General features: G+C 35.6%; 5 protein-coding genes across 14 annotated transcripts in view; 3 read left to right on the plus strand and 2 right to left on the minus strand.

The window, feature by feature from the left end:
- Positions 1-10,503: 10,503 nt before the first annotated feature.
- LOC126830088 (complement receptor type 1) lies at positions 10,504-33,772 on the plus strand. 4 transcript variants are annotated; one of them, XM_050560346.2, is made up of 18 exons: positions 10,509-10,542; positions 11,184-11,224; positions 11,430-11,472; positions 11,640-11,818; positions 12,587-12,741; positions 12,987-13,141; positions 16,828-16,906; positions 17,829-17,979; positions 18,695-18,890; positions 18,997-19,167; positions 20,473-20,643; positions 21,818-21,988; positions 24,984-25,154; positions 27,173-27,343; positions 30,096-30,361; positions 32,196-32,363; positions 32,950-33,091; positions 33,679-33,772. In XM_050560346.2, the coding sequence occupies exons 2-18, from the start codon at positions 11,186-11,188 to the stop codon at positions 33,723-33,725; spliced, it is 2,475 nt and encodes an 824-aa protein (XP_050416303.2). In that variant the 5' UTR covers positions 10,509-10,542; positions 11,184-11,185; the 3' UTR covers positions 33,726-33,772. The 4 variants fall into 4 exon arrangements, with proteins under 4 accessions (XP_055958967.1, XP_050416305.2, XP_050416303.2 ...); XM_056102992.1 differs by lacking the exon at positions 33,679-33,772 and having other exon boundaries at positions 10,504-10,542; positions 32,140-32,363; positions 32,950-33,089; XM_050560348.2 differs by lacking the exon at positions 21,818-21,988 and having other exon boundaries at positions 10,508-10,542.
- An 8,431-nt stretch (positions 33,773-42,203) lies between these two features.
- LOC126830095 (BTB/POZ domain-containing protein 17) lies at positions 42,204-75,348 on the minus strand. 6 transcript variants are annotated; one of them, XM_050560372.2, is made up of 3 exons: positions 75,217-75,348; positions 69,895-69,952; positions 42,204-46,332 (listed from the first exon to the last, which is right to left on the minus strand). In XM_050560372.2, exons 2-3 carry the CDS (start codon positions 69,949-69,951, stop codon positions 45,052-45,054), a joined length of 1,338 nt encoding a protein of 445 aa, XP_050416329.2. In that variant the 5' UTR covers position 69,952; positions 75,217-75,348; the 3' UTR covers positions 42,204-45,051. The 6 variants fall into 6 exon arrangements, with proteins under 6 accessions (XP_050416329.2, XP_050416328.2, XP_050416324.2 ...); XM_050560371.2 differs by lacking the exon at positions 75,217-75,348 and adding an exon at positions 72,483-72,659; XM_050560367.2 differs by lacking the exons at positions 69,895-69,952; positions 75,217-75,348 and adding exons at positions 56,417-56,613; positions 59,079-59,296.
- Positions 72,713-79,990, plus strand: LOC126830102 (protein FRG1). Its single transcript, XM_050560377.2, has 8 exons — positions 72,713-72,907; positions 75,402-75,487; positions 75,870-75,995; positions 76,736-76,905; positions 77,163-77,267; positions 77,735-77,826; positions 78,908-79,018; positions 79,876-79,990. The coding sequence occupies exons 1-8, from the start codon at positions 72,840-72,842 to the stop codon at positions 79,910-79,912; spliced, it is 795 nt and encodes a 264-aa protein (XP_050416334.2). The 5' UTR covers positions 72,713-72,839; the 3' UTR covers positions 79,913-79,990.
- Positions 79,991-92,931: 12,941 nt separating this feature from the next.
- On the plus strand, positions 92,932-99,266 carry LOC126830104 (dynein axonemal assembly factor 6). Its single transcript, XM_050560381.2, has 6 exons — positions 92,932-93,392; positions 95,029-95,116; positions 96,085-96,181; positions 96,674-96,770; positions 97,464-97,549; positions 98,951-99,266. Exons 1-6 carry the CDS (start codon positions 93,306-93,308, stop codon positions 99,075-99,077), a joined length of 582 nt encoding a protein of 193 aa, XP_050416338.2. The 5' UTR covers positions 92,932-93,305; the 3' UTR covers positions 99,078-99,266.
- Positions 99,267-102,214: 2,948 nt separating this feature from the next.
- The window catches only part of LOC126830103 (DCN1-like protein 4), a 24,044-nt gene continuing 1,979 nt past the window's right edge, over positions 102,215-124,279 (minus strand). For both annotated transcript variants that reach the window (XM_050560378.2, XM_050560379.2), the window contains exons 3-10: positions 123,109-123,254; positions 113,891-113,964; positions 112,169-112,242; positions 111,338-111,429; positions 110,856-110,964; positions 109,902-110,006; positions 108,643-108,745; positions 102,215-107,048 (exon numbers count right to left, since the gene is read on the minus strand). In XM_050560378.2, the coding sequence (XP_050416335.1) occupies positions 106,990-107,048; positions 108,643-108,745; positions 109,902-110,006; positions 110,856-110,964; positions 111,338-111,429; positions 112,169-112,242; positions 113,891-113,964; positions 123,109-123,182 (690 nt within the window). In that variant the 5' untranslated portion in view covers positions 123,183-123,254 and the 3' untranslated portion in view covers positions 102,215-106,989. The remainder of the gene's footprint in view (positions 107,049-108,642; positions 108,746-109,901; positions 110,007-110,855; positions 110,965-111,337; positions 111,430-112,168; positions 112,243-113,890; positions 113,965-123,108; positions 123,255-124,279) is intronic.

Genomic DNA, 124,279 nt, shown 5'->3' on the forward strand with positions numbered 1-124,279 from the left:
AAGGAAAATGCAGCGTAAAAACGCTGAATACGTTAACAAAAGGGCAACCGATACCCTTTTTATGGTGGGTGACCCAGTGTATTATAAAAACCATCTTCGAAAACATAAATTACAGGAAAGGTGGACCCCATATTATCGGATAATTGAACATACGTCGCCCGTTTCTTTTATAATCCATAATCAATTAACAGGCCGAACTACAAAGTCGAATGCATAAGATCTGCGTTTAGCAAAACTTGATAATTGGCAAATTCCGGAGAAACAATCCGATAAGGACAAGTTACTGCGAAAAGCACAATATGTAGAAGATCCATCGAGCTCCGATTCTAGCTCAGAAAACGAAACCACTGAGCCCGATGAGGATGTACCATTGGCACAACTGGCTACTAGATTTAGGAGGGAAAGATCGGATAGCGCGTCGGACGAGGAAGATGTTCCGTTAATGGAATTATCCAAGCGTCTGAAGGCTCGTGATAATCAAGATACTGAAAATGTAAAGGACACGAATTGTTTACCATCAAGTAGAAGTGATACCTCTGATGATGAACGCGACATGCATGTCGATGTTCTTGAATGCGATATAAAAAGCGATGGTAAATTAAAATCTGAAAAATCGCCTAACAAAAAGACAAAACAGTTGTTAAAACTTATTGCCAGTATGCTATAGTACTTGATTTTCTAATGTTAATGACTAATTAACCGAGGCGATTTTAGTTAAAAATGCCAAAAACAGTTGTGTTACTTCGCGGACTTACCAGACTCATGATTTCAACTGATTAAAGTGTTTCTCCGATGTGTAGACTGTATTTTTTTTTCATAAAACTATCAAATCGTTCAAAAAAAGCTTTAGACACTCTTTGGGAAGCTCTACACATGGCTATCAGTAATTATACCCTTACTAAATTACCAACAAAAATTAGAATATTTAAGGGAAATTTTTATGGAAAGTTTAATTTATGAGTTACATAATTTGAGGCAGTTAGAGAAAGACAAGGCCTGTCCATTTTGGTATTATATATTTATAATTATTGGTTCAACACTGGTAATTCTTATTGGCTTTATATGTTGCTATAAACGCAACTCAAAATTTAAAAATTTCTTAAGTCATTGTTTTGGAATGAAATATTGTGGAAATCGTCCTGAGATCAGTGCAAAGGATGAAATGGTTCTATCAAGAAGGGGCGAGTTAACAACTAATGGAGATGAATTAGAAACCATAGAAACACACTCTGGTATTCTCCAATCAACGCCCGTGCCTGGTACACCCGATCCGACATCAAGCACAGCTGTTCCTGCCGCTACTGGTAATAGAATTCCAAAGGAAAGGAAATTAACGGAAAAGTTATCACACGACTTTGTTGTACCTGAATTAAGGGAGATGTTCCGTGTGACTTCATAAAAAGTGTTGTGTTAACAACAGTCACCCACTGAATGTGTGTATGTGTATTGTATACAACTATTGTGTTATGGGTGAATAACCCACTAATCAGTGACTGTTAGTGCGCCTATGTCGACAAAGTTTATATACTATTTTGCTTATATATTATATACTCATTATGCTTATATCTATATAGACATATCTATTCAGAATGTTATCGGTGTCCAGTTCCAGTTATTTTTAGTACACACGCGTAAGTCTACATGTTGAACGGTAGCTGTGTTGACTGTCAAACTGTCATTAACAATTGAACATGATGTAACCTTTTACCTTTTTGTGGTAACCAGAAGTCAAATATGTGACCCTACACGCGAGAACTGAGTTTATATTATCAAACAAACTATGGAGATTGAACTCATTAGGTCACAAGCGGTTGAATAATATGTGCTGTAACAGAACTTTTATTTCATCATCATTATCTATCTGAAAAAGAACGGTTGTTAGTTTCTGGATTGTGAATAGGATTGAACGAACGTTTAACAACATGTTTTGTGTTTGTGTTTTACCATAGGAGTGTGAATCGTTATCGAGATTGACAGTAGGACATTTCAAGAATCAAAAACCTTTTTTTTTTTAATTTGACTTAAAGATTTTTTTTTATTATAGTCAAATTAAAGTGAACTTAGGACTTTGTAAGATAGTGCGGAATTTTTATCATATGGAAATATTTTATGCATGCCATTTTTATTATATGTATGTAATTTTATTTCTTTTGCAAGGTTTCCTCGTTCTCCAGTTTTCATTCACTCCCCCTAACACATATATTTTTTTTGCCATGCTGTTACTATGTACCATCATGTCTTAGCGGTGGTAGGTGTGTAGCACTATGGCCCTTGAGACAATTTTGGCTCTTTATAAAATTGTCTCTTCAATTTTGTCTATAAAGTCAAATCATAAGTACTAAATGAACGTGGTTATAGTTGTTCGTAAAAAACAGTGATGTTTTAGTTAAATTATAATCATTGTCAAATTAGTCATCAAATTCTAGCTGTTTATTGACCTATGGTCGGTTGACCAAAAATAGGTAATGTTTCCTATCTTATTAGTGGGAAATAAAGAGCTTTATTCCTTATATGGCGTGGAAATTCACGTCAAGGTTATTGAAGACCTGGAAAAAGTAGGGGGTATAAATTAGGGTGTAGAGGAGAGCTAGATTAGAGCTCACCCAGAAATTCTTACCAGTCATTATATATTTGAGAACGAGGAACCTGCAAAGTTATTTCCAGTTTACTAATAAAGCTGTGAAATCATTGTTGCTGTAGTATTATTTACGATCACAAGGAACACAACAAATAAAGAAGTCCGGTAGTACTACACTGGTTGCAATTCTGATCTCAAAAATAAAATTCAAGAATCCATGATGGCAGAAATAAAATCCCAAACGTCGGAATTTTAATTAATCGTCATTGAATTTTTTTTACTTCCGTTAGATATGACATGTACAATATGTCTTATAGCCCATAGGCTAAGGGTTTTAAGGGTGCAGAGTTCAATTTCTATCTACAAAACTAATTATGAATATGGCGATTTTTGTTCTTTTGGATAATCTTGAAAAATAAAGTTGCCAGAGTTACTGAGTTCAATACGGGGTTCAAAAATTAATTTCCGATAAGATTGTCAGACATAGAATTTGTGCATAGGCTGAAAACATCACGACATGTCATAGAAAGCATCATTTCTTTTTCAAAAGAAATTCTGCGCCTGTGAGAAGAGAATCCCATCGGCCCCCGACCCGTCCGTGGTATTATCATCTAGACCGATAGTAACCACAGGTTCATTTCTGTCTGTTATTCATTTCACAAGTTCTTGTGATTGCCACAACCATACCGGAAGCTAGACAAAAAAACAGGCAGAAATGATGAACCTGTGGCTAATGTCGGTCCTAATGATACCCCTGGGGTGGGGGTTCGTTGGTGTTCTCTTCAAATAGGCGCAAAATTTCTTTAGAAAAACTGACTGTAAATTGTGCTTTATAGAATATATCTTGATGTTTCTAGCTTCTGCGCATATCTGACTTGTGGCAACCTTAGCAATTTATCATGATAAAAAGGGGACTCCAAATCACCCAAGAACATTAACTAGTTTCGGGACCACTGAAACTACCATATTCCTGCTCAGCCAATCCCTAAAAAGGGAGGGGGAAGATAGGATGTTAAAACGTGTTGCAAATTTCTGCAGTACTTGATTACTTTAATAATCAGTAGAAATACGCTATATAAAATAATTATTCGTATATTATTGTACAACTACAATAACAAAAGAAAAATATGTTTCCGTTTTATCCAAAAAGCAATTTATTGTCATTTCATGCAGAAAGATATGGTGTTAAATCGTGTATGCCTTAAATTATCATATAAATTAACACTTGGTTAAGTTGGTTTATTGATACAGTATTTTACAGCAACAAGAACGTTTCCGTTTAATAGAAAATGCCAATAAACAATTTATTGTTAGTTCGAGGGGAAAGTGCTACAGGTGGTAAATAATATTTACATGTTGTTTAAATGCATATTTTCATAAACTTATTATGCAGATAGATGTTTATTTGGAAGGTCGACTTGGATATAAAATAATATCCTGTGTGGAATAGGCGTCCTGAATACAATACAACATAGGCAGCTTATGAAATTTTGCGGTCTAGTAGTTTATTCATCCATTGATTCTGAGAAATAAAAAACATTTTGCCACCAAAGCTGGTTTGAATACTGTTTGATGCAAAGTGAACGTACCCTTTTCTGCGTGCCCAGTTTGCGATATTTTAGTAGATATTACGGTAATAAAATGTCTTAAAATGCTTCTATTATAAAGGTAACAATTATTATCGTGATACATATAAATATATATATAGGTTTTATTGACGCTAGGTATATGTTTGCTAATTTCATTTTGAATTCGTGTGAGATTCCGCTCGGTGTATTTCTTCAGTCAGAAGATACTCCTTCTTGTGGTAACTATGTATTGTGACATCACATCTTGCGGTAACTATGCTTGACACCATTAATTAGTATGCACAGATAGTTCTTTATATAAAAAGACAAAACTTATTTTTTGAGTGTTATTAAAGTATTCTTATTGTTGTAGCATTGTAAATGTGCTAATTTTCTTATATTTTTGAACTTTTTCCACGTTTTCGCTTAAAAATGTGGTATGTGTTTTCTTGAAAATAAATAAAAAATTACCAAAAATATGCTCTTCAAATAAGTTCAAATAAACAGCTTCATTCTGGCCTTTATTTCATAGAAATTGACGGAAAACTATATATAACGTCGGCGGCCATATTTGATGGCGTCATTGTGGAATAACCTACCACGTGGTGAGTGTCCGCCCAAGTTCAAAATACTTACTTCGGCGCCCACTAAACATTTCTTCAAAAAAATTCTCCCTACTCAAACTTTCCTACAGAACCATAATCAGATGCTGGATTATTAGCAGTGTGGGAAAACCGGGGGACCCTTAACAAAAACCCACGAGGTTATAAAGGCGAGACTACTCCTTGTCACGTAGAAGCGGGGTATCGAAACCACGCCATTTGACTCAATGACAGGCTACCACCTCTACCCCCTCCACCCGGTGTATTTTAAACAATTAGTACCAAATGTTATTGTTTGAATTATTCATGTATCGAGTTGAATAGAAAGTGCATTTCCTGTGGTAACCTTTTTAAATTAACGAAGAAGACGCAGATGTAAAATTATATAAAATCCTAGTTTCTTTTTATATCATACCATTAAATTGTCATAATTATTTAATATTTTTTAGTTTTAAATATATATTGTCTAAACCACTTACATTTTTTTTTAAAAATAATTATCTGTCGTAGTAATGGTCTCTGTGATAAAATAATATTTGGAAAGTGTTTAACCAGCTCTATCACATATGTGATAATGATTGACACCAATATTTCCTTTAATATAAACATGGTGAAGCGAGGCTAAGCTTCGAACAACCAATACGGTGGTTACAAGTGCACACATATTGTCAAACCTTCAAAGGCTAACATCTTTGCTCATAATAAAGTAATTGTTCATTATGTATTTTGGAACTATCTTAGCGAGAACGGCCAGCTTATTATTTTACATAATGTATCTTTAAAATCACTTCTGGATACAAACATCAACTCATCAGTAAATTAAATCATCGGGTCTATGATTCCAATCGTGCACAAGAAGTATAGTCAATTAATTTAAATATCTCATTGCTTAACTATACTCTGGGGTAGAGCAGATTGGTTATACAATTATATGCATTATATTGGTTTCTGATCTATCATTAACAGTTCATTATTCAGATATGGAATTAAGATTTGCAGTTCCTTGTTTAATTGTATAAGACAATATATTAAGAGGATATCATATTCTGTTTATTGGTTTCCGAGCGACATGAAATGAAATGGGGTTTAACGTCCTACTGTTCTGCTCCGACTGGGCCAATGAAGACGGGCATACGTCATACTGTGTGCTGTGGGGGGGGGGGTGTCATTTTGCCAAGGGATCTTTTTCGTGCACGCCAATGTGTACAAGGGATCTCGGTGTGTCTCCCATCAGAACGACTGTATACGTTGTCCCTGCCAGGCACTCGGTCCAGGCAAGGAGGAACCACGAAAGAAAATTCCCATGAACTTTCTCTGGAATCACATGGATCGAACGCGGGAACTCCAGGTTAGCGAGCCACCGTCTTACGCACTGGGCCACAGTGTCTCCCATTTCCGAGCGACGATACCGTATCGTGCATTAACAGATTTCGTCTGTCGCAGACTGTAATGCCCATGTAAGTAGAATGTTTATACTGTACCGAGCAATCTTATTCTTTTAACATCTAATTTAAAAATAAATTTGATCGTAACAGTTTAAACTTATCACAATATAAGTATAACTAGTATCAAACAGTGCACTATGTTAAAGTTACAATGACTTGTTTTGACACACCAATGAAATGAAACGGGGTTTATTGCCCTACTTTTCCGCGCCAGCCGCACTAACAAAGACAGGCATGCAATGTGCTGTGAGGGAAAGTTTGTCTAGAAAGCGAGCGGCCTACCCGTATTTACAATTCCAACTGGCATGGGTTCTTTTACGTGCATTCCAATGCGTACACGAAACTTGGGTTGACTAGACACTGTTCTTTGGAAAACACACCGGAAAAGGCCAATACCGGGATGGAATCTGGAACCTCCTGGTAAGCTAGTCTGTGCCTAACCCACCGAGCCGTGATTAGAGTGAAGGTTGTCGTCATTGTCTGGTTGAGTTTCTTACGCGTTTGTTATTCATGTTTAAATGGTTAAACGCGCGGCTCCCATAACAAACAATACTTTATTTAATCGTATAAAAAGGTAAATATGAAGAGATACTTTACAGCCATGTTCCTGAAGCAACGACTGTGAGATTAACATCTAGCCGTTCCTAGATTGATCTAACATAGTCCAGAAGCTAATGACAAACTAATATGGTCATCAGTTACAAAAGTTTTGACACCCCAAATTTGTAGCAGGTGTCCGTACGAGTAAAACTCAGTTGGTGAGATCGGGCACTGCTGGGGCTCATAGACGCAGAAGCACCTTAAAGTAGTAGCCCGCAGGGGGCCTAAAATTAGGTCATGAAATTTACAACATCTGGCCGTTCCTAGATTGATCTGACATTGGAACGTTATCCCCCTTTGCTACAGATACGTGAACAATGGCGCTGTCCAATCAGAGGTCGTGACACAAACAAACTCAAATAAAATATGGCGATCTCCACCTTGAACTTTGCATCTCGATTACCACGGTATACGTTTTTGCTGGAAAGCGCGCCTCTTGATATTCGCGATGATATTGTCTGTCGAAGAACCCGAGAAGTCTCCAGCTGGGTTAATAGTCAACCGAAATTAATGACGAAATATGCAGGGTATTACGTGAAGGACCTGATAAGATGTTCGGAGTTAAAGTGAAATTAAGCCATCTATTGAAGATGCTTAACAGCAACCCAGGATTGGGGGGGGGGGGGCTGCATATATGGCCCCCAAATATTAAGGGGAATCCCAAATTAATTCTAAAAGAAAATGATACCATAAAGAAATAAGTCATTCATTATGTACCAAATAAATCTATGTATCTCCCCTACTGACCTACAAGTTGCATTTGTGTGAGTGCCACCAGAATACGCAACTTTTCAGTGTTGATGCAAGGGCCTCGTGATATATTCAGCCAGGGGTCCCATGCAAGCTTAATCCGTCCCTGGTACACAGAAGATTAAATTATAAATGACCATTAAATCATTTCTTCAATCATGAATTGAAATATAATCATGACGTATTGTTTTGTTATAGCTATATTTACATATGTGTACCATTATATTGCTTTCCTGTGTCTCGATAGGACGTCCACGTTGTGTATAAAACTTCATTGACCAATTAACTCTGGAACATTGTGTTGTTATAACTATGTTTATATATATTTCTATAACATCCATAATACAGGGATTATATACAGGAAACTACACACATGGCTATGCCATTAAATATAAGCTAAATATAAGTTCCATATCCCTTAGCGTGTGTCCTGTATCTAAGTCGAGGAGGCTGTGGGGACGTCCTGATGAAAATACGGAATGTATCTGAAGCAATTTTAATCCCGCTCTTTAATTTATATAAGACGTTTAGATACGTTATCTAGTAGGGCGGGCCATTAACATTTGTAGGTGGAGTGTTTTATTTGGGCACCCTGTCACGTCAACCTTATTTAATTTAATTGGTCTAATCTGTGCATCAGATGGCTGGACAACAGCAACCCACTTCCAGAAATGGATGGTGGCAGAACTGTCAGTGAGTTAGTCGAAGAATAATGCAAGGTACCTAATTAGCTTAAATATACCCGTCACCAATTTGTGGGGATCACGTGGCTAAGTGGGTAAGACGCTGGCTCGCTAGCCTGGAGGTCGGGTGTTCGATCCCTGCATTGGCCGAGAAAGTTCATCTAGATTTTCCGGCGTGGTTCTCCTTGTCAGTGATGCAGGACGGTGGGCCTGACAAGGACATCTGTCTAGTCGTTCGGATGGGACGAAAACCGGGGCCCGTGTACAAATTGGTGTGCACGTTAAAGACCCCTTGGCAGTTGGAATTCGATATAAGAGTAGGCCGTAGTGCTGCTGCCCGGGCAAAATTTCCCTCATAGCACACTGTACAGCGTATGCCCGTCTTCATTAGCCCAGTTCAGGAGCAGAACAGTAGGCCGTTAAACCCCATTTCATTTCATTTCATTCATTTGTCACCAATTTGTTTAACGACCTTTCATAAAACTAAATTAACCTCTATAGACATATAGTATTACACATACATGATGAGATGGTGCAGGCTGAAATAACACCATAGTTTCATCTACCACGTCGTATAAACATCGCATTTTCTTTTAACCCAGGGAAATAACTCTAGCTATACTTCTTGATTTGGACTCAGACTAGCAATTATTTGCCCATTGACTTCAATGTTAAATGGCTGTAACATCACAGACTGTAGCTATTTGCTCAACATTCCGTTGGTTTCAATCTTTATAGGCACAATGGGGACCACATTTGGCAATATCCTGTCTATTTATAACTGGCACTAAATAAGGGGAAATAATTACTAGTCTTAGTCCATTTACATGTGTCCATGTCAGAAATGAAATGAAATGAAATGGGGTTTAACGTCCTACTGTTTTGCTCCGAACTGGGCTAATGAAGACGGGCATACGCCATACAGTGTGCTATGAGGGTAATTTTGCCCGGACAGCGGCACTACGGCCTACTCTTATATCGAATTCCAACTGTCAAGGGATCTTTTACGTGCACGCCAATGTGTACACGGGACCTCGGTTTTTCGTCTCATCCGAATGACTAGACAGCTGTCCTTGTCAGGCCCTCCGTCCTGCATCACTGACAAGGGGGAACCACGCCGGAAAATCTGGATGAACTTTCTCGGCCAATGCAGGGATCGAACACCCGACCTCCAGGCTAGCGAGCCAGCGCCTTACCCACTTAGCCACCGTGATCCCCCGTGTCCATGTCAGGATTTACAGGTTCAACCATACATATTTAGAATATACAATAGTTATAGTCCTAATTTGATAAAGCACTTACCTTTCAGTGCAGACGTTGGACCTTATTTCTTGTCATTTCATTTCATATGTCCTATTAAAATAGCTAAGTCTCTATCATCCAAAGTCTTACAAGCTGTAAATACGAATTATTTGTCAATTCAAATCAACGTTGATGTTGTGATCTTACCAAGAAAAGGTAGGCTTCTGATATCCAATATTTAAGACAAAATAAACATTTTACCATTGGTACACGAATCGTGTACCATAGTGCGTTTCAGCGTCATGTGTAACAAGTGACCAGAAAGAACGAGGCTAGACATATTCCACAACTCATGTCAAACGGTGACGCCATAACATATCTGGAGAGCTTGCGCAATAGACTGGAATAACCAGACCCTAGAAATTTCCATTCCTTTGAGACTCATGCCATATTTCGCTGAACATAACTGAAATTAAGAGTCAAAACGGAAACAACTGAATGTAAATCAGTTCATATACAATTAGATTACATTATTATATGCGTCAATTTGGGTCAATTTCTAGGTCCCAAGGGGGGGGGGGGGGTGGGGTGGATGGCTGAATGGTTAGCGTGCGCGCGCTGTATCATAAAGTTTGTCATTGAGTCGATTGGCGTGGTTTCGAATCCCCGGTTGTACGTGACAAGGAGTAGGGTCTCCTGTCCAACCTCGTGGGTTTTCTACGGGTCCTCCGGTTTCCTCCCACTGCTATAGACCCCTATGCGCAAGCGAATTATTGAAATAAACTTAAACCATATGTTATTCCCTAGTTTGTGTCGAGTGGACGTTAAACCCCATTTCTCTCTCTTTCTCTAGGTTCCAAATACTATCGATTTAGCTCTTTAAGTCAAGCTAAACAAAACCACTCGCCCAAACGCAAATCATGTTTTGACAATGGTGCAAATCATGTTTTGACAATGGTGCTGAAATCGAACAGGCTCGCTTAAACTAAATGCACGTGCATCAAAAAGTGTATAAATAGATCGCGTTTTTGGTCATCAACACGGATTTGATTACAGACTGGAGCCTTGCATGTTGTAAGTTTATCTTCTTTATTGAATATTAGTTTAATGCTCGTACTACAGTATATCAAATATTTTCTTTCTTTGATGATTCGTTTTCATTACGATTATTTACAATCTGGTGTTATACGACCAAAATAAGTTGTTGGTCAGTATTGTATACAACACTATGCTGCAATTGGTGGTGGGATTTTGTTTCTTGTGTTTTAAGTCGTGCGTAGACTATATCGAGTGTCCAGATTGGCTTCTAATGAAATTTTTGGTTTGAATAACACCACTTCTAGCCAAGTGTCGCGAGGTACTCCACAATACGGTATATGAATTTCCGTTCGTCACCTCCACTTTCAGATATTCAGGGGAGAATGGAATTGGAAACCTGTCGATATTACATGATTATCCCCTATTTAACAATTTAATTTAGTCGTACAATTCTACCCCAAATTATAATTTTAAACTCCTTGCAAAACAGTTGGTGGTGAACAAATTGATCTCGCAACATACACTGTTTGCATAGCATTCGAAATTTCCAGGTTTAATGAAACCGACCAAGATTGAAACCCAGCTATAAGTTATTTTGAGATTTGAAATCTCGGTGAAAAGTTACACAACTCGGTAAAAACCGAAAGAGTAACCCGTGTATATTTTTTATATTGCAGACATGATGGCGGTCAGTATTGTCTTGAGTTGTCTGCTAATGGTAAGTAGTTGTGTTGTTTTGGGTTTTTTTTTTTTTTTTTGGTTTTTTTTTTTTTTGGGGGGGGGGGGGGGCGTCCTAATTACGCTTTTACACATTAAATTTACTTTTTCGCATATCCAAGCGTTAAGCATGTTCGAGAAATTAGTGGGATTTTTTTTTTTCTTTTTTTTTTTTGTTTAATAACGCTTAAACTTATTTTTTTCAGTTGACCATAAGTGGTGGCAATGCCAAGAACTATATCTTGGATAGTAAGTATAGGTTTTTCTAATTTAGTTGCAATAATGACCAGGGTAGATTGCGTGGCTAGTTTTCCATAAAATGATATATGGCATCACGTATTCAGCTGTTATAGTGTTTATGTAAAACCATTATTCAATCGTTATGTAAAGCCGGTGTTATCCTTTTTCTCCTTCAGTAACTGTCAATTGTGGTACAGCAAAGGGCAACGACCCAGTTCTGAATATATTAACAGATGTGGCTATTTCTGCTCGTGCACGATGTTATGGCGGTGATCAGACTTTTACAACCACGGATAAAGTTCATTACACTCTCCCTGGTACTTTAACATCCGCTAAGAAAACCTGCAGATGGCATGTAAGTATATATCAAATATAGGTCTTATAATCCGTGATCAAATTGGTTTTTTTTGCAACCTGAAAATCGGTATGAAATTTTCTGATCGTTATATTCGAAATACGCGTCCAGTTCTAATTAAATGGCGGTCATTTAACCTGGTTTGTCTAATGCAGGTTACGCATACCTAATGCGTTGGAAATAATGTCGCAAATTGGTGCATGGACGTATTTGCTTCCGTACAATTGGCTCTAGAGAACATGCAAAAACCGCTTGACTATTTTAAATTATTGGATATCTGGAGCCCATATTTGCGCAACCAGATAAAATAAAATGATATACAGCTATGTTGTAGTGTATTCAACACTGGGCTTTATAATACCGTTGTTATAAACACCTAATGTCTTTCATTACTAACGGGCGTAGATTTAAAAGTCGGCAGTATGCGCAACTATTTACAAGATGGTGCCATGTGAAAAAACAAAACCCCAAACGATCAGGTATCGAACATTATTTGTTACCATTGTTAAATCCAGTTTATCTCCACTCCTAAACGTAATTTCTGTGGTTTTAAAATATCACATATGGGGTATTGGATGTTTATAAGGTTAGACGTTTTATTTAGGTTTTTAAAACTACTTTCTCCCACTCCCTAAAGCTCAACAGTGCATGATTTACATCTTGACGAACCTTCCAAACATTTTATTAGCAATGCTTAACAAATTGCAAATACAATTTGAGCTTGCTGCCATTTTTGAATTCGGTATTTTACATGTTTGTATTTTACAGCAACGTACTGGATCGTATACATACGCTGTAGACGTATTGGTAAGATATGGTGAAGTTGGTAGTCTAATTTTAACCAAAGATAAAATAACAACCGTTGTTTGTACATATGATCAATATGGTAAAGATGCTTCACCTCAACATCAAATTCTAGACAAGTAGGTATTTTTATCCCGCCAACCCTTCAATGGGGAAACAAGAATGCTCCGGGCTTTAAAAAAAAAACGCCATTGGCTATCGCCCGAAGTCTTAATACGATCATAAATTCTATTTTTGTACTGTAAGTTTTATTCCAGATTCATACTTGTAAATATTTTATCTTTATAGCATAACTTACTCTAAATAACAGATCGGTTTTTAATCCATTCCACACGTCTTATGTTTTAAATGTTGGATATTTCAGCTTTATTGCACCCCGTGAACTTGGTACTATTGTGGGCTCTATTGTACCCAGCAGCCAATTGAAACTGAGTATTCAAGATGTCCATAATGCTGATGTTAAAGGCGATATGAATATTGATAGAAAATATACCATATATGGACAATACAGCGGACCTAGTAAGTAAGCTTGTAAATATTCGATATAAGTGCCAAATAGAATTATAATCTAAAAACGTAATTCTGGGTACTTGGTGGTAAGTCAAATCATAAGACGGTGCAAGGTTTATTTAGGAAGAATACGGAAATCATTAGGCTGACGCACGCAGCCAATATTTGCTTAGTTAAAGTTTAACTGCAGACGGCGTATCTCTACCTTCAGTGGGTCCAGAACTGAAATTTTCAACGTCTATCGACTATAAAAGCCGAAAAAAAAATCTAACGCGTCTGAAATATTTAAATGAATAGCTGTTACAACAGCTTTAATTACGTATTAATTTGCTTTATGAACTACACCGTTAAGAGCGACAAGATCTTTCTGGTTTAGTAAAATTAAACATTATGCAAGAGCTAAGTCTGATTATTGCAAGTCATTATTTAGGCTTCAGATGTCATAGAAATTATAAATTAGATCTTTATTTACACAATGACAAAATCAACCCTGTAGACCCACGGATGGCTTGGATTTAAACAAAGATTTCGTTGATTATACAAAGTTTAGAAATTGATAAACATCGCAGCTAACATCACCCCAGTTGAATTGCAGCTCCATTGGATCACTGTTCGGGGGTTATGCAGGCCTACCAGTTACAGTACAAGAGTACACGCAGGCTAACAAGGAGTAGGCTATAATTACGCCTCATTGATTTGGTCCATTCCTTTCAAACTTTCGCTTATAATCTATATATTAAGTCTTATTTTTAATTTGTAGTAAAAAAAAATGTGATAGGATTGAATTGCAACCGTCTCAAACCACAGCCATTGAAAACGTTAATTGATAATCGAGATTATGTAGGTGGAGTTAACGCCTGTCAATCAAACGATCGTCCATTCTCGGAGACGGTTAAGAGATTTGACTCTAATTTCTAGTCAAAAATTATAATAGTGATAACTTTGTTCAGAATAAAGTAATTTGACTGAAATTTTCAATATATACTATTAAAAAAAAAAAAAAAAGTAGGGGATATTTGATTTTTAAGTGTTATTAAAGTCACCTAATGAAACTGACGAAGAAACAAATGACAAAATGAAATGAAGTTCACATTCATCGATTTATTCCAAATGATCGTTAGACTAAGTAAGGCACAGACTGACCATTATAAGGGTAAAATGATACCCGGGGTCAAACAGCAAAGTTACCACAGCATCACAACCAAGTCAGTAACGGGTAAATCCTCTGTTTGCCAAACAAGCATTGATCCGACGTGGCATACTCCTAATGAGACGTCTAAGGTCATTTTGGTCCAGATTGTCCCATTCCTGTTGCAACGCAGCAGCAAGGTCTTGGACATTGGCAGGACGTTGTTGACGTAACCTGTCCAAGCATGTCCCAGACATGGGGGAGAGGTCGGGACTCAGTGCTGGCCAAGGTAATGTGGTGATGTTCTGTTGTTGGAGGTAACCTGTAACGATCCTGGCCCTGTGACATCTTGCGTTGTCATCCTGGAAGATGAAACGGCGGCCACGACGTCGTGCGAACGGCACAACATGGACTGCCAAGATGTTGTCCCGGTAGTACTGGCCTGTAACACGCCCTGCAACAACATGTAAAGCCGTTCTTCCAGCAACAGTGATGCCTCCCCACACCATAACAGAACCACCCCCAAATCGATCATGTCTGATGACGTTAACGTCTTGGAAGCGCTCGTTTCGACGACGCCACACCCTACGTCTGTCCAAAAAATCAACAGTGAACCTTGACTCATCTGAAAACATCACATTGCTCCAGCGTCGATTATCCCAGTATTGACGATCCCTACACCAACAACGTCTTGCCTGAATGTGATCTCTCAAACAAGGGAGGACGTCGGGCTGCGAAGGTGACCCCTATGCAGTCGATTCCGAATCGTCTGGCCACTCACTCTCACACCAGTGTATGTTTGAAGACGAGCGCTGATTTGCTGTGACACGATTTCTCAAGGCCAAGGTACGGATAAATCGATCCTGGGCTTGAGTTGTCGCCCTTGGTCGACCTGAGCGTGGTCTGTCCTGTACAGATTGTGTATCACGGTATCTGGACCATAACCTGCTTATGACAGACTGAGAAACATTCATCGTCCGCGCCACAACCGCCTGTGTTGTGCCGATCTGTAGCATGCCAAGGGCACGTAACCTTTCATTTTGGGTAAGCCGACGCATATCAATTTGTTTTCTGGTCACTAAAACAATTAAACTGATGTTTCCACCCTGGAATTCAATGCCACAATGACTGTAACATTCAAAGTCAATCGTGCAAATCTTGGGTTGGACCCCCATGATCCCAAGCATCACCTGCATTCCATGTGGTAGCTATTGGTGCGTTTGGGCGTCACATGTAACTGGAAATGTTTCTTCTGTTAGGTTCTATAGTGACTTTTTTCGTAGTCATTTGCATATTTTAGTATTATGCCCCCAAAATCAAATATCCCCTACTTTTTTTGAATAGTATATTAGCGATTTGGTTCCTTTAAATACAACGCAGCCTTTTCACACTAATCAGCAGTGATTATTCGCTTGGCCGCTACAATCACTGATAAGGATAACATCGATGCGACTTAATGAGCCAGAAATTAACTTTTTTTTCCTTCGACAAATTAAATTCTAAAACCTTTGTAGATAAAAATCATTTCCTATTGACTGTAAATGGGTATTAAAATGACTAAAAGGCAGCATTCCTCCCGAAGCAGTAATGTCTTATGTAAACAATGCACGCGCCAATAGACTTTTGGCAAGTGGAATTTTTCCTATTCGTATCACGTCTCCGTATCGTCTCGTGATATGTAGTTTAAGAGTTTTTTGGTAGATTTTCGCGCCGCGCCCGTACATGTAAGCTATGGGTAGCTAAAGCTGAACGTAGTTCTATTACAGCATATGATGGCAGTTATCTACCAAGATCAACATCAGTACTAGGTGCCCAGCCTACAAATTCCTGAAGGGAGTAATGTCGCTCGACAATCGCTGAGCTATTAAATTCCAGTCTTTATCATGGTTAGAATCACATGAAATATACACCTTCGTGTTTTAGGATACACATAGATTCATAAAAACGCTACGGCACAAGATTTCAGCGTCTAAAAAAAAGCAAACGATACGTTAAAAAGACAACGATGTTATACGGAGCTTTTCCGTATGAAAGCTGTTCGATACGTGCTGTCGTATCCTTGTGCCGTATCTCGTATGAGAAATACACACGCATTCATGACAGCACGCGCAAAATCGATACGCGATACAGACCAGGAATTTACGCTTGCCAAAAGTCTCTAATGATCGACGCCGCGTATCGTGGGGGCACGTGTTAAGGCAGTCATCTTTGACAGATATTACTACTCGACTTGTAATTCTGTGAACTAGATTGAACCTCCTTTTAATTAACTTCTAATATTAATGTATATAACATATAATTGTATTGTCTAAATATCTGAGATTTTATGGTAGGACAACAATGTTAATTTTATAAGTAATTCATATTAGGGGGGGGGGACCTTTAGAAATTGCATTTACAAATGCCCCGTTCACAGCCGTACCATTATTTAAAATGTTACGCCAATATCTTTTATTCATGTTCCTTCACACCCCAATATTTGGTTATATTTCAACCATGTTTAAACGAGGTGCGCAATGGTCCGCCACAATTCATTTAGCTGAGTTTTTACTATATTGAATTTTAGGTAAAGGTGTTGGATTAAAGCCAGTTCATTGTGATGCTGTATCTTCCTCTGGAAAGCGTTATGCTATCTTGCGAGCTGGGTAAGTATTTTTCCATATTCCTGAAGGAATGGCCAGAGAAATCACTATCTGGCTTTGCTGGATTCACTTCAAATACAAATATCCATAAAGCAACATGATGGACCTTAGTTTAATCTGGGGTCTTGCCTAAAACTCTGAACAGTGAAAATTTGGTCTCCAAACGCTATTTTTACATTGGAGCCATTTTTGATAGCCTCTTTGTCGCCTTATTTTCTAAAATATTATCCACTGGTTAATTGGGCGTAGTATCTTGAAGTCTTAACGTAAACGTATTTTGGAGCTCCTGCTTATATCCGAATGATATTGTTAACGCAGTTATTGGTTAACTGGACTATCCGTCGATGGGTGGGTAAGACGCTGTTCGATCCCTGCATTGGCCGACACGGTTCATCCAAATTTTCCGGCGTGGTTCCCCCGTCAGTAATGCAGGACGGAGGGCCCGACAAGAACGACCGTCTAGTCGTTCGGATGCCACGAAAGGTCATGTATATACATTGGCGTGCACGTAAGATGCCTTGCCAATTCGATATAAGAATAGGCCGTATTGCCGCTGTCCGGGCAAAAAATTCCTAATGGCACTGTATGGGGTATGCCCGTCTTCATCTAACCCCACCCATAATTTCTATTGACCCAGTCATAATTTGGGACGGAAATTTGCTTTCATAACGGCAATGCTCGAGTGATTTTTGTCTGCATCACTGCGAGGAGTGGTCTGTCATTGATTCAACTTGTCTGGATGACAAAATCCCAAACAACGCAACTAGTCGGTACGTGACCACGAACGGTTCCAAAATCTCAGTTGATGTCTGCCCCACTTCTACGATCCCCTACACACAAGAATTGTGAGGAAACGAACTTGATGACCAATTTCTGTTCAGTGGTTGGGAAATTACTATATAAAAGATTTTGTATAAATTTTCAGATGTGGCGATGGATTGGTATTTAGAAAAACTGACGGCTTTACGACTTCTGGTAAAACATTTCGCAGTCCATATTTTGAAGGATATCATTTAGATGACAGTGAAAGTTTATCGGTTGAATGTAATGTAACCTTATGTACCAATTGTGCTGGGGTAGGTTATTACATTTGATTTTTAGTTAAAAAAAAAAATAAAAATGTCATTTTGAGTGTCCTGTGAAATCGCCATATTTAACTGTTGCAGGTCTTTAAACCTAGAACTTTCTATAAAGCATTAGACATTTATTAACAAGACCATAATCGGGGGGGGGGGGCTGATTGTACGAAAAATTACGTTCTCGGCTTCAGATTTTAAAAACGTTAATTTGTCGCCGTTATACCCTTATGATGGCGGAGTTCTAATTCGTGAAAATCGGACAAAATAGCCGCTCCTTGTGTAATACAAGGTTGTATATCACCTTGTGGACCCTCAATTCCCTATTCTATTTTGATTAAACATCTTTCTATCCCAAATATCCGTCGAATTTCAATATTCGCGCATTTCAGATAACTTTCAGGATTATGGCCCCTTTTTGTACAAGAAGTCTTAACTTCTCATCTTGCCTGGAAACCGCTTGGTAAATACGATTTTGATCCATAATATGCACTTTGTAGTATGGGCTGACAAATTTGCTTTTGCCACAAATCAACTTCTCCTTAATCCCAAGGAACGAATACTTTTTTGTACAAGATATTGACATATTCACATTAAATGGCCCGTCTCCATTGGCGCCTGAAAGCGCAGAATCTGGACGTTTTTTAAAACACCATTTTTATATTGGTGTATCATTGATATTTTAGTATTTTCTAGTATTACACGATATTTTCAGTCATCGTGTGCTACCGTGTGTAATGGACCACCAACATATGTAGTAGCTAACGGTAGAAGAGGTAGCTGTGTAGGGGAATATAAATACAAGTCTACCTGTACATATGTCTGTAACGCTGGCTATGGTAAAAAATTAGCTGGTATTTCAACTTGTGGACCAGATGGAATTTGGACAGTTCCACAAATTACTTGTGTTGGTAAGTTTGAATAATACACCGATATCAAGGGCTATATCGAGGATATAAGCGGATAATATTTTTTAAATGTACAAAATTTAAAATTGCTTATGGATATCTTTCTAAGGTCTAGGATGTGGAACCCCTCCAACTTTGTTCAACGGAGGTAGAACATATAAACTAACTTATTACCCTAATTATGCAACCTACAAATGTAATCCTGGATATAATATGGTTGGGTCTGGAATAGTTAGATGTTTAGCAACTAGAAAATGGGCAGCAAGACCATTCTGTAGAGGTATTTATTTAATTGTTAAAGATACATTGCTATAACGGTTCAAAAATAGATGAAAGAATATATTGAATTTTAGTCATTACTTTATTCTGAACAAAGTTATCACCATTGTAATTTTTGACAGGCATTAACTCCACCTACATAATCTCGATTATCAAGTAACGTTTTCAATGGCTGTAGTGCCGTTAGCCTATTCGGTTTGAGACGGGGTTGCAATTAAATTCGTATCAAATTATTTTTACTACAAATTAAAAAGACTTTTAATAAGCGAAAGGTTTGAAAGGAATAAACCAAATCATGAAACATTATAGCCGACTTCTTGTTAGCCTGCGTGTACTGTAACTGGTAGACCTACGCGACTCTCTAAGCAGACAAATGTGAAACGGTGATCCAATGGGGCTGCAATTCAACTCGGGTGAATGTTAGCTGCGATGTTCATCAATTTCCATAATTTTTCTGTAAACGTAAGTGACAAAAGAGCATATAATACCGACATCCAAACTCTCATTTTAACCACAACTAAACGTAATATCAAGGTCGTATATATCGAACTTTCAATCAAATTGACTGACATGCGGCCTCGCTCAACAGCGGCCTCGCTTCGTACACTCTTCTCATTTAGCCTCGATCTAAAATTTCCGGGAGTATGTCAACGTAGCGGTTAATCTCCGCTTACGACGCCATTTAAAAATTCAATCAATGAAATCTTGTAATCCAAGCCATTCGTGGGTCTACAGAGTTGATTTTGGGCTTGTGTGTATAAATGTATAATTTATATGAAGTCTAAAGACTTAAAATAATTTAGATTTAGCTCTTGCATAATTGGTCAGTCGAACACAAGGTATTATCGATAAATCCATCCGACAGACAAGATTGAATGGACCATGACATAAATCAGTTTGGTACCTTTTTTAATTCTGTTAATAAAGCATTCTATTACTGTTTACATCTGAACATTATTCAACCATTTGTTTATCTTGGTGAATTTCAAGAGAAAATGAACAGTTATGATTTACACGCAGCCATTTGAATTTTGATGTTTCTTGTGGTAAGGTCAACTAAAGAGTTTTAATTATTAAAACAGAAGTAGAAAAAAGGGAGATAATTAATGGAAACACGGAGCGAACACAATATAATGTCTTTTAAGGCATGACCAATAATGTGTGTTGAATTTACTAAATGTTAAGGCAAATAAAAACTTGAGACTACAAATAGCACTATAAATCTGGATTAAAGTATTTACCATCCCAGAGTGGTAAAATGAAATTGCTTGTGAACTTGAGTATATATACCTGATTTATTTTTAAGCTAAAAGCTGTGGAACTCCACCCAATATATTGTACGGATATAAGTCGTATACACGAACTGATTACCCCAATGTCGCAACCTACAGATGTGCTACCGGATACAATATAGTCCGGTCTGCAAGGGTACAGTGTTTATCCACTGGAGAGTGGTCAACGAGACCCCAATGTTCTCGTAAGTACAATTTTTAAGTAATTCTACAGTAGGGTTCAATGTTAACTTCTTTTTTTTCCCAGGAAAACGTTTTACACTTTTTCCTCGGTGTTAAAAGACGGACGAACATGAAACGTATACAAGATAAAGATTCAATTTATCTTCCAACGCCCATGTTGACAAAGTTGTTCATCAGGAATAACTTTATTACCAAAAGTTTCACTGTTTAATTTAGCTATAAACGCTACTTAACGTGTTTTAAAGTGACTTTTGGTAGCTAAATGTGCTTTTGAGATTATACTGAAATGGATGAAAATCAGTCTTTTCGAATTTGACTTGATCTTTTTTTTTTTTTTTTTTTTTTTCCATCCGCTCTGAGCAATGATAGCTTAGATTTTGACGGTTCTGTGTTGAATTTATAGAACGGTCCATATGAATGAAATTAAAAATGTGACAGTTCTTGCAAATAAAGTGAAATAGTCTTTATAATATCAATTATCGATAATTGAGGGGGGGGGGGGTGCAAGTTTAAAAATTAAAAGTGTTTACTGCATCGGTGTCTGTTGACCCTCTTCCGGAAATGTTGCTTGCATCGATGAGGTCATGCATGAATACGACGTGATTGGTGTAAATTAACCTTAACATATCGATATAATGTTCCGCTAAGCATTATCATTTTAACAATTATTCGCATCATCCACCTAAAGGTATGAGGCTCATTTTTAATAACGCGAAGTATTTGAGTGCAAAATTTTGGCATTTTAGCACAACATTTCCGGTTTCGTTATAAATTTACCGGTAGTTCTGTTTTACAGCGGAGAAATAAAGGGATCTCGATCAAGTCACATTATCCCTATTTTCGCGTTCGCAGTTTCGGAGAATCGAACCCCGAACCTACAACATTGCTTCATACATGGCAAGAGTGCCATCGTAGAAACATAGACTATTCAATTCCCGTTGTCTTATTACATAAGACATTAGCTATGGATCCGAAATGGTTATATTATAGTCCTAGATTTGAAAAGTTACAAAATACATCCTTTGTTCCCATGGGGGCCACTAAGGCTGGTTGTGCAGCTGTCTAAATTAAAATGGTGGTGCAATTCGTTTGTTATGATGCTATGGTTAGAACGGGTACATTTTAAAAACCACCCAAGATATGGAAAATATCCTAAACATTCAAATTTTTTTCCAGCTAAAAATTGTGGAACCCCACCAAATATTCCATATGGAACAAGAATGAGTAAAAGCACCCTTTACCCTAATGCCGCACTTTACAGATGTAATGCTGGATATAATATGGTTGGATCTGCAGCTGTCAGATGTTTATCAACTGGAAGTTGGGCAGCGAGACCGTCCTGTAGAGGCAAGTATTTAATTCGCAGTGAACGATTTATTACAAATAAACTTTATAATATATTATGGACAGGGTAATGTCTTACGTCGTGACCAAGTAACTTTTGCACACGGCTTCACAGGTTTATAAATTGGAAGGTTGGGCACTACAGGGATTTTTAAAAATTACAAAATACATCCTTTGTAGGGTGACCCACCATAAATAAATATCTCCAAATATCTCGTCAATTAGGCCACAATGTTTATATACCAAGCCTTGAATCAGTTTCAAACAATTAGTCACTATAGGCGAGTCAAACGACGGCTAAATGATGTCGTACGTAGAACAAATTGCAACAAAAGTTTTTTTTTCTATTGTCTTATGATGTCGTAAGTAAAAGAGTTTACCAAAATTGGAGTCCAAATAAGGGCAGGGGGCGTGGCCAAATCCAAGATGGCTGCTGTCTATCAAAAATTGCAAATATCTCTAAAACTATTGGATTTAGACACCATAAATGTATTGCGGACAGATAGGAAGTCGGTACCAGCGAGTCCAGAAATGGCGACGTTATGTCTCGACGACGTCACAACGGCATATCAGACGTCGCATTTTTTCCAAAATTAGTCCATTTATGCATGTTAACAGTAAAAATGAATGCTGATTCAGAGAAGAGGGTATGCCCATTATGGGTTGATAAACAAGAACAATGTGTTACAATAACGTAGGAAGCTAAAAGTATATCAATATTGCTGCATTGTCAAAATATTACAGTAGCTGTAGGATCACGGATTCATTTCAATTGTTGACAAAAATAGCCTACATCAATAAAAAAATGAAATGGGGGGGGGGGGTGATACATCCTACTGTTCTGCTCCAACTGGGCTCCATCAGTGTGCTATGAGGAGTTTTGCCGTGCAGTGGCACAAAGGCACTCTTATATCGAATTCCAACCGCAAAGGGTTCTTTTACTGGAGAAGTGCATTAAAGGTTGAATGGACGGGGCTGACCAGTTTTGACATTTGAGCCACTCAGAAGTAGGTTAATCCCCAAAATCATCATACGGATTTATATTTTGACATAGGTGTATTCAAGATGTGTTACAAAAAACCCCAACAAATTTGGCTGTCATGCGAACAGAGCCCACTGGCAGTATTCCTAAAAGCATCACTTAAAGAATTACGTTTTGGGGGGCCCCGTTCATGTGGACAGACAGGAAGTCAATAGGCTACCACAGAGTTCAAAAAGATGAAAACTGGTCTACCCGACATTTTACGTTTTGCCACTGGCTCTAGCTGCAAGTCTTTTGGGGTGTGGTACTAATGGTAATAGTCCGGTAGTCAAACACCAGGTTAAACCTTGCGATGGAAATAAAGCAGGGCCCGTAAGAGAGTGGGGGGGGGGGCAACTGGGACATTTGTCAGGGTCCTGGAGGTATGCCGTGTAATGGTAATGTTTAAAATGTTAACATTTGTTGGTATAAAGTAATACAAAAAAAACCAGTTACTTGATCGTAAAGCAGAAGAGAACCGGAAACTTTTCTGAATGTGGGTATAGCTAGTTCCGTGGGGAAGATTAGAATCTTGGAAAAATTGGTAAATTTAAAACTATATATCACCTGTTCCGTTTGATGTCATCGTCAAGGTATCCGGGCCTAGTCCGTGTCTGTAGAATGCTACAATGAATGAATGATCGCTCTAGGTCGGCTGACTGGTATCCGATCATTAAGAATGAAACTGAAAGCGAAACGTCTACTTTCATCGTTTTATTACATATAGGTGCTAAAAATCTCGAAGTTTTTCGATATTTTTGCCAATTGGGGACATTTTCCCCACAAATGTGCTTTAGCAAAGTGACCTCCAGATATACGCCAAGTGATGTACGCTAGAGATTATGTCTCTTTCAAAAGCTTCCGCCGAGTTGCTTGTCCCACGGCCTGGATGTCGCAGGCCATGAAATAAAGTCCACCTAATGTGTTTTGATGAATGATGAATTATATATGCGTCGATTCAGAATCCGGATGATGCCAATACAAATTAGTATTCCAATATGACTTCATTCAAAATATGGCCACATTTGACGGGAAATTTCGATGTTAGCAATGTGATAGCATAATACGTCAAATAGTGGGTTTTCGAGGTAGGCAAATTAACATCTGAACCGCAAAATGTGCCATGACCGAACAAAACATTAATGTTACTTAAATTCGACAATATATCTATGTTCAGTAGACCATGGAAGAAAATAGTACACTTAGAAGTTCAGATATCACATTACTATAATGACATCAAAATGTCTCTCCGTCCTTATCTCCCTAGGTGGTGCAGAACTGTAGGATGTTAAACCCATTTCGAAATGTCCCGCCAATGGGAATATAGTGGTCATATTGGAATACCTTTGGGTGGAACATATTTTATGTTATTACCTGAATTAGGGGACCACGTAAAACTATACAGGGGCTTTATGATCTCTCAAAAATGGGTCCCATTTTAAATTTGGCTTCCTAGCGGAATTTGCCGTCACTTTTGGGAACGGGGGGGGGGGGGGGGTGTATGCCCAAGCTCTTTTGATTCAGCGATTCGTATTCAAATAAAAAAAAATTAGAACGTAATTTCTAAAGCTGCTGTAGTTACATAAAATTAGCTAAATTTTACTGCTATTCAAAATCGTCAAATAGATTTGGAGAGAATTGCACGTGCCATGGCTGATCGAGACTACCACTGAAGCGTGCACATTGTCATGAGACCAACTTTCTGTAGAGTGCATGGGTCATCCTACCTTTGTTCCCATGGGGGCCACTAAGGCTGGTTGTGCAGCTGTCTAAATTAACATGGTGGTGCAATTCGTTTTTGTGTTTATATGGTTAGAACGGGTGCATTTTAAAAACCACCTAAGATATGGAAAATAATCCTAAACATACCAAAATGGTGGTGCAATTCGTTTGTTATGATGCTATGGTTAGAACGGCTACATTTTAAAAACCACCCAAGATATGGAAAATATCCTAAACATTCAAATTTTTTTCCAGCTAAAAATTGTGGAACCCCACCAAATATTCCATATGGAACAAGAACGAGTAAAAGCACCCTTTACCCTAATGCCGCAATTTACACATGTAATGCTGGATATAATATGGTTGGATCTGCAGCTGTCAGATGTTTATCAATTGGAAGTTGGGCATCGAGACCGTCCTGTAGAGGCAAGTATTGAATTCGCAGTGATTAACGATTTATTACAAAATATAACTCCATAATATATTATGGACAGGTTAAAATATCCTACGTCGTGACAAAGTGGCTTTTGTACACGGCTTACAGGATTATAAATTGGAAGGTTGGGCACTATTATAGGGATAGTGATTTGGAGATTTCAATTGAAACGCTACCATATTAATACATTTTACATTACAAAAGGCAGCGTCGATCTTTAACTTGCCAAAATGGCATGCTGTGAGTCGTATTGTCTTGACCAGTGGATTGTAAATTTTATCTTGCTGTAACTTTTCCAATAACTTCGGAGTCTCCACTATGAACAAGACCTTAATCTCTTTAATATGGATATCCTTTAAAGAGATTATAATCGACTTTTAACCGAAATACACAATGTAATAGCATGCCCGTAATAGCGATTTTAAAAAGTAACTTGCGGTTGAAACGTTGCCGACGGTAGCTAACCTCGATTTTTTCCATCAGCTTTGATTTGTAGTACCATGATGGTGTATAAGATTACTACCACCGAGATGGTCTAAGTTTTCCCGATCATATATCGTGTTCGTATTGCTTAATCAAGTTTTCTACAACTGTCATGTTTGCGTTGAATTTGTAAAATTGGACATTCCATTGTAGATTTTAGCAAATATGTATACTGCCGCGAGAAGCAAGGCATTTTTACATTCCCATATGCATATTTTGATGGCAACATGTTTTCTTCGTTTGTATAAATTTACACGTACTTGTATATTACTGACCCAAGTGTGGCAATGATTAACAATTCCTTACGTTACTAGGTTGTATTTGGTAGTATATATTCGGGTAGAAAAGTACACCAATGTACCGTCATGATCAGGCCTTTAGGATTCTCAAGTGTAGGCACTGAGAATTTCTCGATTGATAAAAAAATATAATACCAATGGATTATTCGGGTAGAAAAGTGTCATGAGCATGCCTTTAGAATTGTAAAATTTATGAATTTCTAGATTAATTTTTTTTTATGAATTTCTAGAACAACAAAAACCGCCGAATGATTTGTCTGGTCTAACTTTAAAACCAAAGCCCTGCGTATTACTAATGTGTTAAAAGTTTACAATGTCTTTATACGACAACTCCAATTGAAATAGAGAAAATAATCTACGAAAGGATTGCATACTATGATAAAGGATAATAAATGAGTCCTATGCATGCGTTAAAAATAGTTCGATATTTTCCTAGTGATGACACTATTTTAATAGTGCTCAAGGGGACATAACTTGCATGCAACGTGAGTATTTTGTGATTTTTGGCAGTGGAAGTTACTCGATTATTTAAAATTTGTTTTTCAATTTGTTTTTTGGCCAATATGGCTATTGCATATTTTAAGTATGCAGTTAAGTTTTCCATATAGCCAAGTGTGTTATAGCCTTTTGAATACCTCGTTTCGTTCAAATGTTGAGACTATTCATGCGTCGCATTATCTACCCGTTCGGGAATATTGCAGACAGACGAGCAACGGCTATATGTTGTAAAACTCGTGGTCTGTAGCTTCAGGAACATGACTAGTTTGTAAACGTATAGGATGACGTTTAGCAAGTGCTCTTCTGACTAAACTAGTATTATAAGCCGGTGTTCTTGGTGTTAATGTCTTTCTTCCAGACCTCGAGTGCCCACGAGGTAAACAATAGCAGAGCTCGAAGCACGACCACTAGGCCATCCCAACCTGGCATTGGTTTTTCCACGTTCAGTTATAATGGTGCTCGTTTATTTAACATTTTGTAATGTATTGGGGTTGTGCTTTTACATGTACTGTAAAAGGGGTGTCAGTCGAAAATGGATACTTTGTCAAGTTTTTGGTCTAAATTTAGCCCCCCCCCCATCAGGAGCATTTCTGTAGGGTACATATCACTAGGATGTGTGCTCTTCCTATCGAGAAAAAATCATTAAAATTAACGGATTATCCCAAAATTAATATGTAAATTGTTATTTGTAAATAAAACATTTATTAAGCCAATAAATTGTGTTACAGCTAAAAGTTGTGGAAGAATACCAACCATTGTAAACGGAGCTGGAACCGCTAAAAGCACACTTTTTCCCAGTGTGGCAACTTACACATGTAAGAAAGGGACCATTATGAAGGGGTCTAAATATGTTAAATGTATGACAAGTGGAAAATGGGCGGTCCAACCGAAATGCGTGGGTGAGTATTCAAGGAGTGCCAGTGGCGTAAATAGCTTTGGGGACAATCGGGTACTCTTCGCCCGGGCTTCTCAAATAGGCTTCACCCTGCTGAGAATTCGCTCAGTTTATACATGAATATTCTATATAGAGTGAAGACATTTGGATAAGCTCTATTATATAAAAATAATTCAGGCTACATAATAAAATGCTATTAAAGATAATTACTTATAGAGCAGATCTCGACGTAGCCAGCATGAAATTAAGCAAGGTGTCGGGATCCTCGTTTCTGTCTAATCGAAATGGCCTGGCATCAAACACGAAAATGCAAGTCGGCAAAACCATCGTGGAAGCTATTGATTTGGTTTAAACATATTTTATTGACAAATATCAAAAGGATTGAGCACAAGTTTCAAAAACTTAGAAAAGCCCTTTCCATAGAAATGTTAGATATTATTTAATACAAACAAGATTGCAAAATATTATATACAATAATAAATAATTTATAAGTAATATAAATAAAAGTCAGATGAATTATATCGCAAAGCTCTATAAAAATAAGTGAAGAGGTGATAAAGAAAATATAAAATTATATTTAAAACATTGAAAAATAATGTTTAATAAATGGGATATAAATGAACTGATGCATGTATAAAATGATTTAAAGCTAATTTATTCTAAGATGTAACTACTAACAATAACTTATTTAAATCGTTTTGAAAGTTTGATATATTTGTGAACTTCAAGGAAAAGGTTTGTATTCATCTCAATTGACAATTCTGAATTGCCGCACAATAGGATATCTATATTTATCACAATAACTTGACAATGTATTTAATAGTTCAGCACGAATTACATCATATAAGTGACTTGCAGGAAATAGTGTTCGGCATTTTCTATAAATTTGCCACAAGAACATGTGGGATCATTCACAACGTTTATTTGATACAAATCATTTTGCAACGAACTACACCCATGCCGTATTCTAGTGTGAATAATTTCATGTCGAATACCTCTACAGTAGTAGATTGGCGCTTTATGTATTAAGGAACGTAATTTTTGTTTAGATATTTGAAGGATTTAAGAGTGGTTGATTGCTTTATGGGGTCCTAATAATTCCCAATTTCGAATTGTTGTGGGGGAGTACGAAGTTTGGTGTAATGTTGTTCTACAATATGGATATCTATATTCGCTAATGTTTCTTAAATTGTATTTTTGTGGTTTGTTAATATTCTAGAATGTCATAAGTATGCTGGGTTTCTGATTTTTAATTTGAAAAAATGTAGTTAGTCGCTTTTGTGTACGTCTGACAATTTATTCCATCCGGTTTCAAAATAAAGCGCTTCACGAGAACAACTTTTAGTTAGTCCAGTCACAATCCTGGCAGCTTCTAGCTGTACCTTTTCAAGTTTTTCGGTATTGGAAACGTTACACCCATCCCACACTCCACATGCGTATTCCAATTTTGGCCTTATGAATATCAAATATACGTTATTTAGAGTTTGTCTATTAAAGGTGAATTTTAGTTTACGCAAAAAAATTTAATAATTTTGAGGTGGACGAGATAATAGTTTCTATATGGATGGTCCATTTGGCGTCATTTGAAAGGGTAATGCCCAAGTGTTTGTGACATTTAACCACTTCAAGTGCTTGATTATCGAATATCAGACTCGGATAATTTTCTGGGGTTTTTTTGGGGGGAGCTAAATAAAATAGCTTTTTGTTTGGATTAAAGTTTATAAGCCAATTATTCGCCCAAATGTTGAGATTTGTCAGATCGTAGTTTAGGGACTGTTCTATCTCTGAAACTGACTGTTTGCTACACTGTCAAATTCCGAAATTAAGCATCTCGTTTGAAGTGATCATTTATTTCGTGTGGATCGTCATCGGCGCCTTAATCATCGTAGAATCGCCACTAATAGGACGAGTAGTGTGAAGCTGTGTTCCCTCAATACAACATGGGCCAATGCTGGTTTTAAGGGGGTGGGGCAGCATGGATCAACCAGTAGGTCGCATTGACGCGTAACGAATGTGTCGGTCGGCGAAAGAGTACAGTGGTGATGCGTGAGCGCTTGAAACCATATGGAGTATAAGGCCCCAACAGATCGACGAGTGGGGTTCCTACACGTAATCTGGGCCCTATTCACGTGAGGGTCGTCCGGCATTGTTAAAGAGCACTTCATAGATCTACGAGACGTGGGTCCCTGCGGCATACGATTGGGCCCTCTTACATAGAAGTGGGGTCGCTGATTAGATTAGGGTCTATCGGTCGTACGAGAGTGGATCCAATTACTTTCACGTGGGGCCCTCTGGCATGGACTAGCACCCTCTGATTTGGAACCCTGTGGGGGGGGGGGGGTCATCTAGATTCAGTCCCCCTTAAGCCATGAGAAGTGCCGCAAGGACACTATTTGGTATGATACCAGTCCCAAGGATTATCAACGCCATCTAAATACCCAACAATTTTCCGGAATCGTCCGCGGATATAATACATTGTACTACGTCAACAACTGATTTACATCCGGCAATGGCTATCCCGTATATGAATTGGCTTGTACGAAGTTTTGCCTCTGAAGGAAATGTTCCTTAGATTGTGGTGGGTACTGATATATTGCATGCATAGAAGCAGTTGGATCTACAGAGACCTTTTCTAAGACTGCTAGTCTTCTGACCTTTATTCATCTATAAGGCCAGTTGTTATTCGGGTATGCTGTTGAAAGAATGTAACCTAACTAAACTTATATGTATGTTTATATAATGGTTTTATATTACAGTTACATCGTGTGCACAATTGAAGTTGTGTAACTCGGAATATCGTGATGGGGAATATTGGATACAGATCCCTAAACTGAACCGAATGAGGGTGTATTGTTATGGTTTAAGGGCAACAAAGCAGCAGGAATATATAACCCTTCAACATCCTAACAGTGCCACCAGGCCTAATTTGCAATATCAATCGGCTAAATGCAATCTCGGATTAAGAGTCGCCGTCCTGGTCCCTGGGTCGACCATCTGGAATAAAATCGCATTGAATATTTTGGTAAGTAGTCCTGGTGCTTAAATTCGGCAGCGTAACAAGTTGTCATCTTTCCGGACAAGCTTCATTTTTTCCAGATACATGGAGAAACGGTTAAGAAATGGAAGACATATCGCCTTTTCTAGATATAGCCGTTGTCGAGGCATCAAGATTCCGTTTATAGTTCTGACAACGTAAATACGTATACGATGAATACCTAGTCCCACGCCATCCTTTTGTTTCAGTATTGGAATCCTCCAGACCAATAATGGCCCTCATTACACAATGCATGGCGTTAATGGGCATGGTTGGGCCAAGTAACATTATTTTTTTTCTAATGTAGAAAATGATTAAGTAGTCACGGCATTAATTTATGTGGGCGTATATTGTCGTCACCCCTGTCCAGACGTCCGTCCACAATGTTTGACACTCTAGAGTCACAATATTTATCCGATTTTGATAAAACTTTAAATGTTTATATCCAAAAGATATACATCACCGTGACGGTTGAGTTCAAATTTCGTGTTTGGGCAGACACTGCCGGACAAAATGCCTGCTACTTTTATGCAAATGGGTATAGTACAACATGGTTGTGGACCCTCTAGAGGTAATTTTTATCCGATCTTGATGAAACTTAAATATATCAAAAGACCCCGGTTCCTTTCCATATTGGTGCATATCGGACTGTAAATTCCTGTTTTATGGCCCTGAATGTACGAAAAGATGCCAGTTTTAGCTTGTTCTCCATCGATATTTTGCAAAATGTGGGCGTATCTTGCATGGCAACTGTTAGATGAATTTGCCGATATGGGGAATCTGTGTTTGGTTTTTTTTATTAGAATTTGATTGCCTTAAAGCTGAACTCAGATTACAAAACGACAGAAATAAACAAATAAAAAAAAAACATTAACACCCTAAATCGCCATACTTGTTTTCAAGTTGTAGAACAATCATGGACGATTGTACGCCGTACAAAAACAAGAAACAGGCCAAGCCCACATCCAGTTCACGCCTTGTCAACCACACTGTCCACATCCGGCTAGCAATATTTCAACTACCAATTACCTCCTGACTGGCGTTTTTTCACTTTCAGTTTACTGAAAGTATTGCTACCTAATGGCGTTTTTTCACTTTCAGTTTACTGAAAGTATTGCTACCTAATTATTATATCTAATCAGGTACATATTTTACTAATTAGTCGAAATAAGTAAACCACTGTACTTTTGCTCTAAAAATAAGCAACTGCCTTACCCAAAACAATAAAAAATCTACCAACACCAACCAAATCTATATATGTTGACATAACATCAAGGGACAAAACTACTTCACAAGATGGTGAATATTTTGATGTAAAAACATACTACTTTGATGGAGGGAACAGTTTTATTGCTGCTTTGGATATATTTTGGAACGATAATACTAGAAATTTGTTTCAACGCTGTTGTACAAAATATTTCAAGAAATAAGAAAAAAAATTGTTTGTGTTGGTAGATTTGTTTTGGGTAAGGCAGTTTCTCATATTAGAGCAAAAGTACACCGTGGTTTACTTATTTCGTCTAATTAGTAAAATAATATGTACCTGATCAGACCTAATAATTGTGTAGCAATATTTTCAGTAAACTGAGTGAAAAAACGTCAGTCAGCTGAAATATTGCTAGCCGGATGTGGACAGTGTGGTTGACAAGGCATAAACTGGGTGTGGGCGTGGCCTGCCTCTTTTTTTGTACGCCGTACAATCGCCCATGATTGTTCTACAACTTGAAAACAAGTGGCGATTAAGGTGTTAATTTTTATTTCTGTAGTTTTGTAATCGGAGTTCAGCTTTAAACAAGTGTGACCTCAACATTATCTATTGTAGACCGGGAAAGTTGTGGTCAATGATTTTCGTTATACCAAACAAGTCAATGGATCCAAGCGACCATATGGTTCTGCTAGTGCTTGTTCGTATATGAATAGCGAGAACTGTCCTGCACGTGGTCATGCTTTGGTTGATCTTCGAGATACTGGTTTCATGTTGGATCCGAAGGTTGGTATTACTAGACCCTTTACGATGCTTTTATGTAAGATTTAAATAAAGAGCTGGAGTTTTTGCTAGAGATGAAAAATTTATGTCGATATAATTCAAATTTTAATCTGAGCGGTGTTTGAAGATACAGCGTAGAATGTGCATTATTTTAGCAATGGTACTTCGCGACCGTGATTTGGCCTCGATTTTTATATAGACAATATGTGATTTCTATTTCAGAAATATTGCAATTTCTAATCGGCGAAATGCGTAAAACGGTTCGAATTGAAGGGCAGTCATTTCGGCCTGCTTTGTCCATTTTTGTAGGATTTATTTTGCCATTACAATAGAGTACACGGCTAATGTACTAATTAAATGTTGTCGAGAACGATATTAATTGAAATTGACAATATTGAATTCCAATTCGTACTTGGATGTCTAAATAATTTTTACGATATTTAAAGACGGGCTGCTGTAGTCGGATTTACCGAAAAATTTATCTGCAAAGAAATAATTTTAAAACCTGCAAGTGAGAAAATTGGGTCGGTTTAATTTGAAAAATGTGGACAATATTTTACAATTAACTTAAAATGTAAAACTATTATAGCTCAAGTGGATTGCTGCTCGCGCCAAGCCAAAATGTAATACAATTAGACGGACAAACCATATATTTGAAGGTAAAGGCGATGGGTACTGCGGTGGTTGCTATCCATCTGGGGGCCTTACTCTGGCAGCAGATTTAAGGACGGGTATGTTAGAAATAAAATACTAAATATTTTCGTATTCTAAGTGTAGATAGTAAATGACGTTCTGGTTATGTGGCCTCGGCTGATAACATTGTAAAATCACATGTTTGTCGCCTCATTAATTCCCCCCAAATACATTCTACACATTTCATGTAAAAAGGCAAAACCTAGTAACTCACTTATCAAAATTGAGTTAGGACCAAATTTGTAGTTACTAGGGTATGTGCTTCCTGTTGTTGTATTGGATATTCCAATCTTTTGATTTTGTAAGCAATTACACCCATGACACAACCTAGCAACTTCCTTCATTTGCCTAGTATACCACAGCAAAACCTAGTAACTCAATAGTCAATTCAATGGATGAGCTGCGGTTTAATATTCATTCATTACGTTTTCCTTTGTTTTCTCAGAGTTACTAGGTTTTGCCTTTTACAGGAGACATGACTTCAATCAAATTAATTTGTAACGAGGCAAAATAGATAATTTGGAAATATTTTCTTTTGTAAAGCCCTTAAATCTTTTGTTCTAGCTTTAGGCATACCGTGCATTTAACTATAGCCATTTGTCGAAAGTCAAATTTAATTTTGCAGCTGCCAAATTAAAAGCCACAGAACCAGTCTGTAGGATGATCATCTAGACCATACGTGAATGTAGAAGGAATAAAATATACAATTACAATCTTAATGTGTTTTTTTGTTTTCTTGTATCCGTTTTTATACCCGCCATTTTAAGTAATATTCCTTCTCTCTTTGACCCAACTAACGTAAAATGTGCTGCAATAACGGTCATGGCTGTTTAGATTAACGCTAAACAGTCTATTTAAATCTAAAAGCAATTGCTTTTGGAGTCCATTATTCAAGGATGGACTACGTGTACTTGAATGTAATCACCAAAATGAGTTTTTTTTAAAACCAGATGGATGTAAGGGGAGCGGCGATCACTCATTGAGTGATAAGGTCGGGGGAGGGGGGCGTTGTAGCTCCTCGGTGTTTGCCGGAGTTCATCGATTTTCACACCGGTTCCACCATTGACGGTCGTTCAAGACTATCTGAGCAGGTTGACGGTAGTCGTTCGAATGGTACGTACCGATCCCTTGTACGTATGGGTCTATCAGTAAAACTATAAGTTTGCATACGAAATTATAGTAGGCCGTTGGGTGGGGGGGGGGGTTGCGCTCCTATTTGTGAACCATAGGGACAATACGCCCATGCGTAATTTGGGCGTGTATTGTCACCAGTCCATCAATTGTTTTAACACTAGGCCTTTGGCGGATCTTTCAAATCTAATGTGAAGCATTGTGGTCAAAGTACGAACCCTACAGATTTAGCAAAGGTATGACCCATTTTCCGGAAATCCTTGTGAAACGCGAGTGGTTTGCGCGGATTATTTTCACATTTGGAAAGCATTGGTCATGAAAGGGTTAATCCTATCGACTAGCATAGACCATGCGTGATTCCCCTTGTCGGCGATGCAGGACGGAGGGTCTGACAAGGACGGCTGTTTAGTCGTCCGGATGGACGAAAATCCACGGTCCCGTGTACACATGGCGTGCACATTAAAGATCCCTTTACAGTTGGAATTCGATAAAGAGTACAGGCCGCTGTCTGGGCACAATTTCCCTCTTAGCACACTGCATAGCGTATGCCAGTCTTCATTAGCCAGTTCAGAGCAGAACTATAGGACGTTAAACTCCATTTTATTTTCTACTTTAGGAGTTATAACCTTGGTATAAACAATTCAACATTCCTTGGTAAATTCAGGCAACGATTAGTAATATACATTGTTTTATTACTTCAACATCCGAGGAAGGCGGCATACAAAATGCAGAGAAATGGGGTTTAACGTCCACTTGACAAAAACTAGGTAATTTCCAGACAAACATATTTCAATGATTCGCCTTGTGCTATAGGCGTCTATAGCAGTGGGTGGACCTGGAGAGAACTGGACAGGCCACCCTACATGGCACGTACAACCGGGGGAATCGGAAACCACGCCGTTCACTCAATGACAGACCTTAGATATAGCGCTAACCATTCGGTCATCCACCCCCTCCCATAAACAAAATACGATACATTAATGTAGATTACACGCCTGGAAAATCCAGATGAACTTTCTCGGTCAACACGGGATCTAACATGGGACCTCCCGGTTAGCGAGCCACTAATGTGGCCCCAGTAAACTTGATAAAAATCAAATGGTTTAACGTTCTGCTGCGACTGGGCTAATGAAGACGGCATACGTCAGTGTGCTATAAAGACCATTTTGCCCGGACAGCGGCGCTAATCTTTATTATATTGAATTCAACTGCAAAGGGATCTTTTACGTGCACGCCAATGTGTACACGGTACCGGTTTTTCGTCCGAACTACGAGACGGCGGTCCTTGTTTAGGGCCCTTCGTCCCGCACCACTGACAAGGGCTGGGGTGGGGAAACGCGCCGAAAACCCCTCAACTTTCTCGGCCAACGGTATACCGGGAACAAACCCGCGACCTATAGGCCAGCATCTTGCCTTAGCCACCGTGGCTCCCATAAACAAATATACGCTAACCATATCAAATATTAATAGAAACCATGAAATGACTCTTAATAAAAGATTAGGGACCTTCAAGTATTTAAATATATGCAGTGCTAGATCTCCTGTTGAATCCATCTATTGAATTTGAGAAATGCACACAAAATGACAAATTTGAGATACAGATCTTTGGGGTGTAAATAAGTCGAGGAAATGTAGCCTATATTATACAACGTTGCGGCACGCCGAATTACCCCCAGTAATTACCCGTTTGTAAGGAACCGCAAAATAGCACCAGGTTTGCGGCCTATATCGGCTCTCCATATCTCATGGTCTGAATGTTCTTGGTGCCAAAATGCGATTTTCAGTTAAAAATTAGTCCAGTGCAATGCAGTTTTCTTGTCAAAATAGAGGGGAGGTACATAAGAGTAGGTAAACGTATAAATGTTTAGACTTGGCATAGCTACCTTCCATTATATAACAATGTAAGCACAATTTAATAAAGGCCTAGAAATTATAGCATCGCCCTGGCACCCAGATTAAAGCCAATTCCCGTGCCCAATACGAAAGGCGGCACGGTTATTTCACCGGCTTATATTCGGAGCTTGCGGTATGGGAATCTTTGCAAGACCGGTACGAATGGGTAACTTACATTTGAAACCAAAGCGCAACTTTGGGACCTAGAAATTGACAGAAGTGGGTCGCAACGCATATAATACTGTAATATGAATGTATATAAACTGATTTACATTCAATGGTTTCCGTTTTTACTCTAATTTTAAATCAGTTATGTTCCACGAAATAAGCCAGCAGTTTCAATCGAATTCAAATTTCTAGCGTCTGGTTATTCCAGTCTACATACGTCGTTTGATTTGGTGCAATGTGTCTAGTCTCTTGCTAGAACTGGGGCTGAAACGCATTATGGTACACGATTCGTGTCTTAAATATTGGATATCAGAAGCCTATCTTTTTCCGGTAAGATCACAGCATCAATGTTGATTTAAATTGACAAATAATTCGTGTTTTCAAAGTTGAAGATTTTGGATGATATTGAGTTAGACTTAGCTACTTTAACACGGGCAACTGAATTGGCATGAAATCGATATCACAAATTCTCAACTTCCGTCGGGACAGGAATTTAGAGCTTACACAGATCACGACTCTTAAGATCACATCGGACGCTTGAGCTTGTCTGGAAGCTGAAGATAAAAATAAACTTGTATTTTTTCAAAAAATCCTTATGTGAATACTTCATTTTTCTGTTAAATCGAAAGATAGGTTGCCAGGCAACAAAACATACGCCCACAGCAGCTAAATCGTCCGACGGTCGACAAGGGTTGTCGCATATTTATTCCTTTGTCAAAGTAGGGTGACCCACCATAAATAAATATCTCCAAATATCTCGACAATTACGCCACAATATTTATATGTATATGCCAAGCCTCAAATCAGTTTCACACAATTATAGTCACTAAATAAACGATCATGTTGTACTTAATAAGCTATGACCATTAATCATCTATAAATAATAGACTGAAAACTGGTTCCAAGTGTCGTCCATAACATCCAGACACTTTTGAGTAAAAGATAGGTTACGTGCCCTCGTTTTGAAATTAGTCTCGCTTAAACAGTCTATCGACCATTTTACGTCTGATTGACAGGTCGGGATAATTAAGACTACTTTTTTTACGAAACATAACAGAAAGCTAGAACAAATTGAATTTAGAAATAAGCACATTAGACAACTCAACAATTGTTTTAAGAAACTTGTTAAAGTAAAATGAAACTACTGCTAGTATCATGTTCCTGTCTAACCCGAGTGTTTCAGAGATATTAAAAGATGCCGCTCTTAACGCTTCAGTTAATGAAAGCAATTTAAAAAATAAAACAAACGTAATTTCTAAAGCTGCTGTAATAACCAAGAAGCTAAATTTTACTGCTATTCAAAATCGTCAACAATAGATTTTTTACGGCTGTAATAGTTGATATATTTGTAGAGAATTGCACGTGCCATGGCTATTTATCGACTCGAAGAGAGTGCGGGGTGGTCAGAAATCAGTTCGAGACACGCAACTGAAGCGTGCACATTTAGCCGTGTCTAGACCAACTTTCTGTATAGTGCACGGGTCAACCTACCTTTGTAGGTAATTGGAGGGCCTTTACAAGACGGTTCCATACAGATCAGATCATAAATTGTCGTTTGAGGGTTTACAAGGTTCTACAAACTAAAACAAGGGTCTCACTCTGGAAGTAATCTACAGAAATTGTTGAAATTTGACAGGCTTTTTCGTTATACTAAATTAAATAATGCATATAAATTTCATACAGATCACATGATCACTTTTGTCATTCAAACGTTCACAATCGTCATAACTCTAGAAATTATTGACGGAAATTGCTGAAATGAAATGGGGTTTAACGTCCTACTGGGCTAATGAAGACGGGCATACGCCATACAGTGTGCTATGAGGGAAATTTTGCCCGCGCAGCGGCACTATCGCCCACTCTTATATCGAATTCCAACTGCCAAGGGATTTTTTACGTGCATTCCAATGTATACACAGGACCTCGGTGTTTCGTCTTCATCCGAAGGACTAGACAGCTGTCCTTGTCAGGCCCTCCGTCCTGTATCGCTGACAAGGGGGAACCACGCCGGAAAATCTGGATGAACTTTCTAGGCCAATGCAGGGATCGAACACCGAAATTCAATAGACCTGTCTCACAAATTTAAATGATGCATATAAATTTCATACATATCGGATGATAACTTTCATCAATCGAGCATTAACTAGGTTTAACAAAGTGAAACAAGGGAAATAAGTCTAGAAGTAATTATTGTAAATTGCTGAAATTCAATAGGATTTTCCGTTTCACTAATTTAAATCATGCATATAAATTTCACAAAGATCGGGTGATAACTTTTGGCGTTAGAGCGTTCACAAGGTTCAATAAAGTGAAACAAGGGCCATAACTCTAGACGTAATAAACAAAAATTGTTAAAATTCAATAGGCTTCTTCGTTTCACTAACTTAAATATTGCATATGAATTTCACAAAGATCGTATGTTAACTTTTGGCATTAGAGCGTTCACAAGGTTCAACAAAGTGAAACAGGGGCCATAACTCTAGACGTAATAAACGGAAATTATTGAAATTAAATAGGATTCTTCATCTCACTAATGTGAACAACATATATCAATTTTAAAACAATTGGATGATAACTTTGTGGACGATGGACGGACGGGGGCGACGGCAATATACGTCCACATTTCAATTTGGGCGTATAAAAATGTACCATTGTAAAGCCCAAGGGACACGTGACCAAAAAATCCAAGCCAACAGTGAGGCTGTCCCCCGCCGAAATCCCAAAATACGCAGTACATGTAGATGACACTTAATTAATCGCACATTATTTTTTTTCAAAAGTATCAAGCAATTAAACTGATTATCAACTATACATTAAGTTTAATCACTCTATGAAATAGAATCAAAGTTATCTTGTCCCAAAGCATCTACCGATGAAATTGCTTAGCTATGTTTAGCTAAAGGCTCGAAACGTTAATCATTGAACTCAGTCAAGACATTCGCCTAATGAACATCAAGTTTAAACATTATACCTCCATTAAAGCAGAGTTGTTATGTTCCAAAGTCTTGACCAATCAAATTGCTTATCGATCCTTAGCCTAGCAGAAAATTCTCATTGTTAAACTTCGTCAAGGTAATGGTGAATCCATACTCGGAGTTTCATCACTCTCATTTTTTTAAAACTAAATTTATCGTGACCCAAAGCATCAACCAATCAGATTGATTATCTCTGCTTACCGTAAGCAGACGATGTTTATCATCGAACTCCAAGGCATTCACCTAATGAACACCCACGCCAAGTGTGAACATTCTAGCTCAATTAGAATGAGAGTAAGTGTAAGTCTCGACCAATCAAACTGCTTATCGCTCTGCTTACCCTTGGTAGAAAATGCTCATTATCGAAATTAGTCAAGGTATTGGTGTAATAAAACTATACACCAAATTTCATCACTCTCGCTTAATTAGAACTAAAGTTATCGTGTCAAAAAGCATCAACCAATCAAATTGTTTATCTCTGCTTACCCTAAGCAGTTAAGATGCTCATTTTCGAACTCCATCAAGGCATTGGCCTAATAAACACCTACAAAAAAAAGTTTGAACATTCTAGCTCAATTAGTCATTGTGTGCCAAAAAGTGTGACAGACAGCCGGACGAACCCATTTTAATAGTCCCCTTCTTTCTTCGAATGGCGGGGGACAAGAAAACCAAAAAAAACGCAGACTAACGAGAAACGCAGACGAGAAAAGTCGACCACAATGCCTCGCATAGAGCTTACGACATTTAATCATTTATATACGTGTTAAATAAAATTATATGGACACAGATCACCAAATATTCCTACGCCGTCACGAAACAAGGGCCAAACCTATTTTTAGTCTTCCTCTCCCTTTTCCCCCTTTTGCATGGCGATTTTTGTTGACTTTTTGGTGTAGAATCGAAGAAAAGGGTTTGAAAATACATTCTCTGCCAGGTTTTGGTGAATATTCATAATTTTGATGCGGAAGGATACAAGAGTTGAGAGGTTGGTAAGGTTGAAATGTAGGGCTGAAAGTGCATGTTTACTTGTCTCTACTTCCAGCTTGTGTATCTCAAGTTTTTCATGAAGAACCTCATACGTGCTTTTGGGCAAGTGGTTGCCACATGTTGCTCCATCTGTGGTAGAAAGCGTTCTACCCAACGAAAATTTGGGAAAAAGTTAGAGCCGGTCTAAGATACGAGAATTAACATTGGAGTCAATGGGGAAATCTTGAGTGATCTATGGTCATATAGCCCAAGTCTGTACATGTAGTTACTTTCTGGACGGTCTCTGGTGGACGAAGTCTGCTGCCCGTGCTGTCCGAATTACGGTGAGATAGCAGGTATATGTAGATTCGATAATAACCTTTATAACAGCGGTGGTTGTAAATAGAAACGGGGGGAATAGAACGGCCTTTATCACCCAATATTACATTCTATTATTACAGTAGATCGCTTGTGTGATATATTTCATAATCGACTGCGATATCTCCTTAGGAGATATCGTTTTACATGAATTTGATTGGTCAGTTGAAAAGGAACTACTTTTTTTTTTAAAGAACAGTTCATTTCTTATTAAAAGTAACTTTTTTTTATTAAAAAGGAACTATTATTATTCAATTGACCTTGATGGTAACACTGGGTCAATATAAAGGACTTTGCAATGGTTGAATTACTGTCAAAAAATGATGTATCACTACGCCGTAATGTTCAGTAAAAGTGAAATCTACAGCAAAAAATTATATTTATCTATTTGTGCATGTAAGAAGGGATTGGGTGATAAATAAAATCTCCTACTCGTCTTTTTTGATATCAAAAAAGACTGGTAGAAGATTCTCTTTTTGTCCGTCAGAGATGGTTTCTAAAGGAATTAATAAGTTTTGTCTTGTTTCGAACGTTTAAATCCAGTTAAAATAGTTCAGACAACAATTTGGGGTTTGTCGAATTAGTGTGAACAGTGTATTGCTGGAAGCTAGAAGGGATTCAGAGGATGGAGTTTTAGAACATTAAGAATTAGAACCAACTCAACAAAAACTTTTGTACTGATCCACGAGTTTTTGAGAAAGAGAAATGGGGTTTAACGTCCACTCGACACAAACTAGGTCATTTCGGGACTAACATATGGTTCAATTTTATTTCCATAATTCGCTTGCGCATAGGGGTCTTTAGCTGTGGGAGAAAACCGGAGGACCCGGAGGAAACCCATGAGGTTGGACAGGCGACCCTACTCCTCGTCACGTACAACCCGGGAATCGAAACCCTGCCAGTTGACTCAATGACAGACCGTATGATACAGCGTGCGTGCTAACCATTTAGCCACCCAACCCCCCACGAGTTTTTGAACAAAGACGGACAAAGTGAAATAGACAACCCACCAAAATGAAATAGGGTTTATACAATGTCCTACTTTTCGTTCCGACTGTGCTACGGCCTACTCTTATATGAAGTTCCAAATTTACGTGCGTGTATACATGGGACCTCAGTTTTCCGGTCCATCCTAACGACTAGACACTCTCCTTGTCAGACCCGCTGTCCTGCAACAATGACATGAAACGAAACCAACTTACACCAAAGAAATTGATATGCAGGTTGGAAATACATGATCCAAGGGACAACAGCTACCAATGTAGACTGGTAGAATTGTCTATGGTAGCAAATGGTAACAAAGTATCATCTGTTTTAGAGGGGATTGGATGACCGAATAAGGTCTGTCATTGAGTCAAGTGGTGTGGTTACGATTCCCTGCTTTTACATGACAAGGAGTAGGTTGCCTATCCATCCTCGTGGGTTTACTCTGTGTCCTCTGGTTTCTTCCCACAACTGAAAGACTCCTACACGCCAGTGAATTATTGAAATAAAATTGAACCATGTTAGTCCTGAAATGACCTAGTTTATGATCTTTTAGAGGCATTTAGCAGTTTATGTCGAGTGGAGGTTAAACCCCATTTGCCTCTCTATCTCAGGGTAAATAAATATGACACATGCTTTATGTAATTAACATTAATTAATGTAATAAATAAGCTTTATTAATAACATCAATATGAACAACATGCTTTTCAAGTAAATGTACCAAATTAAAATATTAAACCAGAAAGCTAAAATCATTAAAGATACCTTCCCCGTGTACAAACTGGGTGATTTGATGATATATATAGACTAAAAACATATTCAAAACTAATTAATATATCAAAATTTTGCTTCAAATCCTACTCAAAACATTGTATTGAACAGGGAATACCACTGCTATAAAAAATCTATTAAAAGAAGTCATGTTTGTGTCAAGTGACTTGGGTGACTAGCAATGGGGCGAAGTCGGAGAAGAATTCATTGCATATACAAGATGTTGTTAAATCGCCCTCCATTTATCACAAATATCAAAGCCAATTAAATTCTCAGATTATCCATTGCCCATGTCATTTTCCGTGGTTATCTCGGAAGCTGTTGTACATTCATGTTTATCACCATATACACCAAGCGCTCACTAATGCTGTGAGATGAGACAATCTTCAGGTGCAACCTTTGACATCACTCGAGCAGACATCCCTACTTGTCAGCCACCAGTTAGGGAAACTCTTACATTTTATCCTGTATGCTCACCATGGGTGTTTTTCAGGGAATCCAATATTTTTCTATTAAGATTGGGCATGTACACCAAATTTGCCATACTTTTATTGGAAATAACCACCTGATAAATACTTTTGTGGGGAAAGTAACTTTAACACACTGGTCCAAACAACACGCTGAGTGTAAAAAAAAAAAAAATAATAATATAAAAACCATATTATCGAATACTATACATAGCACTTTTATATAAGACTTGGAAATAATTTAAACTCCTGAATCCTGATCATTATTTGTATTCTTCTGACAATATCCAATTTATGACAGTTTAATCCACATTAAAATTAACCCAATTAAAATTATTGAACATTAAATTAAATTAAAGCAGCATTATATTAGATTGTCATGTTAATTAATGTCTTATTAGTAGTTTATATAACATTTAACGCCTAAAGTAAGACCTGCAATAGGCAGTTCAAGTAAGAACTGCAATAGGCAGATTTATCTGCAGATTTATCTCTTGCATAATGTTTAATTAACAAAACAAAATAAAAATATCAACGGTTGATAATTGCTGGCTTTGATTCAATTTGATTCAACAGGATTAACAAAACTTATTATTTTATATCCTCTATAGAGGCTGCCAAAGTTTCAATACATCAAATCTTTGTAAATACTTAGAGGAGTGAAACCATTTATGGATTGATATTCCTTTAAAAGATTCAAGTTACACAATATTGTAGTTAGTAAGGGATGCACAATTGTTCCATTGATGATCAAAGGCCTTAAAAGAGATTAAAAGGAGTCCCATTCATTATATAAATAGTTTCAACTAAAAGTACAAGGTGTCTGAATGGTTCACGCATGCACATTGGATCAGAAGAAGGCGTGGTTTTAATTCCCCACTTGTAGGAGTAGTGTCGCCTCTCCATCTCATGAATTTTCTCAGGTCCTCCGGTTTCTTCCCACAGCTAAAGACCTCTACGCACTGGCGAATTATTGATATAAAAATTGAACCATGTTAGTCTCGAAATGACCTAGTTTGTGTTGAGTGGACGTTAAACATCACAGCAGCACAAATGATACTTTCTAAATTGGGAGTCACGGTGGATCAGTGTGTAAGACCCTTGCTTGCTACATGTAAGTTCTCTTGGGAGGTTACAGGTTCGATCCCAGTGTTGACCCAGATACATTTATACCTGCATGGTTTCGCCTTGTCAGGGGTGCAGAAAGAAGGTTTGGCCAGGGACAGCATCTGTCCGTTTGGATGGGACAAAAACCGAATTCCCTGTACACGTTAGTGTGCACAAAAAAGAAACCCTGGCTGTTAGTGTTAACTCTGAGAGTGACTATAAATAGACAGTAAGTGTGCATGCGCAGGGAAAGGTTTTGGTTTTAATGGTATACTAAATTCTTATAATCAATCGAGTTTTCAATGACTGTTGGAATTCAAAATCACAATGGGCCATAGCATGCTGTCTGGGCAAAATTTATCTCATAGCACATTGCATGATGGCGTACACCTGTGTTCATTAACATGGCCGGGCAGAAACGTAGGGCATGAAACACATTTCATGAATATCATCAATTACAGATTTGCACTCTGGGTTAAGCATAGTTGAAACTATTTCAATTAGGAATGGAACTTGTATGCAACGGTGCCTTTAACTTAAGATTTCTCAAGAGTCTATGATTTAGAATTGAATTCACTAAATTGTTTGAAGGGTTATGATCAATCAATCAATCATCTAGGAATGATTATCTGCACACTAAAACATTTGCTTTGTGTTTGATTACATCATGTGATTGGGACTGACATAACTTTATTCTGTCACTCAATATATTTCTGTCAGTAATTCTTGCAATGTCTCTATACAAGGTCATCTTTAACAGCACTATCTATAGGTCCCCTGACACAGCTGAGCACTGGGGCACCTAATTAAATAACCACTCACAGAAATAAAAATGTAAATTATCTATAAAATCAACATATATTTATGTATTGTAACATTAAAAAACCTGCTGTACATTAGCATTTAGCCCCTATGTGCATGAGGTCCCATGGAGAAATTGCCCTGTGTGCCCATGCATTAGGACAACCCTGCCTCAGTAATTCTTAGATCTGTAACCTGTCATGTAGGCAGATCATCTACAAAATGGATAAAACCAACCAATGTAATTTGATCATCTGAATTATTTAAAAGTTTAACAAAAAAATATTAGAAATTGGTTTTTTTTTATTTTTATACAAAAATATAGCCAGGAAAGTTTTATTTTGTTTGAGAATCGATTTATTTTGGTATTGGTTTAATGAGTACAGCCATTGTCTTGGCTTCCTCGGGTTTAGGAACCTGAAAATTCATGGAAAGATTATTAGCACGAGTACAAACGTGTGATGGAGCCGCGTCAACGTGGATCACATGGTCCTGTTCGTTGTAGATTACTACGCTGGCTTGTATCTGGGCCTCCCCGTTAATCATGGCCGATTCGTGACAATATATTTGCAGTGTCCATAATTCTTGATTTTTACGATACGTAATCTTCCATTCTCCTTCACGTTTTTCGGAAGGAACAGGTCCCACGTATGTTTTCACGTCAACCTGAATCCCAAACCTTAGGGTGTTCTGCATGCGAACTGTATCCACAGTCAGAGTTATATAGTTTCGAGGAAGATAACATGTATCATTGAAGGAAACCTCTAAGTCCGATTGGCTGGGACACAAAGATCGAAACCTGTAAGCCTTGCTAACCAAGTCTAAAAGGACCTCTCGACATAGAGCGTACTCTTCCTCTCTGGCAGTCGTTTCTATATCATATAACTGTTTGACTAGCATTTGTGAATACCGAATCATCGGAAGTAGTCGTTTGCTGTTTTCGACGAGCTGCTCTTGACGCTGGTCATGCAGTAACCACGACATCAGAGCTTTAAACAACGAGTATTCTTCTTGGACGACCAGTTGCGAATTGCACAACAAATCACTTACAAAATCAAACTCCATATCAAACCATTCGGGCATCCCCAGTATAAGGTCCGTATTCCAGGCAATAGTTTTAGAACACTGGTCAATCAAATCTTCAAGATTCAAAGCTTTTGCCCATGAATACCACTGAAGGGCATTTTTTACTTTCGGCGAACGTGTATTTATCACCATATATTTAGTACACAGTGATTTTAGGGAGGAAACATTGTATTTATCCGCCAGACACAGTATGCCCACAGCCGAATCTATGTTAATGTTGATTTCTGCCGTGTAAAGAAACCTCAAAAATCGGTCAAAATACTGCTGACACTCTAAACTTTCACTAAGTTCGACTTCTGGCAGGCCCGCCTGAATGTATCTCTGATCATATAGCATTGTACGAAAAACTTCACTTGATTTCGCCAGGACAAATTTATGTCCGTAATATTTCTGTTCTCCTACTACCAGGAGAATATCACTCAGGGCTTCCTGATTGTAAAACTGGGACACATTTTGGATAAAATTACCCTCATCGCGCAGAACATTGTCACCTTCCATGTCTGTAGTCGAAGCTGGTGCAGGCTGGGGAACAACCTCTTGTACTTCCATTCTCTGAAATAACACAAAATGTTTTTTTTTAATCAAAACAACAAGATTATGTGTTACATATCATGAAAAGTGGAAATGAATTAACTAGGCCCATTCATACCACTGTGTCATTTAATGTGCACCGTCATGTCCTCAGGTTATGAAAATGGACATAACTGATAGCCACATAAACATGTAAAGTATGAAAATATTTGGATGTTGGTGCCTTCAAGAAATCTTTATCATGTTCACAAGCTATAAAAAAAGCAATTGCCAGGCAAGATACGCCCACATTTTGCAAGAGATGCATAGAGCTAAAAAAAAAAAGCTAAAAAAAAAAGAGAGATTTTTCGTACAATCAGGGGCCATAATCCAGAAACTTATGGTCTGCAATGTGCAAATATTGAAAGGGGCTGAGATATACTTGGGATATAACGATATCTTTTCAGTTTCATCAAAATCAGATAAAAATTGTGACTTCTAGAGAGTTCACAACCTTGGTATTACATACTTTTACACTCATTGCGTACAAGGAGCGGCCATTGTCAGGCAGTTTCGGTCCGATTTTCACGAAATTAGATCTCAACTGTCATTAGGATGTAACAGTGTTACATTTAAACATTTTTTAAAATTGGTTAAAAAATTGTGACTTCTAGGGGGCCCACAACCTAAAACGTGATTTTTCGTACAATCAGGGCCCATAATCCAGGAAGTTACGATCCAATATGTGCGAATATTCAAAGGAACCAAGATCTTTGGGTTATAAACTGGCGGTTTCATCAAAATCGGATCAAAATCATGTACTCTAGAGGGTTCACAACCTTGATATACCATTTTTTATACTATTTGCCTACGAGGGACGGTCATTTTGTTGGGCAGTTTTGGTCGGATGTTCATGAAATTTGAACTCAGCCGACATTACGGTGTAACGGTGAGGGAGCACATGCTAAAAATTTGATTTTTCATACAAAAAAGAGGCCATAAGTCAGGAAGTTACAATCCGATATGCGCAAACATGGACAGGAACCAAGCTCTCTGTGTTATAAACATGCACTTCAAGCTTCATCAAAATCCCCAAATTTTAAAAAAGATCCGCTAAAAACCATAGCCTCTATCTCGTTCACAAAGTCTTTAAAAATGGGATAAGAACGCAGAGTCATAGAATGTTGAGCAACGATGGGGTTCCTCATGACCACACAGCTTCACACCAAATCTCTCAAAAACTTCAGGTCCTACTGTGTTCACCTGCCAATTGTTGACTGACAGATTGGGTGACGACCATGTACGTCCAAACTACATGGAATTGAACCCAGGATTTGCATAGATAACAGGTCTTATGGTTTATACCAGGTTGACACCAACAATCTACACAAAGGGACCTGGTCAAAACAGTAAAAGTCATTTACCATACCCAAGCCTGGACAGAAGGTACAAATTATCACACTGCCTTTTCATAATGATATATACATTGTGTGATAATTTGTGTCTGACAAAGTCTGTGACAGGACGTGCCTTACATGTATGTCCTCCCATGTATATATACATTGCGTGATGATTTGTGTTTGACTATTTCTGTGACCGGTGCCTTACATGTATGTCCAGGCTAGACCATACCATGTATATTAAACATACATTATGCAAGAGCTAAATCTGTCTATTGCAGGTCTTTCATTAGGTCTGAAATTTTATCTAAATTAGACTAAATTATTAATTAGATATTAATTAACCTATCCAGACCATAATCAACTCTAGATGGTATCGCTAGCCTGCGATCTTTAGTGGATTATGAGCCGATTTACTGCATAATTTTCCTTCACGATTTAACGATTAAATGGATAATCAAGACTATGCTGTTTATCGTACTGACTTTAGTAATGATGATCGAGGCTAGGCGGAAATTTCAATCGCTTAGTTCTCGCTCATAGTGGATCAACTTGAATGAAATTTTTAGCAAATTGCCTGTACATTATCTATTTTTTAACTATTATAGTGAGAACTGCCAACTCGTTATCGAATCTTCCATAATGTATCTTTAAGTGGACTAAAAACAAAGTAAACTGATCGAAAAACCCAACTAAAAAAAATCTATAAAAAGACTTCTCTGGGTAATCTTTCTGCGTACTGGTATTAAAAACAGAAAATACAGCTATAACAGGATTAACAGGTATCAATACCTGAACTTTTACCTGTTAGAGTTCAGTGATAGGTTAGGCCAAAATAAACCTAAAAAAAAACCACCTGTGTTTATTGTTTTTATTTTATTCTTTGCGTTTGTAAATATCACAATTTCTGTGTTGGAAAACCACACCAAGATCTATTGATAGGGATGTTAGGGAACAACGCATTGAGTTAAAAAAAACCCAATAAACATGGGTATTTTTGGAGGGCTTTATATCTTCCTTGGCCAAAGTGATATACATGCCCTACAAACAACTTCTTCCACCATAAAAATGGTGCAGAAAAGTATGACATTAAACCCCATTTCTTTCATTTCTAGCCTAATAATAATAGGAAGATGGGTTGGTGAATCAAATGGTCTAACACATGCGCTTTAAAACATAAGATCTGTCATTGAGTCAAGTGGTGTGGTTTTAATTCTGTTTCCTCCAACTGCCAAGACCCCTCACACAAACCGAATTATTGAATAAAATTGTACAATAAGTTAGTCCTGAATCTCTCTCTCTCTCTTCCTCTCTCTCTCTCTCTCTTTTGTAAATTTGTGACTGTGCATGCTGTATGATATCACTTGGCAAGTTGACCAGATTCTATAATATCAAGGGCAATAACTCTATTAGTGAATATCAGAAATTGTTGAAATTTGATAGGATTCTTCATTACATTTGACTGAACAATGCATATGAATTTAAATCAGATCTTCATAAGATTGTATAAAGTAATAGTCATGGGAAATAACTCTGGAAGGTTTATTCATCTGACTAATTTTTATAGATAGAAATGGTGTTTCACATCCACTGAGTTGAACCTAATGTTCAATTTTATACTTCAGTAATTCGCTTACACATAGGGGTCTTTAGCTGTGGGAGGAAATCGAAGGACCCAGAGAAAACTCTTGAGGTTGAACCAATGACCCTACTCCTTGTCACATTGAAGCGGGGAATCAAACCCACACCACTTGATTAAATGAAAGACCTTATGATATAAACCATTCTGCCACACAAGCCCCTTCTAATTTTTATTGGATGAAATAAATTAACCTGTAGATTGTTGACTATTACCTGGAAGTCTAATCAATTAGTCATTTATTACAACAGATAATTTTGCCACAGCAGGTCTGTGAATACTTACCGGTACATCTATGATACAGACAACTTCTGTGTCATATTTACACTGTGTAACATATTCCATGTTTTAACCAAGTAAATAAAACGTGTAAAAAATAATGAAGTGTTGGTTATGAAATGTCCAACGATAATAAATTCAGCATATCATATCACCTGTGTTTTGTTATGGTAGCAACAAGCCTGGTTAAATAACTAACATACAATAATTATCTACCACATTTGTTGGTCACTGGTGAATATGGGAAGAATGCCAAAACAATAGACATTTTCAGTCTAGAGTGATTTTTTACGGAATGACTGAAATGGGGTTTAACAACCTACTTTTCTGCACCGACTGGGCTAATGAAGATGAGCATACACCATACAGTATGCTATGAGGGAAATTTTGCCAAGACAGTGGCACTACAGTCTACTCTTGTATCAAATTCCAACTGTCAAGGGTTCTTTTACATGCACACCAATATGTACATGAGACCTCAGTTTTTCATCCCATCTGAATGACTATACACTGTCTTTACCCGGTCCTCGATCATGCAACAATGACCAGGGGGAACCAAAATGAAAAGTTCTGGGAAACTATCTTGCACAACACTGTGATCGAACCCTTGTTAGGGAGCCTGCAACTTTTCTCACTGAGCCACAATGAGAAAGAAATGGGGTTTATTGTCCACTCAACACAGACTATGTGATTTCGGGACTAACACATGGTTCAATTTTATTTCAATAATTTGTATGCACATGGGGGTTTTTAACAGTGGGAGTAAACCAGGGAATTCAGAGAAAACACACAAGGTTGAACAGGCAATCCCCCTACTCCTTGTCACGTACAAGCGTGAGTCACAATAGTATAACATAGTAGAACTCATTACACAATCATTAAGTTTATATATCAAAACGGGCAATGCTATGATATGGTATAACTCATTATACAATCATTAAGTTTATATATCAAAACGCGCAATACTATGATATGGTATAACTCATTATACAATAAACAATCTTGGGAAGAATGCCAACAATGACACAACAATACTGAGGCCAATGATCACTAGGGACCGGGTATCATTCAGATTTGATGAAAAAAGGAAAGAAACTGAGCTTACCATCTATAATCTAATACACATATTCAGTTAATAGATTGCCATGCAGAAAGTATTAAATACCATCAAGATTCATCAAAAACCGCCCAGTTTGTGCTACCGTTTAGTTTGACATCGGTTGTCTAGTTTATGAAACTAAATGGTCATAAACTGGATGAACAATATCAAAACTAAACTAAATGGTCATAAACTAGATGACTGATGTCAAAACTAAATGGTGTTTCTTAAACTAAATGGAAGCACAAACTGGGCATTATTTGATGAATCTTGATGGTATTTAATACTTTCTGCATGGCAATCTATTAACTGAATACGTGTATTATTATAGATTATAGATGGTAAGCTCAGTTTCTTTCCTTTTTTCATCAAATCTGAATGATACCCGGTCCCTAGTGGATCTGACAGTGGATTACTGTTTTGACATAGTGAAAAATTGTCCATTTTTATAGTGGATTTTATGGAACAAAACTGGCAATGATAGTACATGTTTAAGCCCTAAAATATTTCAAATTAATATGAACACACCCTGGAAATCTATATAACAATATAGATCATGTTATTAAGTGATAAAAACAAACACAATATGACATCAGTCAATCATTATGACATGAAAAAACCCAACCCTTTTATAATTTATTATATAGTTACAGCCTTTTTTTAATAATTATAAAGCCAGAAATTAATTGATATGAATGAAATGAAATGGAGTTTAAATCAAACTTTTCTCCACTAACAGGGCAATTGAATACAGTGTGCTATGTCCGATTGCTCTTAAAACGAATCCCAACTGTGAGGTGTTCTTTTATGTGAATATCAACTTCTACATCAAAATGTCTAGACACTGTTTCTTGTCTGGCCATCCATCCATCCTGCTGCTCCAAATGTACTAATGAAGACATGCCATACAGTGTGCCATGAGAGAACTTTTGGCCGGACAGCAGGGCTACAGCCTACTCTTATATCGAATTCCAACTGCCAAGGGATCTTTTATGTGCACGCCAATGTGTACACGGGACCTCAGTTTTTGTTCCCATCTGAATGACTGAACACTTGATACCCCTATAGAACACTGGATACCACTTATAGAACACACAGCACTTTTAAGAGCACCTGATGTGACACCATTTTATAGAACACCTGATACCATTTCTAAAAAAAACTGATACCATTTCCATAAAACCTGATACAACTTGATACCACTTCTAGAACACCTGATACCTTTTTCTAAAAACTTGATACTGCTTCTAGAACACATGATACCACTTTCTAGAACACTTGGTACCAAGTGTCATATAGATACTATTTAATTTGTCAATATGTTGTAAATACTACAGTTTCTTCTTTTTTTGGAAGAAAGGGGGATATGTCATATAGATACTATTTAATTTGTCAATATGTTGTAATACTCCAGTTTCTTCTTTTTGGAAGAAAGGGGGATGTCGTATTGATCCTCTACTGGATGATCAATATTGTAATATAGGACACAGATCACCAAATATTCCTACGCCGTCACCCACGAAACAAGGGCCAAAGGTATTTTTATTCTTCCTCTCCCTTTTTCCCCCTTTTGCATGGCGATTTTTGTTGACTTTTTGGTGTAGAATTGAGGAAAAGGGTTTGAAAATACATTTTCTGCCAGGTTTTGGTGAATATTCATAATTTTGATGCGGAAGGATACAAGAGTTGAGAGGTTGGTTACGTTGAAATGTAGGGCCTGAAATTGCATGTGCTGATATATAGAAGGCATCTAGAAGGTAGTGATCCCAACACAACACAAGTTTCTTGAAAACCTGATACCAGTCGAGTCCGACTATTGAATGTTGGTCAGTATCTGCTGTATTTTGTCGGCTTTAGCCAACTGGCATTTAATCTAGCCGATTGGTAAACCAATGAATCCATCACTATGGTATCATAAATCAATCTACTTTTGGCTAAATTACAACGAGGTAATTATTACTTGTTAATAAAAAAAAATCAATCAACTTGCTTGTGTTCTTTCAGCCGTGCGTGTTTTCAAACTACAATTGGATGCTATTCATTTACCCTAGGAATCTCGTTTCTTCTCATTCAAGCGCATACCGTCTTGAAAATGCATTATGTAATGCAAAAATACTAAATTATAATATAAAACATAAGTACTATGTCAAAAAGTGTCCATTGATTTAGTCAAATATTTTTTTCCGGATCACGGACCGCCATGACACATTCGACGCTGAAATTGAAAGATAATCAGCCTACCGGAACCCTCAATACAGTTGGCATTATTTATATTACTGCTTTATTAAAATTTAATTCAATCTGAAAATCAATGATGCCTTTGGAAAATCAAAGCATCCGTATAAACATTTCGTCAATGAATACAAGCAGGGTTAATTCTAACGGTATTGGTCGGGTGGAAAAGTGAACGAGAAGTCACGTGACGTAAACAAAGCTCTCTATCGGCATTTGCTATTTATTTATCATAAAGCAATAAAATATCGTAAATGACATAATTAGGGAGACTTTTTTTCAATATTTGTGTTAAATATCATCCCGAAAATTCGCGGTATGTTCGGTTTTTCAATATTTTTCTGAAGACGGTATTTTTGACGGTTTTTATTTCTGCTACGGTTTTATATCGAAAAACCGAAATATCGCTCTATTGTGCCATTTTGACACTATTTATGATTGTTCTATGTGTATCGTATTGTTCTTGTATTTTGATGTTTTAGATTAACACAATAAACACAATCTTGTTTTTTAGACAGTATTATTAATTATGATTCGGAGGATTCGCGCAGATGCTATTATGAGAATCCTCTTAGATTCTCACAAAAAATGACAAATTTCTAGCCCTGTAGAACATATGATGCCACATATAGAACACATGATACCACTTTTCATGTATTTAGGAAAGTTCAAACTACTAACAAATTTTGTTGTAGTTTTGTATTGAACAAAAGATAGGTTCCCAGGCAACGAAACATACGCCCACAGCAGCAAAGTTGTCCAGGCAGTCAACAAGGGTTGTCACATATTTTTCTTTTGTCAGCAATGAAAACATTTACAACACACTAAAATCTGATAATGAGTATAACAACCCATTAAGTAAATCATTAGAATTTGTTTCGATTGTTTGTCACATGACCTTAAAGGAGCTAAATCACTAATATTTGGGACCTAGAAATTGACACAAATGGGTCGCAACGCATAATTTCTAATCAGTTATGTTTGGTGAAATACACCAGAAGTCTCAATTGAATGGCCATCTTTAGCATCTGGTTATTCCAGTCTACACCGATGATATTTATTGTGGATGCTCTCCAGATAAGAATATAGCGTCACCATATTTGGCATGACTTGTGGAATATGTCTAGCTGCGTTCTTTGAGTCCCTTGTTCCAAATGGCGCTGAAACGCATTATGGTACACGTACCAATGGTAAAATGTTTATTTTGTCTTGAATATTCGATATCAGGAGTCCACCTTTTCCCTGTAAGATCACAAGACCAATGTTGATTTGAAATGATATATAATTCGTGTTTTCAATGTTGAAGATTTTTGATGATATTGAGTTAGAGACTTAGCTACTTTAAACACTGTCTATAAATTTATATAAACTTTAGTCTCTTGTGTCCACAAGATTTCTCAAGTAATCAAGGGCCATAACTCTGGCAGCAATTATCGGAAAATCAATAGGCTTCTTTGTCTCATGACCTTAAACACTGTGTATACATTTAAAGTCAATCAGAAATTAACTTTAGCCTCTTAGAGTGTCCACAATATTTTTCAAAGTGAGCCAGGGCTATAACCCTGGCAGTAATTATTAGAAATCATTAAAAATCAATAGCTTCTTTGTCTCATGACTTTAAACTCTGTGTATAAATTTAACAACAATCGGATATTCAATAGTAATAGTCTAGTATTTATCTGAAATCATTGAAAATTAATAGGCTTCTTCGTCTTATAACCTTAAACACTGTGTATAAATTTAAAATGAATCAGATATTAACGGCAATATAGGACCACATTTCAATGGTGGCGTATAAAAATGAATACATAGAAAAATAATATTCACACACCCAATTCTCATGTATAATTATCATATACCCATTATTTAGTAATTATTACATCAAACACGATATTGGCAATCTATTAAATAGGAGTTGAACACTTAACAAAGTCTAACCTATGTCGAGTTTGAATGTTGATTTACTGAGGTTCCCTTTTCACTTCATTAGAGCGTAAGAACGTCTTTAATCCATGACACTGACATATATATACTGGTATGTAAAACTAGGTCTTTAGGTAAAGAGATGTCATCCTATTATACCAATAAAATATAAATAAAACATTTTGTCAGGTCTCCACCTTTTCTAATTACAATAGTGTCTATTGATGTTCGTGATCAACTTTACCACTTACTCATCAGATCACTGTTCTATATATATATATACCTGTATATATGGGATGTAGGCCACTTCAAATTACATACTGGGTCCTGTTTCACGAAATTTTAACTAAAGATAAAATCCAAATTTTAGTAGATACTTCAATTTTGATTGGCCAAGCACTACAATCAGTGTAATATTATCCAATCAAATTACTAAAATTTGGATTTTATCTTAGTTAAAATTTCGTGAAACAGGCCCCAGGTCTCTTAATCAACTCAACCTTCAGTGGTAGATGTCAATATCATTTATTTTACTGTGTTGTCCATGAGAGAGAGAAAGAGATAGAGAGAGAGAGACAGAGAAACAAACTGGGAGAGTTTAGGTCCACTTAACATAAACCAGGTAATTTTGGGACTAACATATAGTACAAGCTTGGGATCAAAACCATGCCACTTGACTCTATGACAGATCTTATGATCTAAAGCCCATGGAGAGAGTATTTTCCAGGTCCTTTGGGTTTCCTTCCACTATTAAAGACCTCAATGTACAAGCAAATAAAATTAAAGCATATGTTAGTCTTGAAATGACATAAATTGTGTCAGTGGTATTAAACTCTCTCTCTCTCTCTGTTTTACTTTTATATCTATTCATTCTCTCTCTCTCTGTTTTACTTTTATGTCTATTCATTCTACTTACTAGAAGTTATGTAACTAAGAATAGGATACAAAAATAAACCAAGGAGGTTTATATTAATATACTTCCTTGTTTGTAATTAGTCAAAGTATAATATATATGTACATGTACAATTTAAAGGATCTAAATCTCTATTCTTTGGCACCTAGAAATGGACAAAAATGGTTTGAAACGCATACAATAATGTAACATGAATGTATATGAACTGATTTACATTCAATCGTTTCTGTTTTTACTGTAATTTCTAATCAGTTGTATTCGGCAAAATATTCCAAGGGTCAAAATTGAATGACAGTCTTTGGCGTCTGGTTATTCCAGTCTAAACTGATAGTTTTCTTCTGTGGGGTATGATTAGCCTCATTCATTGAGCCGCTTTATTACAAATGGCGCTCGTATGCATTCTTGCACGCAATTTGTGTTCATTATAAAATTTTCATATCAAAAGCTCATCTTTTCACGGTAAGATATAACAACATCAATGTTGATTTAAACTGAACAATAACTCGAGTTTGCCATGCCAAAGACTGTGGGTGATATTGAAATAGCCATTTTTGTGAAATGTAGTAAATGGCTTATGTAATAGTCAAAAATAAAGATCAAAACATTATAAGCATCTGAAATAAGTGTATTTTGAAACATACCTGGTGAAGTGTATCTCTGGGTAATAAATTGTCCTCGATGTCATCAACATCCCACGGTTCAATAGGCACATGAACACCATCAAACTGAGGCACATGAACACTATCAAACTGACTCAACGACATATTTCTTATAGTTAAGTAATTAGGCCAACACAAGAAAAAATTGTTTTAATCTTCCTGGTTTTTCAACTTTTTCTCTGTTAAAAATGTGAAATAAATTTACTCGATAATCATAACTTTATTATGAATTAATTATAACAGTTTGAGAACTTTCCCTCTGTTAATAATGTTAAATAAATTTTTCTCTATAATTATAAGCATATTATAAATTAATTATGAGCTAATTATAACAATTTGCGAACATAGGAGACAAAAGGGGTGTCAAGAGGCTATGAGAAAGATAAGGAAAAATTATTTATATTTGAAGTAAATTTATTTTAATTTCAAACTTGTATAAATACTAATACTAATAAATAGTATAGGGTACAACTGGGCTGGATAATTATTACTTTTACTTGAAAATTCATATTGAAGTCATGGAACCAGTTTTTCAAGATCTTTTAAATTCTACTTTTACCTTTCTATCTTATACATATAAACAAATATTACTTTAATACTTTTAGTTTTATATTTTTAGTTTAATACTTTTACCTTTCTATCTCATACATATAAACAAATATTACCTTAATACATTTAGTTTAATACTTTCAGTTTAAATTATTTTTTTGTTGGGTTATATTTGATGTATAATTTTGAGTGAAATGACAAAGGGCCAAAATTGGGGGCTGATTACCATTAGTAATTTTGAACAAATTCAATTAAACTGATATGATTTTTTTTATATCGTCCTCCATCATTTACAACATATATCAACATTTAACATATTTTCAGAACAACTGCTGTACAGATGGCCGACTTGGCCTCTGTCAAGCTCTTCTTCTTCCTGCTTGGGGCCTAACATCCACCTAGGCCTAGGCTGATATCGCTACCAATCTTAATACAATGAGATTATATAAAGATCAGTGCATGTAGTTTTAGCCTGATTGGAACATCAGTCTTTTTATTGGCTGTTTATAATACACAACTAAGGACATGACACAATGATAAAACTTGTAAAATGTGTGTGAGAAATTTCGGTCAGGTTAAATCTCGAGACCTGATAATTGAGAGTAAGTGTAGCGAAACTAATTGTTGCCAAAATAATGTTATATGAATAACAGAAATGAAAGATGATTGTTAAGTTTTCATTGTTTTCTGACTGCTAAGGATTTTTCGTCATTAGACAAAGTAAAGCCATTTTGAGACCATATATAACTACATATTTATTTTATTCACAAAATTTATATTTTTAGAGACAGAGGAGCATTATGAGGCATTTATGTCTGTCTATATTTCATCCAAAGACCATAAATAGACATTGTTTCCAGTATAAGAGGGGGTAAAATAGACATTGTTTCCAGTACAAGAGGGGGTAAATAGACATTGTTTCCAGTACAAGAGGGGTTACAGATTCAGTACAAATTTAGACTTTGTCATTCACAGATGTTTCATACATGTATATGGTCTGAGCCAAGACTAGAAGTAATTAGGTTCAGGTGTTCTCTGGAGGTGTGTATTTAATAATGGGGGATTACACATACAAATTCATTACTAAAAAGTTTTAATTGTTTAAGACTCTGATTGAGATTTGGGGGATTGTTAATCTCTTGCAAACTACAATACTGTAAAAGTTAAATATCTAAAAGAAATATTGGTTCAAATATTGGTTCAATTTCATTCAGTATTTACAAAATATGATGAATTAAAAATTTGTCAACATGCGGCATCATCTGCAGATGACAAATTGGATATAGTCCAATCTTTTGATGAGCCTCTTTTTAATCTGCTTGAATCCAAGCCAGGAGATTATCTACCATTGATATTTAAAATTTATTTTCTTAATCAAATATCTTGGAAAATTAGATATTTTCAAAAAAAATGCAACTGATGCACAGAGATCCTAAGTAAAGTAGACATTTATTGAATTTCAATTTTGGGATTTTGACCATTAATGCTGACCATGGTGAAGTTTTTTCAGTTTTTAGGTTTTAGTTGAACCTGTTTAACAACATGGGAGCCTGGTGAAGCTTCCTAGATCAACATGACCTTGGTTTATAATCATATCGAAACATGTTTAAAACTATAACTTCCTTATCGAATAACTCTGTCATTTCAACAAGTTTAATTTGATCATGAACTAAAATTATAGACCTACAAGTGATATATGCTTAGGTTTATAAAGCAATCTATTGTTTCTTACAACAAGCTAAAATATGTTACTAATTTTAATAACTTAATTCCTTTGTCTAATAATTTATCTAACATGTTTTGATCTGTCATAAATAAGTTTGAACAAGTTTTAATTTTTATCTAGTGATATCGACATTGATGTCTGTCCGTACCTACACCAATACTTCAAGTTATCAAATACCCTTTTGTCCCCTAAAAGCTACCATTGATATCTATATACTGTACCCTATATCACTCACTTATCATCCAATATTTTAAAGCTCAAAGCTTACTTTATCATAAATCTGTTAACACAAGATAAATACTTCTTAACTTATGAAAAGCCCCTTTTCTCCCTTATTTTCTAACAACAAGCGTAAATTATCATATATACCGGTACTCAGAAAACCACCTATACGCCTTTCGTCAGTCCTCCATTAAAATTCTAGAAATGACATAACCGACTTGTCAACAAATATCCTAATCTTTTCATCAATAATCTTTTATGAAATCTTCAACACCTGTAATTGATAGCAGGTTAAAATTCATATTTCTGACCTGATCTACCAATAGTGTAGTCTTTCCAGTCAGATAAATACAATGAACTGTAATGAAAGTTGTATATTTAGGTCATGTAGAGTGTGACTATAATAAGCTTATTTATGTTTTAATGTGGTTTACAAGTCGAGGTGACGATATAACGTCAATTGACACTACTACTGGTACATGAATAAATCTGACATCACTCTAATAGGCTACATGGTGTATACCATGACACATTCAAAACTTAGAGTGGTTAATTTGGTTTAGGGGACAACACTCAGGAAAAAACAAAAAGTGTAATAAAAAGTGTTTAATTCGGTTAAATGGACAATACTTCAGAACATAAAGACATTAAGTAAAACCATACCGGAAATAGCTTAATCTTAATCTTTATTATTCATATCACTTACAGAGAGGGAGAAATTGGGTTTTCTCCCGTGTGAGACGAACAATTGGGACGACATGTCTACATTTGCGAATTCTAAACTTGACTGTATTAATTTAACTAATGACAGCGCTGAATGTCTGGTCAAACTGTCAACTAACTGTTTAAATGCTGCAACAACAGAGGAGCATAGCCAAAATGTTTTGAAAATAACTGAAAAAGACAGATTCCGAGTCAGCTTTTGGATTTCCGATTGTGGTTATTTGTCCAATTAAGAACATTCTGAAATAATGTGAATTATTCTCTTTACTACAGTTTGTTACGAAATACTGCATTTTTATGAATATTGTCCAGATTTCTTGAAAGCTTTACTATAATTATGCAATATATCACAGAATTACCATTCACCAATTATTTATTCATTATTTCATGACCATTTGATGTGAAAATATGGTAACATTTGAACAAGTTTGATCTATATCACATAACTTGCGCAGGCGTTACGGACCAAAACTTTGAACCCAGTGTGGATCTCCAAGACAATGAACCAAAAATCTGAAAATAGTCTAGGGATGTTTTTGGACATATAGGAACCTTTCTATCACATTGCTGTTATTGTTTTCAAAACTTTTGAAAAATTAGGGTGTTTGATGCACCCTAATGATTGTGTATAATAAATACTTTCACTAAATAACCAAAGTTCAGTTATCTTTATTCCAAGATTTAAAGAAATGAAACAAAATGAAATGAAATGAGGTTTATCATCCTACTTTTCTACCCCAGACAGACTAATCAAGATGGGCAAGATGGTGTTTCATTGATTTCTAAGAACTAAGGGATCTTTTACATGCACATCAAAGTATACACTGAGCCTCTTTTTTTTTTTTGTCTGATCTGTAAACTGAGTCATGATAATTTAGACCTTGTCTGAAAAATGCACAATCCGTCTCAGAACGAGCCAAGTGCCAGATGGTACATGTACATATAGAATCATGGGGCGTGGTTTTGATTCCCAGCTTGTATGTGATAGGGAGTAGGGTCGTCTGTTCAAACTCATGAGTTTTCTCTGTGTCCTCCAGTTTCCTCACACTGCTAAAGTCCCAAAATGGCCTAGTTTGTCTCGAGGGGATTTAAAACACATTTCTCTCCCTTTGCTTGATTTGATATTACTTATATAATTTATTACTTACAATGTCTGTACGTCATGTGGCTACATATACATTAACATTTTTAACTCATGTAAACATGAATTGGTATAAAGTAAATACAAAAAACTGACATTAATACATGTTATTCAGGTCAGCTGGTCACCTACTTTAATAACATAAACGTATATAATATGAATAAGGAAATTAGCATAAACCTCGTACATGTAATCATAATGGTTTATTTGGATTCATGAAAACACTTAAAGATATATTATGGGTATGGCGGCGTATCGGGTTCAAAAAGCAATCTAGAGTAAAAAGCAGAAAGTCAACAGTAAAAAGTAGAAAATCTAAAGTAAACGGGAAAATTCTTATCTAAAAGGGTATTTTTATGGTGAAAACCTATAAATTTATGTACTTAGTCTGTAGAAACATCAAGTTTTTCAACTTTTAATCGTCATAATTCTACTTTCATGGACAAAATTTCTCCTTTCTACTATCAACTTTTGACTTTTGACTTTCCGCTTTCTACTGTCAACTTTTGACTCTCGACTTTCCACTTCAGATTTTCTACTCAGGATTTTCTAACGCAGATTTTCTCCAATATTATGGTGGCTTATAGTGGCCAAGTAATTTTTTGCCATTTTCATAACCCGACAACACGACATAACGACATTATTAGTGAGAGCATACGTCAAAGTATACTTGGATATTATCGACTTTTGGCAAGCGTAAATTCCTGGTCCGCATCGCATATCCGTATGGATTTTGTGTGTGACGTCATCATCAATGTGTGTGTATTTCTCATACGTGATACGGCACACGGATACGGCAGCACGTATCGAACAGCTTTCAATCTGAATGGTCCGTATAACATCATCGTCTTTTCATCGCCTTTTTTGCTACTTTTATACGCTGAAATGTTGTGGCCTAGTGTTTTTATGAATCTATGTGTATCCTAGAACACAAAGGGGTATATTTGATGTGATTTTAACCATGATAAAGACGTGTTTTTAATCATTATTTTTTATAAGTTTTTCTCGGAATTTTCATATTTTTCCTGTTTGTCTGCATGCTGATTGATCTACGTGCTAAATTTAGGGAGGTGTAAATCGCGTGATTCTACCGTAAAGGGGTATAAACTTTCTGATATGAGTGAAACCAAAAATTGCTAGGCACTTGACTAGCACTGATGGTGATTTTGGAAGATAACCGTCGTCATGTTGTAAGAGAACTAGGCTCAGCTCAGCTACTCATACGTACGCGGCGCGAACGTCTGTCAAAACTCTAAAACTACACTGACGCAGCGTATCACGTATACGATACAGATACGCGATACGGATGTGAAAAATTTCGCTTGCCAAAAGTCTATAATATCCAAGTCTACTCTGACGTATGCTCTCACTAATACTGTCGTTATGTCGTGTTGTCGGGTTATGAAAATGGCGAAAAATTACATGGCCACTATCAGCCACCATGGTATTGGAGAAAATCTGCATTAGAAAATCCTGAGTAGAAAATCTGAAGTGGAAAGTCGAGAGTCAAAAGTTGAAAGTAGAAAGCGGAAAGTCGAAAGTCAAAAGTTGATAGTAGAAAGGAGAATTTTCGTCCATGAAAGTAGAATTATGACGATTAAAAGTTGAAAAGCTTGATGTTTCTACAGACTAAGTACATAAATTTATAGGTTTTCACCATAAAAATACCCTTTTAGATAAGAATTTTCCCGTTTACTTTAGATTTTCTACTTCTTACTGTTGACTTTCTGCTTTTTAGAGATTGCATTTTGAACCCGATACCCCGCCATATATGGGTGATTAGACAAAGAGCTGGTAGTTCTCACTATTATAATAGTTAAAAACTAGATAATGTAAAGGGAATTTGCTGAAAATTTCAGTCAACTTGATCCACCCTGAACCGAGTATTTAGCAATTGAATTTTGGGCCTAGCATTGATCATCATTACTAAAGTCGGTATGATAAAAAACATAGTCTCGATTATCCATTTTTTGATTTAATCAGAAGCAGGAGACCAGGTTCTAATCAAGTAAATATCGAAGACTAGCGATGCCATTGAGACTTGATTATAATCTGGATAAGTTAATTAATGTCTTAGATAACATTTCTGGCCTAAAGAAAGACCTGCAATTGGCAGATTTAGCTCTTGCATAATGTATGTTTAAAGGGCCGAGTTACAATTACTAATTGTCACTGGCTTTAAAGAAAAAAACTAATTTTTAATAGCTCAAGAAAGGAAAACCAAAACATCACAGTATTAGATATATGTAATCTCTCGGCCTAATAATAACAATAATTCATTTTTGATAAAGCAATTTACATTAAAACAAAATCTCAAATTGCTGTACAAACATAACATTTTAACTTTTAAGCTTTATAAATTTACTTTAAAATTATTAAAAATTATAACAAACTGAACTTTAAAATAAAAATATACTATCAAAATTATTAAAAATTGTAAATGAAACTAATAATTAAAACCATGGTATACACCTAAAAATTGAACTTCTAAACTTTACCTTTAATTGTAAATCGTAAAAGAAATTAACAACTAAAACTTCACAATAAATATTTTCGAAAAAGATAGGTTTCAAGGGCATATTTAAAAGAGTTCAAATTGCCATTTATTCTCAATAAAGATGGCATGGTATGCCTAGATTCAATCAGATGAAAAAGAGGCCCAACAAAAGATTTTAGGTATTTTATAACAATGTTTCTTAAGAAGATACAGAATTGAAACAGATAAAAAGAGACTGTTTAGCCTACGATTATGTGAATAAATCATTGAATTAATTTTACAATTAATTGTTGGGTAGGGTTGCCCAATGGTTTAATGTGTGCACTTTAAATCATAAGGTCTGTCATTGAGTCAAGTGGCCTGGTTTCGATTTCCCGCTTGTACATGACAAGCAGTAGGGTCGCTTGTCCAACCTTATCGATTTCCATCAGTTTCCTCCCACAGCTTTAGACTCCTATGTGCAAGCAAATTACTGAAATATCAGAGTGGACATTAAACTCTCTCTCTCTCATTTAAAAAACCAAACTTAATTACAGGTAAGTTTCTCAGGTGTCATCATAAAATGTAAACCACCTGAATTCGATAATACAAACTTTGATTACACATTAAAACTTAATTAAGATCACGTAAACTAAGAAAGTGATACCTTTGATCAAATTTAAATATTTTTTGATAAATGAAGTTGAAAGAGAACATAAAATTTTTTTGTTAATTTAACTTGTCATTTAATGTCCATTAAACTTAACGCCTTCGTGTGTCATTTGCATTTTCTCGAAAATATCAAATTTCTCGCAGCTTATCCACGCTAAATAAGAAATAAGGAATAGCAAGTAAGCATAGGAAGAACAGGTATAATAATATAACCCTGTTTAATCTGTTCAACTAAATACAATCACAAGGAGAACCAGGTGTTCTAAAACATGTAAGCACACCCTGCTAGATGAACAACACTAATCACATTTTTTTTTGTCTTGTTAAAATAAGACAGATCTTTGGCCTTAGTGACAACGGTCTGTTAACCTGCCACTTGTCAGTCTTCTGTAATGTACAGATATGTTGGTCAGGTGAAATAGAAATGAAATAAAATGAAATGGGGTTTAACGTCCTACTGTTCAGGTGAAATAGAGTAATCCACCTGCTGTAAGCTGGTCATTATAACGTAATATTCCAAAGTAAATACTGTAATAAAACCACCTGCCTGGTCATTATAACGTAATATACCACAGATGTAAAACCACCATGTATACCACAGTAAATATAATATTTACCTACAAATATCTACCAGAAAATTACTGTTAAAGAGAATGTATAATAATATACCTTCAACAATGAAACAGTGTTTTAACTTTTCTGCATCTACTGGCCTAATGCAGGTGGGCATGTGTACAGTTTGCTTTGAGAGAAATTTTGCCCAGACATCAATTCAATTCCAACTTCATGGGTTCTTCAACATGTATGGCCTGACATTCCTTGCCAGGTCCTCCGTCCTGCAGGGGGTTGGATGGCCGACTGTATCATATGCGTGCTGTATCATAAAGCCTGTCATTGAGTCAACTGGCGTGGTTTCGAATCCCCGGTTGTATGTGACAAGGAGTAGGGTCGCCTGTCCAACCTCGTGGATTTTCTCCGGGTCCTCCGGTTTCCTCCCACTGCTAAAGACCCCTACGCGCAAGCGAATTATTGAAATAAAATTAAACCCTCCGTCCTGCACCAATCACAAGTGGAAACCATGCTGGGAAAGTCTGGAGAACCTTGATCGCAACCAAGACCAGATCAGATATCATCTAGTCACAGTTTAATACATTGGGTGACAAATGCAACATGTCTCTCCACATTATCCATGAATACATGTACTTAAACTAAAATATGTTAAGAAAGCAGTCTTTTAATTGATTGAGAGTTAATATCTAAATGAAAATTTGAGCTCTAAGCCAATGAAAAGGCTGCTTTCTCAAAATAGTTTAGTTTAAGTTTACGGGAATAATTGACCCAGATATTGATGTATGTACCTATTCACAATTGAAAAAATTAAAGGCAACTTCAATAAACTGACTCCCAACCCAATATCAGACTCATCCTTTAATCCCAACCCAATATCAGACTCATCCTTTAATCCCAACCCAATATCAGACTCATCCTTTAATCCCAACCCAATATCAAACCCCACCCTTTAATCACAACGCTACCCAATATCAGCTCCATTTTTTAAGCTCAAACCAATATTAGCTCCACCCTTTCAGCCCAACTGAATATCAGCCTCACCCGGTGAAAGGTCACGAGAGGTGGCACTTGACACATCGCATATTATCTGTCTATATAGAGAAAACAAATTAATAGATTCTGTTAAAACTTTCAGGAATATTTTATTATTAAATATGAGTGTTCTCAGTTTTATCTTTAATCCCAATCTATAGCTAATATCAGTCTCATATTTCTACACCAACCGAATATCAGACTCAGTCTTTAAACCCAACCCCATATCAGCCTTGCCATATGTCTCCCTTAGCCTATTACTCCCTAACCCAACTTTCCCAATAAATGAGAAATGGTATCAGGTGTTTTAGAAAGAAGAGAAATAAAAGCATACCCTGTCTTAACACAGCACCTGTCACTATGGTAATACAGCAGATCCAGTTCAAACACTGGCTTCCTTTATATTTCTAAGTCTAATTTTAACACACAAATATTCATCCTGGCCAAGATAATATTAATTTAATATCAAAATCAATATTTGATTTTTACATGTGCACATGTGTTTATTACCATGCTTACTGTTACAGAATAATATACAGTTTAAAGGAGCTAAATCGCTAACATTTGGGACCTAGAAATTGACAAAAGTGGGTCGCAACGCATATAATACTGTAATATGAATGTATATAAACTGATTTACATTCAATGGTTTCCGTTTTTACTCCAATTTCAAATCAGTTATGTTTGGCGAAATAAGCCAGCAGTCTCAAGCGAGTGCATATTTCTAGTGTCTGGTTATTCCAGTCTACATATGCCGTTTGATTATGTGCAATGTGTCTAGCCTCGTCCCTCGAGTCTCTTGATACATCTGGGGCTGAAGATCATTATGGTACACGATTCGTGTACCAATGGTAAAATGTTTATTTTATCTTAAATATTGGATATCAAAAGCCCATCTTTTTCCGGTAAGATCACAACATGAATGTTGATTTAATTTGACAAATAAATCGTGTTTTCAATGTTGAAGATTTGGGATAATATTGAGTTAGAGACTTAGCTCCTTTAAGACCACTTTTCGCCTATTCTTATTGTACAGGGGTCCTTGATTTGGAAAATATTACATAAAGAAATATGCAGAGTATACACTTGAAACAAGGTTATACACTGGCACTCTGCGCGACAAATTAGTTTCAGTGGGCCCAATTACGCCTATTGGTAAATCCGGCAGAGCCCCTAATGAATCTACATGTATATATAATAATAACTCTATGATATCACCTTAGGTGGAAGTGGACGCAAAACTTTAGGAACGAATGAACCATGGCTTGAAGGATCTGTTTCAAACTTAGCAAAATATCTAATTTGAACTCCCTTATATAACGCAATCATCCAAGCAGCACCAATTAAAAATAATTTTGTTTTTAACAAATCCCTATTAACTCTCTACATGTATGTTCTTTTCTTTTTACCGGTGATACACAAAGACATCCAAGGTTCTAATCCCTAGAGCTTAGAAATTCAGATTATGTTTTATTTCCTTCTACACAATTACAATACAACCCTTAAAATATTTCACTAAAATCTATTTCTAGTTCCTTTGTCTGCATATTGATTTAAAACCTTTAAAAAATTTTAAATTATCCTTGATTACTTCAAAGAATTAACAGTATCACCACATAGATCTTTGTTTTTAAAAGGCAATAAATTTTCATAAATTATCCTCTATTAGCATATCATATAATAAAAAATGGGGGAAAATGACGCAACTTTATGAAAGCTGTCGTTGGATTCTTTATTCAACGTATCTAATCATTACGACAGCTGTTTCTCAACAGAACTTTTTTAATACCCAAAATAAAATGGAAAATAAAATAAGTGACCTAGATAATGAAAATGGAAGCTTAATTCTATACAAAAAAATAAATAGGAAAAATTTATGGATTAAATTAATGATCCATGGTTGTTGAATAAAAATAAGTACAAAGCATATTTAAGAGTATGGATTAAATTTGTGGTTCTTGATGTCTTGCGAATAAAAATAGAACACAGCATGTACATAATCTTCAGGATTAAATAGTAGGTTGACTGGCAGTGAAATTGAACCAATGAAGAATATATACCGGTCACACAATTTACATGACTTGAAATGAAATGGGATTTAACGTCCTACTACTCTGCATCAAGTGTGCTAATGAAGACAGGCATACAGCGTGCCAGGAGGGAAATTTTGAATTCCAACTGTCAAGGGTTCCTTTATGTGCATGCCAATGTGTACATATGGCCTTAGTTTTTCAACCCATCCGAACGACTATATATTGTTCCTTGACATCCTGCACTATTGACAAGCGGGGGCCATGCCAGAAAATCTTTGTGAAGTTTCTCAGCCAACACCAGGAATGAATAAGGAACTTCCAGGTTAGCAAGCCAACATCTTACTCACTGAGTCACTGCTGCTCACAGTCTATGCCAGCCAAAATCATTCGATATAATTAATTAACCTTTTATTGTTGAATATATAAATTTAGAAATTCTAACAATTGAAACTCTGCAAATGTTCTTGAATAATGTTCATTGTTTGTCTTTACAAGGTGACTTTCTGTAAATAAAAACGTTATTTTGATAGCCTACCTATTTAAGAATTACAGATTTCAAGTTGCTGTTTTTGATAAATGTTTGTAAGATTCAATCAATGCAGGATTTAGATGAAGACCGGTTCTAGACTATTCTACTTGTGACTCCCCTCCTACAAGTAATTCCACCATCTTCACAACTAGAGGAAGATGAAAGTGTGTTTTAACAGCAATCGAGCCAAGTCAGTGATGATGACAGATGTTTAAAGGAGCTAAGTCGCTAATATTTGGGACCTAGAAATTAACACAAATGCCCGGGTCGCAACGCATACAATAATGTAATATGAATGTATATAAATTGATTTACATTCGATCGTTTCTGTTTTTACTGTAATTTCTAATCAGTTAAGTTTGGCAAAATACGCCAGTATTCTCAATCGAATTTCAATCTCTAGCGTCTGGTTATTCCAGTCTACGCCGTTAGTATTTGTTGGGCATGCTCTCCAGATAAGAATAAAGCGTCACTGTTTGACATGACTTGTGGAATATGCCTAGCCTCGTTTTTCGAGTCCCTTATTACAAATAGTGCTGAAACACATTATGGTACACGATTAGTGTACCAATTGTAAAATGTTTATTTTGTCTTAAATATTGGATATCAGAAGGCCATCTTTTCCCGGTAAAATCACAACATCAATGTTGATTTAAACCGACAAATAAATCGTGTTTTCAATGTCGAAGATTTTGGATGATATTGAGTTAGAGACTTAGCTACTTTAAGACTTAGTGTGTGTAAGAAAGACTTATGTCCCCTACATCTTGTGAACCTAGGTAAATATCCGACACTGGAATCAATACTGATATGACCTCTACAAGTACAGTTTGTCTTCAATTTAGGCTTCTAATGTGTTTTTATTAATACATGTCTGGCACTAAATTCAAAATGTCAGGTACTTTTTCTGAAGTGTCTGACATTTTTTTCAGTTTCAGCTAAATCTGTTATGCCTACATGTTCCTGAAGCAAAGACGGCAAGATTTACAACTCCTAGCTCTTAATTGCTACATTGACATTGACACTGAACGAATCTTGAACTTTGCAACTCGATTATCACACGTATACATTTGAGCTGGAAAGCCTGAGACTTGGTATTCACGATGAAGTTTTCTATCGAGGCATCTGAGAGACCCTAGCTGGAGTAGCCAATCGAAATTAGTGACGAAATACACAGGGTATTACATGAAGGGCTTGATAGAGTTAAAGCGAGATTAAGCCTTCTATTGAAGATGTTATATCAAGGCTTCTAATACTTACAGGGGGGCGTGGATAGCAGAATTTTTAGCACATGCACGCTGTATCATAAGGTCTGTCATTGAGTCAACTGGCATGGTTTTGATTCCCCGGTTTTACGTGACAAGTAGTAGGGTCGCCTGTCCAACCTTGTGGGTTTTCTCTGGGTCCTCCGGTTTCCTCCCACTGTTAAAGACCCCTACGCGCAAGCGAATTATTGAAATAAAATTGAACTATGTTAGTCTCTCGCTGTTTCTCTCTGTCTCTCTCTAATACTTACACTTTAGTATAACACATGCAGTCTCCACAAATAAGCAAGCCTGGACATAAGGCACCTGTCACAGACTTTGTCCAGTACAAATTATCACAGAACATATACATGTATTTTTAGCTACAATTTATACTTGACAAAGTCTATGAAACGCATGTGCCTTGCACTAAAGAGTCTATTTCTACCAATTTTAGAGAATAAAAGGTAGATATTGAGAGTAGATATATACATTACCTGAGTATATTATTTAAGTTGATCCTGAGAAAAATATATAACTTACCTGTGTGTAGTAATTATTGTGATAACTGTAAGGTCGATAATGTTGTATATAGTACATACTGTAAGATAAAATACATATCCATATCATATAACATACTTAAAACCATATTCACATAATGTGATCATAATAAAATGTTTCTCTGGGGTCCTCCGGTTTCCATCTATAGCTAAAAACCTCTGTGCGTAAGCCAATTATTAAAATAAAATTGAACCGTATGTAAGTTGGTGTTCTTTCAAGATAATTTCAGCATAACCTACATTGTACGTCGTGTATCTCTCAAAAATGTATCTAAAAATGCACAGATATTCCATATTAATATTAATATTAAATATCAATTCCATATTAATTTTCACAAAATTTTAAACTAAAATATTTGAAGATTACTGCCTTTTCATTGGCTATATAGATATAAAGCTAAAATTTGTACTAAAATTTTAATTCTCATTAAAATGAAATAGATGAAGTCTTAAAATATTTTATTTAATTTATGAATCAATAAGGCTCGAGTAATTGGGCTATCACAAAAACATACCAATAACAGAAAAACCATGGAATACTCAATATTTGATATAAAATGTTCATAACCATCAAACTAAATTATATATTGTATTTGGAACAATGCAATGTGAGCGAGTGAGGTGCAGACAGTTAAAGTACCGTATGTCTTTGCCGTTATAAATAATGACAGCAGAAAAGACTTCTTGTATCTGGATAGACAAAACAAAAGTTCTTTTGTTAAAATTATTTAGTGTATAAACTTTTTTATGGTTTCTAATGGTATTTAAACATTTATTTAGAAAATTGGAGTCAAATTAATGACTTTGAATTTATGACTTTTCCGTTATGTCTGTACTGTTAACATGATCTTTTACAAGTAACAGAAAAGACATTTCCTACAAATTTTGGTTTTGTTACATTTTTGTTCATTTTTAAGCGTCCACCTTGATTGCATATACCACCCTGAGTTATAAATCTATAGAATACAGTTGAAGTTTAATTAAAATCTCATAATTACTTTTTTCAAAGTTTTTGTTTGTTAATTTGTTAGCATATTTTTATGAAAATAGCCTATTTTAATATTATATTAGCACAAACCATTAAGCTGCACTACTTTGTTTCACAGTAAACAATGAAAAGACAAAAGGTATTCCAACACAAGCTCATTTCAACACTATTATAGTTTAATAACATTTTAACATATTATAGAACTTTTTCGCTCATCTAGGGAGTACATCAAAAATGTTATTCTATATATAATGAATGAATAAATACTTGATTTCCAAGACTTCAGTCTTTATTTATAGCCCTTCATCATGGAAATGAGTTCACAATATATATACACTGTATATTATATGGCGCTCGAATTAAAGGAGCTAAATCTCTATTCTACGGCACCTAGAAATTGACACATAACAATGGATATTATTGACATCAATTATTTCTGTTTTTCTAATCTGTTATGTTCGGCGAAATATGCGAAGAGTCCAAATTGAATATGTTCTTCCAGTCTACTAAGTATTCTCCCATGGGGTATGTTTAGCCTCTATCTTCGAGTCGTTTCGATCATTACAAATGGCGCTGATAAAAATACTGGCACGCAATTCATGTGCCAATTTTAAAACTTTCATTTTGTCTTAAATATATTGCGTGGATATCAGATAACATCAATGTTGATTTAAATTGACCAATAAGTTGTGTTTGCAATGTCAAAGACTGTGGATGATACTGAATTGGCCACTTGCCTCCTTTATACAATTAAAAATAACTTGAAATGATAAAAATTTAATTCATCATGTAGTATATGATGAGAAGTCGCTGAAGCATGGCAATAAATAAAATATAGTATATATCTTATTTAATAAGATAACGTCAGCTGATGAGGTCAGACCAATAAATATACTGTGGTAAAATCAATCAAGTGTAACAATTTATGAGGCACAAATGAATAATATGTACAACATTACTGTATAACACTGGAATACCTATCAGATGAATATTTTAATATTTATCTAATTATGACTTTACTTTCTCAAGATATGTGACATAAGATATTCTCAAGAATTGCTTTTCCTAATTTTTTAAAAACAATATAGTATAATATAGGTAACAGATTTTTCAGAAATTATAATATATGATCAATTCATTGATACTATCACAATTAAAAGTAATAAATTTCAAAACCAAATAAAAACTAATGTATAAAAAATATACATATTTTAGAAATCTGATCAATTGCTTAAGAATGTCAGTAGTATCACTATTTAAAGTAATCAATTTCAAAAACAAATAAATATTTCTGATATTAATAATTAAAATTAATTCTATTTCTAAAAATCATATAAACATGATAATTAATCACCAGAACAAAGACAGAAAAATATCTGATAACATTTGGAAAAGGAAAAAAAAAAAAAAAAAAAAATAATAATTGGCACTGTTTTTATTAATTCCATAATATAAATTAGCAGACAGCTTTTAAAAATTGTCCTTGCTCACTGATCTATGAGTTGATCTCACTGACCAAAAAATGGAAGTCACAGAAAATTTTGTTGCTCTAAGAAAAAATCAACCATTCTTCATCAACTTACATGATTCTTCTCCTCTCTCTGTCTTTGTACCATTGAAGCTGTATCACTTGCGATGATAAAGTCGCGAATCTTTTGTAATAATTTGCGCATTTTGGACTCTTTGTTAGATATTAGGGACCACATGACAGATTTTTAACACCATATGCCCTCTAGCCACGTGACTACTTTGTTTACATCTCGCAGAATAATGAGCACGAGATATAAACATGCTTCGGTTATCCAGTTGTCTTTTGTTCTTCGAAGTATACAGACTAAATAATCAAGACTCAAACAAAATGGCTGCGCCCATAAATTGCTAAAATTTGGAACTTTTTACACACGATATTGTTCATTTATCACATTGAAATCCAGCCTAAAATGGCTGATTCTTATGCTCTGGTGAAGGGCGGTAAATTAAAGATTAAAGGGCGCAAAAAAGAAAAGAAGTAAGGATTTTTACTAAAATATTCAGATCAGAATAACTGGGATGTAGTCATAACGCCTTAGCTACGAGAACGTAGCTAAAAACGTTGAGATATACTGATGTGTTTGTTTTTAGCTACGATTGGATGCCTTTAGTTCCAAGTGGCAAACTCAATTTCTTTATTAATGCATGTAACATCTTTAAAATAGATAAGTTTATGATATTATGATTAATTAAACTTACAGAGGCCAATGTAGTGGCACAACTGTCGCCTAACTCCAAATATTCGCGTTTAAATTAATGAAGCGTTGTTTTTGTCTGACATTTCACCGCCATCGAAATCCATTCATAGTTACTGTGCTTTCGATTGTCCTTTTGATTGGCTGTTATAAAAGCCTTATATTTAGCCCCGCCTTCATGATGACAGCGTATCGTTTAAAAAGATGGCGGTCTTAGTAACGGCTTAACGCCTCGATTTTAAAAACGACGATTTGTACCGGTTTCAGGTAGGATTAAATGCTTAATTGTAGTTGGGTGTTGTAGAAATATTATAAATAACAATAATCAATCGTTGTTTTGATTAAAACTATTGTCAATTTTGTTTAAAAATGCCGGGTGTGAATCGCTCCCGCAGCTGCAACGTTATAGGTAATGGGCTCATGTCTTATCTCGAAACACGGAGGGTTGAGAGATTAAGGTTAGTTATCTAAACGACCCTATGCCATAACGGCCAAAAACAGGTTTGGTCAAAACGGCCCTATTTTAGTCATAACGGCCAAACAGTTTGGTTATAACGGCCAAAAGATTTGGTCATAATGACCAAACATTTTAATTTAATGAAAAACAAGATATTGTTGTTGTTTATTAAAGATTTAACGTCCAATACGTTAGATATGATAATATTATGGATATACGTTAGATATGATAATATTATGGATAGGTTGATTTACAGAGTTTAAGGTCTTGAGATGAACAAGTATATTGATTTTCAATGAATTTTGATAACTAAACAGCTAAATCCATGATATTAAACGTTTTGTATACTAAATGTTAGCATGGGGCAGAACTTTATAAAAACCAAACAAATTCTAATGATTTTCTGATAATTACTTTATGAGTTGTTACTCTTAATCAGATTTTAGTGTATTATAAATGTTTCATTATCGAAAAAAGTAAAAATATGCGACAACTCTTGTAGACTGCCCGGACGATTTAGCTGCTGTGGGCGTATGTTTCATTGCCTGGCAACCTATCTTTTATATTGTATTAACATTAAATTCCGAAATAACTACAGTAGTGAACGCTAAAGTAGTGAACCCAGTCAGTTTTGGGTCCTGCTGGTTTGGATCTAATTTAATTAAACCAACCTGTAGGCTATTGGACGTTAAATCTTTAATAAACAACAACAAGCAATCCATTTTTTTTTATTTTTTTTTTTTTTTTCATGTATTAAATTAATGTTTAGCTAATGTATGTATTTATATTATCTGTTAGGCAATATCTTTGTGAATAAATATCATTTCCTGCAGTTCAAAAATGGTTTATATTTTCTTGGCCGTTTCGACTAAATATTTTGGCCGTTTCGACCAAATATTTTGGCCGTTATGACCAAAATTTTTTGGCCGTTATGGTTTAGGGCCGTTATGTCTATAACCCGAATAACTGACCATTCTAATGTAACAGGCATTGCCATTGCCTGAGTTATAGTGAGTAAAGCGAACCTGATTATTGTCAAATATAGAACCTTCATAATTAATTTTCTCAAGTGTTTAGTTTTTCCAAATTGATTTTTATTTAGATCTAAATTGTATACATTAATTTTGTTTTTAAAAAAAGAACAAAAAAGTGTGAGAATTATTTTCATTGACATCAAAAATATGTGACGTCATTGATTAGACGCGTCATAGAAATAGTTCTATGAGGCGCGTAATCTCGCCAATTATGTAAGTTGACATGCATTTTGCCAGTTTTGCCCAGTGTATCCGGTTCCTGTTTGAATTTATTTTAAGCCAACATTCTGTGAGTGACAGTTTCAGAGCATGAGGTACATGTATAATTAGGACTTAAAAATATCTTTAAAACAGAGATGGGGTGGAGCGGTATTTTCATATTGCAGCTTATTATGGACAGATAGGAAGGAAAAGAGGACTTCACTCCAGAGAGACCATTTTGAAAGTAGTAGCCCTTCTATAAACCTGACCTAAAACAAAACCTTATGAATAGGATTACAGACTTAAATTTATTTCTCTTAAAATCTCTTGGAAATACACAAATATTAACATATCATATACATGTAACTATCTTTGAAATGAAATGGGTTTAATATCCTACCTGTCTGTGGCCTACTCTTATTTTGAATTCCAACTGTCAAGGGTTCTTTTAAGTGCATGCCAGTGTGTACACAGGACCTTGGATTTTGCACCATCTGCATGACTACATATCGTCCCTGGCCCTAGGTCCTAAGTCCAACACCAGTCTAGCAGGAAATTGATGTTGTTATATAATTTTATTTGTAGACATAAAAAACATAAAAAAAGTAAACGAGATGAAGAAAAACCTGGAGGAAGTAACTCTGCTGATAATGAAGATACAGCAAAACATGGTAAGGAGTAAATCAGCTATGACATAATTTACAATATGATTTACAGATCTTTATTTCGTTTAATTATTTTTATACTTTCGATAGCCTCCACTACATGAAATCTGACCAGTTGTAGTGGGCCTTTGATCAGGGGTCATATGAGTGGCTTTTGACCCTATGAAATCAAACAGTTGATTAACCAATGAGCGTTAATGTTTCTAGTGGGTTACCCACAGTTCCGTGAGGGGGCGCTGAGAGGGGCTGGCGGTCGAATGATTTAACGCATGCTCTTTGGATCATAAGGTCTGTCGTTGAGTCAAGTGGCATGATTTCCACTCTAATTTGTCTCAAATTGACGATCGGTTGATGAAAATGAAATGTTTATTGGGTACTTGTATTTCAGGTGGCTGGTGGGAAGTAAAGGAATTTGATCAGCTTATTGGTAATGTTGCCATTGAGATGGGTGATATGACATATATTAGCGCCATGGATAACGGTTTATTTACACTGGGTGATCAGCGATCTGAAGGTAATTTATAAACACATCTTTGTATAAGATAAAAGGTTTGATTAAATAGATTCATTTATGGTTCTGGCCATTTATCATAAAATAAAGTGTCAAAAATTAAGAAAAGATGAGAACAAATCCATATTTCCCTTGGAGAGCTACCATGACTCAGTGAGTAAGATGCTATCTAACTAATCCGGAGGTCTCTGGTTTGGTCCTGATGTTGGCCGAGTAAGTTCCTCTGGATTTTCAAGTGTGGTTTCCCCTTGTCAGTGGTGCAGGATGGAGGGCCTGTCTAGTCATTTGGATTGGACGAATACCCTACATATTGGTGTGCACATAATTGAACTCTTGACAGTTGGGATTCAAAATAAGAGTAGGCTGTGATGCCGCTGCTCGGGCAAACTTTCCCTCATATAGATGTCACTATTAGTATTAAAGTGATTAAAATTCTAATATCCATCACTATTGAATACACAAACCCAGCCATTAGTGATGTTTATCATTAACACCTCAGTGATATAACAGCTACTTAATGGCTACTTCAGTGAAAGCGGACATTAAATAAAGCTATTTCACACATACCGTCTGATTACTAACCATTTTAACATGCATATGAAAAGTTGATTTTGATCTGTTTATTACTAAAAGTCATGTGTTCAGATGTTTGGAGAAACATAGGCTGAGGTGATGCCAACGAAAATTAAACTCCTTTTTTTTAGATATTTCTAATTAATACAAGTTTTTATGCTATTTTGTAGGTGAGGCTCCTGATCCAGTTGAAATTTTAACGGCTATAAAAATAAATGATACAAAGTTGGCTTTGAAATCAGGATATGGTAAATATCTGAGTGTTGATACAGATGGTAAATTAATTGGTAAATCAGAAGCAGTTGGCAGTAGAGAACAGTTTGAACCTGTCTTTCAAGATGTAAGTTACACAGTTAGTCTTGAGGTGTTACAATAGGGGCTAGAGCAGGGATGCCGAACCTCCACCTCCCGAAACGACTTAGTTTGTTCGAGTGGACGTTAAACCCCACCACTTGACTCAATGACAGATCTTATGATTTAAAGCAAGTGTATTAGACCACTTGACCACAGGAATGAACCAATACCCCCCTCCCGCCCCCCCCCCCCACCTGGATTGAAATAGAAGTTGTAATGTAGATATTTTACTATATATTACAGGGTAAACTGGCCATCAACGGTTGTAATGGAAGATTTATATCTGTAACAAAAGATGGTGATATAATGTGTAGTTCTAAAACAGCTGGCGAAAAAGAAATGATTAAGGTAAAAAAAACAAAAAACAAATGAAAATGTTGTAAATGCTCTGGTTCACAAGAAATTAATGTGCTGTAATGACAATATCTCTATTACGGAATTGAACATTTCAAATTACATTTACAGTCACATGTATAGTTATAATAATGAAAATTATAATTCCAAATACAATTACAGTTACAACTAGAACTGCAGTGATGATGGGTTTCACTGTTGCCACGTTACACTTGAACTGACATCAATTCCGTACGAATGAAAGCATAAACCAGATTTCCACATGAGTTCTTTAACAATAGCATCGTATTATTTTGTACTTTATAGTTTGCAGTTATCCCAATTTGTCTGTTTATAATAATATAGAGTTATTTTCATAATTACATATTTTATAGATAAGATCCAGCTTTATAGTTTGCAGTTATCCCAATTTGTCTGTTTATAATAATATAGAGTTATTTTCATAATTACATATTTTATAGATAAGATCCAGTGTTGATACAGATATTGATCCTCTAGCTGGTATACCCATGGAAGAAAGAGGAACTCTAAAAGAATCAGAAATAAAATATGTGTAAGTTCCAACACAACCTGGAAATTTATAAAATGGAAAACATATTTGATTATTTATAAAACTGAAAACGTATTTGAAAATTTATAAAACTGAAAACGTATTTGAAAATTTTTGAAATTGAAAATGTATTTCAAAATTTTTAAAATTGAAAATGTATTTCAAAATTTTTAAAATTGAAAATGTATTTCAAAATTTTTAAAATTGAAAATGTATTTCAAAATTTATAAAATTGAAAACGTACTTGAGAATTTATAAAATTGAAAATGTATAAAATTGAAAACGTATTTCAAAATGTATAAAATTGAAAACATATTTGAAAATTTATAAAATTGAAAACATATTTGAAAATTTATAAAATTAAAAATGTATTTGAAAATTTATAAAATAGAAAACGTATTTGAAAACGTATCTGAAAATTTATAAAATTGAAAACGTATTAGAAAGTTTATAAAATTGAAAATATACTTGAAAATTTAACATTGAGTTTTTAAAATTCACATTACCAGTATAACCGATATGTTAGTGTAAAGAAATACAATGTACACTTATTTTAATATTCAACAAGGGATTTTGTTGCTCCTGGTAGAAATCAGTTGAAGTCCTCTTTCTAAAGAAAAAGTTTCAAACCTATTAATGTTGATCAACTGATTAGCAGTTGAAATGAAATGAAATGGGGTATTAACATCCTACTGGGCTAATGAAGATAGACATACACAGTGTGCTATGAGGGAAATTATGCCAGAAAAGCAGCACTACGACCCACTCATATTTCGAATTCCTACTGTCAACCGTTCTTTTACGTGAATGTCAATGTGTACACAGGACATTAGTTTTTTGTCCCATCCAAGCAACAAGACACTGTTCAGTGTTAGGCTCTCCATCCTTCAACACTGAAAATGGAAACCACACCACACCAGGAGAGAACCTGACACCTCCTGGTTAGTGAGCCAGCATCTTACTCACAGAGCAACGACAACTCCCCTGAATATTTGGACTGGAAACCACACATGGAGAATGGATTGTAGTCATTTATTGTCAACAGTCATTTATCACAAACTTATGTTGAATTTGATTTTTGCAGGAAAAAATTCCAGAGTTACCGTAACAACAGATTAAAGATTAGTGAACAGGCAATTGGACAGTTGATGCAGGCGAGAAAAGAAGGAAAACTTCACGAATCTTTATTGGACAGGTTAGTTTTTAAACGCCCACATTTTTATATGGACATATTGTTGACGCCCCTGTGCGTCCCTTCACATTTTGTTTTTGGACACTCTACAGGTCACAATTTTTATCTGATTTTGACGATATTGAAATATTTGTTTTTTTTCCCCTAAGATTTCGGTTCCTTTCGATATTGACACATGTGGGACTGTAACATTCTGGATTATGGCCCCAGATTGTACGAAAAGTCGCATTTTTAGCTTGTTCTCTGTCCATCTCTTGCAAAATGTGGGTGCATCTTGCATGGCAACTGCTTGTTCAATTTTGTTTAAATTTCACATTATCTAACTTTAAAATGTATAGGGTATGACACAAAATCCTTTTCAAGCAGGAGGGGTTAGGTGGCTGAATGGTCTAACATGTGCGCTTTAGATCATAAGGTCTGTCATTGACTCAAGTGGTTTTGATTCCCAGCTTGTATGTGACAAGGAGTAGGGTCGCTTTCTAACCTCATGGGTTTTCTCCAGGTCCTCTGATTTCCTCCGATTTTCTCCTACGAGCAAGCAAATTTTTGAACTAAAATTGAACCATATGTTAGTCCCGAAATGACCTAGTTTGTGTCCAGTGGATGTTAAAACCATTTGTCTCTCTCTTTTTTCAAGAAGAAATAAGGAAGGAAGCTTTGCCCTTACACATGAGCTTCATGGTAAAATATACCAGTTCCTGCTCCCAGTTTAGTTCGAGAAAGTTCCACAGGATTCTCAAGCCTGGTTTTGCCTTTTCATTCGTACAGATGAGACGAGACAAAAAACAAATTTGTTGTCTTGTCAGAATGCCTGTTTTCCTTATTTATGAATCATAATTTGATTTTTTGTTCTATTTCAGACGAGAGAAAATGAAAGCCGACAGATATTGTAAATAGTACACAGTTCCTCATCTCTAATTTTATCATGTACATAAGTTTATCAAATAAATAAAAACATCTTTAATATAAAAAAAACTATGTAGTTCGTTTTCATTATTAAAGCTGCATTAAGTAAAAGCTAAATTACTGATCTTTCTTTTGGCCACAAATCTTGCATTAATTACTAATTAGTCGGATGGTTGGGATTTTTAGTGGGTTGAAACACAATCACCATCTAACATTTTTATTTAAAAATAGATAATCCAGACTTTGTTGACGTGGACGTATATTGTCGTCGCCTCTGTCCATCCAACCACAATTTGTTTGTGGACACTCTAAATGTCACAATTTTTATCCGATTTTGACGACACTTGAAATAATATAGGTCTAACTCCCAAAGATCTTGGTTCCTTTCGATATTCCTGTCTTCATTGCCCAGTTCGGAGCAAATCAGTAGGATGTTAAACCCCATTTCATTTCATTTCAATATTGGCATATATCGGACCATAACTTCATGGATAATGGCCCCTGATTGTACAAGAAATTGTTCTTGTTTTTAGCTTATCCTCTATCCATCTCTTGCAACAAGTAGGCTTATCTTGCCTGGCAACCATTGTTTTTTTTTGTTGTTATTTTTTTAGCTTGTTCTCTATCCATCTCTTGCAAAATGTGGGTGTATCCTGTCTGGCAGCTGCTGGTTAAATCATGGACCTTATATGTTTTTTTATTCCTTGGTCATTCATTTTCATTGCACAGAAAAAGATTTATTGAATATATTTTAATTATAATTCATAAAAAATTAATGTGACCTGCTTTAGTCCCCACTTTTCTGAATTGTTGGACTTCTGTAACCTCAGTGGTCTCATTCCGTTCCACCCCACTAAACCCTGGGTTTATCCATGTAGGAGGTACATATTCAAATTATCGGTAACCCCAGTCGTCTCATTTCGTCTACCACACTAAACCCTGGGTTTATTCAAATTGTCTGCTCTTGATGACTGTGCTACTTTTATCAACCAATAAAAAAATCGTCAAATTCAAAGGAAATTGGTGATGGGAAGTAACTCTCATCTGGCTACAGATCACCAAAGATTTCCCCATTGACTTTAATGTTAATTCTCGTCTCTTAGACCGGCTCTAACTTTTCCCAAATTTTCGTTGGAGCAACATGTGGCAACCTCTTGTCCAAAAGCACGTATGAGGTTCAATATGAAAAACTCGAGATACGCAAATAGGAAATAGAGACAAGTAAACATGCAATTCTCCGCCCTGCATTTCAACCCAACCAACCTTTTAACTTATGTATCCTTCCGCCTCAAAATCATGAATATTTACCAAAACCTTGCAGAAAATGTATACGATGTTCTACACCAAAAAGTCAACAAAGATCGCCATGCAAAAGTTGGAAAAGAGATAGGGGGAGAAAGACTAAAAACAGTTTTGGCCCTTGGGTGAAGGCGTAGGAATAATTGGCCAGCTGTGTCCATATTGTTGTGAAAGAAAGCAATGGGACTATGTCTGGTTTGTGAACTGTTTTTTGATTGTTTCGTAGATTCAAGTTACGATCAAAGGCAGATACCGAGCATGGGTCCTTGGATGAAAATATCACCGAGGCATTGCATCAACAGTGAAAAGAGGGCATATTCTGGTCATTGTCTGCCACACTAACACATAAATGTAATTGGTAGTCAGGTAGATAGATTTATTTGGCATAAACATATATACAATATTAATAAATAGAATTATAACTTTATAAATTACATGCAGTATATAAAAGATAACACAAAAGATTAAGTTTCCACCGAGGTCCTTGTAATCTCAACCAAGATTTGTTTTCTTTATTGAATCAATCTGAGTACATATTAACGTGGTTTAAGCCGTGCGAAATGTGATATTTTAGCGACAATTAAATGATGGCGCATCATGTTACAGAACAAAAAAGGATATTGTATTTGACCATTTCCCTTTAATGTGCTCTCTCAACCTATGTAACACAGCCAGGTGTTAATTGTCTGCAAAGCATCACCAACAAGAATAAGTAGCAATGTCCTCCGTCACATCAACCTATGAAATGAAATGAAATGGGGTTTAACGTCCTACTGTTCTGCTCCTATACTGGGCTAATGAAGATGGGCATACGCCATACAATGTGCTATGAGGGAAATTTTGCCCGGGCAGCGGCACTATCGCCTACTCTTATATCGAATTCCAACCGCCAAGGGATCTTTTACGTGCATTCCAATGTTTACACGGGACCTCGGTTTTTCGTCTCATCCGAAGGACTAGACAGCTGTCCTTGTCAGGCCCTCCGTCCTGCATCACTGACAAGGGGAAACCACGTCGGAAAATCGGGATGTAACTTTCTCAGCCAATGCAGGGATCGAACACCCGACCTCCAGGCTAGCGAGCCAGCGCCTTACTCTCAACCTATGTAACACAGCCAGGTGTTAATTGTCTGCAAAGCATCACCAACAAGAATAAGTAGCAATGTCCTCCGTCACATCAGCCAATTCTTTGCTTAGGTATTCCCGGCAAAGAGCTAGTATAAGAAAAGACAGAGCGTACTCCGGTAGTATTTTAAGAGCACAATATGCATGTTTAGCCTATGCACCCTCATTTTCATATGCACGTATATTGTCGAAACCCCTGTCCTTGCGGACGTCTGTCTACAGTCCACAGTGGCCACCCTACAGGTCACAATTTTTGAAATATAGGTTATCACCGGTAGTATTCTAAAAGCACAATTAAACTTCTTTGGGGCCTGACATGTGCATTTTTATACGCCCTCATTTTCATGTAGACGTATATTGTCATTGCTTCTGTTCATCCACAGACTACAGTTTGTTTGTGGACACTATACAGGTCACACGATTTGTATACCATTTTAAACGAATCTTGAAATATAGATTTATCTCCAAAAGATCTCAGTTTCTTTCGATATTGAAATGCATGGTACCGTAAACGCAATACGAAGCCATCGACCAATGTGCCCATATCAGTATGGGCGCACATAAAGACGAGTGACATTGGGTGGGCGGCCATAACAAGATTGGCGGGCGTCCAACCAATGTCACTCCGTTTTATGGGCGCCTTGCCAATCATGTCGTTATATATTTGAGGGGCGCCTCATAATGACTCACACGATTAACACCACAACTTGATTGAAGGGGCGTCCATAATGACATGATTGGTGGGGCGCCTTATAATAACAATATATAATTGTCCGGCCGCACATAATGCATAATGTACCACCAACCATGTCCTGGTAGACTGCGAGGTATACAAGGAGGAGAGAAGGGAACTAGTGAGAATGATGGAGACTAACAACATACCATTCAACACTAAGAACTTACTCTTCCCGAGACCAGATCTGAAACTGCAAATCTTCGAACAAATCCACGCCCTAATGGACACAGTTGGACTAATTAGAATAGTGAAGTAAGAGGGGGGCACGGTTAGACGGGTTCGGCATCTAAACACTAAACTACATAGGGGATTTATACCAAACTGGCAGGATAGTGGATTAAGAGAGGGTCACGATCAGACGGACTCGGCATCTAAACACTATTCCGGCAAAAAATAGACATTAAACCTACAGAGTGGGATAGGGGAGTAAGGGGAGATCACGATAAGACGGGCCTGGCACCTTAACACAAATCCCACAACGAAGACAGATCTACCAATCCAGAAGCAGAAGAAAACATCTACCAAACTAGCATGATAGTGGAGTAAGGGGAGTTACGGTTAGACGGACTCGGGACCTAAACACTATTTCGCAAAAGAAACATATACCAAACCCATAGAGTGGGATTGTGGAGTAAGGGGAGGTCACGATAAGACGGGCCTGGCACCTAAACACTAATCCCACAACGAAGACAGATCTACCAATCCAGAAGCAGAAGAAAACATCTACCAAACGATATGTTTTTTACTAAATAAAGGGAAGAACTTCCCACAAAACCCAATCTATGGCCTAAGGCCGAAAATGGAAAGATTGCAAAATCATATTCTAAAAACAGGAAGCAGCTTCGGCTCTCCTATTTCTTGTCTGCGATATCACTTATGTGGAAGCAGACGTTAAACACCAGGATACACTACTACATAATGCATAATGCCGAGTAAGATTGGTTGGGCGCCCATGACTTGACCAATGGGGCGCCCAAAACGGCATGATTGGTGGGGTGCCTCATCCCGGAGGGGCGCCCATAATGCCGAGATTGGTGAGCCGCCAACGACGAGATCATGGGAGCCCATAATATAACTGGCGGGGCACCCATAATGCCGAGTAAGGCGCCCAAAACGGCGTGATAATCTTCAAAATTCAAACAAGTCGCACTCTAATCCGATTCCGAACTTTCAGTTTTCTCATAATTATTACAGGTACGTTAAAGTCGTATTCCTTCCTTTAATTTTTTATGTTCATATCAAAATATCATAATATGGCAATATCGCAAATTCAATCTGAAAATTGAAATTTTCCAAAATTTTCTGGGGGGACACTTCTCCGGGTCCGTCAAGTGTAGGTACATCGGCGCCTGAGAAGCCTTTGCCCCCCCCCCCCCCAACAATTTTGGGCTATAGCTACAAGCCTGATTTTATCCGATTTCAAACTTCTTTAAAACATATTACCAATACACTCTAAAGACGGCTGAGTTCGAATTTCGCACCAAATGGCCGCTCCTCGTACGCCATAGCGTAAAAGTACGTAATACAAGGTTATGGACCCTCTGAAGGTCACAGTGTTTATCCGATTTTGGTGAAATTTAAATATATTATGTTTATATCCACAGGATCCCGATCCCTTTCTATACTTGATTGTATAAAGAAAATTCTTTTTTAGCCTGTGGACCATATAGAGGTCACAATTTTTATGTCATTTTCAAAACCAATCAAATATAATATTACCGTTGCACCCTAATAACGATTAAGTTTGAATTTCGTAAAAATCTAACCGGGACTGTCCGACAAAATGGACGCGCCCGTGTTACAAATTTTGATATTTACAGCTCCCAAAAACCTGAAGACAGAAAAAACAAAAAAAAAACTGTTCCGACTGTTCAGAATATTTGGGCAAGTATAGTATTACAAGAACCGTAAAGAAGATTAAATGAAGGATAGGAATATTACAGAATAATATCATAAACAGTGTTAATTACGAGAGACGTCTCTGCAGTGAAGGCATATTCAATAATAAAAAAAACAGCAGTTGTCAAGAGAGATACGCCTACATTTTGCAAGAGATGGATAGAGAATAAGCTAAAAATTAAAAAAAAACAACGGTTGCCAGGCAAGATACGCCTACATGTTGCAAGAGTTGGATAGAAAATAAGCTAAAAACAAGAGCGATTTTTTGGACGATCAGGGGCCATAATCCAGAAAGTTATGGTCTGAAATGAGCAAATATCGAGATCTTTGGGATATAAAGATATCATTTAGGTTTCATCAAAATTGGAAAAAAATTGTGACCTCTAGTGGGTCCACAACCTTCGTATTACATACTTCTACACACTTTGCGTACAAAGAGCCGCCATTTTGTAGGGCAGTTTTGTTTCAATTTTCCCGATATTCGAATTTAACCTTCATTATGGTGGAACCGTGAAATAGTTAAACCGTGTTTGATATCAGAATAAAAATTGTGACCTCTAGAGAATTCACAAGCTAAAATCACGATTTTTCGTACAATCGGGGCCATAATCCAGATAGTTACCATCTTATATGCGCGAATATCGAAAGGAACTAAAATCTTTAGGTTATAAACATACATTTTAAGTTTCATCAAAATCGGATAAAAATTGTGACACAGGCTTGGTATTACGTCTTTTACATTATTTGTGTACAAGGGGCAGCCATTTTGTCCGGCAGTTTTGGCCCAATTTTCATGAAATTCGAACTCATCCGTCATTAGGGTGTAACGGTGATACATTAAAACGTGAAAATCGGACCCCCAACTGACGGACAAAATGGCCGTCCCTCGTACAGATATAGTATATCAAGGTTGTGGACCTTCTAGAGGTTACGATTTTGATCCAATTTTGATGAAACTTTAAATACATGTTTATAACCCAAAGATCTTGGTTCCTTGTGATAATTGTGCATATCGGATCGTAACTTTCTGAATTATCGCGTTTTTAGCTTGTGGTCCCTCTAGAGGTCACAATTTTTATCCGATTTAAAAAACCGTTCGAATATATCACCGTTACACTCTAATGATGGTTGAATTCGAATCTCGTGAAAATTTGACCAAAACTGACGGGCAAAATGGCCGCCCATCGCACGCAAATAGTGAAAATATATGGTACATCAAGGCTGTGGACCCTCTAAAGGCCACAATTTTGATGAAACGTTAAATTTATGTTTATATCACAAAGATCTTGGTTCCGTTCGATAATTGCGCATATCCGAACGTAAATTCCTCGACTATGACCTCTGATTTTTCGAAAAATCGTTTTTTTAGCTTGTAACCCGCTAGAAGTCACAATTTGTATTCAATTTTAAAAAACGTTTAAATTTATCACTGTTACACATCAATAATGAATTTCGTAAAAAGCCGAACCAAACTGCCGGACAAAATGGCCGCTCCTTGTACGCAAATAATGTAAAAGTGTGTAATACCGAGGTTGTTGACACTCTAAAAGTCACATTTTTAATCCAATTTTGATGAAACTTAAAATGCATGATTATAATCGAAGATCTTGGTTGCTTTCGATATTTGCGCATATCGGACCGCAACTTCTTGGATTATGGCCCATGATTGTACGAAAAATCACGTTTTTAGCTTGTGGTCCCTGTAGAGGTGTAATGCTATGGGGTTTTTGCGACCATATTGTATCTTTAACTAATTATTTGGTTCACACTTTCTATAGAGTCAAACCACACGTTCTCAAATGAATTTGAGTGATGTATTTATATCTTGTTTATGACATGTGTTTGGTAGACCAAATAAGGTAATGTTGTCCTCTCGGTCTTTGGGGATGTTTATTCCATATTTGAGAAGGAAATTACGTCAGTCAATGACATAAAGAAATTGGAGGGTTATAAAAAAGGGTGTTGAGGGAAATTCATCAGAGTTCAGTCAGACTTTCCAAGCAGTTATCAAATCATATATAAGAGTTATTGAGAACGAGGAACATTGGTGCAAAACAGTTTTAATAATACAGTTGTAGGAACGAACTAACCTGTAGTCTGGTATTACTACAAAGGTAACAATTTTTATCCGATTTTAAAAAACGTTTTAATGTATCACCGTTACCTAATGACGGTTGTGTTCGAATTTCCTGAAAATCGGACCGAAACTTCCTGACAATTTAAAATGGTCGCTCCTTGTACGTAAAAAGTGTAAAAGTATGTAATACCAAGGTTGTTGACCCTCTAGAAATCACAATTTTATTCGATTTCGATGAAACTTATAATATATCTTTATCTCAGTCCATTTCGAAATTCGTGCATTTCAGACCATAACTTCCTGGATTATGGCCCCTGACTGTACGAAAAGTCGCCTTTTTTTTTAACTTGTTCTCTATTAGTATATATATACTATTCAAAAAAAGTAGGGGATATTTGATTTTTAAGTGTTATTAAAGTCACCTAATGAAACTGACGAAGAAACAAATGACAAAATGAAATGAAGTTCACATTCATCGATTTATTCCAAATGATCGTTAGACTAAGTAAGGCACAGACTGACCATTATAAGGGTAAAATGATACCCGGGGTCAAACAGCAAAGTTACCACAGCATCACAACCAAGTCAGTAACGGGTAAATCCTCCTCTGTTTGCCAAACAAGCATTGATCCGACGTGGCATACTCCTAATGAGACGTCTAAGGTCATTTTGGTCCAGATTGTCCCATTCCTGTTGCAACGCAGCAGCAAGTTCTTGGACATTGGCAGGACGTTGTTGACGTTGACGTAACCTCTGTCCAAGCATGTCCCAGACATGCTCGATGGGGGAGAGGTCGGGACTCAGTGCTGGCCAAGGTAATGTGGTGATGTTCTGTTGTTGGAGGTAACCTGTAACGATCCTGGCCCTGTGACATCTTGCGTTGTCATCCTGGAAGATGAAACGGCGGCCATGACGTCGTGCGAACGGCACAACATGGACTGCCAAGATGTTGTCCCGGTAGTACTGGCCTGTAACACGCCCTGCAACAACATGTAAAGCCGTTCTTCCAGCAACAGTGATGCCTCCCCACACCATAACAGAACCACCCCAAATCGATCATGTCTGATGACGTTAACGTCTTGGAAGCGCTCGTTTCGACGACGCCACACCCTCCTACGTCTGTCCAAAAAATCAACAGTGAACCTTGACTCATCTGAAAACATCACATTGCTCCAGCGTCGATTATCCCAGTGTTGACGATCCCTACACCAACGACGTTTTGCCTGAATGTGATGATCTCTCAAACAAGGGATCACGCGAGGACGTCGGGCGCGAAGGTGACCCCTATGCAGTCGATTCCGAATCGTCTGGCCACTCACTCTCACACCAGTGTCTGTTTGAAGACGAGCGCTGATCTGATTTGCTGTGATGACACGATTTCTCAAGGCCAAGGTACGGATAAATCGATCCTGGGCTTGAGTTGTCGCCCTTGGTCGACCTGAGCGTGGTCTGTCCTGTACATATTGTGTATCACGGTATCTGGACCATAGCCTGCTTATGACAGACTGAGAAACATTCATCGTCCGCGCCACAACCGCCTGTGTTGTGCCGATCTGTAGCATGCCAAGGGCACGTAACCTTTCATTTTGGGTAAGCCGACGCATATCAAAATTTGTTTTCTGGTCACTAAAACAATTAAACTGATGTTTCCACCCTGGAATTCAATGCCACAATGACTGTAACATTCAAAGTCAGAGTCGTGCAAATCTTGGGTTGGACCCCCATGATGATCCCAAGCATCACCTGCATTCCATGCGGTAGCTATTGGTGCGTTTGGGCGTCACATGTAACTTAAAATGTTTCTTCTGTTAGGTTCTATAGTGACTTTTTTCGTAGTCATTTGCATATTTTAGTATTATGCCCCCAAAATCAAATATCCCCTACTTTTTTTGAATAGTATATATATATATTAGTAAGTGCAGGGGGACTGCACCACACAAGATAAGATAAGATAAGATTTTTATTGATACATCATAAACAGATAAAAGCAACATCAATATGCATTTCACGTATATGAACTTAACATTTAATAATTAAATAGTCTCATCTATACTACACTACACACTGGGATTGTCACATCTGGTCATGACGAATCAAGGATGACATCAAAAGCACACATTATGTGTTACGCTTATTTCCGTGATGGTCCTGGGAAATGTCATGATCACATGACAAGCTGCAGCACATTTATACATACATACTGAAAGACAATGACATGAAATCGGTATTTTTCAGAAGAGGTTATAATATAACCATAAGTTCTAGAAGTATACAAACTCGGAAGAACTGCTTTTAACTAAGTTTTCGAATAAAAAAGCTCTTATTGCTTTTTTTAAACTTTACTATTTGGTCAATACATATGATATTATAAGGAAGACTGTTCCAAAGCTTCAGACCAGTATAGTGAAACGTTTTTTTACCCTGAGATTCAACATTAGTTACCTTTATTGACAACTGACTGGATCTAGTAAAGTGTTTATGAACATCATTAGTGAACATTAATTTGTCTGTCAAGTACTTAGGGGCCAGCCCATTTACTGTACGATAAAAGTGATTTAATTTTATTTGATATACCCTTAAATAGACCGGTAGCCAGTCAACTTCGAGGAATTCATCATACCCAACATGGGAACGATTACTTAAATTTAAAACAAATCTTAAGAGCTTATTTTTAATGTTGACTGCAACTTCTTTGTTATTTCTGATAGACTAGAGTACCAGAAAGAACAGGCATAATCAAAGTGACATTGGATTAACGCAGTAATTAGTAATTTCTTAGTATGTAATGACACAAATTTACTCTTTCTATACAGGAATTTTAGTTTACAGTTAGCTTTTTTAATAACCTTTCTGCCCATTTCCTCCCCAGAGAGTGACTGGTCTATTTCCGCTCCCAAATACTTTACGGATGCGGTTGATGCAATATCAGTGTTATTGCAGACTACCTTTATACCAGAATGTTTCTTTAGTTTTGATTTAGTACCAAAAAGAATGGACTCAGTCTTGCCTAAATGTAGTGATAGTTTATTATCACATAACCACTGACTGAGTTTTGAAAGGTTGCTACTAAGTTTATTTTCAATTTCCTCTATGTTTCTACTTGAAACAATTAGGGCCGAATCATCCGCATATAACAGCAGTCTACAAGACACGGACGCTTGCATATCATTAACATACAAGAGGAATAAAAGGGGTCCAAGTATTGACCCTTGGGGCACCCCACATGATATATCAGAGTAACTAGAATGAATACCATTTACATCAACCGTCTGGCACCTACCAGTTAAGTAAGAGTGAAACCATCCAACTGACATTCTGTCCATACCCATTGCTACTAGTTTATCTATTAGAATGGAATGATCAAAAGTATCAAAGGCTTTTTGCAAATCGATCAGAACAACTCCCGTGTAATTGCCATTATCCATTTGTTGCCTGATATAGTCTGTCAAGTATATAAGAGTAGTGTCAGTCGAGTACCCCGGCCTAAATCCAGATGGTTTTCAAACAGGAGATTTTTTTTTATTAAATAGGACTCCACTTGTTCATAGACAACCCTTTCTAGTACTTTTGACACGACATTCAAAATTGACACAGGTCTATAATTACCAGGTGTTGTTTTATCACTTTTTTTATACAGAGGGACAACACGGGCAGATTTCAGATCATCGGGTACATTGCCTGTTTGTATGGACAAGTTTATTATGTAAGTGATTGGTTTCACAATTGACATTACACTATCCTTTAAAAAATTTGCAGGAAGGCAGTCAAGACCTGTTGCTTTTTTAGGATTTAGATCAATTAACAATTTTGAGATTTTCTCTTCAGAGACACTATCCAAGGAGAACTCAGATTGCTGAACATCTTTGTTTTTGTAAAAATTATTGAAGAACTTAGAGTTGTATATGTCAGGACCTATAGGCAATTTTGAGACCAAAGAAGATGCCACAGTGGTAAAATGCGAATTAAAACATTCGGCAACCGACTTGTTGTCAAAAATTAGATCTTCATTTATCTTCAAGCCCATAGTGCTTGATGGTACCCCTGACTTTTTAGAAGGTGTGCCAAGTTTCTTTAAAGCCCCCCACATACCCTTTGGGTTGTTTTTATTTTCGTCTATCTTTTGTTTGAAATAAGAGGATTTGGCCTGTTTTATCAATTTTTGTACTTTGTTTCGCAAATTTTTAAATTCAACAAAATCTGAGCTGTCCTTGGATTTTTGATGTCTTTTCAGAGCTTTATCTCTATCATGAATATATTTTAGAAAATCATTAGTGATATAGACCTCAGGTCACAAAATTTACACAAAAACAAATACACGGACGGGACATCATACTCAGGAAAACACAAACATACAGACAATTCAAAAAAAGTTAATGGATCCGGGGGCTAGCCGTAAACCTCCACTGCAATCTTGTAAAAAAAATGGGGCGTATCTTGCCTGGCAACCGCTTGTTCTCTGATTGTATTGACGCTGCAGTAAACCGCCCCTGTTGAAATAAATAAGGCTTCTATCATGAATGATTTGAGCACAAAAACTATATCCTCGCCTCGGTGTCATCTAGCAGATACAAGAAAGTGTTTTCGATTATCTCAAAACATAAAAATGAGTTGAGCACATGTGTTATGACCGTGACAACATGCAACACACCGTGCCCCCTCCCCTTAATCGTTTCTCAACAAGAGGGGACCAAGGCCGTAACTAGCTCAGGGCAACAAGGGGGGGGGGGAAGTTTTCTCAGGGGTGTTGTAATATTGACGGACAATGTATATCTATTTTTTATGGTCGAAAATTTTTTCACAGGGGGGGGGGGGGGCGAAACTTTTTGCAGGGCGGAAGCCCCCCCCCCCCCAGTTACGGGCCTGGAGGGGACATGGCATTTATTTTCGACACCAGATCGCCCGTGCCGATACGAAGCTACCGTCAAAAGTAGCGACGGGGAGTATTAAGTATTTAAATCCGAATAACTATGCCGATCGCGGGGTCTTAATTCCCCCCCCCCCACACACACACACCCTCCGCAGCGAATTTGCCATGCAGTGTCTGACCCATCAATTGGCGATGGTCGCGACTTATCTACCACGGTTTTGATGGTGAAAACCAGACCAGGTAACAACCGGGAAGCTTTTCCGCCCTTTCTTCTTTGGACTACGGTCTTCAGATTTCATCTGTACATTTGTATTCACATTTTTTATCAGTAAGTAAATTTTGTTTGTTTTCGCAAAATATTGTCAGTTTTGCGTTGTCTTTATTTATTAGTAGCCTACCGGTAATTAAATTTTCTTTATCTTTGTAAAATGGTTGTTTTTTGTTTTTATTTTATCATGTAGGAATCCTAAAACCTAGGGATCCATTTATCTTTTTTGACTTGATATTTCGCCTTAAGTCAGTATTATGTTTTTCAAAATTTTCAGTTAACCAAATTATTTCCCTTACCTTTTTGGTATGTGTAGCCTATCAGGTTTGGGGGCTGGGGAAGGCGCTTTTCACCGTTTACCGTTTTATTAAATTACCTTACACGCGCCTTTTTGGGGCTTGGAGTTGTGTATCGACAAAGCCGTGGATAAATTTCACAAACAGTTCAGTTCTACAACTAAATCATAACATGAGATAAAAAAAATTATATATGGGATTTTAAAAGGAATTGACTCATAAAAAAAGCACTTGCTCAAAGGGAGATAATCTAACATTGACTTTAATTAATGTCATGTAGGCCGAGACTACAGTTGTCATAGAGACGAACCAAGGGGGTAATCGAAGAAAATATATTTTGAAACATGATACTGAAACTAAATATTTTACAAATCACATATTTTTTGAAAATATTTAGAGTGTAGAGATAATTGAAACGGAAATTGCGTGCCACAAGATACTAAAGCTATAAACTTGAATAATATAATGCAAAAGATATTATGCAACATTAACTGGTCCCTCATAATATCGCTCGCGCAACCAACTAGCGTCACCGGATGTAAACAAACGCACATGTCAACAAAATAGCAAGTTTTGACAGAAATTTATTGTGTTCCTCTTTACAAATCTTTATCTGGCGAAATATTTACTTCCCTTTTCGGGATTATGCCAACTGCCGATTTCTTACATTTATTTTCGTTGTGGATTTGATAGTTATTATAGGTGGCAGATTCAGTTTATTATTCTACATAGTTGAGTGAAAGTTTTGACACTGATTTCATAGTTTTGACACTGACTAAAATAGTAAGTGCAGGAGGACAGTATAAACTATTATAAAGATGGATATGTCATCATTGTCAACTATAGGAGCTTTATGCGATCTGTTAAAACCAGAAGATCAAGATTCTGACAGTGATGAAGATAAGGTAGATATTTTTTTTAAAAAAATGAAGAAATGTTATAAATTTAAATAATGAAAATCACATATTGACATATTTTATTGTTGATATATAATATAATATATGACTATAATAATAGTAGATCTAATAATAATAATAAATATTGTATCGATCGACAATCCGTTAATTTTAAGTGGCATATATTCCCATGGGCATCAAGGGTCTGGATTTCTATATGGGACGTTTCTTAAACTAACCAGTATGTATGGTAATCCATACATGGGGTTTAACATCAAACCCGACAAAACCAGAATGTAAATTCAAATTTGTGTGGCCTTAGATTAGCATGAATTAATAGCAAGCTATTAGCCTTTAGTATATCCAGTTTATATAATCTATGGTTGTTAAATGGAATCTATACCCATTCCTACCTTGTTAAAGAATACTTCTATTTTAATCATTATTATCAGTTGAGAAATTGTCAAATATATAGTTTTGAAATTGAAGCATTAACATTGATCTTTGTCAGTTCCAAAGAATACAAGGGAGACAGTTTTGCTATTATTTCTGGTGTTATTATTAAACATACATTATGCAAGAGCTAAATCTGATTATTGCAAGTCTTTATTTAGGCTTCAGATGTCATAGAAATTATAAATTAGATCTTTATTTACACAATAAGCACAAAATCAACTCTGTAGACCCACGGATGGCTTGGATTCGGCTTGGATTTAAACAGAATTTCGTTGATTGATTAAATTTTTAAATGGCGTCGTAAGCGGAGATTTACCATTACGTTAACGTCATACTCCCGGAAATAATTTTAGATCAAGGCTAAATGATAGATTGTATGAAGGGAGACCGCTGTTGAGCGAGGCCGCATGTCAGTCAATTTGATTGAAAGTTCGATATACATGTATACGGCCTTGATATTATGTTTAGTTGCGGTTAAAATGAGAGTTTTCGATGTCGGTATTATAGGCAACGCTCTTTTGTCACTTGCATTTACAGAAAAATTATAAAACATCGCAGCTAACATCACCGCCAGTTGAATTGCAGCTCCATTGGATCACAGTTCGGGAGTTACGCAGGCCTACCAGTTACAGTACAAGAGTACACGCAGGCTAACGATATGACTCATTGATTTGGTCCATTCCTTTAAAACTTTCGCTTCTTATCTATATATTAAAAGTCTTATTTTTAATTTGTAGTAAAAATAAATGTGATACGAATTGAATTGCAACCCCGTCTCAAACCACAGCCGTTGAAAACGTTACTTGATAATCAAGATTATGTAGGTGGAGTAAACGCCTGTCAATCAAACGATCGTCTATTCTCGGAGACGGTGAAGAGAGAATTGACTCCCATTTCTAGTCAAAAATTACAATAGTGATAACTTTGTTCAGAATAAAGTAATTTGACTGAAATTTTCAATATATCCTTCTTTTATCATCTATTTTTGAACTGTTATAGCAAGAATGGTCAACTCTCGATTAAAATCTCCCATAATGTATCTTTAATTTAAGTGCTAAAATGAGTATGATTGTATAATAGTGATTTGCCAACCTATCAGTATTAAACAATGATCTAAAAGCAAATAGGTTTTGACTCTCTCAGAAAATATGCAAATACTGCTTAAATAGTGTGACTGTTTTTCTTGTAGCCAACATCGTCAATGGGAAGACTAGGACCTGGTAATATTGGGAACACCACATCGAACACCACATCTAAATCATCACAAAATACACACAGTAAGTACAATCTGTAGTTTCACAGACAAACTCCTCGGCTTTATTAAATTATGAACTTAATTAGCTTGTTATATAAAAGAATTGCATGTCTGTGGTCAGCTTATAACTGACCTCTATCTTGATGTTTTTATATTTAAATAAATTTGTTGATTTGTATGTTTGTGGATGTGTTACTTTTATAACTTATATAAGCTTCTCAATTTATTACTGTTATAAACTTGTGTGTATCTGTATTAAACATAAATTTGTTACTGTATCATGGATACAGTCCATGACTGTATTAAGCTTGCCTATTTGTTACTGTATTAAGCTGGTCTATTTGTTACTTTATAAGCTTGTCTATTTGTTGGTGTATTAAAGGGGCATCATGGGAGATAAAATAAAGAGCTGACAGTTCTCGCTATAATAGTTAAGAAATAGAGAACGTAAAGAGAATATGCTGAAAATTTCAGTCAAATTGCTTCACTCTGAACCAAGATATTAGCCATTCAATTTTTAGGCTAGCCTCGTTCAACATTACTAACGTCGGTACGATAATAGACAAAGTCTCGATTATCCATTTTTACGTTAAATTATCCATCACAAAAAGTATTCAAATCCACTAAATATCACAGGCTAACAATGGCATCGAGAGTTGATTATGGTCTGGATAAGTTAATTAATGTTTAATTACGGTAATAATTTAGATAACATTTCAGGCCTAAAGGCAGATTTAGCTCTTGAATATTGCATGTTTAAACTTGTCTGGTTGTTACTTAAATACACTTGACTATTTGTTACTTTAATAAGCTTGACTATTTGTTACTTTGATATGTTTGATTATTTGTTACTTTGATAAGCTTGATTATTTGTTACTTTGATAAGTTTGTTTGTAATATATATAATACAGTTTATATAATAGTATTTACATGCATTGTAAATTCCTCATTACATTAAATTATGTTTATATAATTGTATATTTGATTCAGAAAATAAATCTACAAACAGTAAAGATATTTGGGACGAGGATGAAATACCTGATGGTGCAGAATATGAATCAACTTATGACCCTCGACCACAACCAGAGTAAGTACAACTTTTTTAATTTTAAAACAGCCGTATTAATACAATTTAGATAGAACCATATTAAAATACAATTTAGATACCACCATGCTAAATACAATTTAGATACCACCATGCTAAATACAATTTAGATACAACCATATTAAAAACAATTTAAATACAACCATATTAATTGAAATATATAACCATATTAAATAAAATCTTATTAAATACAACCATATTAATTTAAATACAACCATATTGATATACAACCATATTAATTTAAATACAACCATATTAATTTAACTGCAATCAGTGTGCTATGAGGGAAATTTTGACCAAACAGCGGTGCTGCAGCCAACTGGGTTCTTATATACACATTACCTCAGGGTTTTTTTGCACCATCTGAACCAAGCCAAAAATTCGGCCAACACCGGGATTGAATACAGGATCTCCAGGTTTGGAAGCCAACTTTGTACTCATAATAGCAATTTTGTTATATATTTTAATGACCAGGTATGAGATACTGTATAAACAAGCTGTCACACCAGAAGATATGTTTCTACAGATGGGAAATAAAACCAACGCTACATCATCATGTGAAGACATGGTCGTAAGTTTCTATTTCTATTTTTTTTTGGGGGGGGGGGGTGTCTAAATAGATCAACGCGTGTGCGTTATATCATAAGGTCTGTTATTGAGTCTAGTGTGGTCATTAAACAGAAAGGTCGGTCATTCTCTGTGGCATGGGTTTCCTTGGCACACAAGTTAACTAAAATATACGATATGTCAGTCCCAATATGCCCTAGTTTTTTACCAGACCCTGAGTTCATAGTTTTGAAAATTCTTAATTTGGAGCTTAAAAACTTGTTGAGCAAATTCTGAAGTATTTAATATTTAACACATGACACAATTATTTGGAATAAAAGTTACTTAAAAATTAATTTCTGGCGACGTGTCGACAAGGGTTCTCGTCTTCATCGTTCTGTGCCAGTAAACTAGTAAGTAACTTGCATTCCATGTACTGTGTTATGGTTTATTCCATATAATTGTTTCATGTGTAATTCTCATTCAGTTACTAAATGCTGCTTAAGACATTTATTTAACATTTGTGTATTCCGTTATTTTTGTGCTTTAAGTTTGTCTCATTATTTGTTTTCAATGCTACAAGCAACCAAAGTAAACCCAATGAAATCACTTGGAATAGAATCTTTTGAAACATCTAAACGATGTCATATAGTGGCCATTTTGTTTCACTCCCTTTTTACTTAGGCTTAATCATGTTTTTTATTTAATATTTGAACAGATAATAATTAAATTACCTGATACTAAAATGGTCGATGTTGATTTGGATGTTAAGCCCAAATTTTTAGACTGTAGATCGCCAAAATAGTAAGTACCATTATTAATGAGCACAGGTTCTGTCCTACTGTTCCACTGCCGATCGCCAGGGAAATGTCAGTCATTTAAAGGACAATATTGGTGTCAGTCATTATAATATATGTGATAGAGCTCGTTAAATACATCCCAAATATAATTTTAACACAGAGATCATTGCTACGGGCGACTTGTAACAAGCACGTGAAGAAACGGGAAGTGACGTCAAACATGACAAACATGAGTTGTCCTTCTATATAACTGACTGAAGTAACGAGCGGTAACAGACAAACGATCGAATTTCATTCACTGATAATTCCGTTGAAGATGAAAAGTTGTTATATGAGACGATGAGAGGATATCTGACAATTCAAAAAAAAATTGGCTGTCAGTAGATAAAAGATAACAAACAAATTAGTAAAAGTCTGTGCATAAACATGTTTTTATTAAGAACAGAATGAATAAAAACGGGGGAATGCACAGAATTTTTCTACTTTTTCTCGTGTCCCTTATCTAGTGACAGCCAATTCTATTTTTGAATTGTGAGATACCCTCTCACCGTCCCGTATAATAACTTTTCAACTTCAACGGAATTATCAGTGAAATGAAATTCCATCGTTTGTCTGTTACCGCTCATTACTTCAGTCTGTTATATAGAAGGACAACTTGTGTTTGTCATGTTTGGCGTCACTTCCAGTTTCTTCACGTGCTTGTTACAAGTCTCTCGTAGCAATGATCTCTGTGTTAAAATTATATTTGGAATGTATTTAACCAGTTCTATCACATATGTAATAATGACTGACACCAATATTGTCCTTTAAGCACACAATTTGCCAGGGAGTTACTGTGACTCAGTGAGTGATACAATGTAGTTCCTTTAACTACTTTTATAATTTGTTATAATTTCAGTCTTTAAACCACCCTTTTTAGAACTTTTTTGCCCATCATAGTTAGCTTGTTATAATTGAGTTCATTTAACTACTTTTCATAGCTAGCTTGTTATAATTGAGTTGACTGCTTTTATCCTTCATAACTAGCTTGTTATAATTGCGTTCATTAACTACTTTTACCCTTCATCCCATAGCTAGCTTGTTATAATTCATTAATTGAGTTCATTAACTACTTTTATCCTTCATAGCTAGGTTGTTATAATTGAGTTCATTAATTACTTTGCCCCTTCAAAGCTAGCTTGTTATAATTGAGTTCATTAATTTTACCCTTCAAAGCTAGCTTGTTATAATTGAGTTCATTAACTACTTTTACCGTTCAAAGCTAGCTTGTTATAATTGAGTTCATTAATTTTACCCTTCAAAGCTAGCTTGTTATAATTGAGTTCATTAACTACTTTTACCCTTCAAAGCTAGCTTGTTATAATTTAGTTCATTAAACTACTTTTATAATTTGTTATAATTTCAGTAAATTAGGATTACATCTGCCTCATCCGGTTGATGATAAAAATGGAAAAGCTGAGTGGGATAAAACCAAAGAAACATTAAAAGTGACTTTAACCATGAGAAGAGAATATGATTTTGTGAACATGTGAACAGTGTTTTAAAAAGATGAATGATGGAATAAACATTGGTGCTGCTAACCCCTGTGTTCTCCGGATATCATAAAATGTTGTTGAATGTAATTTGTTTATTGTTTTAAAATAGAAATTTAAATATTAGGTATTTTATATAATTTTGTTTTATATATGAGTTATATATTAAATATGCCATTATGTTCAGCGGATGATGGGTTTTCTTGTTAAGCCACATTAAATATGTATTTTTGATTGATTATTTTATAATAGTCAAGAACACAAAATAAAAATACAAATGCTAGATAATCTCCAAGCTTTGATTCAGTTAGATTTGAAACAGGCTGCAGCACTATTATGTGGGCGAACAAAAATGGCAGATGGTTTATTACGTAGCGAGCAGCATAGATCGATGAAAATTCAATTCAACATATCTTTGTAAATACTGAATGGAGGGGAGGGCATTCAAAGCACCAGATAATGATATAGACACATGTGATATTACAATCACTGCTTTACATCAATAAAATTGAATCACAATGTGATCCTATTAATTCAAAATAGAAATTGACATCAAACGGGGTGTTGGATTCCTGTCTTTAAAAAGCTCAGTGTGTATGTATACCTACGTAAATTTGGAGACGACGATGGGATCATGATCATGCATTGTCAACTGTCAAATTTCCTTTTACAGGAACCTGGCAAACCCCCTCCTGCATAAATTCCTAGATATGCCCCTGGTAACCACAAGGTCCCTGGTTCGATCACTGTGTTTGCCGAGAAAGTTCCTCAGGTTTTCCAGTCTGGTTTCTCCTTTGTCAGTGGTGTGGGATTGAGGCACAACATCTAATTGTTGGGATGGGACAAAAAGTCATGGTTCCATGTACACATTGGCGTTCACCTTTAAAAAAAACCACTTGGCATCTGGAATTCAATGAAGAGTATCGTAGACGGAAATACCACTGTCTGCTTAACAATTCACTCATGGCACACTTCATGGTTTAAACCTGTCTTTTTTGGCTTGGTTGGTGATGTCTGAATAACAATTCCCTCATTGCACACTACATGGCTTATACTACATGCTTTGCATGCACCGCTCCCCCACCCACCCGCCTCTAGATCTGCCCCTGGATATGTGTTTGATACAGGTTGGTGTTTTTATTTATAGTTCAAATTTTGTTTCATGACAGTAGAATCAGGGAGGAGTTATAAATAAACAGCATTCTTATTGAAATAAGAGATTAGACAGAGAAAGACAAGGTGTGCACAGAAAAACTAAGACATTTCCTATTTACAATTATTTTTATTTCAACTTATTTTCCACAATGATAAACCAACAAATGTTTCAAGCGTATTATGTGTATAATATCATGTTTCAATGAATTTAAACATTGCTATTAGTTAAATTAACATAATGAATTTTAACATACCTATTGGTCAAATTAACATAATAAATTTTAACATAGCTACTAGTCAAATTAACATAATGAATTTTAACATAGCTATTAGTCAAATTAACATAATGAATTTAAACATTGCTATTAAGTCATATCAGCATAATGAAATTTAACATTGCTATTACCGGTAAGTCAAATTAACATAATGATTTTAAACATAGCAATCAGTCAAATTACCATAATAAATTTTAAGCATAGCAATCAGTCAAATCACACAATGAATTTTAATTTAGCTTTTAGTGAAATTAATATAATGATTTTCTACAGTCAAAATAACATAATGAATTTTAACATAGCTATTATTGATATTTTAAAACAAATTTTGGCCTAATCAAGCTTGGAAATAAGGCATCTGTTACAGACATTTCAAGACAAAAATTTGTCTTTTTTCTGTGTTTTTATCAATATCCAGTTTATACAACAAAAACTGTCACTTCAAGGACCCTTATCTAAGTAACATAATGAAGTTAACCAGTCATTTGGTATAAAGCTAAATACTTAAAGATGCAGTATGTAATGCTAGGTTCCCACTGTCATGTGATGCATTGCGGTAGGATTGTCCCTATTGAGTCCACGATATGTTACATGCAGATATGTTTTGATGCGATCAACATGACTGCTACGACTGACCTTAATATATGATAAGACCTGATAAGATCACCACAATTACTCCACGATTACATTCATAGCATGAATCATGGTAGTGGGATCCTAGCATAAGAGCTAATTCTGCTTATTGCAGGTCTTAATTATTTTGACTTCAAATAAGTTCAAATGTTATATATAAACTATTATTTAGACATTTATTCACATGACAAGCCTTTAATGAATTCTCTAGATCATCAGATGGCCGAGAATTAAATGTATTTGAACACTGCAAGATTTAAAAATTTAACGATAAAATGGATAGTCTAGATTGTCAAGTACAGTTGCTACATCTTGTCAAAAGTTCAGACACTCATAACTTCACTCAGAATAAAGTAATTTAAACAAAATTTTCAATATATTCATTTTTCATTATCCATTTTTGAACAATTATTGTAAGAAGGTCAAGCTCTTTATCTAAATCTTACATAATGCATCTTTAATCAGTGATCTCTTTGCGAAATGGGTCAAAATGGTGATCATTGATTTAATCAAGCTCACAGAACAAATGAACACATTACAATTAACATTCTTCTGGAGCATTTAAGTTTTAATGAAGAAGACTGTAAATATGTAATATTTCCTCCTATACATACATCAATACTCTTCTATAATACTCTGTGTTTGAACTGCTTTCACACAATATTTATGCCATTTTAAAATTACTAATTTTACTTTGAGCAGGTGCAAGGATCTTGCGAGCTACAGAGTTTTTTTTATCTCTATACAGAGAATATACAAATTCTACCAGAAAAATATTTCATAAATGGAGAAGGAGAGAAATGGGGTTTAATGTCTGCTCGACACAAATTATTTCTTTCGAGACTAACATATGGCACAATTTTAATTCAATAATTAGTTTACACGTAGGGGTCTTTATCAGTTGGGGGGGGGGGGTACAGGAGGATCCACCAGAGAAAACCCCTGAGATTAGGCAGGCAACCCTACTCCTTGCCACGTACAGTGTGGGATCGAAACTTGATGATTCAACGACAGACTTTATGTTTTAAAGCATACATTAGACCAATCAGCCACTCCAACACCACAAAAAAAGAATGAAATGGAAGAACTTTTATTTATACTCAGGTGTAACAATATTGAAGACATTTCAGATCATTATTCAAATTTTGGTGTACAAATATAGCCATTGGTGTAAAAATGTCACTTCTGATATACAAATAACAAAATTAATAATCATATCATAACACAGTGATTCCAACCAAGTGGCAGTTGTTAAGAATCAAAAGCTTAAGTCTGAGCTGAAATGTCGTCCATATAATATTATTAAGGTTCCTTCTGGAGTATTTAAAGAATAAAATAACAAAACTTAAAAACAATTAATACATAAATACAAGAAAGAAAAAAAAAAACCCAAAACACATTATCTTTTTCAAATGTTCTTATAAAATATTACTTCAAATTAGCATTTCAATAATTTCTACACAATGTTTTTTTTTGTGTTTTTATTTTCTCATTGAAGTCACTAGGGTTAATGGAAATTTTTGGTCGATGATAAACACTGCACAGCGAGGCACTGAATTTAACCAACAGGGATTGCGTATGTGAATCCCTACACAGCAAGTTTCTGGAGTTAAGGAAAAGGTTGGTCAGGTGAAACTAGTCAATGGGGTTAACAATAAGGTCTGACCTGTACAGCAAGTCACTGCGTTATGGAAACATTTGGCCGCTGTATATCCCCCCACTCAGATAATTGCTGTTAACTTTATTCAGTGGCATCACAAACACTGAACAGTCTTTAAGACCAAATTTTATTCAGTTTATTAAGGAATAACAATGTGTCTTGACTTCGCCCTAATAAAACTTTAAATACTATCAGCTCTAGGTTTTCAAAATAGAAAAAGATTTCTCACTCACAATAAGATAGCAGAGAATAAATGCACCATAAAATATAACACAAATATTTTATCGAATAGGAACACACAGAGCCAAGAAATATAAAACTAAAAATTTAATTCATCAATACATGCATACAACAGCTGATCGTCATTCCCATCCATTTTTCGGATAACATCAAATTTTTCACAGATTAATCCATGCTAAAATGTTGTATTTAACATTTAATTAAAAATACATTATGTAAGAGCTAAATCAGCCTACTGCAGGTCTTTCTTTACACCTTAAATGTTATATAAATCATTAATTAGACATTTATTTACATGACAAGACCATAATCAACTTTTGATGGCAGCAGATGACTCTGATTTTAAGTAGACTAGAACAGTTCAGCCATTTAATGATTTAATTTAACCAGCGGTTGCTGGCAAGATACGCCCACATTTTGTAAGACAGTTTGTATTAACTTCTCTAGAGTGAGTGAATGAATGAAATGGATTTTTAGCCTCTAGAGAGTGTCTACAAGATTTTTTAAACTAATCAAAGGCTTAACACTGACAGTAATTATCGGAAATAGTTGAAAATGAATAGGATTTCTTTGTCTCATGACCTTAAACACTGTGAAGAAGTAAGTCAATAAGATATTAACTTTAGCCTCAAAGTGATCAAATGCCTTAACTCTTGGCAGTAATTACCAGAAATCGTTGAAAATGAATAGGCTTCTTCGTCTCATGGCCTTAAAAGCTGTTGTGTATAAATTTAAAGTCAATTGGATATCAACTTTAGCCTCTACAGTGTCCACAAGATATTTCAAAGTGATTAAGGGCCATAGTTAAGGGAAATAGTTGAAAATAAATAGACTCCTTCGTCTCATGACCTTAACACTGTGTATAAATTTAAAATCAATTGGATATTAACTTTAGCCTCTAGAGCGTCAACAAGAAATTTCAAAGAGATTAAGGGCCACAACTGTGGCAGTAACTATCTGAAATCAAAAGGGTTCTTCGTCTCGTGACCTTAAATGCTGTGTATAAATTTAAAGTCAATCAGATATTAACTTTAGCCTCTAGAGCGTCCACAAGATTTTTCAAAGTGTTCAACGGCCTTAACTCTGACAGTAATTATCTGAAATCGCTGCAAATAAATTTAAAGTCAATCTGATTCTGATATTAACTTTAGCCTCTAGAGCGTTAACAATTGCTTGTGGATGCCGGACCGCTGGACGGTTAGCCACGACAATATACGACCCCATTTCAATGTGGGCGTATAATAACAAGTCAACCAGGCAAAAGCAAAAGATTAGTTAAAACCACTAGACTTAAATACATCATATAATCTTTTCTATTCCAATTGTTAAAGACACATTCAGTAAGTGCTAAATCTGTCCTTTGCAGGTCTTTCTTTAGGTTTCGATCAAATGTTATATAAACTTTTATTTAGACATTTATTCACAAAACAAGCCTATCATCATGTCCCTATAGAACATAGATCAAATGCCCGAGATTAAATGGATTTAACTATCTGCAAGATTTGAAAATTTAACAATAAAAATGGACAATGGAGGCGAAGTCTTGATTGTCGAGTACGGTTGCTACGATATTGAACATGTAACGCTACATCTTTAACCGGTCATAACTTCGCCAAGAATAATGTAATTTAAAAGCAATTTCAAAATATTTATTTTTCATTATCTATTTTGTGAACTATAAAAGCATGAACGTCCAACTCTTCTTAAAAATGTTACATAATGCATCTTTAACATTTGTTTAGTTTTAATAGATGAAAACAGTCTTGATATCTACTGTTATAGCTAGCATTGATAGTATTTTGTTTTAACCAGAACCTTTAACCATAAGACTGTCAACATTTGATTACTGTTTAGGGTCTTTATTTATAAAAACTTTAACTCAAATATTTTAATGCAGATTTTTTATGGATGGAGAGATAAAATCCTAGCACAGATTCTGGATCTTACATAGTGAAAGAATTCTTAAAACATTTTAGTTTACGTTTTGGTGAATCAGGTCCCTGCTATATCTCAAAATTAACAAAATTTAAGAATATCAAATTTCAAACATACAGCATGGACTGACATTAAAATAGAACCCCACAAATCAACTAAGATCTAATAAAAACCATGCATCATTTCTTTTTTTTTTTCTTTTTTAAAACAAAAAAGATGCTCTTTCCTTTTTAAGTCTTGACTCCACATATTCTTAGCAAATATTCAAAAAAGTATTTCAACGACATTTTCCCACAGATTCGGACATACTCTATAAAAATAATAAACTTATTCATTCATATACTATTAGAAAACACATTTCTTTTCATTTTACATCTGAGAGTCAGTTATTTCAATAAGTTAATCACTTTCATCGGTCCAATTAAAATACACAATTTCATGATGTATCTTTATAAAAAAGTAGCAGTTTGTTTTGGATCTTTATACAAAAGTACAATTTTGTTTTGGGGTTTAAAACAATAGTACAATTTTGTTTTGGGGTTTAAAACAATAGTACAATTTTGTTTTGGACCTTCATACAAAAAGTACAATATTTTTCTGTATCTTTATACAAAAGTACAATTAGATCTTTATACAGTTTTGTTTTAGAGCTGTATGCAAAAGTACAATATTTGTTTTGATTTTTATACAAAAGTACAATTTTGTTTTAGATCTTTATACAAAAGTACAATATTTTGTTGGCTGTGTGAACTTTCCAAATAAATATGAAGTGGTATGAGGTGTTTCCAGAAGAGTAATCTCCCCCTCCCTCATCCACAACTGGAGCAATATCAAATATTTTTGTTTCCCTTTGCCTATAAGGAATGAATTATTAAGTCTGTATTTCTATCACATGGACAATGTACATTTAATTCAGAAATGTACTTAAAGATTAAGTGATATTAATTATTTGAAATCTACATCTGATAAAATTGTTAGTTAAACTAGACAATACATATATACACGTTGACATGTCAACATTTGAGTAAATTGGTGACTGATTTATGAGTTACATTAAAGACAAAATGATCATGGAGGCATTGGAGGACCATATATAATATACTGTATATATATATATATATATATATATATATATATCATCAAAGCATGATAACTAAAATTTGACAATAGACCATATATAAGGTTATGTTTGATTTCAATAAATCCAACTGAATTTACTCTCATTTCATTCATTGGAAATCCCAGATCATACAAAGTTCAAGATGAGCAATTTGAATATTCAAGCATTAATTCTTGACGAATTCATTACAGGATAGTGGTGAAAGAAACATGGCTAAAGTTATGGGTGTGATAATAATCTTATAGATAAAGCGTAATTTGCCCTATAATATAAACATACTCTATACTATTATATATTTTATACCAGTATTTAAAATGAACAACATTCAAACAACCTAACAATGGCCATGCTCACTGCCAATTGGATGATTTAAAAAGCCATCTTACCCAAAATAATCCAGTCATATAGGTTCCATATTCCTAAAGCTATAGTAACAAGCATTCACTACCACTACTATCGATAATACTTAAAGATGATTCTCTTTTATTGATTGGTTTTCAAGTTAGCTTGACGATCAATCCAAATAATTGATAGTTCTAAAAGCTTTTTGGAAATGTCTAGTTCATATCATTTTGAGCTGTATTACAGAAATAATAAAAACTTAAATAAATTGGCAACTGTATTAAGATAAAGCGTCCAATTCACAAAGTCAAACAAGGAGCCACACTCACAGGAAGATAATTAATCAGGAACATCAGTGGTCAGTAAACTACTAATACTTGAAACCATTGCTTCACGAATATGGACAAATACTGAAGGACAGATGGGATTTTATATCAATCTTTGAAAGATATAATGTATGAAATGAGCTAGCCAATAGGTAGGTCATAAGTCTACTTTCTTTTGCACTACCAGTAATTATAGCACGGACAGACAGGAAGTTACATCATTCATTCAACTATTTTTCTTTTGTTCTTTAAACCAGTCGACAAACTCATCCAATAACACTGGCCCTGAAAATATAAATACAAAGGTTTCTAGTAGAACTTCTACAACAAAGATAGGTTGCCAGGCAACAAAACATATGGCCACAGCAGCTAAATCGTCCAAGCGTTCAACAAGGGCCATAACTTTAGATGTAATTAAAAGAAATTGCTGAAATTCTATAGGCTTCTTTGTTTTACTAATTTAAATGATGCATATAAATTTCAAGGGCCATATCTCCAGAAGAAATTAAAGGAAGTTATTGAAATTAAATAGGCTTCTTCATCTCATTAATGCAAACAACATATATCAATTTCAAAACAATCAGATGATAAATGTAGTCTGTAGAGTGTTCACAAGAAATTGTGGACGGACGGATGGGTGCGACAGCATTATTTCAATGTGGGCGTATAAAAATCACAAAGATCCTCAAATTTGTCAATCCAATCGAATCCAAACCTTTGATATTTGTGTTGTATTTTTTTTAATTAATGTGAGTACATTTAGCATAAATTAAGCTGTGAAAAATTTGATATAGTCTAAACAATGCAAATGACAATCATGACATCAGAACACAAGGTACAATTTTATGGATACACAATTACTGAGTTTAATACTAAGCGATGTTACAACGAGGATACTCTCGTCTTTATCAAGCAAATGACACAGATATGTCGGTCGGTCCTAGAATTTAACAACCACTTCCACCAAGGGTAATATCGTAGACAAGAACACAGATATGTGAATAGTAGACAAATATGTACAGAATATGCAACAAAAATAAAAAGAAATACAGTTATAACTTAAACACCTTTGATTAGGGGGCTATTTACAACTAAACCAACACAGGGGCAACTCAGTTAGCAGACGGCTGTCTCTCTAGACAGTCTACATTTCCTATTTGCTTCTTTGTATTCAGTTTTGTTTTTGTTTTTGTGTAGGATGGAACATGTGCCCTACATGTATTGAATACAGAAACATTTCTTGATTGATTTTAGAACATTTAGGTTTAGACTACTTTTTTAAACATTTCACCGATATGGTTACTTGTATAGTTGAATTTTACTACATATGCTTACATTCATATTTCGTGTAGCATATAGCAGATCATGACTCATGCTGGCATTGCACAATGGTTTCTTTGGGTTGTATTCCTGATTGTTTTCAAATCTGAGTGAAGTCTGTGTCACTACAGACCCGGGACTGTACAGCGTAGTGGACGCTTACGGCTAGCCCCTGGATCCATTCACTTTGTTTGAATTGTCTGTCTGTGTTTTCCGGAGTATGATGTCTTGTCCGTGTATTTGTTTTTGTGTAAATTTTGTGTGGTGCAGTCCCCCTGCACTTACTATTACAGGTATTAAAAGGGGTGTGGGGGAATCTTATTATTTATGATGATCAATGTATCAACACTATTAATGGGAAACTAATTAACCTGAGCCGGCCTGAGGCATAGATAAACAATGAGTGAACAAGAGTGATCTCTTATGCATGGAAAACCGTAAATACATTAATTCAATAAAATTGTACCTTGTGTTAATATGTTCAATTACTAAATGCTAATCAAAGAAGACATGGCATCAGAGTTTGAGAAGGACTAGAGATAATAAAGATGTAACTTACAGGCCCCATCTTCATCATAATTAGATAAATCTGCAGCCACAGAACGACTGAATTCTAAAATATTACACCACTGATCTTTATTTATTACTTTATATTTCGATTGCTGGAATATAGAAAATATAGTTTAGTCTTTTATCACATCAACATACCCCGAGTCCATATACACTGTAACTTGGGTATGATTTCATCTTGCATTAATTCCCTTCACATTTGTTCAATGTCAAATCTTTGATTGAAAATTCATGAAAAACGTAAAAAAATCATCCAATTTATATTATGTCCAGTTTAAAGCGGATCGTTTAAAGGAGCTAAATCTCTATTCTTTGGCAACTAGAAATGGGTCGGAACGCATATACTAAATGTATATAAACTGATTTACATTCAATCGTTTCTGTTTGTACTATAAGAATTTCTAATCAGTTACGTTCAGCGAAATATGCAAAGAGTGGCAATCTTTGGCATCTGGTTATTCCAATTTATACCAGTAGTATTCTCTTGTGGTGTGTGTTTAGCCTCTTTATCAAGACACTCATTACAAATGGCGCTCTAAAGCATTCTGGCACGCGATTTGTGTGCCAATCTTAAAATTTTCATTTTGTTTTAAATATTGGATATCAGAAGCCCATCTTTTCACAGTAAGATAACATCAATGTTGATTTAAATTGATCAATAAATTGCAATGTCAAAGATTGTAGATGATATCGAGTTAAAGACTTGCCTCCTTTAATTTTGATAACAAATGTCCAATTTAAAAACGTTTAATTTCTTGACCACTGTTTAATTAATTATTATACATTAATATTCAATGGGGTTGTTTATATTGTATTGAATGAATGAAAAAGAAAAATTAGGGATAAATACGCATGATTAAACAATACCCTGGTTACAGTGATACCATGGTACACATCCCTTCATTGTAAACAGGATCAGATCTCAGGGTAGGCATCACTCAACAGCCACAGATCCAGGGGTACACATCCCTTTCACTGTACACAGGGTGGATCCAGGGGTACACATACAATTGACAAGGTACACATCCCATTGACAGGGTACAAAGGGCAGCTCTAGGGCATATAATGTTTTGTTCAGATTAATGGAAACAAATTGAATTGGATTTAACATCGAATCAATGCAATCCCATAAAAGAAGGAGGAGAATTTTTCACAGGCTGTAGCATGCTCTTCCATCAAGTTTTTTGTTCCTTCAAATTGAAACTTTCCATGTTAGACCAGTAGTACCAGTATTAGTGTAAGTCTTACCTCTAAGAATTGATGGAAGGAACCATACAAGGACCAATGTTTACCGAGAGCTAGAGATAACATAGCTTTAGCCGTGTCTATATCCATACTTCTCTGATCTTTCTCCTTCAAAATAGAACAGTCATTGTTTAATACAACAAACATTTTGTTTATAATACAATCCAGAATTTTTTAAAGAATAAAAACAACTTGAGCTATTTTACTTATATAGACCTGGATCTATAAACTTTAATAACACACATTACTAGGGTTGCAAAGATACGCTAACCTCCCGATACGATACGTATCATGGTATGGACCTCATGATATGATACATATCGCGGTAATTTTTCTTTCCTAATTTACTTAAAAAATAAAAACAAGTACATGATATTCAATGTCGACATATCACTTTATTAGCCACAGCATTTTCAACTGGCGATTTTAATCCAAAATATTTCCATATCTTTGATTTATGGTTTGCTGGAGGCGAATATTTTATCACCGGAAGCCATCTTTCCTCCTTGTCACATGAACTACAGGGGGACATAACTCTGCATGATAGATGAATATCGGAAGAAAATGGACGGTTAAAAAAAATCTGTACTGTGTTTACTGAACTGCAGTATAGAATTTAAAGTACTGTGATTGAGAACCAAACTGTGGCATGTGTACCACTATCGTCTCAGGGTACATTGATGCAGCCCTACACATTACTGTATATTGTAATTAATGTGTAAGTGTGCGATAATGTTGTATAAACACTCTCAAAGTTGTTACTTGGACAACTCAAAGACACTATTAGGTTTTATAAACACTCAAGAATTTATAAACACTAGGAATTTATCAAGGAGTATAAACTTTGAATAGGTTTTTGTTTTAAAATGATTTGTGAAATAGTGTTGTAATAAACATAGTGAGTTTATCCAGAAACTCTGGAATTTAATGAGAATGTCAAATGATACCAGTACTTACTCTTGCGAAATCAAACGCATATCTGTAAATATTTTTAAAATGAACGGGATGATCGAGAAGTGTTTTGAGGTAGTCGAGTTTCTGTTGTAGTTTTTCTGTACTATCACATCTATAATAATAAATATAGGCACCAGAATTAATATTAATCTTTGAGAGGCATTCAGTAACTGGATAGAGCAATAATCTATAACACATACTTATAGAAAAACTATAACACATACTTCTTTATTTGGGTGATGTTTTGAAGAGTATTCTCAATGTTATCAAGCTATTGTTCCCTTTTTGTCTTGTGCATATTTCAACACTATGTATTAGATTTTAACAGGTGATTTGAATCAATTCACCTATTCGCTTTACCAGAGAGAATAAATATACAAAATGTGCACTTCAGCAAAACTGTCAGTTAATGAGAGAATTCTTGTATTGGGTTATAAATATAGAAATTATTATATGACGAGGGTGTATAGATAATAAAATCTTACTGAATATCCTTCATCCCCTTGGCCCATTCTTCAGCAGTAAAATATCCCATTCTATTGGCTTTTAATTTCCATGCTAATGACAACATAACAATCTGTAACACAACCATAGCCGTCTATATTGTTATACATATTTACTGGTTCAGTGAGTAGCTAAGGTGCTGGCTAGCTAGCCTAGAATGTTCGCGATTTTCCAGTGGGGTTTACCCTTGTCAGTGGTGCATGATGGAGAGCCTAAAAAGGACAGCTGTCTAGTCTTTCAGATGGGACAAATAAACGAGGTTCTGTGTACACATTGGCATGCATGTAAAAGATACATTGGCAGTTCTAATTCGATATAAGAGTAGGCCGTAGCGATCTTCACCACTGACAAGGGGAAACCAGGCCCAAAAATCTTGATGACCTTTCTTGATAAACACAGGGATCAAACACATCTTACTGAGTCACTGCGGCTCCTGTTAAATTTATGTTTAGCTGTGTTTTGATTTTTTGATCCATGTGTTTGATTTATGCAGAGTCAGGTTATGTTTAGTTTGCTACATTTCAATCAATTAATCGACACATTTTATGACAGTAGTTCAGGAAGGAATGCCTGGCAAGGAACAGCTTCCAGTCATTCGGATGGGGCGAAAAATTGAGGTCTGATTGACATACACATGAAAAAACATGACAGTTGGAATTTGTTGAAAAGCAGGTGAAGGACCCTAGCACTCTGCATGACATATGTCCATCTTTATCAGCCAATTAGTGACGAAAAGAATGACATTTAACCCATTTCATTTCAATAAACTTGTAAAAATTCAGTAATTCAAATAATAATGTATTCATATTTACATTTTCTGGTTCAACTCCAATATCTTCACAAAATTTCTCCATTCCTTCTGGACTAATTTCATCCTCATCTGGACCTGAAGACAAGTGTTGTTTATAAATAACTCTGGTTGGGTGCAACAATAACTTTTTTGACAGAGAGAAATGGTGTTTAACTAGATCATTTTGGGACTACCATGTAATTATGGCTAATATTTGTATTTCAGTAATTCACTTGCACATAGGATAGTGGTCTTTAGAAGTTGAAGGAAACATGAGAGAAAACCCACAAGGTTGGATAGGCGACCTTACTCCTTGTCATGTACAAGCAGGGAAAGTAAACCAAGCCACTTAATGAATGATGGATTTTATGATCTAAAGCACATGCGCAAGAATGTACAACCATTTGTTTGGTAAAATTTATTTTTATCAGAATGAGACAGATGACTGATTGCTATTTTTTTCAGTCCACTTCATTAGTGTTCTTGAAAATAGAGAATAACGTATCCTCTGTACATTATATCTACTCTATCAAATTTACTCTGTTTTATTTGAGTTAAGATTTGACTTTCATCCATAAAACTGAACTTCTGAATCTTCTAAAGAATGTCAGTTGTCCCCTCATCAGGACCAAGGATCAGAGATTAAAATAAAATGAAATGGGGTTTAACGTCCTACTGTTCTGCTCCTAAACTGGGCTAATGAAGACGGGCATACACCATATAGTGTGCTATGAGGGAAATTTTGCCCAGGCAGCGGTGCTACCGCCTACTCTTATATCGAATTCCAACTGCCAAGGGATCTTTTATGTGCACGCCAATATGTACCTGAGACCTCAGTTTTTTTGTACCATCCGAATGACTAGACAGCTGTCCTTGTCAGGCCCTTCGCAGAGATTTAAAGAACCTTTGTCGTCACACAAGGGGCCAAAGTGGCTAGATGTATATGATACTACAGGCGATGAGGCTAGAAGTGTATGATGCTGGCCTAACAACCAGAGGTTCTGGAGTTTGATCATGGCATTGGCTGAGAAAGTTCCTCTGGATTATCCAGCCAGATTCAGTTTGTCAGTAGCCCAAAGAAGATAAAGTATCTAGTTTTCCAGATGTAACATAAAACCGGGGTCCCACATATGCATTAGTAGGCACATAACTCATTGCAATTAAAATTGAAAGACGAGTGGTCAGAAACACTGTGGCCGGGTAAAATGTCTCTCATAGCACACCGAATGGCGTATGTCCATTTTCATTATCCCAGTCGGAGCAGAACAGTAGGATGTTAAACCCCAATACATTTCATTTACCTCTGCATTAAACATACATTATGCAAGAGCTATATCTGCCTATAGCAGGTCTTTCTTTAGGCCCGAAACGTTGTCTAAATTATTAATTAGACATTAATTAACTTATCCAGACCATAATCAACTCTTGATGCCATCGCTAGCCTGCGATATTTACTGGATTTAAATACATTTTTTGATGAATGATTTAACGTCAAAATGCATAATCAAGACATTGTTTTTTGTCAGACCAACTTTAGTAATTATGATCGAGACTAGGCCTAAAATTGAATCGCTAATATCTCGGTTCATAGTGAAGAAACTTGACTTGAAATTTTCAGCATATTCTCTTTCCGTCATCTATCTTTTAACTATTATAGCGAGAACTGTCAGCTCTTTATCTAATCTCCAATAATGCCCCTTTAACAAAACAAATACAGTCCTTACAGATTTAGAGAGTGACTTACTTGTATATTCGTGAAACCAAGCTTCACATCGTTTAGAACTGAATGAAGATGAACTGACTGGCTCTCTCTTGGACCTAAAAAACAAGATTACAAACAATATTTAAGATTTAATAAAAACGATATCTTAAATAAATCAAAATATTAATAAGGCATTGCAATACAATAATGATTATCATTAGCCCGCACACATTACATAATATATTACAAAGAGCTGACTTTACATAATATTCCCCCTACTCTATTCTTGTGACATCATAAACACTAGGATGACATCACAAAGAGCTGACAAAACAAAAATCAATCCTTGACTGATTGGATTTCATTTTAGAGATGTTTTTATTTTCTAATATTTCAGCTTGATTATTTTAAGCAAGTTTTTCATATTTTAGAACAATAATATTTCAAGGCATTTATTACTGTTTTATATGAACTCCTAAACTTGACACTTTGAATATTACATGTAACTTTTCAATAAGACAACAAACCAATGGTTTAAAATATCAGTGTAGAGTGCAAGGTGTATGGGTCATGTGGGGAGCCACGGCAGGGTCAAGGTTGAATCCTGATATCGGCGGAGAAAGTGTTTCATGATTTTCCAGCGTGGTTTACTATTGTCAGCAGTGCAGAAGAGTCTGGCATTAACGTACAGTGTCTAGTCAGACGTCTGGTACGAAAAACCGAAGCCCTGTGTTCTTGACTTTTGATTTAGAAATAACAGTAGGCCGTGGCACCACTGTCCAGCTCAAATTTCCCTTGTACATGTAGCACACTGTAGCAAGTGCCTGTCTTCATAAGCCCCCAGATTCTGCAGGCAAATTGGACGCAAAACTCTATTTAATATTATTTCCCTCTATATTATGTACTTAGTTATAGTTCACATAGGCTAATGGATTCAAGTTAAAAAAAATTATTTTCTATAGTCTCAAAACTCTATATTTAATCTTTGCTGTGGGATTTATAATTACAGATTACTGTTTTTATAATACAGTATCTTACTAATACTAGGCAAACTAACAATCAATGGAAATTTGGGAATAAATTCCATGAATATTTTGTACCTATGCTTCATTTCTTTACAAATAGATGTGATAAAGTCCCACAATATCACTCTATTAAAACAAACTTACACCCATTTAACCTGTGTCTCATGACCTTTAACCTATATAAACAATGACAAACAGTTTTCTACTTATATTTGACCTATTTATGAGTTGTGTTAATTATCACTCATATACCAGGAAAAGAGTGAAAATTATATACAAAAAAATCATTAACAGGTTTTTAAATTTTAAAGGATTTGACCTGAATACTAAAATTAACCAAGAAAAATACACTAAAGGTTTTTAAAAAATCCCAACTCCAGTTAAAATGATTTCAGGTCTAACTTGTAGATTTTGTATATGTATTTTTTAATGTAGCCCACACACAGTACAAGTGAACAGCTACTTTGGAATTTGTAAAAATCCATATAATTTAAATCCAACATTAATATAATTTTGGGATAAAGAAATGATAAAGGGTTACTAATCTGACTTACATTTTTAAATTTATAAAATAAACAAAATATTCAATTGTTGATAATGTCTGCCTTCAAGATTGACAATAAACATCCATATTATATACTGTCACTTGTCCCGGATTTAAATCACTATGTTACAACAGTGGTCCGATTCCAATATGTAACCAATATGCTATAGTACTAGTAATCCAGTTATATCTTCATTAGTCATGTAAGTAACTCAACAAAAATAAAATCCATTATAACACCTGATAACATCTCTCATTAGCTTACAATTTCTGTTGTATATGTACATATGTACTTTTAACATAGGCCTACAATACTGTAAGTCACCAGTGACTTTTTGTTCTTCAGGAACAATTAAAATGTTACCTTCTATTTCTTGGGTAAATTTTTAAAAAAAAATCAAACAAAAAATAACCCGCCACAAAAATTGGGTTGCTTTTCTCAAAAAGCACAGTTTAAATTTTTAAGCTTGGAAATATTTAAACAAAATAAACATCCACAATATTCTTTACTAATTCACACATTAAATTATTCGTGGTTATAATCAATCATTATCCGCTCATTAAAACCTAATACAACCATTAATAACCATAGGCTAATATAGCATAATCCACGTAAATGTACAGTATACACAAAACAATTCAATATAGCCACTTAATTATATAAATCCACTGATAATCATACACTAAGAAGTACTGGGTATACAACGTAATCCAGAGCAATATACATGAAAATTAGTCACTTATATAAACTTTAGAGTACAGTTATATTTCTGAACTCTTATGAAGGTAAATATCTGTAACACACACACACATATATACTGTAATCCACATTAGATCAGTTAAAGGTCAATCAAGAAAAAGAACAGTACATAATTAAAATAATCCTAATTCCTTTAATCCACCAACTACACACTTAAACAGGGTTTTTCTTTGGACCACTTAATAATAAGCTGTTGTAATCTATCCAAACAGTACTGGTACACAAATATACAACAATAACAAGAAAAACAGCTGGAATCTTAAATCTTAGGCCTTAGCCCACTTATGTAAAAGTCATGAGTAGGGATTCTATAAATAGACGGAGTAAATGTAGGTAAGTAAGATAACATAATATAGTACAGGTGATGATATTAAAACAAAGCCAAGTTTATCCTACAGATGTTATTTTTAACAGGTTATGCAACATGTAAGACTGGTTAATCAAAACTTAAGTGTAGTCTCTTTCACTTTCATGACTTTCTGTACGGTAGAGATCATTTGAATATTTGCCTTTACAAAATCAGAATTACGAAAAAATAGAAGAATTTTGCCAGAGCAGCGAAATTATTCTGCATTGATTGTTTTCATTCTACATGTACATACTATGCTTCACCATAATGGTGTTGTTTGGGGCCCATTGAATAATCTCACTAAAAAAAGAATTTTGCCAAAGCAGCACTATTATTCCATTCATGGCTTCATTTTTGCGAAAACTTAAGCTCTCATAAAGTGCGCTAAAAAATTATGATAAAAAAAAATCTATTTTTAAAGGGAAAATGTTTTGTCATATACGCTTCTAATCCATTATGTTTGTTTATAGTTATAGCAGAAACAGGGTTTCAATTATTTAGTTGCTAAAATATCATTAAAGTTAGGTTGCCAGGCAACTATACATACGCCCACAACAGCTAAGTTGTCTGGGCAGTCAACAAGGGCTGTCGCATATTTTTTTTTATCAGTAATGAGAACATTTACAACACATGTAATAAGCCATAAAGTAATTATCAGAAATCATTAGAATTTGTTTCGATTGTTTGTCTCATGACCTTAAACAGATTATATTAACTTTATGGGGAGAGAGAGAAATGGGGTTTAACATCCACTCAACACAAACTAGGTCATTTCGGGACTAACATATGGTTTAATTTTATTTCAATAATTCGCTTGCGCGTAGGGGTCTTTAGCAGTTAACTTTCTGGTCTAAATATGGTGTTAAAAGAAATATGTTTTGGTAAAGATGCTATTTTCGTAGCATACTGAAGTGCCAGTTTATCACGTCTGTATAAACTGTCCACTGGAAATGTATAGAATGCTCCTAAACTGATTTTAAGTCCCTGGTTGTGTATGGTGTCAAGCTCTATGATATAAGACTTGTGGACAGACCCATACACTATACACCCATAGTTGAGTTTTGATCTTATTAAATGTGGGCATATAAAAACAGAATATACATTTGCTTGTTTTGAGAAAGGTTTTCCCACAAACCCAAATTAGCTGGAAAGAATAATCCCTTTTTATTTAATGATAGTCTACACATTTTTGCACAATTTATCTTCAAGAATTTCTTAATCAACGTAATTTGTGAGACTTGTCACTGAGTACAATTCTAAACAAATTTTTGATTGGTTAAAACACCGGATTTAATTGACAGAACACCCAATGGCGAGGTCAATATTCTCAGCACTCAGTAAGGAAGCGATTATTTAGTTCTGTGGCTATTATTATGGCTCAAAGCAGTAACCGTATTTAATTCAATAACCAGGGTGTCATTCAGTTGTCAGGTTTAGTAATAGCAGATATCTTTATCAGGTGCCGCCGAATGAATTGATAGCTTTCGCAAAATTTTTGTAAGTGAGCTTAAAACGCCCTCGCAAAGTTTATGTTGAGTGCTTTTTTTCACGCTCACACTTTCTATAAAGATAGGTTGCCAGGCAACAAAACATACGCTCACAGCAGCTAAATTGTCTGAGCGGTCGACAAGATGGGGGGGCATTTACATAACAATTTCATACAGATCAGTTTGTAATTTTTGTCGTTTGGGGGGTAAAAAGGTTCTACCAACTGAAACAAGGGCCGGAACTCTGAAAGCAATTTACAGAAATTGTTGAAATTCGACAAACTTTTTTGTTTTACCAATTTAAATACCGGTAATGCATACAATCGGATGATAACTTTTGTCATTTGACTGTTCACACGGTCAACAAAGTAAAACAAGTACCATACTTCTTGAAGTAATTTACAGAAATTGCTGAAATTTAATATGATTCTTTGTTTCACTAATTTTAAAATAACGAAAAGTTTCACACAGATTGGATGGTAACTTTTGGCATTCGAGCGCTCACAAGGTTCAACTATTAAGTGAAACATAGGCCAAAACTCTAGAAGTAATTAATGGAAAATACTGAAATTAAATAGTGTTACTAATTTAAATGATGCTATATAAATTTCATACAGATTAGATGGTCACTTTTGGTGTTAGAGTGTTCACATGATTCAACAAAGTGAAATAAGGGCTATACTAGATATAATTAACAGAAACTGCTGAAATTCAATAGGCTTTTTTGATTTACTAATTTAAATATCAATAAATCAATCAATAATCTTATACAGATCAGATGATGATTTTGTCGTCAGAGCCTTCACAAAGTGAAACAAGGGCCATAACTCTAGACATAATGAACGGAAATTGCTGAAATTGGTTTCACTAATTCAAATTATGCATATAAATTTATAAAGTTTGTCATTAGAGCATTCACAAGAAGCAACAAAGTGAAACAAGGGCCATAACTCCAGAAGAAATTAACGGAAATTATTAAAGCTAAATAGGCTTCTTCACCCCACTAAGGTAAACAACATATATCAATTTCAAAACAATCAGATGATAAATGTAGTCTGTAGAGTGTTCATAGAAATTGTAGACGAAGGACGGACGGGTGGAGAGGGTCGATGGCAATATACAACCACATTTCCATGTGGGTGTATAAAAATGAAACCTTGTACATAAATGACTTGGGCATTAATTTTTTTTAATTTTGTATACCGGTACATACAAAGGAGCTTCATTAGAATGCATCCCCTATTATTAGACTAAGTGTATATAATGCTTGCTTTAATTACACAGGCTTGTCACTTCAATTTTGTTCTACACAGATATAACATGTATTTATTTTATGTGCATGTATTAATGTGTTACAAGTTACTACATTTAAATCGGAACATCTGCTGTATACACACCATTATTTATCTTATCCACTTCTTGCTTTATGAATTAAAATCTGTTTAAATAATGAAAACAAGACTACTGCTTTAAGAAACAAAAGCCCACAATGTAACAGCAACAAGTCATCCCTACACTCCATAGATATTGTTGAAAATATATAATAATATATGCTTTTTTTGTCACGGTAACAGTAGTAGACAAGTACAAATTAGCTGATTGTTGGTGATTTTAAACAGTTTTTACAAATTTTTAAAAAGATTTGATATTTAATGAATGTGAATAAAAATTAGTGCTAAATACACAGGAATAAAATTAAATGATGCCCAGGTTAGGGTGAGTGGAGTCCTTGTTATTTAACTTAAAGGAGCTAAACCACTAACTCAATATTTTCCATACTCGTATAAATTAAAAATATGAATTAGAATTCAATATAGTTCCATTTCAATCAATATTGGTGTGAAAATAAAGGGCTTCTCATGTGAATAAATGCAAAACATTAATAAAAATTAATGCAAAACATAAATTTAAAGAAAACTGGAAAATTGTCAATCCTTGGATGTAAATGTAGAAAATGTATTGTTCTAAACTATGCTTTTGTATCATGTAAAGAAGGATGTTGTAAGATGTTGTACAGGTACCAGGTAATTGTTTTATAATATGCCTACCTACCTGACAATTAAAGATACATTATGTAATATTTAGACAAAGAGCTGGTCATTCTTGCTAAAATTGCTCAAAAATACATAATGTAAAATGAAAATATTGAAAATTTCATTCAAATTACTTCATTCTGAGCCAATTTATCACTGTTAGTAGTTTTGACAAGATGTGTGCATTGTCGAAACTTAGCCTCACTTTCTCATTTTTAAATCAAATTTTTAAACGGCGAACCGTTCTAATCTAGTTAAAATCTTTTGTTTTTGATGCCATTAAGAATTGATTATGGTCTCGTTTTGTTAATAAATGTCTAATTAATACTTTATATAACATTTCAAGCCTAAAGAAAGACCTGCAAAAGGTAGATTTAGCTCTTGCATAATGTATGTTTAATATTGTTACATGTTGTCTTTTTTTATCACACAATTTTGGCATATAAAATATATCCCAGTTGGCGGAAAAAAAATATGAACATTTTTTTATACAACCAGCAGCTGCAAGGCAAGATATACCCACATTTTGCAAGAGATGAATAGAGAACAAGCTAACAAGAAAAGTGATTTTTTGGTACAATCAAGGGCCATAATTTAGGAAGTTACAACCCGATATGCATGAATATCGAAAAGAACCAAGATCTTTGGGTTATAAAGATATATTTCAAGTTTCATCAAAATCGGATCAAAATTGTGACTTTTAGAGGGTCCACAACCTTGATATACCATATATTTACACTATTTGCATACAAGGGGCGTCCATTTTGTCTGTCAACTCAGCCATCATTAGGGTATAACGGTGATATATTCAAACGTTTTCTTAAATTGTATAAAAATTGTGACGTCTAGAGGGACCACAAGCTAAAAGCGTGATTTTTCGTACAATCAAGGGCTATAATTCAGGAAGTTACGATCCGATATGCGTAATATCGAAAGGAACCTAGAGCTTTGGGTTATAAACATTTATTTTATTATTATTTTTGTGCGATTTATATAGCGCTTCATTACACATGAATATTTCTTAGCGCATTCACAACAAAACAGTTCAAAAACATTTTTGAAATAAGTATGTTTTTAAGCTCTGGATGGAAGAGGAGTCTCGAAGAGTTTTTGGAAGATCATTCCACATTTTAGCTGCTCTGACGGAGAAAGCATATTCACCAGAACGCTTATTATATTTGGGTGCGGTGTCAGAATAAATTGATTTAAACACATTCACAAGAGCTTTAAATTGAACCCTCGCTCGAACTCTAAGCCAATGGAGTTTCTGTAAAAGTGTAACTTAGCTGATATATGATCAAATTTTCGTGTTTTAGTTATAAGACGTGCAGCATTGTTTTGCGCTATTTGTAGTCTGTTTAAAGCTGTTTCTGGTGCTCTAATAGAAGAGAATTTGCATAGTCCATGTGCGATGTTACAAATGCTCTAACAACACTCTGGCAAGCATCAGTATTAAGATTAGAGCGTATTCTCGAAATAGCTCTCATTTGATGATGCATTTTCCGTATGATACTATTGATTTGGGGAACTGGGGACATAAATTTCAAGTTTCATCAAAATCAGATCAAAATTGTGGCCTCTGGAGGGTCCACAATCTTGTCATACCATTTGTTTATACTATTTGCGTACGAGGGGCGGTCATTTTGTCCGACAGTTTTGGTCTGATTTTCACGAAATTCGATCTCAACCAACTTTACGGTGTAACAGTGATATATTCGAAAGTTTTTTTTAAATCGGATAATAATTGTGACCTCTAATGGGACCACAAGCTAAAAACGTGGTTTTTCGTACAATCAGGGCACATAATTCAGGAAGTTATAGTCCGATATGTGTGAATATCGAAAGGAACCAAGATCTTTGGGTTATAAACATGCATTTCAAGTTTAATCAAAATCACTATCAGATGAAAATTGTGACCTCTAGTGTGTCCACAAGCTGAAAATGTAAGTTATCATACAATCAGGGTCCATAACTCATGAAGTTATGGTCTGATACATGCCAATATCGATAGGAACCAACATCTTTGGGAGATAGATCTATATTTCAAGTTTCGTCAAAATCGGATAAAAATTTTAACCTGTAGAGTGGCAACAAACAAATTGTGGACGGACACCAATATACATGTATGTCCACATGAAAATGTGGGCGTATAAAAATTATTACTGATTTTGGCTGAAGAAAATTGAAAGCCAAATTTAGGGATTTCCACAAGAATCCACATGGTATAAATATTGAAAACCTGGTAAATCATGATATGAAGAAAACTGCATTTTACATGAGGAATAAACTCTCCAGAACAAAAACAAAACTGACGAGAGCTTACGAAAAAATATTGGTGAGCAATTAAGCACTAACGGAAAACTAATGTTGGGCGAGTATGACAATTGGTTAAAATTCGCTTTATGTGAGCAACAGGCCATACAGTCGTTGTTTTGAGAATCATAGACAAAATTATGTCGCCCCATGGCAGGAACATTGACAATGCAACAAAGATGCCTTTTGCAATCTTTGACATTATTGTAGAGGGCCAAGTAGGTTTCCAATTTATTTATGGTGACTGTGTTGTTTTTGCAATGCTTATCATAAAACCAGAACTTCATTGAACCAATGCAGGAAATGCAATTTGATTACAAGTTTGAGCCAAATATTGGAAATGTACTTAAACAATGTCCATGACTGCCAGATAAATGTATGAAACATATTGAAAATTCACAGGCAAGGAAAATAAAGAAAATCTGTGAGGTTTGGCAAGCATCAATATCGATACTCCTCGACACCCAATCAGACCTTAACATTCACAGCACACTCAGACACCTATTCTACCAGAACAAATATATCAAAAAGAGAGGGATAAATCGGGTTTAATGTCCACTCGACAAATACTAGGTCATTTGAGGACTAACATGTGGTTCAATTTTATTTCAATAATTCACTTGCTGTGGGAGGGAACTGGAGGCACTGGAGAAAACTCACACCACTTGACTTAATGACAGACCTTATGACCTAACGCACATGCATTAGACCATTTGGCTACCCAATCCCTCAATAACAAAAAGACTTACCAGTTTGTGACTCGAGCTCTTTTGGCACGTGTATCGTCAGATGATGGTGATCTTGGTCGTCTTCTAGTCGGCATGGTTACACAGTTCAGATCACTATCAGGAACATAAACTCCAGAATCTTGATCAATATGACCTTCACCCAAGGTCTGAAACAAAGTTAGCATAAGGTGTATGTAAATATCTAGTCCACAATCTCTTCTGAGACAAACAAGGTAATTAGTCCAAGCAGCAATTTTGACCGGACGGTGGTGCAACCGCCTACTCGTATTTCGATTAACCTCTAAAGGGAAATCTGGAATTCATTTTTTTTATCCCACACAAATGACTAGAAATGAAAAGGGGTTTAACGTCCTACTGTTCTGCTCCCACTGGAAATGGGTTATTGAAGATGGGCATACGCCTTGCAGTGTGTGATATGAGGGAAATTTTGCAGACAGTGGCGCTACGGCCTAGTTTTATATCGACTTTCATTGACAAGGGATCTTTTACGACTAGACAGTTGTTTTTGTCAGATTCTCTATCCTGCATTACTGACAAGGGGAAAATTTTGATGGACTTTTTCGGGAGCGAACCCGCGACCTCCAGGTTAGCGAACCAGTGCCTTACTTACTTACTCACCATTGTTACCCTCAAAGGACTAGATGCTGTTCCTTGCAAATTTGATCATAGTTATGTCATGGTGTTGTTACAATAGAACAGTAAAACAGAACATCGTAACTGTAAACTATAACACATACTATTTATTTTGGTCTGTGTCAACGTTATCAAAAAAAATAGTAGCTGTTTACCATTTAAGTATATGTTATAGTTTATTGCTCTACACAGTTACTAAATGTCCCTAAAAGATTATTATTGTAACTCTATTACAGTTCTATCAAGGTATTTTTTCAACACAACAGCACAAAAGTTAAATCTGTTTCAGCAATCCCTAAATTCTTTGCCTTTTATTCTTTTATGTAATGGGAGCATAAATTTATGAAAATTTTTGTAATTTTTGTACGGTTTGTCTTATCAGTTTTGTTTGTGTGTAGTGCATTCCTCCAGCACTCATATTAATTTCACGCCATAAGCCCTAACATAGAGTCATTCCATATCAAGTGGACCAATTTTGGGGATGTTAGGGAAATGGCCCCCTTAAAAAAATCTGGAAAACATGTTAAAGTACATGGTC

The sequence above is a fragment of the Patella vulgata genome, chromosome 8, assembly GCF_932274485.2.
Source record: "Patella vulgata chromosome 8, xgPatVulg1.2, whole genome shotgun sequence".
Taxonomy (NCBI): Eukaryota; Metazoa; Mollusca; class Gastropoda; family Patellidae; genus Patella; species Patella vulgata.

Excerpts from the sequence above, each read along its gene's own strand:
- LOC126830088 (XM_050560346.2), top strand. The coding sequence starts at position 11,186 with ATGATGGCGGTCAGTATTGTCTTGAGTTGTCTGCTAATG. Across the intron at positions 11,819-12,586 it reads AGAAAACCTGCAGATGGCAT|CAACGTACTGGATCGTATAC; the intron begins GTAAGTATATAT and ends TGTATTTTACAG. Across the intron at positions 25,155-27,172 it reads ATCGAGACCGTCCTGTAGAG|CTAAAAGTTGTGGAAGAATA; the intron begins GCAAGTATTGAA and ends ATTGTGTTACAG.
- LOC126830095 (XM_050560367.2), bottom strand. The coding sequence starts at position 56,539 with ATGTCGTTGAGTCAGTTTGATAGTGTTCATGTGCCTCAGTTTGATGGT. Across the intron at positions 46,333-56,416 it reads CCAGAGATACACTTCACCAG|AGAATGGAAGTACAAGAGGT; the intron begins GTATGTTTCAAA and ends GTGTTATTTCAG.
- LOC126830102 (XM_050560377.2), top strand. The coding sequence starts at position 72,840 with ATGGCTGATTCTTATGCTCTGGTGAAGGGCGGTAAATTAAAGATTAAA. Across the intron at positions 72,908-75,401 it reads GGGCGCAAAAAAGAAAAGAA|ACATAAAAAACATAAAAAAA; the intron begins GTAAGGATTTTT and ends TTTTATTTGTAG. Across the intron at positions 77,268-77,734 it reads GCGAAAAAGAAATGATTAAG|ATAAGATCCAGTGTTGATAC; the intron begins GTAAAAAAAACA and ends CATATTTTATAG.
- LOC126830104 (XM_050560381.2), top strand. The coding sequence starts at position 93,306 with ATGGATATGTCATCATTGTCAACTATAGGAGCTTTATGCGATCTGTTA. Across the intron at positions 96,182-96,673 it reads GACCCTCGACCACAACCAGA|GTATGAGATACTGTATAAAC; the intron begins GTAAGTACAACT and ends TTTAATGACCAG. Across the intron at positions 97,550-98,950 it reads GACTGTAGATCGCCAAAATA|TAAATTAGGATTACATCTGC; the intron begins GTAAGTACCATT and ends TTATAATTTCAG.